Genomic DNA, 140,541 nt, shown 5'->3' on the forward strand with positions numbered 1-140,541 from the left:
TTTCGTGACTGACTGACTGACTAACTGACGGGCAGGCTACCTGGTAAACTTTTCTCTCTCTTTCTTTTTCTCTTTCTCTTTCTCTTTCTCTTTCTCTTTCTCTTTCTCTTTCTCTTTCTCTTTCTCTTTCTCTTTCTCTTTCTCTTTCTCTTTCTCTTTCTCTTTCTCTTTCTCTTTCTCTTTCTCTTTCTCTTTCTCTTTCTCTTTCTCTTTCTCTTTCTCTTTCTCTGGCTCTGGGGTCTGGGGTCTGGGTCAGGTCAGATCAGGGTCTGGTAAAGTATAGCTGAAGTTGTATCTGTTACTATTTTATATAGGTAGGTGGTGGATGAGATGGAGATGGGATTCTGCAGAAGTTGCTTTTGTTTGAGAGGTGAATGGTATGGATCGGACACAATTTCTCGCAAGGTCCGACGGCGTGCTAAGCAGAGGCAGAGGATGACACATAAAAAATATATAAAATACCATCCCATTGAGAGCAGAAACCACGTCAGCAGGGAAAGGCTCTCTTGTCAGATAACCAATGACGGGGGTTTCTGATCCCGCGGCGTCGCAGACTCTTAGGTAAACCTTTGAGAGGCATTTCAAAGATACGCGTACAGATGGATATGCGCAGCGCGGCCTGGATCTCGGATGAAGGAAGAAGTATGTAGGTAAGTAGATGCTGTTGGAAGATTGCGCGGGAAGCGATGGCCACTATCAAATATTAGAAAAATAGTCTCGGGGTGAAATCAAAAATTGAAATGAGATTGTGGGCGGAATTTTCATGCGTATTGAAGTTTTCCTGAAAGTGAATTGGTGAAAGAGGAAGGAAGGTTGTTCCAATTCAGTGATTCGATGTTGCTATCCTATCATGTGTTGATGGTGCAGTAATGGAAATAGCTTTTCTTAAGTATTGAAGGTAAGCGGATAAGGGAACGTGTTTCTTGCTGAAGGTCTGGAATCTTGCGCAAAGGTTAGATTAAAGGGGTGTTGGTTGGTATTACCGATCGGATGTAGGTTAGAATAGTTGCCCTGTGTCTTGGTACCTTTTCGCGTGCTAAGATATACCTGCAACTTGGCAAGTATCGAATGAGAATTCGCAAGAGATGAGAGAGGTGTGGAACGGAGAGCTCGAAAATGCAAGGGGCTTGATCATCTATCTATAAACCAGCTGCGACCGAAATGGGAAGACCGCATACCAATATATACAATAACCAATACATCGTATGTATGTGTACATGTAGCAATCCATAAAAGTAATATCGATGCCTGATCAAAGATAAATCATCTACACTAGATAGCACAACCCTGAGTCCTAGCCGCCAATCCAACTCAAGACTAAGATATATTGCACTTGAAAGAAGAGATCCAATCATCGGTTTTAACGGTGCGCTCGGCGAGGTTGGGAATTCCGCCACTCGCTACGAAAGATATGGAAGAGCACCCTTGGTACCTAATCTCGATCAGCTAGCTATCTGAGATTGAAATGGAGAAAACATCAAGATGGAGTGCTTACTCATAGAAATAGCATTCGGCTCCATTTGTATTCAAAGAGCTGATAGCATCGTTATACTTATCACCTTCTTTAAAATCGACTGTTGAATGTGTAAGCTTCGATCTCCAAAGTTTGGGGAAAAGGGGAATCTCTTACTACACGTGTTGTCTTTGTAGTACTTATCGTAGCAATCAACATAGTCAGGATCGATGCAAACGTTGACGAATCCTTGCCCTCTAGCAACGAGAGTGGAAGGTGCCGCTGTTACGACAGAGGCTGCAAGAACCACCGCGGCGACGATTGTGTTGGCAAACATGATATTGGTAGATTGGCAGTAAGAAGGAAGGGTATTTTTGAGAAGTGAATAGAAGTTGGTGAGGAAGAATAGATGCTTATGATGAGGTTGAATGATATTTAGTCGTGAAGGGTTTTGAAGAGATATAAGTACATTTCTATAAGATCACGGATGTTGTCGGCTTCGGTCTGTCTTTTCGCTACGTTGTATGGGATAGATGAAGTGGATAGATTAGTATACTGTTGCCCAGTCCACCCCCCCATAATAGTAGTTGTAGTAGTTTTAGCTATGAATAGAAGTCAATTTTGATTAGGTTTTTGACAGCCGCGATCTGCAGAGGGTGTGAGACCGGCGGCGCTGGAGCGGTGGTCAATTGATTTCAGGTGACAGACAACGATGCTCCTTAGGAGGTCGATTCGCTATAGCAAGGCTAGATGAGTTACTACGATTTCTATATACTTTTTTCAATGTGAACTTCTAGGCCGGGCAAAATACATATGCCCGGGTGTTAGCCTTATGCGCCCCGCTATCTGGCTTCCCCGCTGATTTGCTAAATAATCTGATGCCGGTAGTCTCTTGCATAACTTGTTATCCAGCCATAGCGGCGTCGGCGCAGCAGCTCCCGAGTTTAGAGCCAGGTAGTACAAAGTACCGGTACTACTGTATAGAAATAGTAACAACGTAAGCAAGTCCGCAGATCAGTACGTCTCAGCTCTTGGAACTGTCCATTTTCGATTGTTATATTTTCGGCGGTACCAATAATCCAGTGGTCTAAGTGAAACATGTTTACCTTTGATAATTTCTATTGTTATTATATTTACTAACGTCGGGCGGGTATCCAAAACGCAATGTTTAGACCCTGAGGACCTTTTATAAGGTACGGCGACGTGCTAAGTAAAGGAATTATATATAAAGTATTATCTAATCGAAAGTAAAACCGCGTTAGAGAAAAGCTCTCGATCAAATAGCGAAACACTATGTAAACTTTTTAAAAGCAATTTATAATGCTGTGCATCGACTTTTCTTTCGACAACTATCGAATACGTATGGTCTTACGGGCGGCCTCGATCCGTATAATACGAACGTCGTTTTTTTCGTTGTAAAGCTAAGAAGGCTCGCGTTCGTAGCCTTTAAATAGAGCCGGTGTGTTTGCAAGACGCTCTTTCGAAGGCGCAATGTCGTACTACGTATTTTCGATCAATCGGATTAAGCTCTTTTTATCCCGTCTTTTACACCCGTTCTTTGATCTGAAATCCTTTTAGTCTTTTTAATCGGTATGCCCGTTAAGTATAGATCGTAGTCGGCGTACGGTAGTATTCGAGAAGAAGAAGGAGGGAGGTTCGGAACCGCCGGCAAAAAAAGATCTCCTCGAAAAGACGTCGCATATTAATAATTCAATTTCGGCTTTCTAGACTCTTTATCTCTTTCTTTACCGCAAGAAAAAGAGAGAAAGAAAGCTGAAGGTTCGTAAGGAGCACCTCGTACAGGTAAAGATAAAATTAGACTTCTTGACCTTCTTTAAATAGGATATATTTGTTTCGCACAGGACGAAGTACCACGGTACAGGCCTAAGTATTACCCCTCGAGGGTGCCTCAAAGTACTACGTACTACGTCGCAGGCGTAAGTATTACCCCTCGAGGGTAGGGAAAACAGGGGGTTTAAAGTGGAAACTAAACTTTTAAGGCACCCTCGAGGGGTAATACTTAGGCCTGTACCGTGGTACTACGTAGAACTACAACTACTATAACTGCAACTACAACTACAAATGTATTAAATAATCCATGTCTTAGCTGTGTTGCGCTAAAATTTCTAAGGACTTTATCACGCTTGGGACGAAGGATCACTTACTACGTATATCATTTTAAATGTAGCAACAAAGCTGGATTCGATTTCTGATTTCAAGGTCAAGCCAAGATAGATAGGGTATGGTGCAATCAAGTCCAGAAAGTGCGTGGAAGGAACCGCCCTCATTGATTACTTCAAGACTCTAGTAGTGTGACCCATATTATGTAGACTTTCTACACCTCTAAGATTGATGATGATCTTCTTTTCTCCCACTTCACAGGGATAATTATCTGGTTCTAGCAGGCAACCTAATCCAATCCCAGCCGTCAAATCCAGTCCAAACTAGTCCAGAAGTGCTGAATCTCTTCCAAACTGCCTGACCGAATCCAGCTCATCATATTGAGGCTATACTTCGTAGCTAGGAGCATATCACGCTGCGCATCTGAAAGAGGAGATTGCATTTTCGTATTGACTCAGGTCGGGGTGATCCTTGATATTCTGAATATCGCCATTCCAATTGAAAAATCCAGAGGCAGAATTGCAGTAGTTGTCACTATCTCAATCAGCTGATTGCGCTGAGATCAGAAGAAAGAATAAGTGCTTACACGAAGAACTGGCATTGTTTTTTACGGGTATCGAGAGAGGAAACAGCATCCTGAAAGATACCAATTTGGTCCACTTTACTTTCATAAGCTTCGAATCAATACGGTTTGGAAGAAGGATCTTACCACAGACATCGGGTCTGTAAGCGACCTCACCGCATGAAGACCAATTAAAATGTTCGCAAAGCTTGACAGTATCTTGATGTTTCAGTTTGGGAATGAAGGAGGGTACTGCTGTTACGGCAGAGGCTGCAAGAACAGCGGCGGCGAAGATATCGTTGATAAACATTATAATGACTGATTGAAGAATGGTCTTAAAAGAGAAATAGAAATTGACAGTAATTATTGGAAGATGATAGTAAAGACTGGATGCTTACAGCGATAAGCGGATGGTTTTAAGACATATTCTGAGAGGACTCTGAAGAGTTATAAGTACTTTTCCATAGGCCTACAGATATGATAGAAAATATATATATATATAGATTATTATTTCAAGAACATAGAGACCACACCATCGCGCGTGAGCCGGGTAAGAAGTGAACATTACGCTAAAGGAACAAGTCCCGGCCCCAGATTATGGAGTCATGCAGCCAGCACACCTGTTCCCATGTTGAAAATCATCTTAAACATAGAGTCGAGCTTGCTAAATTTACGCTTACCAGCTATCCAGAAAAGATCACAACGCATGAGGTAAGTAGTATAATCTCCCAGGCGTATTAATTGCCGCCTGGAAACCAAGTGGGTTTAAAGTGGAGATTTGAACTTGTGAGCCACCATCAGACGGTGATTACTACGTACGTAGTATTGGGGCTGTACAGTACTGTGGGTAGTATGCCGGCCGCACGAGTACCGTATAAACTCGACAGAGTGGCGCCCAAGGCTGCTATTAACGTGTACAGAGCAATCTTTGTTTCTTTACTGATCAGTGCGTTGATTGCGCAAAGGGCCTACTTCTTGATCCAGATTCTTCGGAAGGTTTGAAGCTTACCAGGGGCGACTTTGGGGATCGAGGGCTGCCCACCAGCTTTTCCTACACTTCTCTTAATTTTTTTTATTTTCACGAGCTTCTAGCCCCTGTCTGTAGATCTGTTATAATTAACTTATTTAGGTCAATTTGCTCTTTGCGCAGTCAACGCACTGATCGGTTAGGAAACAAAGATTATGCATCATTGGCAGCCTTATGCGCCACTCTGTCGAGTTTATACCTACCGTAATCGTCGGCTCGCTTAGATGGGCCTCCTTATCTCCTTTCAGTCTTAATGGATATAAGGAGGCCCACCTATGCGAGCCGACGTTTAAAATCGGTGGTATTGCCAAAAGCCTCAATGAAATGGATGGCTTCAAGATTTCACAACCGCTGAGCTGCGGACCTGCTTGTACCCTATACAACTACCTCAATACAGGCCTGACAATCACATTCTCCGAGAGGATTAGAACCACCAATGCCTCATTGTGGGCGTCCTTGTGTCTGACCTTCGAAGATGTGATTATTTGGCCTGCATAATAGTAGTAGTAGTACTACTACTACTTCCACACATTCATATACATACCCCTTAGGTTTTGAGCGCAGAACGTTCATTGTTCATCGAAAAGTTTTCATCTGACCTTCATTAAACGTTACGGCCTATCATGACGCATCTCTTAATATTGAAAAGCTCTTTTGTTTTCTTGAAAAATACCATATCCTGTATGTATTTGTCTTGCCTGCAGTATACAACCACTTCGTAGACTTAACAATCGAATCCTAGTAGCCACTCTGTTCCAACTCCCAGTTCCGGAAATGTTGAATTTCTCAAGAAACCATGTGCTCGAAAGCAGCTCATTACACGCAAATGTTAGAGGAGATTTGTTCATCGTATTTAGCGTGCTTGCCTAAAGGATGAAAGAGAGCCGCTGTATCCAAAAGCCGCATCGGTGCAACCGTTATCCCTATGTAAATTTCGCCCTTCTTCATTTACGTCCTTTATAGGGACTTATACAGGAGTCCTGAGCTATCAGAAATAGCGCTGCTTCGCGCTCGTTCTGATGAGTGATACCTTTACTTTGTGTTCGTCAAGCATCCAGGATATCGGATACTTTGAAAAAATCAGACACTTCAAATGACATAGAGCGAGATTCAGTTTAGAGTGTTGAGGCATGCGAAAACGTGCTCCACTACTTACTACTATGTCCGAGGCATCGGAAAATATCGGCCGATCAAAACCGATGCTTACGAAAAGCGGAAGGGACGGTTTCAAAAGTTCGATAATCGCTGATCTGCAGACCAACTGGGAACAGTTTCGTGCCCCAGCCCTTGACCCGGCACGGTGTCTACTCTGTATAAACTTCTTAAAAACAAATTAGGATTAGTAATCTCGAGCTTCCTATAACACCTTAATACTGTACGCACGCGGCACGGGGGTTCAAGGTCTCTCCTTTCGTCCATTCCGTACTGCCCAAACCCGAGCCATGGCGCTCTGGAAGTATGCCGTATACATTTAAAATGATTCAAAGCGCTGCAATTTCTTTCTTACGTAAAAAGACAGACAGGTATCCCAACCGAAGGAATACGTAAATATAGTTATTTTGGCTCCGAAACCCTATTCCGTAAATTTGGGATGATTCCGACATGGGGACGGATATGCTGGCCGCACGAGTAGTCTGTACAAATACGTACCGTATTCTAGACCGAATTCAGAGATATATTACTATCGCGCTTCTATTTCTCCGAACTCCGTATCATTTTAAAATGAACTTGCCTTAGCCTTTTTGCCGGCGCAGCATCTACGGATAAGTATTGAACTTTAGTGGTAGAAAACATACAACTATTACGTACGTTGTATATAGCATAGTTAGAAAGAATGACCCCGAGTCATCTTTACGCCGGTTGAGTTAACTCGGCTGCAAAATTCCTTTACTTGCGCGATTTAACTAAGTTAACGAAAAGTGTAGATAACGCAGTTATTAATAAACAAGTTGCGTTAACTCAGCTCCGAAATCCGTCTAATCGGATTTCTAAAAGACTGGTCATAATCTGTACGTACTCTAAACCGAACTCAAAAGATATTACCATCGCAACTTCGTTCCTCAGGACCTCGTATCATTTCAAAATGAACTTGCCTTAGCTCTTTTATCGGCGCAGCACTTACGAATAAATATTAGATATTAATTGTACAAAAACACACAATAGTAGTATATAGCACGATTAGAAAGAATGATTTCTAATCGTCGGCTGCCTTGAATTCAATTCTGAAAAACCCCCGACTTGGCGCAACCAGGTCGGCACCTGGGACCCAGGACACCCAGGGATCCGGGACAGTAGATTTTGTCCTTATATAATTTATATAAAATGAACCACTAACTATATCGTATATGTTCTTGCATAAGAAGAAGTACCGTATTGTTTCAAACAATGATCAAGTACTACAATTCCAATTATATGTATTTGCTTTATTGTTGTGCTGTGTTAAGATATTAAAAATGGTACTACGTACTTTTGATGTACTTTTTCATAGTATAGGTCCGTGCGCCAATTAAGCTTGGCGTATCCAAATTCCCGACCTCTTTAAAATCTGGCGCTAAGGCTCTCCAATCGGCGGCTATTGTAATCGATTCCGAAGCCGAAGAAGGAAACGAAGATGATTCGGCAGCTTATAATAGCGATTCTAAGCTTAACGATAACATTAAGAGTCAAATGAAAAGGAAAGGTACGAAAGATTACTTTAATTATTGATTTTGATACTGTTTTACTATGCGAATATATGAGAATTGCAGTGTAAATACTAGAATAAGCGAGGAACACGACATAGCTTGATAGATAGTCCCTGCTTATCGAGGAACAAGAGCGGCAGGAGCTGCTGATGCAGCAAGGGTAAGCAAAGCGGCGACGATAGTGCTAGTGAATATCATATTGATCAGTTGGTAGATGAATAAAGAGGTGTTCGAAGACGGGTAGGATAGTAAAGATGGAAAGCTTTTCGTAAAGAATGAAAGCGTTTAATAATGAATAGTTAATTGCAATGAAATGATGACCTGAAGCTGTTATCGAAATGGGAGAATCTGAAGAGATATGAATACTTTTCTAGAACCATCAAAAGCCAAGAGGACGGTTTCAAAGAATTCGATAATCGTTGTTTCGTGCCCCAGCCCTTAAATTGGCACGGAGTCTTGCATTCTTGTGATCGTATCTAACAGTGGGACTTGACGTCGCAACTTTAATAGACATTCTCTAAAGTGGGCGAAAGTATTATGCCCCGCGTCAAACACTATTCAAAACCGCCAAACTCAAGCGAAAATTAATGAGAATCCCGATCTGGATCGCAAAATGTTCGCTGCGCAAGGATAAATCTCTATAAAATCAAAAGATATGTGCTTTAAAATCATCGACTCTGCTTTACTCAAAGTGTACATAAAGTATGCTTAACTTAATGTTACGGTTCTGGCATACTTATCAGTAGAAGGATCCAGGGGTCCTGGTTGGTAAGTGCGGCTTTGATAGCGGGAGTACCCGTTAGCGTGGCACAAAACAACCACTGCGGGAAATAAATGTTCCAAGACCCTCTTTACGTGATGATCTTCGCTGAATCTGAAATTTACGATACTCGAGAAAGATCTATTTTTACACAACGTCACTCCCCTTAAAGAGCATCTTACGATACCCAAATGCGTCCCTTGACTACCTACGCAGAATCTCGTTCAGGACTACAGGACCCCAACGAATATTAAAGGCCATTCTAATGCCGGCTTCGCGCGTTACGGATGATTAGAAGACTACAACTCCATTTATGCTTCACCGGGACCGCAGCAAGAACGTCCACCAAAATCTCCTGCGGTGGCACTCAAATGATGTTCCGACTTGATTCATCGAGTACCCAGCTTCAACGCAAGCCTATCTAGATCGATCACGGCCTTCATGCACTTATGACGACGATGGTCTAGATTTGATCCCACTGTAACAGCAATTAAAAGGATTATCTGAAACTTTCCTGGAATACCAAAACAAATAAACAATGATTCACCTCCCTCAGATATCTTCGACAGCGTAGCAAAGCTTTATCAGCCCCCGCCTGCGCTATCCCCTCGGTTTCCGAGTTCCCCCCCTCTGGTAAATTCAATCGTTGCGTTAGAAAAAGTTGTTGCTAGTGAATGTCCTCGGCTAACTTATGCGTCTCCATTCGCTTATTGTGAATTGGTGCTCGGGGGCTCGGCCAGCCTAAGAAAAGAAAGGCTCGGTTAATAGTGCACTGCACCAGATTGTCTGATGAGGGGGCTCGGTAAAGATCAAAATGCATCCGTCTGTCTATCTTAAATATGTTAGTGGCTCGGTAATGTCCATGAACACCACGGCGGTGAGCTCCAAAGAGATATCGCAGATGTATACTCATAATGAAGGTGATTATGATCATTTTGAGCCGATCCCGATCTATGCAAGGATCCACCGAGGACGGAAAGACTGGATCTTCCTGAGTCCGGTGCCGTACATTCACGAATATAGAAAACTGGACTTCCAGTTGGCGGGCTTGGCGGATACACAGAACTTTTGAAGCCTTTGGAGCCTGTAGAGCCTTTGCAAACGGTGCTAGCCTCAAAGAATAGGTTTACAACCATCCACGAAGAGCTCAATCACTGATAGGCTACAGTCTCAACCTCAATTATTCCATAAGAACATCCCAACAACCGTTCGTTCTTTAATGAAAAGAAATAGGCAAAACAAAACACAAAACACAAAACACACAGAATACAAAACACAAAACCCCATTGCGGAAGTGATTGTAATCCAGAGAAGGCCTGAGAAAGCCAGAGTCAAGACAATATGTATTACTCAACTACTCAACTACAACCCTTCCTTCCAACAACCAACTACCACCTCTCCCCATACATCCCCTTACATCTCATCCCAGCTCCACAATCACCCCCCTAAAAACAAACCCATGTGAGACCCCAACTCCAACTCCCAAAGGATGTACTGTCCCACACCCATTACGCCAACCATATCTAAGCCCCTTGACTCCTTCTAAACGCCTAGCTTAGATACACAAACAAGGAGGAACCAATGTAAAAAAAAAAAAAGCCGCCGCCTCCAGATGCAGCCACGCAAGTATGAGCGCATATCTCCTCCATAATGGTACAAGAGAGCCGTGACATCGTAAAAGCACCAAATGATCCCTACCCCGTATGCAGTCACCAAAGAAGCCTCTCCCCCAGATCCGGTGTAGCGTGAGAAAGCCTAAGCCAGCCCGCTCCGACAAAGCATGTAGATCCACTGACAGTCCCCTGACCGGGCCGTCTGGAAACACCACTTCCGCACTCTGCCCGCCACCCCGCCCCGACTACTCGCGAACCCCACGACCCCGTTGTCGCCCCTAATATCCTCCCACACGTTGGCAATCACGCCCCGATGGCCCATCTTGGAGAAGCAGTCCGCGCCCAATGCGCAATCCAGGATCAGATTCACATCTTCCTCGCCATTTCCAAACCGCTGGGTAACAGTGATTCTCTTCTGGGGTCCGTGATTCAAGGAGGAAGCTTGTCTCATGCCCGGAGGCGGAGCCTGGACGGTGAGGTAGGCGGGACCAAGGTCATCCCATTTTCCTCCTCTGGTGGCAATGTACAGCCGGATACTAATGTCTTGCCAGCCCAGGTCGTGGACCGTAACGCCGTTGCTCCATAAACTGCCGCCGCTTTGGCTGTTTGCCGCGAGAGACGGGTCATTGGTGTGCGGTGTGATGTTTGAGTAATCGGACGAGGAAGTGGAGATGCCACCGTTGCCTTCGCCGGCTTGCAGGGAGGACTTGCCGATGTTGAACATGCCGCCGATGCCGAAACGCTTGACAGCACTGAGGGCCGAACCGAGACTGCTTTTCTCGCTGCCGGCTGTACTTAGAGCTGCTACACTGGCCTCGGAGCGGCGGAAGCTCTTGTTGCGGAGGATGGTGCGGTAACGGGAGTTGTGACCATATGAGGACAGGAGCCGCTCCTCCTCAAGAATCTTGAACTTCAAGTTTTCCATGCGGGCGCTATGCAGGGCTTTGTACAGCTCAACGGAGTCATGAGCATTGATTGACCGGTATCTAAGTGTCAGTCTGGTGCCCTTCATGCGCGAACTTGGGGATGGAGGTGCCTTGATCTCAATATCGATCTTAGTGCTGCGACGTAAAGAGACGTGCGGTGTGATATCTTGTCCAACCAGTGGATCAGAGTCTGTGGTAGGCTTCCGATCGATATACGATTCCTCCCCTGGGGAAATCGAGTTGGCAAAACCGATGTCAAATCCCTCGACACGCCCAGGTCCAACGACAACAGAGCAGAGTCCATCGCAGACATCGATCCATCTACCTTCAGAGTCCGACCAGTGAGAGATCATGGCAGTAATTTTAGTCCTCGCAGTCTCTGGCCGGGGAGCAGCTGGTCGAATGACAGGTTTGAAAGGAGCTTGAGAAGCCGACATGGACGGTGCCAGGCTCGCATTAGGATGATTATAAATCGATGCTGGACGGGAGGCAGCTTTCTCAGTGACGTTGATTACTGGTATGGTAGTAGCAGTAGTGGGTCTAGTCTCTTCCTCTTCGAGATTATCAGAATCGTCCTCTGAAGTTGTGTACTCTTCTGACCCGGACTCGGACTCGGTTGCCTCAGCTGCAGAAGAAGTACCTGAGGCATCCTCGGAAGGTTGATACTCGTGCTTCAATGGCGATGATGTGCGACGATTTCTGGCACGGGGTGTAGGCGAATCGAGAACTGGTGTGAGCTTCAGTGCCGGTCTCGGAGGAGTTTTGTGAGCGGGTGGTGGCGGTGGAGTGTCCTCGTGTTGAGAGGGAATCTTCTCGTGATATCTGTCCGTGTAAGTCAACTCCGGTCTCATCGCCTCCTTCAACGGCGTGTTGGTTTGTGCCTGAGGACTGGGCGATCTGCGCTTCGAGAGGAAGATGTTGTCATATTTTGTTGGTTTCTTTGCATTGTCATCTTGGTCGTCCCTACTCCTGGGCCTGGAATCCTCATCATTCACTGCATATGGATCCAACCCTCCTGACATAACGCAATTCAGAGTCGTTGCCCAACCGTATTTTGGTAGCCGAAGAAACGACTTTCTGTCAGCCTTCATCATAGCATCATTGAGGTCTTCGATGTCCAAGACACAGTCGTCCGAAAGCTTACTGATTGCATCTTTCGAGAGCAAACTGTATGCAGCATGCATGAGTCCTGGCTGTCCACCCCTGATTTCCTCTTCAGCTTCCCGCCGAGGTCGCTCACCGAAAGGTATCTCGTCCGAACTCTTGGACTTGAGGGCGCCAACGATGCTCTTCGTGTCATCACCAGCTTGAGAAAGGACAGTCTCAAGCTCTGGATCAAGCATAGGCGTGTATTGTTTGATAGACGGCGGGATAGGGTAAAGGCCGAATATGAGCAACCATTCTCCGGCAATCTGTGCATCGTCGGCATCAAGTACTAAGCATTCTGACCATTCCTCCCTGCCATTGATGCCAATAGCTTGTCCGCGAACCATGACAACAAGCTCCGTGTCCCGGTCTCCTTGACGTGCTGAGATGTTTTTCATGGAAATCGGAGGAAAGAGAAGGAAATTTTCATTTTCGTCGGTCTGGCAGATCAAAATGTCACCATCATTTTCCATCTTGGAGCTGCCGGAGCGAAAGGTGATCTCTGTTTCACACACGTATTGTTCGCCGCTGGAGTGAAATATCTCTAGATCAAAAACATCCTTCATCATCACGTTTCTGTGGCGGGAAATCGTGACACCCTTCACATGCGACATCGTTCTCAGGTCGTGAACGCGGCTAGTATCCGTGTTGATTGCGCGCAGGTCCTCCTTTCTGGCACTCTCTTCCTCAACTCGTCGTCGGCGCAGGGCCTGCAATTCTTCGTATCTGTCTCTTGTAGCTTCGGCCTTTTCTGTACCAAGAATCATCGCAAATCCCTACACAAATATTAGCGTTGCCAAAGTTCACGTCGAAAGTAAACAAACCTTTGTGGCCTTTGCCAGCCCCTTGGTGCGCACGAGGGGTCTCTTCAGCATATACCCCACATCAGCTCTCTCTCCTGTATCGCGCAGAACATCACCGTGCTTGTCGATTTTCATCTTGTCCCGATCTGACTCCACGGCCATCGAGTCGGTACGTGACGCAGGGGCAAGATTAACAACGACGTCCTCGAACCCAGAGCGCCAGGCGTGTATGAAATCCTCGTAAGTCTTGACAGCTGATTCAGCCCAGCGAATAAAGTCTAGGGGATCAGTGAGAGGGATGCGTTTGTGGAGGCTCTTGAGTCGTTCGAGCGCGACGCCCATGTCAACAATGGGTTTCGTTTGGAGGTTGTCGGTGGAGCTAGCGAGTGGGTCAAAAAGACCAGTAGCGATAGCAAGTTCGGATTTTGATAACACGCACGTCAGCAGCACTGGGATCACCCCGTCGACGAGCGTGTTCAGCTCCCGCATATATTTGGCCTCGTCGTCTGCAAGTTCTCGAAAGATATCCTGGATAGTTGCCGTCTCGAGGTTTGCCTTGGTGGTTCGGATACTCCGCGCCGACTTGATGCTGTGCCCACGACCTGGTACCTCCGAGTCTGGCAGAGAGAGCATCGAGACCAGATCAGAATGCTTGGTGAGTCTCCTCTTGAGTCCCCCGCTGTTACTCTTGTTGCTGCGATTGCTGGTGGAGACTTTGCTATGTCTGGAGAGACTGGTGCCCGTGGTACGCGAGAGAGAAGACGAAGACGCAGTCGTCTGCGAGAGGGTTGAAGCAGTGGTTCCAGTGAGGACACTGCTCTGCGTGAGTGTTGTTTGGGTGAGCTCAGAGGGTGCGGAAGTCTCTGTCAACGATGATTCCGTTCCAGTTCTGAATGTCTCAACAGAAGCAATGGTGGACAGCCTATGATTGCCAGTAGTTGGTGCCAGCCGTCTAGGGAACGAGGGCAACGCTCTCTCCAGATTTGGTTGCTGAGAAGTTGGCTCCTCGTCCACTCGAGGAGTGCGTTTTGGGGGTGGATTTTCAGCAACAGACTCTAGCCGGTTCACATCACGATCTCTCATTCCAATGAAGTCAAAGGGACTCGGAGAATCCTTTTTTGCTACCGACGACTCGCCCTTGAAAGCGTCGAGCACAGCCTCTTTCAGAGTCAGCTTCCGTGGTGACTTTGGCGAGGACATATTACGAGTAGCCGGACTTCTTCTCAAACCAGATGAGGAAGCAGGCGGAGAATTCTCCATACTTGGCAGGGTATTGCGATCCCTGGCCTCAACAGGAGACTTAACGCGTGGGCTCTCTTCTTTCTCCCAAGACCTTCGCTTGTTACTTTGACGTTTCTGCTCACTGCGCTCCGGGCCAGGCTCAATATGTTTTTCTGCTCGATCGCCCTCTTTCTTGCTGGGCAACCTCGAAACTGGAGCTGTGGGCACTTTGAGGGTGTCTGGCTGGGCTACTGGTTCTTCAGCAAGCGGGTCTACCGTACCATTTAACCAAGAGTCAATGCTGGGAGGCTGGTTTATCCCTCCTCTGGGTGGTTCAGCAGTATCCTGCATCATTTTCTTGCCTTCAGTGTACACCCGCTTCAACACTTTGGGTACAACGGCAGAGAAACTAGGAGTTCGCTTCGACTCAGACCGTCTCATAGTGTTGGCCTCGGCACCGAGTGGTAGATCAAGTACACTGAATGCAGAATTGCCGAATGGAATCTCATCCAGAGTTTCGGTTGGGGTCTCCGATTTCTGGCTTCGACGGCTGGATCTCGGGCGAGGAGCTGGAGTGACATGGGATACAGTATCCTCGTCGCGATACGAAGCCGTTCCATGGGAAGTGACTCGAGCTCCCGTTTCAGTCTCAGAAGGTGGCTTGACGTGTTGCTTGCTCTTCTTTCTAGGGGTCGGAGTGGGCGATTCTCCCTCTTCCTTCGGACGTCTCTTGCTCCCATCTTTTCGGACAGGTTTTATCCGCAGATCTGACTGGGGCGAAGATTCTCTAGAGGGTCGTATCCTGATGCCATCGTCGTTAAAGCTGGTATTTGAGGCAGTGACCCGAATACCATCATCCTGCGGAGCAACTTTCCCCTTGGAGACAGGAGCCATTCGTTCCTTGCTTGGTCTACCCTTCGGAAGTTTGTCCTTAATGCCATCGTCATCATTCGGAAAGGTCTTCGGAGCAAACACTCGTATCCCATCATCCTGCAAAGCGACAGCTTTCACCCTCGAAGTAGAGAACGCCCTCTCCCTGTCAGGTCTCTCCTTCATAGGCTTAATTCGAATCCCATCGTCCTGCAAAGCAGCAGCTTTCACCCTCGAATTAGAAGACGCCCTCTCCCTATCAGGTCTCTCCTTCATAGGCTTAATTCGAATCCCGTCGTCCTGCAAAGCGGCAGCTTTCACCCTCGGAGTAGAAGACGCCCTCTGCCTATCAGGTCTGACCTTCATAGGCTTAACTCGGATCCCGTCATCCCCCGGCATCAAATTTTCCACCCTCCACGCTCTCGGCTCCTCGACCTTCCTCGCTCCGTCTGCCACGTCCCTCTCCAGCACCTTTCTACTCCTGCTCCGCGGCTTCTCCAGCACGGGCGCAGGCTCATCCTCCATCCGCTTCACCCAATCCTCAATCTTCTTCTCGAAAGGCGGATTGATTGCCGTTGCCTTGAGGAAGTTCTTCGGGATGCTGGCGCCTTTCCCCTTCGGACTCTTCTTTTTCTTCATCATCCAGTGGTCATCGCTAATAACCCTCTTCTTCGGCGCCACGCTCTTACTCCTCTCTCTACCCCTATCCTCCCCATCATCCGGAGTAGCGCCCCTCCCCCTCTCATCGTCGTCTCCATGGTCAGGAGGCTTCGTCCTGGACTTCCGCTTCAGCCTCTGCTTCGGCGCAGCAATCTTCTCCTGTACCGGAACACCCCCAACCTCAGAATCGGTCTCATACTCCACCACAATCTCTTCCGGTTGCTCCCCCTTCCCCGCTCCGCGACTCTGCTTCTGCCATTCCTTGACCCGATCGTTGACTTTTCCTGGCGCTCTCACCTGCGCCACAACCTCTGCGCGCATCTCACGCTTCACAGCATCAAGACTCTGCCGTCTCTTCGCTCCAATGCCGTTGTTCCTCTGCCGGGCCGGACTGGGTCTCCCCAGCAGGAAATCGCCTAGCAGTGTCGGCTCGGGAGCCTTTCTCGCGCGCGCCGGAGCCGAGTTGGGGGTCTTGAGGTTCGGCTGCGTAGAGTGTTTGCGCAGGGGCGTTCGAGGGCTGGCGACTTGGGGGGATGAGGCCTTTCGCATGATGGCTGCGGCGAGGGCGCCATTGGGAACATTGGTCGGTTTGTTGCTACCGCCGTCGTTATTGGGTTTCCGCTTGGCTGGTGTTTTCGGGGTGTCGTCTTCTTTTATTGAAGTCGAGGATGCGGTTGATTTCGCCATTGAGAGGTCTGTGAGAAAAAGGAAGGTGCGGATTAGTAGTTGATTTTCAGTCGGTCTGTTTGTTTTCTTTCCTGCCCTGCTTCCCCTACTCCATGGCAACAATTTCCCTCCGGTCTGATTTGCATCCCCATGGGCAATTGCCACCATCCCCGACAGTCAGAGGATCGCATCGCAGCAGAAACATACCATAGAACCCACTTCCCTTTCCTATCCCTTCTCATCGGACCTCCCGCGGCGGCCTCTTTCAGATACCTTCACACGACAGATCCAGATCCAGAATCAGATCCCGCGACCCGAATGCGACGGTGACGGGAATGACGATCGAATTGTCTTGTCCTATCTTATCTTGTCTTGCCTTGCGCACAGCCAAATTCAGTCGACCGGATTGTTTCTCTCCTTTCTTGCGTGTCTGTGTACGACGCCCGTCCAGGCCTGTTGCTTCTCTCCAGTTGCTGATTCGTAAATCGGCGTTGGTGCAGCAACGCCGGTCTGGAAAGTGTCCGAGCTCCTCGTTCCCTCTTTGATTAGCTTCTGGGGGCTAGCTAGCTGGTTTGTGTCGTGTTCTGCTCCTGTTGGTCCGGGCAGGGAACAGGCGAAGTTGGCAAAGGAATTGCAATAAGGAGAGGAAGAGGCACAGTTTTTTTTTCATATTTTGTTGGTTTGTTCAATTCTGCATGCACAGCATCGGGGCTCACGATGTTTGGTGGAGGTCCCAAAGGGCCATCTAAAAGAGGAATAGGTGCATCTACAAGATCGACACGAGCCACCTACCTGGTACCGAAGATATACCGAGCGAACATTAAAAAATCCAATTTCTCGCGGGCCACCTCACAATTATACCACATTGCTTCAATAGCCAGCGGATAGACGAACTCTCGGACATCTGTCCCAGCCCTCCATCCTCAGCATTATCTATAACCAACCCTCCATACAATCCCTTCGCAACACAGCCTAGAGCCAAACTCCTATATACAGCCGCTCGCTCGCTCGTCCTCTACAACGCAATGGGAACGCAGAGTAAACCATTTACTTACTCGCTATCAACCGAGGAAGATATAAAAGCCGAGTCAATAAGAAGGAAGCTCAACGTCTAAGAGCTTCTATTTAATTAGGCACCAGACAGCCACTCAATACTCTAAGGACACAAGCCATCGATATCTTGAACCGGCTTCCCCTCCCCACAGAAATCTTACCGTTCTGTTTCTCTCGCTCTTGGTATCTCCAAAAATACGCATCTATATTTATCAAGCCCACGGAGGCTCCAGAAATGCATCGCTCGCGCTCCGTGTGCTCGGTCTGATCCTTCACCTAACTAGCAAGTGTAGATTTTGTATGCGTCCGCCACACCGTCCAACATCATATCTCCTTCTTCGACCCCTTCACGTTGCCATTCACCTTCGCGAGGCTCTTGGCCACCTTATCAAATGCAGCTGTGATGCGAGCAATAGTTCGGACGCTGTCGATCAGCAGCACTATTGCGCATCAGTACCATACCACATCGAGAAACACATGCATGGTAAGGGCTACGTACATCCGGGAATAACCATCCAGATAAAGTTGACAGCAAAAAAGTATACCCAGAAGTACAAGAACTCCGGGCGACTGTACGTAGCTGCCCTGTAGTAGTGGTCGAACATGGCGGTAGCGTAATACAGAACGAGCCCGTACATTTGGCCAACGCAAACGATGATTTGGAGGGGGTGGCGGAGCGGATGTGAGGCGGTAATCATGTAGGCAATGACGCCGCACATGGGGCCCCAGGTGAACTGTTCACCTCTTGGTCAGCACTTGACGGGGGTGGGGGAGATTGGAATGGACACGGGACGTACAGCCGTGACAGTCTCCATGCAGAGCACAAAGGGGTCCGAAGTTAAGTATCTCGAATCCGAGAGCGCATATTCCTTCCACAGCTGCCCGAACAGGTCTTGCGCTGGTCCCATTGTCCTATGGTTTAAGGAAAAGTATCCTTCGAAGAAAAGGTGGATTGTGCCAGCTGCGAAGTCCTCTGTCAGCAGAAACTCTCCATTGGCCAATGAGCTCCCCAACCATGCGCCTGTGCTCCAGCTTCCCATTTGCCCACCCAGCGTATCACCACTGGGATCAAGTGCTCCAAGACTGGGAGAGCAGCAGACAACATACAAATCACAAACCACCAAATGGCAAGCTTCTCCTTCGTGGGTAGCATCGGGTGCGCCCGATCGACCACAAACCGCGTGCCCAGGATGATGGTCGCGATGCCCGCCGTAAAGATGCCGAGCAGCATCTCCATGGTCATCTCGTTGGCCAGGTAGGCGGCAATCTCGACCTCGAGCGGGTAGAAGGGGTGGGCGGTGATGGAGGACAGGGTCGAGGAGGCGTTTTTTGTGAGAGAGTCCATGTTGAGGGACGCTGCTGCTGCTGCTACTGCTGCTGCCATTGTTGTTGGTTGTTGGAGTTGGTTTGCGCAAGACAAGAGGAAGAAGGAAGGCAGTGTGACGATCCGTGACTGCAAGTGCGCTGTAGATTACTGGGTCGACCAACACGATCAACTGAGCCGAGCTGTCGAAGGTGGATTGAAATGCAAGAATGCAATGGCATGAGCTGTGTGATGGATGGGTGATGTGAGCTCAGACTTATAGGAAGATGTAGATATACGGAAGATGCCGAGTAGTGGAGGCGGGAGGGAAGGTTTAGCTACCCAGCTTACCCGGATCAAGCTACACTACCCCATGTACCCCAAGAAGCCAGTAGGCGACGGACCAGGAGAGGCAGGCGGTCAGGTCTATTTTGGGTAAGGTGTGTTTCTGCCGGTCAGGGTCAGAACGCGTCACGGGAGCTTTTGATTCGTACGGGAGCTTGATTCGTGCGGGAGCTGATTCGTACGGGAGCTGATTCGTACGTACCAAAGGCTGCGCCGACATAGTACTAGGTACTACGGTACCTACTCCAGTAGTATATTTTACGAATAGGTTTTCTGAGCACGACCCATCTTCCAAACAAACACTTGCCAGACCCAAGAAGAAACCCCCCTCCCCCAAAATCCATTTATTTATGCTCTCGTGGTCTGTTTACACCCACTCTCGCGTACCCGCCGACCTTGCACCTTGGGAGTGCTTCATCCGACCCGAGATCTTCAACGCCAAGAGAGAGTGGCTGAGTACCAGGGTGGCTTGAGGAAGATTCGCCGCCTTCCACCGCCCTCGCCTTGTTCTTCGTCATCAATTGTTGCTGTAGGGTATACCAGCTCGAGTCCAATTTAGCACGGTTCACGGTTGACGGTTAACGGTTGACGGTTGACAGTTAATAGTTAACGGTTCACGGTTCACGGTTGATGGTTGACAGTTAATAGTTAACGGTTCACGGTTAACCGTTCAACCCAGGCGCCACGAATTTGCGGAACTGAAACGTATCTTCCACCTCCTCGCTGCCACCACTCATGAACGTCTCCCCCTCGTCCTCAATCAGACTATCAATCGCGACGCGGCCTCTCTCATTCTCTGCAGGTACAAGGAGCAACGGGCTCTCACCTTGCTGATCACAGACACTATTGCCTCGCGACCCAGCCTCCCATGGAGGTTCCTCGTCGTCCGAGTCCGGTAGGCAGGCCAATATAAAATCTTGAGAATCACTAAAGAACATTGCTGCGCTGGCACCGCCGGCGTTCAGCCACCGACAGATCGTCTTGCCAATGAGCTTTCCGCCGGGGATGTGTAGGGCGAAGTCGATGATTCTGGGCTGTGTCCAGGAAGGTTCCCAGACGTGTACGAGGCCGCGCGCTTCGTCGCCTTCGCATCTGATCATCAAGACTTCGGGGATGGAGGGGTGCCAACTGGCTTTGGCGATGGGTACATGTAGGATCATGACGGCGCGGAGTATGCGTGATCCAATATCCCATATCCAGATGGTTGTCGGCATGTTCTCTGTTCGCGTTGCCAACAGTGTGCCGGAGTGATCGAGAGACAGGAGGTTCGTGCCCGTTTTGGCTTCGATGCTGTTCGGGGGGCTTGACGCGGATGTCGGGGGGCACACCGTTTGTGTTGCTGCGACGAATTCGCGCGAGAAGCCATTCGGCGACGGGGTGATTTTTTCTTGCCAGATCTGTGATGTCAGCAAAGTCCCTCGGTAAGGCCAGTTCTGCTCACCTGGAGAGATCCCGTCGGCTTCACATCCGCTGTGTGGGTAATGATCATGCTCTCCGAGAACGAAGGAGCAGACAAGATCGTCACTCTATCTGTGTAATCCCCAACAGCCATATGCTGCCCATTACATCCCCAGTGAAACAGCTTGATTCCAGCACCCAGCGTAAGGTCAACATCCTCCTCTGACATCGGCATCGGGCCATTCCAGGCCTTGAACAGATGCCCATCTGCAGTGTAAACCAGCAGTCGATGGCCTTGCGATGCAGATTCCCAGACCACGAGCCACCTCCCATCAGCGCTCCATTGAATTCCTTGCGCATCAACAGTCTCCGGCCACCAAGACCTCGTCACATCTAGAGCCCCTCGCGAATGGATGCTGATGACATCCTTCCCACCACACCTCGTCAGAAGCGCCAGGTTTCCAGTCCCAGGTCGATATGACAGTCCCTTCGGAGCAGAGCCTGGATGGTAAAATTTGGGCGAATGGATCTCCACTGACTTGGAAGTCACCAAATTGAAGATCAACATCTTGATTCCAAAGTCCGAGAAAACACAGATCTCGTTGTCGTCCGCTCCGAATGCCACATGTGTAGCCTTTGTCGTTCCGGATGTCGGGTTCGTGAGAGTAGCAGAAAACTGGGAGTCGAGGCTTGAATACACCCGGATATTGTCTGGAGAGGCCAAGAGTATTCGTGCCGAGGACGCAGACCACAGGAACCATGAGACCGATGCTGCCAGCTCGGCAGGGAGCGACACAACGCGTGTGATGTCCAACGAGCGCGTACACCGGATGCTGAGCTTAGAAGGGAGAATCGTGGCGATGTATGCGCCGTCTGGGCTCGGGAGGGATTGGGTGGATGCTGGTAATTGCAGATATGTTAGATACAGTAAGAAGTTCGCTTACGAGAAGGTCCTACACTTGAATGAGCGGGAGAACCGCATTCGTGGTTCCATGTCGTCGACGGTCTTCAGGGTGATTGATTGCATTGTTTACTTTCCCCGAGGCCCAGAGGGAGCCACATCTGCGTCGGACCGGGGGCGGCGATAAGCAAACGGCGATAAGCAAACAGCGATAAGTAAATAAGCAAGCGATAAGAGGAGATGCGGCTGCGGGTAATACTTAATCCCCCCACTACATGGACGGAATACATCTATCCATACTACGAACATCTCGTGTGTTCCTTTAACCACCCACTCCCAAGGTAACTGTCCCATTTCTCATGACCCGAAAAAATCTTTCGAGATGTTTTGCTTCTTTTCTACATAACATAATTTTCTACATAATCAAAGCCAGCAAAAACGATGGCTAAAATCTCCCTTCGGACCGCAAACCCCTCCCGCCACATCAACAAGAAATCCGGATCTAGATTACTTGGAGGAGCTTCAAGAAGGGGAGTTGCCTCTGTAGCTTCAGCAATCCAGGAATACCCTCGTCACCTCCTCCGTGATGGCCCTCTCGAAACTCCAGTCCAACCCAGAAGAGAAGCCCTCAGAGCCCTCAGAGCCGCCAAACCCTTCTCTGCCTTCCTCACCGACACCTTTCAGCGTCAACACGACTACTTGCGGATTTCCATAACAGAAAAATGCAACCTCCGCTGTCTGTACTGTATGCCCGAGGAAGGTGTACCTCAATCACCTCCCCAGCATCTTCTGACGACCCCCGAGATCTTCCTTTTGTCCTCGACCTTCGTCTCCCAAGGCGTCACCAAGATCCGCTTGACAGGCGGCGAGCCCACAGTCCGGCGAGACATCCTCCCACTTATGCATCGAATCGGCTCTCTACGATCCCAAGGACTCAGAGAGCTCTGTCTGACAACCAATGGCATTTCCCTTCACCGAAAGCTTGACAGCATGGTCGAAGCAGGCCTCACCGGCGTCAATCTCTCCCTCGACACTCTCGACCCCTGGCAGTTCCAAATCATGACCCGCCGCAAAGGCTTCGAAGCTGTCATGAAAAGCATCTCCCGCATCCTTGAACTGAATAAGGTCGGCGCTGGCATCAAGCTCAAGGTCAATTGCGTCGTGATGCGCGGCTTGAATGAGCGCGAGATCATCCCTTTCGTCGAGCTCGGCCGGGAACAAGACATTGAAGTCCGCTTCATAGAGTACATGCCGTTTGACGGGAACAAATGGAGTAAGGGTAAGATGCTGAGTTACAAGGAGATGCTGGATATGATACGCGAGAAGTATCCCGCGCTGCGAAAGGTGCAGGATCACAAGAATGATACAAGTAAGACGTATGAGATTCCGGGGTTCGTGGGCAGGATGGGCTTCATTACGAGTATGACGCATAACTTTTGCGGGAGCTGCAATAGGCTGCGAATTACCAGTGACGGGAACCTCAAAGTTTGTCTCTTTGGAAATGCGGAGATCTCGCTACGGGATATACTTCGAAAATCAAATAACGGCAACCCTATCGATGAATCGGCGTTGGAGGCGATGAAGCAAATCGAGATGGACAGACAGCAAGGGCTCTCTACGGTAATAGACCCACTGGGAGGCACGGAACACGAGAGAGAACTGCTGGATGTGATTGGACTTGCGGTGAAGGGCAAGAAGGAGAAGCATGCTGGCATGGGCGAGCTGGAGAATATGAAGAACAGGCCGATGATCTTGATAGGTGGGTAGGCCTCCCATCTACACGTCCAAATTTCACATATGAGGATCTGCGACTGCTTGAGCAGGCGATTCTGTGAGGTATGCCCGACATGGATGAGTGTATGTAACCATGTACATGAATGGATGATCTTACGACATCCTGTATCTTGAGCCCTTCATTAATCGTGTCCCAGGTGACTCGAATCCAACACATGCTTCAAGACAATCTTCACACGCATCTGTGAAGACCAGCAACCCTACTCGAAGCTGTGCTTCACCGTGGTCACGGATTCCAACACATCTTTTCTCTCCCGCCCAATTAACGAGCCAGCCTCGCTTCTCCTCCACATTCACCAAAGCCCCTTTTACTTCTCCTACCGCTCCACCAACTCGGGATCCCCCCAAACTCACGCACCTCACCCCCTCCGGCACCGCCTACATGGTCCCTATCTCTCACAAGTCGTCAACAACCCGTCTCGCGACCGCCGCTTGCACGCTCCACTTCTCGAACTCCGTTGCCATACCGCTCATTCTTGCCAACAAGATGAAGAAGGGCGACGTGCTCTCTGTAGCTAGGATAGCGGGGATCATGGCCGCCAAGAGGACGAGCGAGCTTGTACCGCTGTGTCATCCGATTGCGATTACGCATGTTGGTGTCGAGCTGGAGGTTTTTAAGGAAGAGAATGTTGAGAAAGGGGAGGAGGATGTGGGCGTAATAGAGAAGGAAAAGCAAGAGAGGAGTAGCGTTCCCTGGCAAGGAACTGGCCAAGGTGACGCCTACCCGTTCCACACTCCGCCCTCTTCCTCCACACCCACCTCTCCCTCCACCTCAACTTCACCCACCCGATCCTGTTCCAATCCCCCTTCTTCTCCATCTTCCAATCAACGCCGAGAGACCGATGTGGCGTTTGGGAGAGTCGAAATCACCGCCACGGTCCAATGCGATGGCAAGACGGGCGTGGAGATGGAAGCGCTGACTGCGGCTAGCCTGGCGGCGCTGACGGTGTACGATATGTGTAAGGCCGTTGATAAAGGGATGCGCGTTGAAGGGTTGAGGGTTGTGAGAAAGGAAGGTGGCAAGAGCGGTGTTTGGATTGAGGGACAGGAGCGGAGTGTGAGCAGTTCCAACGCTGAGTCTGGATGATTTTGCAAATACGTACCTGCTACCCAATGATTACTATTCAAGACCAAACACCACCGGTAGGAGAAAAAGAAGATATGCGGAGTAGATAATCGCTTTCTATAATACCATCAATGTAGTACTTAGTGTATGTGAACCGGCTGCCTTCACCTTGATCGTCCTCGTCCTCGACCTAGCAAAGCTCAATACTTTTTTCTCTAATCGCCGACGCGGTATATACCGTATTACAATAAGATCCCGAATTGATATCACGGCGCCAGCTCTCCCTATCACAGAGTATTATGTACCTATATAGCGATCGCGTGGCCGAGCTTTTTGTTTCTCGCTCTCTTATCCATATCAGACCAGCCAGCCAGCCAGCAAGCCCCTCGACTCTCCACTCAACTCGCGAGATCACTCATCTCTCTCTCGATCAGCCTAAAGTATCTTGAATTCATACTTATCACAAGGCTCTACCAGCCAAACACAGATCAATCCATCCGCAGAATGTTTGCACCGAGCTGGGAATGCAGAGAAGGTTGCAGTACCATAGGTACGTACCGGTAGTACTTCGTATCGACGACTCGAAGCATACCGACCGTATCATGCAGAGATCCCCCTGCCTGTCCGTCTCGCCCCATTGAAAACTAGGTAGGTAATGCCTGCTGCTGACTGCTGACCACCCAGAGATAAAAAAAAATTAAAAAAATTGGGTAGACTTAATAGGAGTGAGTACGGTACCTCCACAACATTTCTTTGCTGGGCTGCTAGATTCATTTTCACGGCTGGATTATTATGCAACTACCTACTACTCCGTATAACTACAATTAGGTAGGTTCATTGATGAAAGCCCTGTAGGAAGCCTTTGTAACTACTGTACAGTTACCGCCAAATTATACTTTCGCTACAACGCATAACACATGACCCCTGAAGCGATAAGAAAGATAGTAAGTAGTAACTGTACCTAGGTACTCATTACTTAAGTACGTACCGTAGTACGTAGCAGCCAGCCAGCCAGCCCGCCTCCTCGGCATCACATACATTTCGCTGCTCCGCCCAACTCAGAAACCGAAAGAGAGCTAAAAAAAAAAAAAAAAACGAATCCTTTCCACAGCGTTTCTCCCGCTCTCCTTTCTCGTCTTGAAATCTTTGCGAAAGACGATCAGACGACGACGACGACGACGACGACGACGACGATGCGGTAAAGAAGGTAAGGTAAGGTAAGGTAAGGAAAGGAATCACACCAACCATCATCGTCACCATCATCGTCACCATCATAACCATAACCATAACCATAACCATCATGGATCCGGAAGAAACCCGGCCGCTGCTGCTCACGAGCAGCAGCGGCGGTGGCAGCAGCGAGCCCTCAGCTCGAGACGGCACGCGTGACCGGAGTCCTCGGAACAGTACCACGAAGCCGGGCTCGAAGTCGCCGAGGAAGTGGCACCCGGGGAAACTCGTGGTCGCGACGGTGGCGGTGGTCGCTCTGTGGCTGTATAGCCGGAGCATGGCGACGATGCGGTTGATGGAGCTGGAAGAGGGGAGGACGGGCGGAAGAAGAGGAAGAAGTAGTGGTGGTGGTGCGGAGTGGAGAAGATGGAGCGAGGTGGGTTTTTATTTTGAAGAAAAGGGGGGGGGGGGCATCTTTTTTCGCTGGAGTAGTTACCGAGCGAGCTTGTTGTGGGTGAAGAGAGAGAGAGAGAGAGAGAGAAAGACTGATTGATTGATTGGAGATAGATCGCGTCATCAAGCGAGATCGTTTGGTATCGATGTTACGGTGGGAATAACGACTGTGCTCGCTTAGAAGTGAATACCCCTCCCCTTATTTTTCGCCAGAAAGTAAACAGAACACAAAATATCTGACCCTCACCAGGTCCCGCTCGATTGGCTAGACCCGTCAGACCCGCGGAGGGCCACCATCGCTATCATCAGATACAACGCCACAGATCTGACATCCTACGCTGGACCCGTCTTCATCAACCCCGGGGGCCCCGGCGGATCCGGCGTCTGGTTCGTCAGGCATCTAGCTCCCTACTACCAATCCATCATCGGGAAAAACCACGTTGGCAACCCCCATCCATCCCATCTCCATTCTCTTCCCTCCAAGCAAGTACTGAAAATCCGGCACAGGACATAGTATCCTTCGACCCCCGCGGCGTCGGCTTCACGACCCCCCAGGTCTCCTGCTGGAACGCGAGCGCCAGCTCCCCATCTCCCAGCCCCTACCTCTGGGACCTTCTTGAGCCGCCCGTGCTAGACGCCCACCCAGGCGTGATCTACGACGCCTACGCGTACGCCACCGCATTCTCCCAGCAGTGCTTCTCCCAGATCTCAGACGTGGGCGCCTACGTCAACACGGCGCCCGTCGCGCGGGACATGCTGCACATGGTCGAGAAGCTCGCGCCCGCGGGTGAGGCGAAGCCGAAGCTGAAGTACTGGGGCTTCAGCTACGGCACCTTCCTCGGCGTGACCTTCGCGAGCATGTTCCCGGAACGCGTCGGCCGTATGGTCAACGACGGGAACGTCGACGCCCGGGACTACGTGTCTGGCCAGTCGACGCACTTCCTGACCGACACGGATAGGGTCATGGACGCCTTCTACGTCTTCTGCCACCGGGCCGGGCCGGACCGGTGCGATTTCTACGCCGAGAGCCCGGCGGCCATCGAGGCCCGGCTGGAGCTCCTGCTGGAGGATATCAAGAAACACCCGGTGATCGTCCCGGCCTCGCCCCCCCGGTTTCCGAGGCCGGAGATCGTCTCGTACAGCGGACTCCGGCGACTCATCTCGTCCGCGCTCTACCAGCCGCTGCTGATCTTCCCGAGTCTAGCATCCACGCTCCTCGCGCTGGAGTCCGGAGACGGGAGACCCTTCGTCAATCTGACGAGTCAAGGCGCCGAAGAACCTTCCCGCTGTTATGACCGGCTCGAAAGTACCATCCCAACGGAGCCGGAGAACCCGACGCCAGGAGACCCTGAAGGAGCAGGGAGTGCAGATGCCTCCAAAGCTATCCTCTGCGCAGACTTGGATCCAGTGCAAGGTGGCGTAGACGACTTGGTGACTTATGTCGATAAGCTAGTTAGACTCAGCGCCGCCGCGGGAGCGAGTATGGCGAGTTTGGTCATGGGTTGCGTGGGTTGGCAGGTTAAAGCAAAGTGGAGGTTCAGTGGTACGTACTTATTTGACATCTCCTCCCTTCTCTCATATGGACGCAACCGCCTCCCTCTCCCAAAAAAAGAAGAGAAAGGAAAAAATGAAGAGGAAGAGAAGGAAAAGATGAAATACACCTACTGACAAAAAGGCCAAAGGTCCCTTCGAAGCCAACACCTCCCACCCGATCCTCTTCATAGCCAACACCGCCGACAACGTCACCCCCTTACGAAGTGCCCTCGCCAACGCAGCCGGCTTCCCAGGCTCGGTAGTCATGATCCAGGACTCCTACGGCGTATGTCAACACCCTTCCTTTCCCCCTCCCCTCCTTTCCCTTCCCTTCCCATTCCTCGAACTTCTCTTTCTCATTCCTCGACTCAATCCACTTTCCTTGCACAATCTACTAACTACAAGCCCCCTTACCCAAAAAAAGCACACCACTCTTTCCACCCCGTCAAGATGCACGGCCAGCACCATCAGGTCCTACTTCCAGGACGGGACCCTGCCTGCCCCAGACACAACCTGTGCTCCTGACCTGGTCCCCTTTGAGCCCTGGAGCGTCGACTCGGCTGGCTTTGGCCTCGCTACGACCTCTGAGCCGGGAATGGAGGATGAGGAGAATCTTGAACTGGATCTTGCAATGGTGGAGCTGATGATGGCTCCGGTCCCCGGCATGGGAAGGTATGTGAGGGGATGAGATGAGATCCTCAAGGGGTTGTGATGACAGAGTATGACATGGATCGGAAGGGTATGGCGTTCTTGGTGAGTATGAAATCTGACAAGAGGTATGATGGTAGACTCGATAGTCTTTGTTGCATTGGTCCCGACTTCAATAGTTATTATTAGATATTCATATCTGCCCTGCATAGTTTAGCATAGCTAGCGTGTATATCATTTGGTTTTCCCATCCCGCGATTGCGAGGAGAGCTGATAGATTGTAGAATGCGCGGGAACAATGCCTAGTACCTCTGGAGAATTAGTGCTAGCATACCAGCAAACCCATCTGAAGATTCCTTTATTAACTCCCTTGGTATTAAATAGAGCCAGCTCCATCTGTTACCAACCGATCACTCCGCCACTGCCACATTGAAATGGGTTCCAAGGCTCAAAACAACCACAGTAGTTCCACAACTCGGTCCATCTCTCCATTCATATTCTCCGCTTTATCGACATAGATCTGTCTGACACCTATCCCATCCAAGACACTGCTCTCGACAAGTCTCGCAGATCTCTTCTTCTCCCGGTCCAAGCGTGCTCGTAAAGGGCCCATATGGTGAATATAATCTTTCCACTCGCCATCCCAGGTAAGTTCCACCTCACTCAGTTGCAACCCACCGAATCCACTAGGATACTCAACCACGCTGTATCCGTTGCTCAGAACAATGTTGTCGGTAAAGGACCATCGCTGGAACAGACATTCGAAACCGCAGGCTTTCGAGACATTGATCGAAAGTGGGATATCCACGTGGTACCATGACTTCCAGTGATGGATGGTGAGTAGCCGTCTGCCACTTTCAAAGTAGCCTGATGGGTCACCATGTATATCCATCTGTTGTAGCCCGGCATCATGGGCAGGACGGATGATAGAATGGCCGTTCAAGCAGTCATGCACTATTTGATCTCCCTCTGTTTTTGGATTCTCCAGACATTTGTCCCAGACTTCCTTCTGCACAAGAAATTCCGCGAGAGGCATTGATATGAAGATTCCACCGCCGCCAAAAGGCATGAGTCCGTACGCACGGACCTGATTGAAGTTATCTGACAGCGCTGCCACCAGCGCTTGTTGGCTCACATCGTAACTCGACTGGAGGTGATGTACGAGGTACGGTAGCGAGGGTAAGAAAGTGTCATCGTCTATCAATACAAGCCATTGCGTATTGGGCGCTCGGGCTTCGTACAGAGTCTTGATCAGACCGAAGTAGGCCTTTGCGAACGGCTTGTCGTCCATGTGCAGGGTCATGTTGATTTTGGCATGCTGGTAGAGCTGCTCCGTGGTAAGGGACTCGGAGGCGAAGGATGGCCACGAAGAACCCGGAATCGAGACGTGCAGCTGCGCACCTGAAGCGGGAAGCCAGTACTCTAACTGAGCAAGTGCCTGTTCGAGGCGAGCAAGCTTAGTTGCGATGCCGAAGGAAAGAATGGACGTATCGACCTGTGGAGTTTTCGGAACCTCGAGTGTGAGCACCGAAGGGTTATCGATCCGCAAGGCGGTCAGGTTGTTGTTGGAGAGTACGTAAGGTGCTCCCAGCAGAGGCTCTGGGATCTGTGACAAGCTCGATCGCTCCCCAGAGACATATCTCGTACGTATACTGCGGTGGGCGTAGGTGAAAGAGGAGCTTTTGATATGCGGAGCAAGATAAGAGAGGTCCGACGTCGATCCGAAGCGCTGCGGCAGCGAGACGGTACCGAGGAGCTTCGGGACTTTGATGACCATGCTAGAGTCCGATGAGAAAGCTGACGATTTCCAGACCATGGTGATGGCGGTCAACAGGACGGTGGCGATGATGATTCTGCGCCGCATCTGCCCAGGGAAGCTATGCGCGGACATAATGAGACTGAGTGGAGGTCGCGGATGTTTGAATCAGATGCTCGACTAGAAGAACTCCGTAAGAAAAGAAAAAAGCAAAGAAATAAAGAATCCGGCGATTTGATGCCATGAACTTGAGCCGTCTGGTTATCAAAAACGGAAGGTGCAGTTCATCATCAGAGCCTCATGTGACTCGTGTGTACTAACTATACTATACTATCCCAGACCTTTTGCCGAAATATTTCCGACGCATGTATATAGTACTCAAATACAAAATATCTGACATCCAGCAGGCGGGATGGCTTGGTAGGCAAGCCGTCTTTAGATCAAACTGGACGGGATCGATTGGGCCCCCGGGATCCGGGAACGAAAAACCTATTTAGTTAGGTTTGATATCTAGAACCTCGTACATCGGTACACGGGTTTCGAGAGAATTTTTGCAGTTTTTCACGATGCTATTTATTCCTTTTTGTGTTTGGTTGACGTTGCTTTTTTAGGACTCAAAAGTGATAGTGGGGGGTTGACCTCACAGCTTTTGGGGCCCTTCGAAAACGTGAAACTTAAAAAACTGTAAAACCAGTAGATGCACTCCTGGAGTCGTTGATTGATTTGAAAATCTGTGGAATCCATGACCACAAAGCCCTGATATTTAGTATTTACACTTCACCCTATCCCTTGGCCGTCTTCGTTCTGTGTGTATTCCGTCTGTGAGCACTAGTGTTCGAGGAGTACTGAAGACCCTCTTACATATCACACTTAGTGCTAGAGAGAGAAAATGGAAACACTGAAGGGAAAGATTAACAAGGCAGATAGATAGATATGCTGTACGAAGAGGGAGAAGTGTAAGAAGACGAAGATGAGGGAGGTGAAGAGGGCGGCGATCTGGTGATGTACGCCGCCTGTAAGAAAATTGATGCTGGATCGATCGTGATGGATTATCAGTTGCACCGAGAGAGAGAGAGAGAGAGAGAGAGAGAGAGAGAGAGAGAGAGAGAGAAGAGAGGTCGATATATATGAACAGATAGAGCAGCCCCGATTGAGAGATCTCAGCTGTGAAGGTTCCCACATTTCATCGAGGGTTATCAACGACTGAAGAGAGCTTCTGAGCTCATCCCGTAGCTCTGGAATCTGGGGAATCAAGAGATGTACGGTAGCGGTGAACATTCCCGGAGGCGGAAAATACACAGTCCGGAACCCCCGCCTAGCGGACATTTTGCCATCAGAAAAGAGGAAGCATCTAACAATAATAATAGTCAGTGCACTGACTTTGTAACCTGCGGGCTCTCGGTCTTGACTTTGTAACCTGCGGGTTGTGACCGAGAGCCCGCAGATTACAAAGTCAGTGCACTGACTATTAGTTGTAATTGAATCCACTCCTAGAATTTGGAACCAGGAGGCACGTGCCACGGGTGAGTGAGTGAGTGATATCCCCCCTTCGTTTCGTTTTACTGCACTACCATCATCCGCATACGTAGAGCCGGACTCTGGACGTATGAAACACGATTTTCACGATAAACTTTGCACACTTCAGACAGGCAACGAAGTAAATATAATGCTTCTTAGCGAATCGAAGTTGGTCTTTCTTTCTTTCTACTACGGCTATCAAAAGCAATATTATATTATGACTTAAGAGTACTCTCTATAGTAAGAAAGAAAGACGTAGAAAAGAAAGGAGAATCAAATACAAAAAGGAGGTCTTATAAGCAGGCCTGCTAAGACGGAAACCAGAGGTTACGAAGTACCGTATAACCTATACCTGCCCTAGGCCTCGTGACCTGCCCTTACGGAATAGCGTTCGCTGATACCGTAACAGAAGGTCGTAGGAAGCTAGAGAAAAATGCTTATTAAAAAAGGTTGCGGACCGGAATAGGAGCTCAAATGACATTATAGTTACACTGTATGTTATTATTGTTGTTTAGAAATCAGCTTTAAACGTCAGTCTCGGAGCATTTCGACGATGCTGCTCAAATTAGATAAATCCGTCTCTCTCACACTCCTCTGTTGATACAGGTAATACTGTAGAATCTGGTTTAAATGAGTCCTTAGCAAGCCTTAGGCGATAGGGCCAGCAAGATAGAGAAGCGAGAAAAAGGATTACTCAGCGAGCAGAATCCAACGTCGTGAGACCGAAAGCGAGTATCTTGGGCGCTAGCTTTGTTGAGAGGCTCAAACGCATATACAAAGTCTTTAATAAATATAAGAAAAATAGTAAAAGCTGTTTATCTATTCGACACAGTTTGTTTAAGATGTTGAAAAGAAATATATCAGCATATCAAAATGCAAATAAGCGTTAAAGCTATTCATTTTGGCTGTTCGAAGCCAAAGATTGTGATACTTAGCATTTCTAAGACATCATTTCCTGCCCATCGGCCACTTCTCGCCGTTGCCCGTCCTACCGCGCACGCCTTGCCAAGGACTTGTTTAAACCAGATTCTACGCTACTTGTATAGCACTTGACCGCCGTACAGCCAAGGGCAGCCTGATACTGAGGCAAGGCTTTTAATAGCACCGCTGATTTTAATTACAATTAATATTAGAATTATCTCCTTATAGGACTTATAGGTCAACGAACTTCTAAGTAACTTGACTTTAGAACGAATTGATACGAGAAAGAAAAGGGAAGAAATAATACATCAATTCTATCTCCGACGAGGCGAAATGATAGATCTGAGTTTAGATTTAATAGTCAGTGCGCTGACTATGAACCTGCGGGCACTCGGTTACAGTCAGTTTAACTTACAAGCTTTTGATAAACTTACAACTACACCGCCGTATTTCTGCGAAGTGGAAGAAGTACCTTTGTTTGTCAGTTCATACCGTCGGACACCATTTTTTCTCTCGTTATTATTCAAAATCATTTTATCAATTTCTTGAAACAACAGTCCCTTCTCTATCAATCTATCAATATGCTATTCATCAGCGCTTTCCTCGCCGCAGCTACATTTGCAGTCGCGACTGCACATGTACCTAATACAGAAGCGCAGTGCACGCGAAGGATTTCTTAAGCTCTGCCACGGCCCCAGGTTTGTCAACTGCGTAGAAAGCCCTTATACCCAAGATGATTGCAGTGTGGACTCCTGCCTCTTCTCACCCTTCTGCAAAAAGTCGAAAAGCCTACAAATGTGAAAAAAAGCCTCTATTTACGGCGATAGTATAGACAATAAGATGACTGGTTTCGATACCTGCGGTCACGGATGCGAGTTTTTCGTGTGAGCACTTGTTCTTATATAATTCTCTAATTTTATTTGGTCTCAGATAAGCTGATTAAAGATATTGTCATGCCGGATGCGAACCCGCCGAAGCACACTTTGCTCATCGAGGTGCTCGAGGCGATATTCAAGGCGGCGATTTCGGTGCCTCCAATGATGCCGTTTCATCGTTTCGTTGCAGAACGTAATATGTGACGATCTTCGCGATGCCGAGATGCCGAGATGCGATACCGTAGGATACGGAAGATGGATGGCGGACGGAAGAGAACAGAGAATTGAAAAATAGGTGCAACTACTGTAGCGATAAAAAAATTAAGCGAGCTGCGGCCCCGACGTCTCCAAGTTTTTGCCACTCAGGTCAGACCCTAGGATTTCCCCGTCTCTCATTTCTCAACTCGTATTCTTCAAACTTCAACTTCACAGACCTCAAATCCTTTCTCGTCCATACTCTACCACCCGCTCTCTCTCAGCGGCTGTGCTGTGCTGTGCTAGGACTCGGATGATACTGATACAGCTGATACCTGGTACATGATACCAGGCTAGCAGTGGTTTGCAAAAGATGTCAAAGCCTCCCCGGGTCCAAGCAACGAATAGCACAGCCGATTTCCAGCACGCCCACCAGTTAAAAATCGAGGGCCTTTTGTTTTTGGGAGCGCCATGGGGGGGAGAAGAGATGTTTGGTTTGGCGAGCTCACTGACGTTCCCGGTGCTGCTGCAACTGGCACCCCACGAGCGGAGGACCATCGTCTCATTGCTAACATGTCACACCGACATGCAACGCTCCCCGTCGAGCCATCACGGTGCGCGGAGATTACAAAGATTCGAGTCGCAAATCCATAGAGGTTGAAAGCCTCACTGTTGGTGAACCTGGAGTTCCTATTAAAACGGTCTGCGTCGCCGCAGAATACCAAAAATAATTCCCTATCTATCACGAAATCCATTCGCTTTTTCTCTTCAGACATCCAAAAAAAACATCGCAATTACAAGAGGGGAAAAGAAAAAAGAGAGAAAAGAAGATGCGTCATTCAGTAGCTCTCTCGACCGTCGTTCGCCTGTCCCTCGTTCAACTTCTCGGATCCGCCGTTGCCCAGAGCATCAATGGCATCGAGCTCCGCGACATGATGGAGGAGATGGAGCACCACCTCGTTGACAACGCCGGGATGAACAACAGCCCCTTCGTCGCCGCAGTGAATCCCTGCTCGAACTACGTCGGCTTCCAGCCCGATGCGCAGAACCGCAGGGAGATCACGGCGGCTGAGTGGGTTCGGGTTGCCTTCCACGACTTTGTCACGGGGGATGTGGCTACGGGAATGGGGTAAGCGAGATCTTCCCCCACGCGGAGGGAGGGCATGTTGCGGTGGTGTTCTGAGGAGTCTGATCTGACGAACTTATAGTGGCCTCGATGGTTCGGTTGCATACGAGACAGATCGCCAGGAGAATAAAGGCGTCTTTATTAATGATACTATCAAATTCTTCGCACCGGTATGTATCTCTTCTCCCCAGGGACATGATCTAGAGACAGGATGCTGACCAAGCTCCCAAGACGACGACGGCCTATTTCAGCATGGCTGACCACATTGCCTTGGTATGTGCTCATCTCGAAGCCCTGATTTCGGATATTGACCGTGGATAGGGTGTCGTCGTGGCCGTTGCCGAATGCGCAGGCACTGCTCCGGGCATGCAGCCCAAGGCGGGCAGAATCGACGCCATGGCAGCAGGCCCGTCTGGAGTTCCAACACCTTTAACAGGCCTCCCCGAGACCTTGGCCCGGTTCGGCGCGGCTGGATTCTCTCCCTCGGATACCATCGCTCTGACGTGAGTAGTCAATAACCCGTTCCGTCGTGTCCGAGACCAGAATTTTATGCTGAAGTATTCTTTCTTAGTGCGTGTGGCCACACACTCGGGGGCGTCCGTAGTGTGAATTTCCCGGATATCAGTACGCCTCTCTCCCTCTCTCCCTCTTTTTCCCTGGTTGCAGCCCTACACACATACACAGATAAAACTAACCGTGAATGACAATATCCAGTTCCCGCGAGCACTGTGACACCTACCAAGTAAGCCACACTCCGCTCCGCGTCGTTTCCCTACCTGTTGCACATTCGGCGACTGACCCATATTCACAGTCTTGATGGCGGCGTCTCATTTGACTCCACGCCCTCCAACTTCGACGCGGGAAACATCAACGAGTACCTTAACAACACCGGCAGCCGCGGCGGCCCGCTCATCACCACGGACGCCGTAGCCAGCCGCTCCGACCTGCGCCTCTACACGTCCGACGGTAACGCCACGGTGCAGAGCATGAGCGCGCCCGCCGCCTTCCAAGACCGCTGCAACAAGGTCATGCAGCAGATGATCGACGTGGTGCCGCGGGCCGTCACCCTCTCCCCGCCTGTGATGCCCATGCCCTGGAAAGCCATGAACATCTGCCTTGATATCACGCCCGACGGCGAAGTAACGATGGCTGGCCTCATCCGCGCCCTCGCCGCCTCGAACGACAGCACCGCGCCCCGTGAAAGCGTCACCTACCACATGAAGACTGCCGACGGCACCCAGTCCGATCCCGAGACGACGGACGAGCCGAGCGGCAACGGCACGTCCCTCTTCGGCACCACCACCTACTGGGCCTTTAACAGCAGCATGGGCGACTTTGAGGCCGGGACCGCCGCCTCGATGGACTTCGAGGACATGTCGTACCCGGTCAACGACCGCCTGTTCGTGCTGCCCATGCAGTCGCGCGTCGAGAACGCGACCGGGACCGTCACGCTGCGAGCCGCCGCCCTGACCTCCATGATGGACAGCGGCATTGGCAACGTGCAGGGCATGCTCTACGTGCCGACGCCCCAGCCGGGGTCGCTGGCCCCGCGGATCGCCAACGTGACGGTCGAGATGAAGGCCATGGGCACGGCGGGCGAGTACACGCTGTTCGACGGGTCGGCGACCGTGGTACAGACGACGGGCGTGATTGCGAAGGTGGTGTTGGGGGATGAAGGGAGCCAGACGGTGAAGACGGATCTCTTTGCGGGCCATGCCTAGGCCCCTTTAATCATGTCGGAATTGAGTTTGGCGTTTAGCGATCGGGGTCATCTCGGCGATTTTTTTTTTTAAAAAAATAATTATAATAAATAGTCAGTGATAATTAGATATACGAATAATATATGTCAGAGCATGGACGGATTCGTATTGTTTTCCTGACCTCGCTAAAGGGGAACCGACTGACTGGTTTGTCTGGCCCAGGGCCCTGCCATCGCATAGTGGCGTCGTGTAATAAGTATTGAATAATGCGAGACGGGAACAGCTGGGCGGTTGGCTTTACGAAAATCAAATTAGGTATGGAGATAAATTGAAAGTTAAAAATAATAATAATACAATTTGTTACTCGAGGCAAATAAGGGCAATACAATGTGTTACTCAAGGGAAATCAAATCAGATCAACTCAAAACAACCCAACAACCAGCCCCCAAGCACCTAGGAAGTGAACCAAACAAGCTAGCAATACGTTTACGCCCAGCCAAGTCTCGCTTTTGGTAATGAAAATTTAGAAAGGCAAAGGAAGAGAAAGAGAAGAAAAAAAAGATACCCATCTCAAGTCAGCTGGCCAGCTACCTGCCTTTACGTATACATAGTCTACCGGTGTCGCTTACCCGGCGAGCTCCCATCCACCACCAGCGGCGTGTTCCGGCGCACGTCGTTGCCGCGCATCCTCCTCCCGCGCTCCTTCTCGCCCTCGCTACTCAGACTGCCCAGACTCGGCACGCTGTGGTCCCTTGCGGACGATGAAGCAGCGGAGCAGAGGGACGAGGAAGAGGAAGAGGACGAGGAAGATGACGACGGCGCCACGCCGTCTCGGTAGTCGATACCGATGTCGAGACTGGAGAACCGTGCGTCGAAGTCTGCCTCTGCAGCCGGTTGTTGTCTTTGCTGTTGTTGTTCCTGCGTGCCCGGCTCCCCCTTCTCATCCTCACCTCCATCACGACGATCATGTCCCTGCCCATCGACTAGGCGGCGCCGTTCAGCTGCCGTGGCCCCGCCCCTGCCTCTCTGGTCCCCTCGGAAAGAAGAATTCTCGGGGCTTGCGCTTGCGCCGCTTGGGGCTTGGTGGCGGGAGCGGTTCGCCGGCGGGCAGCCGCGGCTGGGCTCGACGTAGCCTTCTTTGGCGAAGCGCGCGGTCAGCTGCTTGTTCTGCCACGTGCGGCTGTTCAGGTACTCGATGGCCTTCTTGGCCGTGTAGTGCGACTCGAAGACGGCGAACGCGAGACCTTTGGGTCGGCCGTCGGAGTGCTTGGCCATCTCCAGGGTCTGGAGGTGGTAGTGGGTGGTGCCCTTGGGTGGCCGCTGGTGATGACGGGAGCAGGGGCTCGAGCTCGAGCTCGCGCTGGGCGTCGATGATACTCGGCTGAGAAGCTCCTGTAGCTCGTGTTGCGTGGTGTGGAGAGGCAGTCCCTTGATGACGATCTTGCGGGCTTCTGTTCTGATGGTTCTGACCGCCTGGGAAGGAGGGGTTGGGGATGGGATCGAAGTCAAGGGAGGGCTGGTTCGTGGGGTGTATCCTGCACCTGCGGGAGATGGCATGGATATGGGACTGGGCTGGTGCTGGTGCTGGTATGACAGTGGGAGCTGCTGCGGTACCATATAGACCGGGCTGGAGAACGGTCGGACAAGAAGAGAGGTGGCGAGGTTGCTGGGGAACATCAACGCCGAGGAGTGATATGTGGTATATTCGGACGGGATCAGTCCATCGAAGGAAGTGTTGGAGGTGCTGTGGGGAGATGGTAGCTGATAGAACGAATCGGAGAACGTAGGAGACATCGGAGCGTAGTTTGCTGCCGGCTGTGGGAGGAGCCACTGAGGTTGGTCAGCCAGGAAACTCGTCGTCAAACATAGCCGAGAGTGTCACAAGAGCCGACGACCGACGACCGGCGACTTACGTTATTGAAGTTCTGCGGCCCCAGACTGGGCTCGGTCGGATGTTGCTGTACCATTTGTGTGTGCGGCATGGAGTTTGGCTGCGGGTGTTGAGCCTGTGTCGGCACAGGAAAGGGTGAGGGTGCGGCAGTCGGTTGTTGTTGTTGTTGTTGTTGTTGTTGCAGACGATTGCCTGTCGAGGATGGACTACTGTCGTTGTCACTCCGCAGCATGAAAGAGCTGGTCTCGTTGACGCAGTGCGGCAGGAGAACGCGTCCGTTCCTCTGGCCACCAATCTCGGCATAGCTCAAATGATCTGTTTCTGTGGTCGGCAACACGTACTCCCACGATTGATTTGGGTCCTTACTTACCCATGGCTCGCAGGTAGTGTTCTTTGCCCCGGACGCTTACCCACCCCCCCGTCTGGTCGGCATAGACGTGTGCATGCTCGATGGCGATGCAGCTACCGTCCGGCTGTCGATTCCGTGCAAAGTCCTTCAGCTGTCTCCAAGTGAGATTCCACGGTAAATTTCCGAGAGAAATGTAATAGAGACCGGTCAGGTTCCCGGGTAAGACTTCGGGCATCTTGATCTGTAGTCGGGCTATTTAATGGAATGGAAGCCTTTCTTCTCGAAAATATAGGGAAATGATGACGCGGAAGAGAAAGGGTTGTGATATGAAACCGACACAATCACCAACGATCGTAGACTACGCAGCTCTGGAAGCTTGGGGAGGGCTATTTATGAGGTAGCATCGTCGCGGCCACGGGTGGATTTGCCGGAGACGTCTCCGTCTACAGAGACCATGTATGCGAGAAGGAAAAGTGATAGATCGGAGAAGAGTGGAGAAAGACATGCTTCAAGTAGTAGCAGATCTTGGCCACCCTGAGAAGGGTAAGTGGCATGCTCCTGCTCTGAGAAAGTGATGGTTTGCTGTAGCTTGAGCGGTGACCAAGACTCAGGTCTGGCTCTGGCTCTGGATCTGGATCTGGATGTAGGGTACGTGATGAACGTCGGACATCGATCATCCACCGGCCTCCACGTCTGTTTGATTCGAATTGAATTGGACAGAATATATGGCAGGTTTGGGTGGCGCAAATCTGTACCACGCATGGCTGATATGGGTCCAACGTTGCCCACCGCAGTGACCCCGACGCATTCTTGAATACCCCCCTGGGGCCCCCTGGGGAAGGAAAGAAGCAATTCCGAAGTAGAGATCGAATGTGTACGGGGATAATAAACGAATAATCGATGAATGAGGATCTGAATCAGGGCGAGGCTGACTCTCCTCGATGGAATAGCAAAAAAAAAGCAATTATTGACCGCCATGGATCGTTCGCAAGGGGCCCTCGCTAAACCCCCGATCCAACACGCGATGTGGGCGGATGAGCACCTCAGGGCCGGACGAGAGGCAGGATAGCAGGATGGATGACTTGATCGCAGTGGTAGGTAGGTAGGAGGAATATGCAAGTGCTTCCCAAAGCAGAGAGCCCTCGATCTGACAGGACAGCTTATAGGGAGGGACCCGAGCTGCAGCCACCGTGATTGCTTGCTGCAGCTGCTGCGCTTAACCTCCCGTCTTGGTGCTCTTGATCCGTACGTACCACGTAGCTGGCTGGAGGCGCTGGGCGTTTGATTTATCTTTGCAACTTCTCGACAGAATGGATCAGGGTGATGATGTGTCGCGCGCAACACGAGGGCGTTGAAAGAAGAGTTCGGCTAGAGTAGCTAGTGCCGTACTTGGTACATACAAACTCGGCTATCTTTCCCATGTCATTTCCATGCCGGCGGCAACAGAGCCATCCTACCGATCGTGGCTTGCACGCAACACGGTTTCATCTCGGCATCTGCGATGAGTATGTACGTACAGTAGTATGTGTGAAGTATTGGCCGCGCCGGGTGTCATCGATCAGCCAGCCCACAGCCCGGCCCAGGAAGATCTGCAGCGAACATGACACCAGTTCCCGGACAGGACAGCCAGCCCACAGGTCTCCAATATCCTACCGTACCTCCTCACGAGCCGTTAGACTCTGGACCGTTCGAACGAACTCTGGCATGTATGCTGATGGGAGAGGGAGAGAGCGGTCGGCCGGGACTGTCCGTATTCTGTAAGTATTTATGTCCCAGCACTCGGATCATACTAGCAGCAGCAACAACAAATGAGAAAAAAAGTTGCCCAAGTGCCCCCCTCCTCTCTCGGAGTCTCTCCCCTGCCGAGTTAGTCGATGCTTGATGCTTGGTACCCTTCGGACAGAAAGAAGCTCACACTTCGTCTACATTCTTTCTTTTTTTTTTTCGGCAAGGAGCCCTGTCTTCCGGAGGGCACTTCCGGGCCTTGGTTGGGCGCTTACCATTCGCCCATCCATCCTGCTAAGGCGGGATCGCCCAAGGTACTGTATGTCATCAACGTCGACATCATGTTGCAGATTCTGAAGAAAAACAAAAGTATCCAATGAATACAGTAAAATGCTTTCTCGATTTCTCGATCGGGAGCCAAGAGAACCATTCGTTACAAATCAGATGACTAAATCATGACCACGGGATATCTCCGTATCAAATCAACAACATCTCGGACGCTAACGAGCAGAGCCGAAAAACCTCTCTGCCCTCTCTCTATCCTTTCTCTCAAGTCCATCACGGCCCAGGCCGACTCTTGTGCCCACTCATCATCCATCACCCATCTTCGAACCCGGGAATATTGAATTCTAAAGCCCCCCCACTCCCCGGTGAATAATAGGCCAAGAACGTGGACCCCCAAGTAGGCTGAAAACCCCAGCTCTCAATCTCCCATCTTATACGGAGCTCGTCTCTCGCCTAAAAATACCAAAAGGGCTTTAATATACACATCGAGGACACCATTGGATATATCGAGGACGCCAAGACTGATGCATACGAAGTAGAAAATGCGCACAACAGGGGCGGGGAGCCAGCCTTGCGGGGCCAGATTAACGATCAATACTAGTACGTACTACTAGTAGTATTTTACTGTATATAGCGAGGATACTTTAACGAAGTATCAAGATTACCTTTAATCAAACTCACGGAGTATTAAACTGAATAATGGAAAACAAAAAAGTAAACATATACGGCGTAGGTATTAACCGCAAGTTAACCTACCTCGTATATACGCATATCTCCTATCCTACCTACCGGTATTCTCAATTCCCAAATACCTACCCTACTTCTCATTCCATCTTCACCACGTGATAACGCTGTGACAAGTTCCCCTTCCACTTCCACTCCCGCCAAGGCTGAACGAATCACACTATCTCACACCTTCCGTATGCTCCTAACGACTCTCCTCTTCAGCCTCTTCGTTCCTTTCCGTACTCTTTCAGCTTCGTCTGAAATTATATATCCTCATCTCCCTCCCCCCTTTCTTCTCCCTCCTCATCCTCTTCCCCTTCTCTCCCACTCCCCGTTCCTCCTCGAACTCGAGAACTCGACCAGCACGAAAAAAAAAAGGTCAGGCCAAGCTCGTGTTTGGTTCCATCGCAACGCGCCTCTTCGCAAAGAGATATCAGACATCAATCAGACAAAAAAATAAAAAAATTTCAGACTACTATCTGCGAAAGCTGTTAGTCACTGTGTACTTGAGAATGTTCACTTGTTAGACAAAAAGAAAGAAATAGAGAAAGAAGGAAAAGGGTCAAAAGTGCCTGATTACATTAAGGTTCTGCGGACGGGGACATAGATATTAAAAAAGTAAGTACGAAGGAATACATAGCTTTACTATAATATTAGCGGCGGGGATGAGGAACGAGGTCGGACGACGGCGACTTTCTCCGGAAGTTAGGCTGCAACGAAGGCAGATATTACCAGACGGGACTAGACAATATAAGGAAATAAGAGATGATGGAGCAAGGTAGTTGTTCTTGTTGGAAGCTCAAAGCAACGTGAGGCTGCTATATACCCTCTCAAGTAGTCTGTGCCACTTATAGTAGCCTGGTGGCCTAAGGCCACCACAGGACTTGCTACAGTAATAAATGGGAAGAACAGGGCGCTAACACGCTAAGCTAGTACGGCTTTCCCTCACCCCCTTCCACCCCTTTTCACATTTCTATTGGATATGCTACTGTACCTATGCATTAATTAGCCTTAGCGTCTTCGATAGGTACCGGTAGGTATTATCAAAGCCCTACCTACGTACTACCAAGACCAAACAAAGCCCAATCATAAAAAAAAAAAAAAAAAAAAAAAAAAAATCAGGCTGAGTAACGTGGCCAGCCAGTAAGCCAACCTTTCCAGAGTCCAGACGAACGAACTCTTCGAAGAGAAAAGTGCTCGCTTGGTTGGTTGGTGGGTGAGATTGCTATTACTATTACCATTCATCACCATTACTATTACTAGTTCCAGCAGGAAATTCGAACGTGACCGCCACCGCCACCACGCAAAAAAAAAAAAAAAAAAAAAAAAAAAAAAAAAAAAAAAAATTAAATCATCAAAAGATAACAGAACAGGATCTGAAGCGTCAATTGACGTATAAACATACAGATTGTATTGTACCTATGATACTCTGTGTACGCTACATACAGTATGGAGTACTGAGCATTGAGTTTTAAAAGTAGGTGAACACCGCTCGCTCATTCACTCCCTGTCTGTCTGTCTGTCTTTCACTTACCATCCATCCTCCCTTCCAGACGGACTCCCGCTTAACTTGCCTACCTAGCTACCTAGGTACCTAGCTACCTACTCTCTGGAAAAAAAAGAAAAGAGAGAATGGGGAGAAATCCATACATCCATGCATATCCTATGTATATATATATATATATATTCATATATTCATATCTACTTCATATCTATCTATCTATCCATCTCTCTATCCCCACAAAACACAACACAACATCTCAGTCATTTGACAAGAAGAAAGGAAGATATATATAAAAAAAAAGATTAGACAAAAGAGTCAGGTAGGCAAGGCCGGCCGGCCGGGCCCTGATCCTGAGATATATATACTCCACTCACTCGTTCACTCATTCACTCACTCACTCACTCACTCACTTATTCTTGCTTGTTCCCCTCTCGCCACCCAGCCTAGGGAGATTATAGAGCCCCGACGCCACCCATCTCATCATCTCAGAGAGACCAGACATCCAGCCAATGTCCGCACGTTTGACGTAAGCCCATCTCGAATCTCGTCTTCCGCTTTCCGGTCCCCTCTCGCCGCCTCCCCTCACCCCCCCGCTCGGCTTTCCCTTGCGTCACTCTCATTTACCGTCTCCGTCCCCTTCAGCCAGCCGACCGGCCAGCCCTCTTACTTCGGCATTAGCCGCAGTAACAAAACTTATTACCCGACACCCAAGACCTCCTCGCATCCGCCTACTCAACCTCCGCGCGCGAAACCGCCAAACTGGGATTCCGACTGCCGACCCGTTCTTCATCAAAGCTGTTCATGCGACTACAGCAGGGCGAGATGCCCGAGAAGACGCTTTCACTTTCTCTGACGATCGATGGCCGGTTCTGCTCGACACAACCATCAGCTATTCTGTTCACGGCGAGGATGGGATAGGATTAGATACGGAAGGGAAGGGAAGAGGAGAGGAGAGGGGAGGAGAGGGAAAAAAAAAAAAAAAGTGGCAGATCTCACCTTTCGCTCAAACGCAAACGCCCTCAACACCTCCTGGTGCGCCCTCCTCCCTGGCCCCCCACCGAAGCCGCGACCCATCCCCCGCGAGCTCGGCGCATCCCACTCGTTCCGGTCCTCGCGCTCCCAGGCCTGGATCTTCCTCCGGTAGCGCTCCTCGGCCCTTCTGCTACTGCTGCCGTTGCCGTTGTTGTTGCCGCCACTGCCGGTGCTGCTGCTGCCGCCGTTCTTGCGGCCCCGGCCCCAATTCAAGGACTTGGACAGGCCGAGCATGGACGTGGTCTTCCGGAGATGGTGGTCGTGGTCTGACGAGAGCGGGGCGGAGGCGGAGGCGGAGGCGGAGGGGGAAGGGGACGAGGGGTCGCTGGGGGCACGCCACAGGCCTGCGGGTGGGACTGTAGTCGTCGAGGGTGTGATGGGGGTGATGGGTGCCATAGGGTTGATGGGCTGGAAGTATTGGGGGGTGGGGTGTCGCAGTGAGATGGAGGCTGCGCCGAAGATTCCCATGTTGGAGGTGGTCTGTATGTATGTTTGTTTGCTTTTGGCCGGACGGCAGTCGGAAGACAGACAGACAGACAACCAGATAGACGGACAGACAGACAGACAGACAGACAGATAGACGAATGGAGATATCCGTCGGGTAACGGGGTTGGTTCCTTGCCTGGTCCCTGGGGGGTATTAGGGTGAAGCGACGAATGTACGGCTGAGCGAGCAGCTATGCTATGGGTATATCTCTCTTAGGAGCTCGATCAATCTCGCAATCGATCGTGAATGTGAATATTGAAGTTATTGTCGATAGCTACGTCGAAGTTGATGTTGTTGATGTGGTTGTTGATGTGGTTGTTGATGTGGTTGTTGATGTTGATGTTGATATTGATGTTGATGTCGACGATGAAGAAGAAGATGATGATGATGATGATGAAGTTGATGATGTTAGATGTTGATGATGCTGATGATGCTGATGATGCTGATGATGCTGATGTGAGTATTAGTCCTGCTGCTTCTACCCCGGGCGAAGTTGGAAGTCGACCCAGTCTTAAATCCTACGAGTGACATGCGGATCCTGGGAAGAGGAGGGGGGATATTGCTGGCCGAATCGGCGGCCCGTTCGCCCTCTCGGCCACCCTTGGTGTCGGAATGGTTCGCCTTGAGTTGTTGGAGGAAGCTCGGCGGGCGGGCAGTTGTGTACGGGGTATGGAGAGGATGGAGTACGTACGGAGTACCGGTACTGTACGGAGTAGGTAGGTCGATAAGCGAAGAGGAACTCTCTTTTTCCGGACGTCAATGGTCTTGTCTCTCTGTTGCGTCGAGTCAACAGACAGATGAACAGATGCACAGATGAATAGATGAACAGATGAACAGATGAACAGATGAACAGGTGAACAGGTGAACAGGTGAACAGATAATCAGATCATCAGATCATCAGCTGCTGTCTCGTCGCATGTATACAATATACCTCGTTGTAGATAGTCGATAACTACATGTAACTATATCGAATTGTATCGAATTGTATATAGTAGATACACTACCGGTAGATACACTAGATATACTAGATATAACTAGATATGACTATATATGACTATATATGACTATATACAACTATAAATACCAACACAACTGTACAAATACATGAATATATCCCACATCGACGGTCCAGCTCTGGATCCATCCAATCAGGAGCCCCGCCCCAACCCCAGCTTTCTCAGAACGCCAGATAGCCCCCGGATCACGAGCTGGTCAGGCGTTGCTCGTTTCGGCGAAGCCCGGGCAGGGGTCTTACACCCGTGATGTTGAATCGAGGCAGTTGTTACGCGTCTCTTCTTTTCTTTTCCTTTCTTTTCTTTTCCTTTCCTTTTTCCTTTTCCTTATCTTTCACCCTCTGTCTACCGTACCCACCTACCGGATCTTACCCCATGAACCACATGAATCGCATCCCGTCATTTACTCATAGTTCAACTAGTTGTAAGTACCCTGTACCCTCACCAACACCCGAAGGATTCGAACTTCGAATTCCGAAAAACCTCTTTTCGAGTAGTGGTAGAATTAGTAGTATTAGTAGTATTAGTGGTATTACTAGTATTACTAGTATTAGTGGTATTAGTGGTATTACTAGTATTCTTCTAGAAGAACTATCCGCTCCACCCCACCCCACCCTACCCCACTCTACCCCAGCCCCCCCCCCCCCCCCCCCCTCCCCCCCCCCCCCCCCCACTCCCATCTCCATCTCCACCCCCTCCACTTCTACTTAGTCTTCCAACCGGGCTGACTGTTCCCGTACCTATCAGTCTATCGGCAACCTTCCTTCCTTATCTGCCTATCAAACTGCCTGCCCGTCTGACTTTTCGGTCTTCTTTTCCTTGGCCAAGCGAATCCTGATTGATAAGATACAGAGCAGCTACCGTAATACAACCATAACCAAATAAAGCATCTCTTAACCTTCGACTACTTAAACGTTGCGCAGAACCCGCCGGTTAAACGGGTCAAATGGGTTAAACGGGCTGGCGGCACGCGCATCGACTATGACAGACAGTACCGTGACACATATGTATTATCTATGTATGGGTTGTATGCATGTATGTACTAGATAACTTACCCGCCCGACCCGACCCGACCACCACTACACCAGCACCAGCACCAGCGCCAGCAGCACCAGCACCAGCACCAACAAACGCCCTCCAACGGCCCGCAGACGTCAGTCACAAGATGGCCACAGCTCGAAACGTGACCCCCCCTCCGCCTCCGCCTCCGCCTCCGCCTCCTCCTCCTCCTCCTCCCAACCCCTCCTGCGCCAACGCTGGAGATTCCGTATAGCGGTCAAAGCCCTCATATTTCTTTTTTCCTTGTTTTGGCGCTCGGTCTGGGCAAGCGCGAGAGCGAGCGAGCGAGCGCGTGATTGCTGCGCTCCGTAGGTAGGGAAGGGGTCTTTTACTTAGCGAGCGAGAGCGAGGCTTGTTTGCGGAGTACTTGCCTGCTTGCCTGCAAGGCGCAAGGGGAGAGGATCAACGGATGGATGTTGAATGGATAGAAGTTGATTTTACTGATGGCAGGAAAAATGGGAAAGCCTAAAAAAAAAAAAAAAAAAAAAAAAAAAAAAAAAAAAAAAAAAAGAAGAAGAAAAAAAACCTCCCAGGGGAGGGTGTGGGGGCAAGAAAGAGATAGGACAACTGATAGAAGAGGGTGAAGGGGCCCAGATACGGAGATAACTGGGGCTTCGAAGGATTCCGTAGGGGAAGAGGAGAAGACAAGAGGAGAAGAGCCAAGGGGTTGAAGATCGCATGAAGAAGGACGGGAGGGGTATCGATATCGCTATGGGAGATTATTACTGTAGGTGAGTAAATAAAATAAGTCATTAGCTACCTACCTATCTAGTAGTATCTAAAACTAATGCAGGTCGGTCCTAGCCATCATCCTCTCTCCCTTCACCCATTCTTGCCGGAGCGGAGTCATCGCGAGGCAACCCATCTTCGCCTAGGTAATTACGCGAAATCAAGTGAAAGGTACCGAGCGGACCACCTCACAGTCAGTCAATTATGCGATCAGGTAATAGATTCAGATTCCGAAAAGAGTCTCTGGTCGATGATTTACTTGCTTGCGTGCTTGTGTGCTTGCTTGCGTGCTTGCGTGCTTGCTTGGTAGCTGGATGATTTCTTTTTGTTTTTCACTTTCTTCGGACCGGGTATGTATCTTCTTGCTGGTCTGAGAGTGCGTGTGGATTAGACTGGATAAGAATAGATTCGATCCGGTTATTCCGCTGGTATAATCCAGTCTCTTCATTACTGATATACGGTGGCTGGCGAGTTGCGAGTTGCGAGTTGCGAGATGATGGATCCTTGGTCGAAGCGATCTTGGCAGCAAAGGCTCAACACGGACGACGGAAAGACTGTTGAAGCGCATAATAAGACTCGAATTAAAATGATACATCGATAAAGGGAGAACGGCAACCAGTAGTCATTCTACGAAAATACCAGGAAGCTTTGTGTAAAGTAAGGAACGAATGCAATGGTGGACGGGATAATTCAGGAGCGGTATGTATGATAGATCGCTCTCTCTATGGATATGTCCTCGTCTATCATGTCCTGGGTAGTAGGTAATCGTGTCGGACCGCTTACCAATTCCCCCCCCCGCCCCTCAACCCGGCTTCTAAGCCTACTGTCGGTACTGTCGGTACATCAATATCGACCCGACGCAGTTGGGGAAAATGACAGAATCTCGGATACGGATGAGCATATCTTTCTTAGCGTGGGCATACCCTCACGGACCCCCAACTTCCTTGTAAACATTATTATATAGTTAGTGCACGTGACTCCTTCTAATCGTATACAAGGAGTCAGCTCCCCTGGGCCTTGGGGAGCAGATAGAATCCAAGTACCAATTTTATCGCCAGTTTTTCAACTGCAAGCAGCCACGTGCGCAACGCGCTAGGAATGAACGATCGTTACTGGCGATCCAATACCTAGCTACTTACCTACCTACCTACCTACCTACCCCAGAGCCGTCATCCAGAGAGGCTCAGTGTGTCCTTCTCATCACCTCTCCACTGCTGTCCTCAAGCTCAGTCTTCGTCCTAGCCGCGCATACTGTTATAGATGCCAAGACGATTCTAAATTCTTTTTGACATGTCTGATATTCAGCAAATGCACTGATAAATCCCCAGGAACTGATGATGGGATAACTTGAATCGTTGAAAGAGATAAGCTTGAAAGAGGAGGTGGCTTACTCAACGAAAGGGGTGGAACATGAAGGGTGGAAAGCTTGGCGGATATACATACGGTACCTTAGGTACCTCTGTGTCTGTGTCTCAAGACCACCTACGGAACGAGACTCGTCTGGTATCAACCACAGCATATGGATGTGAGAGGAGAGATCTGTGTTCTTATTAATCGTGGCTGGATACTACATTTTACTCTCCCCTTCATCTTGTATTCCTTTATCTGAGCTTTACTGCCTGAATGGTGAATGCGTGTACAATAAATCAGAGGTGCAACTTGAAGGTCACGACATAGTCTCAGGGGTAGAAGATGCGCGTAATTTTTCCCGTGCTAAACAACACAACAACTCTCGGTCGTTAGGTGAAAGCTCGGGTAGAAAGCCACAATGTGGTCGAGGTGGCGGTGATAGCCTTATAACCCCGTCCCAAAGCTCGGCTGATGATGCGGTAACATAGGAACGGCTGTGAAGCTAGACATTGGATGGAACATAGTTAGGCACGAGGAAGTTCATAGTATAGCTCTGCATCGTCGTCGAGAACAGTGCTGAAAGTCAGGCTGGGTGGTTGTTGTCGAGATGAATCGGGAAGAACTTTGATCCACCAGCCACATCCCTCGTCAGCCACAGCGCCACTTTTCACTAGCGCTCGCTTGCTAGAGTAGCCACCAATGGGCAATGGGCGTGAGCTGAGAAAAATAAAATTATTTCCATCCGGACTTTTTCGAGCTCGACATCCACCAGCACCCTTTCTACACGTCTACACGTCAATCGTTACCCAACACAACAACACGAGATGGCATACACACCCAGAGGTGCAGGAGGATCGCGCGGTGGCGACCGTGGAGGACGCGGTGGATTTGGAGGCGGGCGCGGCGGCGATAGAGGTGGTCGTGGAGGCTTCTCGAGAGGTGGTGCCAGAGGTCAGTTTTCTATTCCCGCGACCTCAAATGCCTCTGCGATCGACAATTCGGGGTCGCCAAGCTTCCAATTATGTTTGCGCGCAGTTCAAAAGTCAGCAGTAGCTGACTGGAGGGGCAGGAGGTCGAGGTGACAGCAGAGGCGGCCGTGGAGGTGGTCGAGGTGGAGACCGGGGCGGACGAGGCCGAGGAGCACCACGAGGACGTGGAGGAGCTGGAGCAAAGGGCGGCGCGAAGACTATCATCGTACGTGTATCTCCTCGATACGCCGAGTCGCAAAACTGACAGGCGCAGGAACCCCATCGCCACGCCGGTATCTTCGTCGCTCGCGGCAAGGAGGACATGTTGGTCACCAAGAACCTCTCCCCTGGCGAGTCAGTCTACGGCGAGAAGCGCATCAGCGTCGAGAACAGCGGCCCAGCCAACGCCGACGGAACTCCCAGTGTCACCAAAACCGAATACCGAGTCTGGAACCCTTTCCGCTCTAAGTTGGCAGCGGGTGTCTTGGGTGGTCTGGACGAGATCTTCATTAAGCCCGGAGCAAAGGTCCTCTACCTCGGTGCTGCGTCTGGAACTTCCGTCTCACACGTCGCTGATATCGTTGGCCCTACTGGAACGGTCTTCGCTGTTGAGTTCTCCCACCGCTCCGGTCGTGATCTGATTAATATGGCCACCCACCGCACAAACGTTATTCCTATCATCGAGGACGCCCGTCACCCGCTCAAGTACCGCATGTTGGTTTCCATGGTCGATGTCATCTTCGCAGATGTCGCCCAGCCTGATCAAGCCCGTATTGTTGGATTGAACGCACACTTATTCCTAAAGGTTGGTGGTGGTATCGTTGTTTCTATCAAGGCCAACTGTATCGATTCGACCGCTGCCCCGGAAGCCGTGTTCGCAAGAGAGGTCCAGAAGTTGAGAGAGGAGAGAATCAAGCCTTTGGAGCAATTGACATTGGGTATGCACCCGCTCGTGATTCCGCGCGTAGAATCAGCAGCTAACCGCATCTACAGAGCCCTTCGAGAGAGATCATTGCGTTGTCGTCGGCCGCTACGTTCGTTCCACGACATAGACACGCCTGCTTATTGCTTTTCTGTGTTTTTCATATGAATCAGGGATAAGGTCATTTTTTTTCGCTGGTGTAACTACTCAGGTCCCTGGCGTCTAGGTCTTCTAGGGTTATCTAAAAAAAAAAAGTGTCAATAAGCGGCGGCTCCTGACTTTGTGAGACGTGATGTTGCATACGGGGCACGGTTCTGGATCAAGGGGGAGATCTTATCCGCTTGGAATTGTGCCAGCGTCTCTAGTATGGCAGTCGAAGCTAAGGAAAGAAACTGGTCGATGCCAACGTATCGAATTTTCAGCGCAACCGAGAGCGCACGCAACCCCTACGTCATAACAGAACTCCCTAACTGTCTATTCTCGAGTGCTTCCAAGCAACCACTACTTCGCCAATCTACCTACAGGATTCTCTCCATCCTCCCTTCCCCTTTCTCAACCCTCTTCTGCGTTTTTTACCACGATCGAATGCCAACTGTAAAAGTCTACAAATATATCTTTGAAACGGCTTTTGGACTTCCAGCCTCCAGATTTTCGTCTCGCTCTTCCACTCAAGCAACCCACCAAGCAACCTACCACGCAAGTATAGTTGGCCGGGCCTCATCAGGATCTAATGTCGATTGATCAATCCAATCTATGTCTTGCTACTTAGCGATACTTCCTAGCAGCAGCTGCTAGCAACAAGCCTACTTCGATCGCTATCTGATAAGTAAAATGTTTAAGATATTGTTCGTGGGGGATCCTTGGGGGAAGCGTACCTGGATTATTGGATGTATCGGGGCTGGCAGCTGGTGATGGTAAATTGTCTCTTTTGGGTTGGGGGGGGGGGATTATAGGATGAGAAGAACGAGAAAGTTGTTTGTGGAAGCTGAGGGTTCTTTTTTGTTCTGACGATGAGTGCGTCCTCTAGGTCGGTAGGTGGTAGGTAGCTATGGGTTAGCTCTGGGCTAGCTAGCTATGGGTGGTTGGGTGGCTCGGGATTGGGATGAGTGCCTGTCTGTTTTACTAGCTAAAAGGCATGTCTGAATCTTAGGTGTTGCCTGCAGGTCCATAGCAGCTTCCACGGTACTCGCATTCGAGAACAAATATGCGGAGATTATAGCTGTCTGAAAACGCTTGGAGAGGGAGGGAGTCCTCGCAGCGGGCTTTCTCAGATCCGTATCTATCGTTTCTGTAGCATCTCTCGAAGTGGGCAGAGCTACCGATATGCTCGGTAGCTTCTAAAGAACTCATCTCTCGCTGTCACGTTCCTCGCTGCGGACGATACATCCGTCCACACACAGCCTCTATATCGATCTCCAGTTATCGTATCACTGTTTATTTACGAACATCAGGGTGTGCCTCTTTCGACGGAAGAAGCAGAAAACTGGAAATGTTCTATATATTTCCTGCTATGTATAGGAGTCTTGTTTCTTTGAGCCATGCATTTGCGAGATGTGAGTAACTTTGTAGTTACATTCACAGACACTCACTTTGGAAGTCCACTTGCGCATGAAATCTGTTTCCGATCGAGAGGAGCAGCTTTACGTTGCCGAAAAACTGACGCAGAGTGCTACTCAAGTTATACGTAGGTAATATTATATTTGGTATGGGGTTCTCACCAAGATATCGTCTAATTTTCAGCGGTCAACCTGCGAGGTAGTAGTCGAATCATTTCTTGGCCGAATTATATCATAGTATTAAAGAGCTTTCTGCTGGATGACAGATATCAGGCTTTTGTAACTGGCCGACGAATGAAGTACTTCACAATCCTATTTCACGTCTGGTAACGGTAATGTAGTCAATATGGTTTATATAGATATATATATATATATATATTCTATCCTTCGGCTCAGTTAAACTTAGCCATAAGCACATTCATTTTGATTCTTGGGTCCCTCAATTTTGTCAATGACCTATGCGTAGAAATACGAGCTCTCGTGATATGTATCAGTCGAACTAGCCATGCAGCTTCCCCTGAAGCCACTATTGCTCCTAGGAGTCAGGATATGTGTATCCTCACCTAACACGGAAGTGGGTGCCGCCGCGGCGATGTGGACCGGGACATACACATCAAATCCAATCGTCGCACGGAAAGCAGGAGGAGCCTTAAGACTGTAGCAGCCACCAGCAAGCTTTCAATATTCAGGTATCCTGACTTTTCGGTCCGGCTGCGCACTTCACCAGCGCCATATCGGGAAAGGGGGCCAGCTCCCGCTCGCTTGTTTGTTTACTGCATCATGGCCTTTGGGCTTCAGCGATCATACCTCCGGATACTACGAACGAACCGTTACGTTTCACGCAGCATGCTAAAATCCCTACAGGTCTGTTTACATCCGGAGGGGGAAAATCTGCTGTCCAGAACACTTTGCAATGATGAAGTGTAAGATAACAGCGAATGCGAATGCTTTGTTGTTGATCTTCTCGGCAATTATCTGCCCCCACTTTGGAAAGCGGGACCCTGGTCGTGGTCATCCGACTAAGATTTCTCCAGATTGATGCGGAAGCCCCCGTGCCTTTTGCTCATCTTCATCCTCAGCCCCTTTCTCTCCTTTCTCCTACATGTCAAATTCGACGGAAAAGAAAAACGCCGGAAAATGTCAACAGGACAGCATCACAGCAATTGGGTGAATGGCGCCTACCAAGCTCCAACCGAGGCCCGGATAGACGTTATCAATCCTGCGACTGAAGAGATACTCGCAACGATAGACTCTACGCCTCAAGACGCGGTCAATGCGATCGTGGACTCGTCCCTGCAGAACTTCGCCAGTGGTGTATGGAGCAAAGCCGATGCCTCAGCTAGATACACAGTTCTGTCGACGGCGGCGATCCTCCTCCGGTCTCGACTCCCCGAGTTCATCATGCTCGAGACTCAGCAGACCGGTCGGCCCATCCGTGAGATGAGGGCCCAGCTAGGCCGTATTCCAGAATGGCTCGAGTACTTCGCCTCTCTAGCGCGAACGCATGAGGGACGAGTAACGCCATTCAAAGGACCTGTCGTCAACACGTTAACACGTTTGCCTCTCGGGGTTGTCGTTCAAATCACGCCTTGGAATCATCCACTTTTGATTGCTACGAAGAAAATCGGTGCTGCGCTGGCTGCAGGGAACTCTGTCATCGTCAAGCCATCCGAGTTCGCACCAATCTCTGTCCTGAAGATGGGTAAGCTGTTCCAACAGGCTGGCTTGCCGGATGGCACATTACAGATCGTTTCAGGACTTGGGAGGGAGACTGGAAAATTCCTGTGCGAGTCGCCTCTAATCTCCAAGATTGATCTGACGGGGGGGCTTGCGACATATGCGGCCATTGCACCAAACGCAAGCAAGAATCTCATTCCTATCACAGCTGAGCTCGGCGGGAAAGCGCCCGTGTGCATCTTCCCCAGTATGCCCGTCGAGAAAGCGGTAAAAGCGGCCTTGTTTGCGAGTTTTATCGCGAGTGGCCAGACTTGTGTCACGGGAAGCAGGCTGCTGGTACACTCGGGGATCTACGACGAGTTCGTAGATCTACTGGTCGAGAGAACGAAAGCACTGAGGATCGGAGACCCCACCGATGATCGAACGCAAATCGGAGCTGTCATCTCCCGCGCGAGTGTTGAGAGGTGCTCATCTTTCGTGATGCAGGCAGTCATCGAGAACGGGAACATCCTCTGCGGAGGCGGATCTGCTCGCTTGAACGGCAAAGGGTTCTTCTTCCAGCCAACGCTGATCGAGACCAACGCCGAGACCAATCTATCGTGCAACGAAGTGTTCGGTCCCATCATTGCGATCATCAGATGCGCGTCGGAGGAGGAGATTATCCGGATTGCGAATGGGACTTCGTTCGCCTTGGGTGCGTCGGTGTGGACGAACGATTTCACTCAGGCGCACCGGGTGGCGGAGAACATCGATGCGGGAATTGTGTGGATCAATGGCCATCACCTGAATGATCCGTCCTCCCCGTGGGGTGGATTTAAAGAAAGTGGGATCGGGAAGGAGAACGGCGTAGAAGCTTTTGAGAGTTACACGAAAGTCAAGAGCACAGTCATCAATTACGGACAGGAACCGACGTGGTTTGATGACGAGGTGCAGAATGCTCGGTATGGATAGTGTAGAAGCTGAAATCTATGCAATGAAATCTTGCAATTGTGAAATTCCGAACTTACTGAGGAGCTAAGGATTCATAGTTGTATCGGTGATGAAATCATCTCTACGGAATAGGCTCAAATGCATCCAAACTAACCCTCACGAGTTTGGATTCTAAAAAAAAAAAAAAAAAAAAAAAAAACTTCATGTTTTGGCCATCTCTCGCTTATACAGAAATAGCTCGCTCGAGTGCCAGCAAGTGTGAAGACTGCTCTTCCCAATACAAAACAACGCGCCTCTTGAACTCAGATAACACCCTAGCGTAGCGGCTGCCATTGCGGAGGACGAGTTCTGCACTACCTGCAAAAAGATGTTGAAGAAGGACGTTGCGCTGACTACTGTGAAGCTACCTTCCGGTCATATGTACCACTAAGAATAAACCATTCGATAGTTTGGACTAGCAGGTAAGAGATGCCCACAATGAAGTCGAGTATGTAAGTGCGCAACTGTTCGTGACTTGAGCGATATGTGTATCAATGGCTAATGATGCAGCAATTCTCACAAGTGACTTCAGGGAAAGTCTGTAGAAAGAGTTTGTTAGATGCGGAAGCACGATTCATAACCACCAGCATTGAGATTCGTAGAATAACCAGAATCCGTATCTTAGAGACCTCCATAGCCCTACTATCCATCCACTTATAGGCCTGTAGATTGAATGAACGATTCGATTGACCCATCCGTATCACACCTCTGATATACAACATTACAATAACCACTGTGTACGCGACAGCTTCGCTTCTAGATTCCTTATGTAACCTGACTCCAGCGATCCTATCAATATATCCGAGGGAATAAACAATCCGTATATCCCTATCTATATCATCGCCGTTCCATCAAAGTCCAGGTCCAAGCCGACATTCCCCTCCACCCTTAAATCAGCACTCAAACCCCCTTATCATTCTGCCCTTCTCACCATCCAACCAACGCCACCCACAGTCCCATTTCAAGAAGTCCCGTTATTCACATTCACAGCGGCAGGCTGGCGGAAAAATCCTGGCTCACACCCCAAGACCAAAACTCCGTTCTACTCTCAGTCAGTCTCGTCAGCACATTTCTAAGATCCATTTTCCCCCCCTATCCACCCCTCGACCCTAAACAACTTCCGGGACGAAACTCGCGACGATACCTGACAACACCACACCACAGCAAATCAAATCAAATCAAACCATAGCAAAGCAAAGCAAAGCAAAGCAAAGCAAACCACTCACCATATTAACCCCCGAGCAACAGACCGAATGCTGGTGACACACTCCCCCCGTAGAAACGACCGGAACCGGCGAGCCTACCCACGTCGTCAACCCCTCTCCATTTCCATTTCCCTCTCCACACATCTCTCTCTCTCCCTCTCTCTATCACCCTCCCTCCCCCCCCTTAAAAAACCACCCGGACAACTCACAAGTACTACCCACAAACCCCCCTCCCCCTCCCCCCTCCCCTCCAAGAGCCTCCACCCTCGTCCTAGCAGCCTCGCTCTCTACAAGCGATCGGCAGCAGAAGCGCTGCGCCTGTGGACACTCGACTCCTGCCGTACTACCAGCGGCGGTGGCCGACACGGCAAGTAAAAGTAGAAGTAAAAGGAGAAGTAAAAGAAGGAGAAGACTTTGTAGTAGGTTAGAGCTCGAAGTCAGGAGCGTTGGCATTTTTTACTTGGAGTCGAGCCTGCGAGTGAGTCTGCGAGTGAGTGAGTGGATCTGCGAAATGGAAGGAGACGGAGAAGAGGGGGGAAAGGACAAAAAGAGGTGAACGAGAAAGAAAAAGTCGAGGGGTACAGAAAGGGATGGCAAGAAAGCTATGTTCCATTGCCCCCCCAATAGCGAGAGAAAGAGAGAGAGAGAGAATCAATAACTAGCTCGCAATATTGCATTACTGCATTACTGCATTGCTGTATTTGCTGGCGTTCCACACTCACTCACTGGCTCTCCTCTTTGTGGAATGTAGATCCCAGGTATTTGCGACCCCCCCCTCGATTCCGATCTAGTTTTGTCTCATCTGCCCTGCCCTGCGTTCCTATGTGTATATATATATATAACAGATGATGATAGTAATAATTTTGATAACAAGAATGTACGTAAGCTATAATCCCTTACTATTCAACAAACCAAGGGCAAAATCAAAACTTCTAATCGGTTGCAGGGCACCTTCCGAGAATAGAAAGTAGGTATCCATCCCCACTTTGCACACACAGGTCAACAAATTCTCGCTTACTTGCTAACCGCCCCCTTTTCCAACGGGGGACCCCTCTTTCTTCGTCGGAACCGTATATCTATATAATGTCGGTCAAATACAAATCTAGCACAGGCCAGAGCGAACTAACCATCATTATATATACCACACGAGGAAAAATGTAGAGGAGGTATAAGACAAAGCAGCCACACTTAGATTGTGCACAGAAGTGACAAAAGACCAAAGAAAACGTAGGTCGTGTGCAGCAGACTAAATTCCGCTGCACTTAAATCGGGATATTTTCATTCAAACTCATCGTAATTATCGTGGCACCGCCATGGGCCTAAAGCAACAACCGTGTACGCTCGAAAGATCGTGGTTTCGGGTCTGGTGAGCTCCCCTGTCTCGATTCCATGTTGAGCGAAGCAGAACACCCATCACGCCGAGTGGAACCTAGCTGTAGTCCTGCTTACGCGACAGCAGCAATCGTCTTCGCAGTGGCGCTGGTTTCTCTCTCAAGGAGAGCCTCCATCACGCCAATGGGACCAGCGGCCTTCATCTCTCTCACCACCTCCGTCACGCCCAACTGCGCGTCCGTCCAGAGCGGCTGCACAAGATCCGCTCCTTCTTCGCCAACGCCAATGAATCCTCCCTCGGCCTTCCACTGGCTTGTCCTCTTCAAACCCAATTCCTGCCAGACACTTTCCAGCGCACCCACGAGCTCCTCGCGGAATTCGCGGACATGTCCCGGAGTGGGAGTTATGCGCAGCCGCTCCTGGCCGACGGGCACCGTTGGGTAGTTGATAGATTGAACATAGATACCGTGGGTCTCGAGAAGCATGTCCGAGGCCTTTTTAGCGAGCTCGGCGTTGCCGACGAGCACGGGGATAATGTGCGATGGATTCGGAATGACTGGAATGTCGCGCTCAGCGAGAGAATCCTTGACTGCTCGAGTATGGAGTTGTTGGAGGCGACGATCACCTTGGTATTCCATTTGGTACTCAATCGCAGTTTGTGCACCCGCCATTGTGGCGGGTGGGAGGGAAGTGGTGAAAATGAAGCCAGGAGCGAGAGAGCGGATCGTGTCAACCATTTTGGCGGAACCGGCGATATAACCACCTACGCAGCCGTAGGCTTTTCCCAGAGTACCAGTAATGATGTCGATGCGGTCCATAATTGTGCCCTTGGGCTTGCCGGAAATGTGCGCCTCGTAATCTAAATGCTCGGCGACACCAGCGCCGTGAGGTCCGTACATGCCTACAGCGTGGACTTCATCGAGAAAGGTCAAGGCTCCGTACTTCTCGGCTAAGTCACAAATTCCCTCGATGGGCCCAATCGAACCGCACATGCTATACACGGACTCGAAAGCAATGATTTTTGGGACATCTGGGGGCAGAGCTGCAAGTTTAGCTTCCAAATCCCCGAGATCATTGTGTCTGAAAACGACTTTCTTGGCCCCGGAGTGCCGGATGCCCTGGATCATGGAAGCATGGTTCAAGCTGTCAGAGAAAATAACGCAGTCTGGCAATTTGCTTCCTAGAGTCGCCAAAGTAGCGTCGTTGGCCACATAGCACGAGGTGAAAACCAATGCTGCGTCCTTTGCATGCAACCTGGCGATGGCAGCTTCCAAGCTGACAGCGTGCTTATTGTGGCCAGAGATATTTCTTGTTCCACCAGCACCGGCTCCGTACTCGTCGAGAGTCTCATGCATGCTCTTCAAGACCTTCGGATTGCTGCCCATGCCGAGATAGTCATTGGAGCACCAAACTGTGACCTTATCATCCTTGCTGTCCTTGTGGGCGCGCGGGAACTCCTTAGCAATGCGGTTGATGTTATTGAAATACCGGTAGGACTTGTCCTTATGCTTCCTTTCGAGCTCCGCATTGTAGAAAGACTCGTAGTCGAATTGCTGGCCGTTGTGCTGAGCTGGACGGGCTGGTTTGCCGTGACGGATGTGGGCTATCGAGTGATATTAGTGATTTGTAGCCGATCCTCTCGATTCCAACGCACCTTCTCTGCCAAACAAGGTGTCCTCCGCGGCTCTCGCCTCGTTTGGTCGGCCGGTATGCAGCTTCGCCTTGCCAGAGCCGACCTTTCCAGAGAAAGCCCGCATGGCTCCGAGAGCAGCAACGCCGCCCAAGCCCACCGCTGACGACTTGGCCGTCTGAACAGCGAGGGCCTTGCCCATGATGGGGCATCGACGCGCAATCGTCTGCAGATTGGACATGCTGCCGCCCTGGCGACTGGAGGTCGAGAGGGAGCGGAGGGTGGCGGGCGAGGCCTTCTTCATAAACGGACACATGGCTTTGGACTGGCGAAGCGCGGCGTCCATGATGACGGGGGATTTGTTTGCGTGCTTGATTTAAGGCGATCGGGACGGATCAATTGAGGGTATTCGAAGATTTTAATGACTAGGAAGAAGAGCTTGTGTATGGGAAATTTGGGGAAAACGGAGGTGGGATGTTCGAGTGTTATGAACAGACGGAGGGTTGAAGTGAGGGGGAAGAATATTCGCCCCCAAACCGAACGTTTCGGCCGGACAGTTGGGGGACGGAGGGCGGAGGACGGAGCAACGGACTACTAGGACTGCGGGCCGAGATGGTCGAAATAAGCAGCTCTGGCTTTGTTTTGATTGGCTAAGCGAGGTAAGGAATAGCCTCTCCTTTTCCTTCTATCAGCGTGGCTCCATTTTTCGCAATGCTTGATTAAAACGCTTCTCCAGAGTCCTGGCCAGATGGATTTACTTTATACCCCACAAATTGAGCATTTCACATACTGTCCCGGTATACGTAGTACTACGTACGTTCGTTGAAGATATCCCGCCACCTGGTGTAATTTATAGCGACAGATCCCGAACAGAAGAGATTTGGAAGAGAAATACTTGGACCCTCGCATCTTGACGCATGCAGTCAGCCCTTTGGATGAGGGATCCGCACGGTGGTCCAGTAACAACAGCCGTGTTTCATCTCATGTGACTTCAGCAACAACTCCTCGGAGAACACGGCCATACGGAGAAGTTCTCTTGTGCTCTCGTGTAAAGCGACAAAGATCTTTCACAGAAATCACTCGTATCAAGAAAGAAACCTTTCGCTATAAACGAACGATGAAAGATGAGACCAGATCGGGCGCGGGTTTTGAGGATATAACAAAACCTCATTATCAGACTCTGTAGGTACTGAGACGAAGTCAAGTCATAGTGCCATTCACTTGTTCAGTATAGCTTTCCTATTAATGAATCATTAAATAAAGGGAAGAAGAGAAAATCAGACCAATCCCATCTTCCTCATAGATATCCTTACTAAATTAAGAAAGAGTCTGGGCGTGTACATTGGCCTAGTCGTCGGTTTCCTTAAATGTAATTCGAAAGAATCATGTCGGCACCACCAAGGCGGGACAGTAAAATTTGCTTCTTTATAATGAATATAAAATCAACCAATTAATATATCGTAATAATTTCTGTATGAAGAGATGCAAAGTATTGAGTTTAATATTAATCAATTAATCAAATTGTAACTACAAATTATTATTCCTTTATTGTGTTGAGTTAAAATAGTAAAAATGGTACTTTTCATATGTACTTTTCGATTTTACTAATGCGTATATATCAGAATTGCCGCGTAAATACTAGAATAAGCGAGGAATACGAAAATCGGACTTTTATTCAAACCCATTAAGTGAATACGTGCATCATTACCAACTTTTATTTAATAATTACTACCTATAGTAATATAATAGAGTAAATCGTTTATTTTCGATCTATAAGACATTTCTTTAACTAAGGTTGTGGTTATTAAGATATTCGCAGCAAATAAATATATTTGAATTATTTAGGACAGTTTTTAGCTATATTTCTATTCCATTTTAATGTATCAAATCATTATAAATAAACGCGTCTTTGTATTTTCAACTCACGTTTGTAAGGCAAAGTTTTCTGAGCGGATAATGATTTTTTTTCTTATTTGCATTGATAGTTGTTGTTTAATAAGTGGTATACCGTTACTGTCCCGCCTTGATGGGTGTCCCGCCTTGGTGGTCCAGGTCGGGATTTTCTACAAATTAAATTCAAGCTAACCGACGATTAGCTTTCAAAAACCTAGGGGCTGAATCTGTAGCCAAATGGATTCGTAGTAGGAGGCATTTCTGGCTGGACGGCTCCGTATTCACGGGGGCTACGGGATGGAACATATACAAATGTGATCCTAAGAGAGCGAGTGTACGCCGCATATACCCATGGCCCAAGACATTTCCAAAGAAGGGCTGCAGCCCGAAGCGCTTCGTGGCCCCGACGATACGCGCTGTCTTGGCCAGATTTATTTGGCTTGGTAATATAAGCGAGGTCGACTCCTTTTCGTCCGGTCAAGAGGGTCAAAACAAACAAGAGCGCCCATAAATATACGTACAGTACAGGCTGTTAAATCCATGAGCAGAAGCTTGCATTGCTGCCATATGGCCAATTTAAATTGTATGCGGCGAGAAAACTTCTAGTAATCGTGAATTCTTGGTCAGTCAGCATCCGACTGCAGATGCCAAGGGCGGCGACTGAATCGGTAGACTTTGGAAGGGGCAACGATCGTTTCCGGAGTACGAATGCACCAAGGATTATTGTTTTACAACTAGTTGTACAACTATGTTTGTTATTCAGCGATTGGAAATCCGGCATGTAAAACAAGTCCGTGCCGGTACTGTACAGTAAGTAGTGGCTGGGGAACTCTATCCTTGCTTGTTGCTGCTGTCCTCACCTACAGTAGAGCTCGTCTACTATACGTACCATACTGTACCATACCAGCGCAGCCCATCCTAAGCCCTCCCTCGGGAAGAGGTATCGCTAGCAGCTCGATATCAGCTCAACGGCGACCTCCTCCTCCACCACCACCACCACCACCTCCTCCTCCTCCTCCTCCTCCTCTTCCTCCTCCTCAAGTCCCCCATGCTACCTTCGACGTCTGCTCATGTCTGAAAAATCCCACATACGAACTCAATTCTCTCGAATGCAGCGGTCCCTGGCCAAGCCCATCCCGAAGCTTGGCCACGGCTTCGCCCCAATACGTTACGCACTCGTTGTTTATCCAAGAGTTTGGCCAGTCAGAACTCCAGAAGCTTCGAGTCATGAACCTTCATTTCTGTTTGAGGCTACTTGGGAGAGCGGCGGCGTGACGACATCCAGTGGCATCGGATGTGCTGGACGACTGGGTGTACTTGGCAACCATTGAAAACTGCTGAGACTTCTTAAGACCCATGCCATCCGAAAAGATGTAACAGGTCTGACCTGCCTCTCTCTGGCAGGTTTTTATTTTAACGAGAAGATAAAATAAAAATAAAAATTTTAAAAAATAATAATAATATGAAACCATTCCGTGCCGCCCATCTTGTGATCCTTGCCCTTTTCCAGGCGTCCATCATCAATGGTATGTATGCTCTACATCACAGCTTTCGCATCACCCGAAGAGTCTGGCTAACGCATCGCGGCAGCACGATCAGAAGCCCGGGACCAGATCCATCGTGTTTTCGGGGTTCACAACCCGCTAATCAACACTCATGCGCATAAGATCAATAGCGATTCCTCTTTCGACATCACCTTCGCCCTCGAAGGCAATGACCAAGCTGTCAAACTAATCCTGGAGCCCAACCGCAACATCCTAGGAAAGGACGCGCACGTCCAGGTTTTAGACGGCCAGGGAATCGTCCGAGACTCCAGACCGATCGAACGGCAGGAGCACAAGGTGTTCAAAGGCTCAGCTTGGGTTCCCGAGCCTTCCGGGAACTGGCAGCGAGCCGGGTGGGCTAGAATCTATGTGAAGAGGGATGGATCCTCGCCACTCCTCGAAGGAGTCTTCAGTGTCTGGGGAGACCATCATCACATCCAGCCGCGGTCCAGCTACCTGCGGATCAAGCGAGATGTAGACTTTGATCCTGTCGAGATCACAGAAGAGCGGATGGTCGTTTACCGGGACTCGGATATGGTCTCAGCGGGAGAACGGAAGCGGGACTCTGTAATTTCTCGATGTCCAGCCGACGAGCTCAGCTTCAACTCTGGACCGGACAATCCCATCTTCGGGAAACCGGAGCCGAAAATCTCATGGAATAGCGCGTCCCGAGGATCTCTCGCCAATCGGCAGATCTTCACTGGAGACACCTCGATATTTGAAAATTTGCGAGATACGATCGGGAGTACGGACGGCTGTCCGACATCGGGACGAGTCGCGCTCATTGGGATAGCCACGGATTGCTCCTACACTGCCGCCTTTGAGAGCACAGCTGCTGTTCGCGACAACTTGATCGCCATGGTTAACGCCGCATCGGATGTGTATGAACGAACCTTCAACGTCACCCTCGGCTTGCAAAATTTGACGATTAGCGATGCTGCTTGCCCAGCTACAGCAGCCGATTCGGCCCCGTGGAATGCGGCGTGCCCCACGAACGGAGATATCGAGTCGACCCTGGAGTCATTTTCGCAATGGCGAGGAGAGCGTAACGATGATAATGCGTATTGGACGATGATGACCACTTGTGGTTACGGAGGTACAGTGGGCCTTGCGTGGCTCGGTCAGCTTTGTGTATCGAGACTTCGGGAATCCGGGGGCCAGTCAGTCACCGGAGCTAATGTTGTTGTGAGATCTCCTGGAGAATGGCAAGTCTTTGCGTAAGCGGAACCGTCCCCCAATAGCCCTCGCTTGCTGACTTGCTAGGCACGAAACCGCTCACATCTTCGGAGCGGTCCACGATTGTAACGCGGGACAGTGTGAACTCTCTGAAAGCTTGCAACAGTGCTGTCCGGTCAGTGCTTCGGGATGTGATGCCGGTGCCCAGTATCTCATGAATCCGAGCTCCTCGAGATCCATGACCGATTTCTCACCATGCACGATCGGAAATATCTGTTCTGGATTGGGCAGCAACATGGTCCGTTCGCGATGTCTTGTTGACAACGTCGATCTTCCGAATCTTAACGGGGCTGAATGTGGCAACGGACTCGTCGAGGCAGGGGAGCAATGTGATTGTGGGCGCGAGGAAGAATGCGGAGCCAACTCTTGTTGTAATCCGACTACGTGTCAATACCGCGACAACGCGGTCTGTGATGATGCTAATGAAGCTTGCTGCTCCGGCTGTCAGTTCGCATCTTCAGGAACTGTCTGCCGAGAAAGCAAGGGATCTTGTGATATTGAAGAGACGTGCACCGGATCCGCTGGAACTTGCCCAACTGACGTGTATCAACCGAACGGAGACTCTTGCGGAGATAGCGGAGGCCTCTTCTGCGCTGAAGGACAATGCACCAGCCGGGATCTTCAGTGTCAAGCCGTGGTGATACAGGGGACAAGCAGCAACTTCACAAGTGCCTGTGATGCCGATTCTTGTCAACTGCGATGCTCTCCCCGAGTGAATTCACAATTCTGTGTGGACATGACCAGTGACCTACTCGATGGAACTCCGTGTGACGGGGGAACTTGTAGCCGTGGGATTTGCGGCAACGAGAGCTCGTCTGGTAACGGCTCCCCCTCGTCCTCATCCTGGGTCGATAGGAATCGGAATCTGGTCATTGGGCTGGCGACTGGTCTGGGCAGTCTGACTTTGCTGCTGCTGGCATGTGCGATACTAAGTTGCTGTCGGAAGAGCAAGAGAAGTAAGGCGCTGTCAATGCCACCACAGCCCATGGGACAGCAATCTCATGGTCCCCCTCCTGCGTATGCTGCGCCGGCGTTCGTGGACCGGCGGAGCAATCCGCCGATACACAGGTATGCGTAGACGAGATCTGGACCAGTGGCACGGATGGAGTCATCTAGATAATAAAAAAATGTTCATTTTCCAACAGCGAAGGAGTACATCTTTTTGAAATTTCTTCCCATGAACATTTGTTGGATTTCCCAGAGGCCATACCTAGTTCAATCACTTGCAGTCTGTTGTTCGAACAGTAGCACAGACGCATTGCCAATTGAAAAAAGGCAGGCCGAGGACAGCTCACCTAGCATGGCTCGTCCTTCAAGGGATGGGTTATTCAAGCGAACATTAAGCTCGCCAAAGGTAAACAACAGTCCACTTCCTAGATCAGATGACCATACGGAAGAAGTCAACTCCCAAATCAAACACCAGTCTCCTGGAAGACTATCATTATTAAACATACATACATCGAGGGCTATATTCAAGCTACGCTGGCTCTGCCCCGGCCCTCGGCATCACCTTCCTTTTCCTCCGTCATTCCACTCGGCCAGAGCCGGAGCTTCGCTTATCTGACCACACGTGACCAAATTATCTACCTACTACAGTCGTATATATTTTCTAGCCGCCGCCAGTCTCTTCTTTCATATTGTGCGCATCTCTCCACAAACGTGCTTATATCATCACTACTATGCTGAATATCTGTCTCATTGGCAGCGGCGGGGTGGGGACGATCTCCTCGCTCGTGCTAGAGAAGTCCAAGCAAGCGAAAGTCACGGCCGTCCTGCGCTCGAACTACCAAGTCGTCGTCGAGAAGGGCTTTGAGATCGACTCTGCGGATCACGGCAAGATTTCTGGCTGGCGACCGACGACGAGTAAGGAAGCCACCTCTCCACACCATAGTGCAAAAGCTGATGATGTTATCAAGTTGCCTCCAGCGTCGAAGATGCGGCCGTCAAGGGCGCCCCGTACGACTACGTAGTCGTGGCCCTGAAAGCCCTGCCCGACGTGTACTCCGTCCCCGAGATCATCTCCCCCGTCGTCACGCCCGGCACGACCGCCATCGTGCTCATCCAGAACGGCATCGACATCGAGCTCCCGCTCATCGAGGCCTTCCCGCGCTGCACCGTCATGTCGGGCGTCAGCTACATCGAGACGCGCATCCGCTCCAACGACGTCTACCACGAGAGCCCCGAGAAGATCTGGCTCGGCGCGCACTTCCACGCCGGCCTCCCGCGCGACGTCCAGGAGGCGCAGGCGCGGCGTTTCGTCGAGGTCTATGCCGCCGGGGGCCCCCGGCTGTGCGTCTACGCCGAGGACATCCAGTACTACCGCTGGCGCAAACTGTTCTGGAACGGCGCTTTCAACACCCTGTGCACGCTGACTGGCTGCGACGTCGGCCGCTTGCAGGACGCTGGGGGCATGGACACGCTTCTGAGGCCGCTACTGCAGGAGATTCACGAGGTTACGAAGGCGAAGGGGTTTGTATTTGAGGAGGATATGATTGCGAAGACCATTAGGGAGACGCCTCCGACGAGCAATTTCAGGCCGAGTATGCAGGTGGACTTGGAAAAGGGGAATCCGCTGGAGATTTATCCGATTCTTGGGGGTATGGTGAGGCATGCGGAGATGTTGGGCGTGGAGGCGCCGATTCTACGGACGGCATTCAATGTTTTGAAGGTGGTGCAGTGGAGGGTGATTGAGGATAGGAAGAACGGGAAGGTTTGAATGAGAACGTAGGAAGTGGAGTGAGAAGAAGTAATGGACAACGGAGAATGATACGTTGACTATGTGTATGGGTGCCTCGAAGGTGGCTAGATCTCAGGGAACGGTAGACTGACTTCTGATATAGAACTAGCGAAAAAGTTCACGTCAGTAGTAGAGAGAATACTAGGAATGAAGGTAGCATTTCGACACGATCTAAAGAAACTCTACACGTGTGGGGAAAAACATCATGGACAGGCACCCTGCTAAGAGCAGATATCTGAAAGAATTCAGAACATGCGCATTGACAGGTCGAAAGGGCAGCAGCCCGGGGTATCATTGAAAGAGCCATCGCCAGTATATATACAATATGGTACATACATAGTTTTCATACAGCCTTTCCTGGGACACCAGACGCGATGTCTCCAGTCCACCGGATTCCTCCTTACATTTTTTACATATGCCGAAGACTCCGCCATCCAAGCCGGCGATGATCTTGATATGGCCCCATCTTCCATATCGATCCTATCATCCGGCCAGCCGGTTTGCATATGTGTCGGGCAGAGAGCATGTACTGACTGTATGGGCTCATCCGGATACAAAGCAGCTCGGGGGTCCCGATTCCAAATCATTCAAGCTCTCATCCAGCCTGTCGGATCTGGGTCTCCCAAACGAGCCTTGGAATAATCCAATGATTCTGCTTTCATACCTTCTCCCTCCTCTTCAGCCCTGCACCAACCTCCTCAGCTCCATCTCCACAGCGCCCACAGTCCCCTCAACACTCCTCTTCTCCGCACCCGTCATCTTCCTCAAGACGAACGCACTCACATCCTCCCGGTCCCTACTCAGCGGTCGTCCAATCCCCACTCCGATCCTCGTATACGCCTCCCCCTTCAAGCACTCATTGATGCTCTTCAGCCCGTTATGACCCTTCGGACTCGCAGTGCCCGCCTTGACTTTAACCTGTCCCAGCGCCAGCTCGAGCTCGTCGTGTACGATGACCAGCTTGGTCTCCTGATTCCTCGATTCCGCCACGAAGGATTTCCACGCACGCGAAACGCCCACGCCCGAGACGTTCATCAGCGAGCTCGACTGCCACAGGGTGAATTCTCCGCCGGCAGAGATGAGCCCGTTGCCGTGTTTGGCGCTCCTTTGAAAGCCGGGATAGCCGAGCGAGCTCGCGAGGGTGTCCAGGACGGTGTGGGCGGCGGAGTGGAGGGTGTTGATGTAGGGTCCTCGGTTGCCTATTGAGCAGACGAGAAGGCGGATTGGTTGCGCCATTGAAGACTGGAGAGCGAGGCGAATGGTGAGGCAGTCTGAATCATGATCTGAGTTTGTATCTGAGGGGGTGAGAGTCGCTTGGAAGTCGAGCTTCAGTTGTTGTTGCTGCCGGCGCTGTTTGCGTGTGGTCGTTGGAGGAGTTGGTGGGATCGACATTTTTTGGTGGTCCCTGCGGATCTGCACTTGGCGGCGAGGCTGATGATCTGGGCGTTTTTGATTTTCGATTTTTGATTTTTGATTTTTGATTTTTGATTTTTGATTTTTGATTTTTGATTTTTGATTTTTGATTTTTGATTTTTGATTTTTGATTTTTCGCAAACAATGGTCGACTTTTTACTTTTTTACTGTACTACAGTAAGAAGATTTTCCGGGTGAAAGAGATGATATGATTTAAGCTATACAATATAGACAAAGAGAAGTTACATTATAGCGATATAGCAGAAAGCGGTACTGACTCGATTTGTCAGACGGCGTTGCCCGTTGCCCTGAAGAGTCATTCGGGGGGCCTTACGCCCTTCTCGAAAGGAAAAGGAAGAAAAAAAAAAGAATAAAAAAAAAAGAAAAACCCCCCCCTTCCGCCCTCCCACCCCCTCAAAAAGGCAAAGCTCACCAGGAAACCCATTGCGACCGGGATCACCTGGGGCTCCAGTTAACAAACCTAATTGAATACTTAGCTTTTCCCGGGAACTCAACTGAAAGTTCAAGCTTGGTGCCCTCGGCCCACTTCGAGGTTTCAGTTTACAACCTACTTCTACCCGTACCTGAATAGGTTTTCGTACCTGCTCCTCTCCACTTTCGTAGATATACTACGTAACAGGCTTATACGTAGTAGTTGTATACCGGTAGTTGTATCAATCGGCTAGTGTCAAGATGGTGCTCACAGTCCGTCGAGTGTGAGCTTGAGCCATGGAGCCTTGGAGCCCATCATGACTTTTCGCCGATTGATACCTGCCTCAAGGGAAAAACCACTTGTCTAAAGTAAGTAAATTGTTTGCCGGCCGGTAAGCGAAAGGTAAGCGAAATCTACTACTACCGGTACTGTAGATGATGGGAGGCGGATCCAGGAACGAAATACACGACCAAATCCCCCCAGATACCTCTAGTTCGTTCAGTGGACCCCAAGAAAAGTTTTATACTTACCCCCGCCAGGAAGTAAAAATCACAGACATTTCATATTTGACCAAAGTACAAGTATCTCATACATTGGTGGAAGCCTCGTCTTCATTAACAACTCTAGAACCCCGTACTCCGTGCTATGCGTTACACCTCTTACTCCTCTCTTCTAAACCGTCCCACTGATGCTCAACTCCCGAATCTCCTGTAGCACCTCCTCAACCCTCGAATCCAGTTGTCCTTGCGCATACTGCTCTCTCGTATCGGCATCCAAATACTGCTGCACCTGCGCCATCCGCGAGTATGCCTCGGCACAGAACCGCAGTTGGATCTTGACCAGCGCTTCGAAGGAGGGGTCGAGATACGGTACCCGGAGGTCGATGACCTGAGGGAGTTCGGTGGATAGTTGCTCGTTTAGTTGTTCGTATGCTGCCTTCGCCATCTCGGCTTCCTTCTCTGCACGTGGGAGCTTGGTTACGTCCTTATCAGGCTTCTCGACGAGTTTCTTGACCTTTGCTCGCATAGCATCGTAATCTATGAGTTTGTGGTTGCGCTTCTTGATGCCTGCTTCCCGTCAGTCGGGTATGCAAAGAAGAGGGTGTACGTACATTCGTTGATGTCTGGAAAATATGCGCAGAATCTTGATATAGGGTCCAAGACAGTCGTACTACTAACGTCAGATACACCCAGCAACCCCAAGTCCCGACATACCGATATGGTCCATCGAGCGCCTTGATAGTCTCTGCATCCAAATCCTCAACAGCCTGCTTGTAACTTCTGCTCACTCCATCCTTCGCCCCCGCATCGCCGTAGAAAGCATCGATGGTCTCCGCAATGCGCATCTGTGAGGCCGTCATAGCTGCATACATCAGTCACTGCCCTAATCTGCTGGCGCGATGACCGTACCTCGTAGGGAGTCTAGATATCCCTTCGCCTCCTTCTGCAGCCGCATCGACGCCGATTCCATAGTCCGGTACCGTCTCTCCTCAACTTCATAGTCTCGATCATTGGTTTTCTCGACATGGCCTGTCTTCATCATAACCTGGGTTGTGGCCCGGTTGACATTCTTTTTGAAGCCTGCGGGTGTCAGTGGGTGGATTGATGCGCGGAGTTGAAGACGGACCTGCCCAAGACATGGCGGAGGTAGGTGATCAGTATCGATGTAAATAGAAAGAGGGAGAGTTGCGTAAAGTTCGTGATGTAGTAGTCGTAGTCGTAGTCGTGGTCGCCGTCGAGATGTTATTGTTGTTGCGAGGCAATGAGTAGGTCCTGGGCGGGATGGAATTGGAGAGTGACGAAGACTTGGCAAACCCCGCGCTAAGACACAACGCCTGGAAATTCAAATTTATAAGTTTCGAGGGTCAACTCTTGCAACACATCACCAGAACGACGCCACAACACCGCCGCAATGCCTTCAAGAGGAAATCCAAACGTCCCCAACAAACAGCGCAAGACTGCCGGACGTGCCAAAGTCAAAAAGCGCAGCGCAACAAATGGCATCTCCAAGAACCCCAGGGGAACAGCCAGGAGCAGTGTTCTGCACCCAACGAGCGGACCTCTAGCACCTCTGTCAGGCAAGAAGGCGAGGAAGGTTGAGAAGGCAAAGAACAATGCAAGGAGAAGAGCCTTGGAGCAGGCCATGAAGGACGAGGGAGAGGTTGAAATGACTGGTAAGTGGATTTTGAAGATGAAGATACAAAAATCGAGAAGTTGCCAACAGACTCTACAGATGCGCCCAAGACTACAAAAGCCAAGACAAAGTCGGCCAAGGAAGCTGGAGATAAGATGGAGGTTGATGCTATTGCGTGAGCTTGGGAGGCTTCCCAGCGGCCGGCATACGGTCTATCGACTATCATTTTGGAGCCTGGGTTGTAGTCTGGCCCTTCAGATCCACATTTCGTGTGTATTGGCTTTGGAGTTATGGAGAACTGGAACTGGGAAACGTCATTTTAAAAGCCGTGAGATCACGACCGACGAATGGGCGTCTGTAAATGATACCCAGCATCTTGAGCTGTGTGGATGCGAAAATGTGTGGGTGAAAGAGAACACTACGTATGGAGCTGTTTTTGAAGAAGTTCACATCGTTCTTTTTTCATGCACTCTCTAAATATGTGCAGAGTCATAAGAGATGCAGCTTATGCACTGCAGCAATTGATATCGGAGAGTTCTGTGGAGATCATTAGTTGGAATATCCTGGTCGTGATGTTCAAAGACCATGAATCACAGGTGTTTATCCTTTTCTTAAACCCTTCGCCGGCTAAAGGAAACATTATCAGACGTTACGCAAGATAATCTATGTCTCGCGATGACCAGGGTACACGGTATCTTTTTTTCTCTTTCTTCAATTAATATTTTTTTTGTTTACAGACCATCATCACATACCGGTACTCATTAATATATTTTATCGTTCCAGAGCAGCCAGGGAAATGCGGGCTCTGATAATATTCTTTGGCCGTGACACGTGATCGGCAATAGCAAGTGATACTGCTTCATACCTACGGCAGATCACGATTGCCTCGAGATTCCCTATATCGACCTTCTCCTCTTCCCCCCTTCAAATAAAACTTCGACATCGTCACAATGTCAACACACGAGATCCTCATCCTCGGCGGCCACCACGCTGGCCTCAATTCCGCTCATTACCTCCTCCGCCATGTCGTCCCTAAACTCTCAAAGCTCAACTCAACAACTTACCGCGTCACAATTGTGACTCCAAACAATGAGTTCTTCTGGAACATCGCCGCTCCCCGGCTTATCGTCTCCGAAACTCTCATCCCCGAAGAGAAAGTATTCTTGCCTATCTCTCCGGCATTCGCCTCATACGGTACTCAGTTCTCGCTCGTGCATGGAAAAGCAACTGACGTTGATGCCGCCTCGAAGACGGTCTCCATCAGCAACGGCGAGCAGATCAAGTACGACACTCTGGTCATTGCGACGGGATCCCACTATGCCAGTCCAGTCTGGGCGTTGAATAACTCCGACGAAGCTCTCAAGTCCGAGATTCGCGCCCTTGTAAACGCTCTTGCGTCCGCAAAATCCGTCCTCATTGCAGGAGGCGGTGCAGTCGGTGTCGAGACCGCGGGTGAGATTGGTGCGCAGTTCACCGGCATCGATATCACTATCTTCTCCGGCAGCTCGCGTCTTCTCCCAAAGCTTCTCCCAGCAAACAGCGCATCCGCTGCCAAGCAACTCGCAAATTACGGCGTCAAGACGGTCAATAATGATGTCAAAGTCTCGTCCACTGAGAAGAATCCAGACGGCACGACCACAGTTACGCTCTCTGACGGTGCAACTAAGACTGTGGACGTGTTTATCGATGCCACAGGCGCAAAGCCCAACTCCTCGTTCCTCCCACCAGCATGGCTTACCGCTTCAAAGCACGTTAATGCAGACAAGACGTGCCGAACGCCCTTCCCGGGTGTTTACGCCATCGGGGACGTCGCCTCGTTCAGCAACGGCAGCGTGATAGACGTTCAGAACTCGGTTCAGCCCTTGGGCACGAGTATTGGTATTGATCTCGCGGGCAAGGAGGGAGTCTTCAAGCAGAAGGAATTCAAGGGGCTGGGAGCCACGCAATTCGTGCCTTGCGGTCCTAGTGGAGGTGTTGGGCAGGTATTTGGATGGAGAGTACCGAGCCTGGCGGTTTGGGCTGGAAAATGTAGGACGTACCTCGTATGGATGGCACAGGGTGGTGTTGATGGGGATGCTGCGAAAAAGGCTTGAGTGGCAGGAGACGATCGATCAAACCGTCATGAGGCCAGAATGCACACATACGGTATCGCACCCGGTTCCCTCCACGCCGCTCTAAAGTTTCTAAATCTCGGCAAAACAAATTGACTTGGACAGAATACGATTACCAATACGTAAAGCGAATCCGCAACATTTAGGTTGAGAAGCATCCGTAATCTATCCGGTTGCGCACGCGCATCAGTCACTGAATGTTAGCTGAAAGGTGTGGCTTGACTGCTTGCCAAGGCGCAAGCTGCAATAAGCGCCACCTCCTTTAATATTCCTAACTCTACTATCACCTCCTTCGCTAATTCACCGTATACGAGACGATCGTGAGCAAACAAATATACTAGGCACCTATCCTCTTCTACTTGTATTACAGATAGAGTACATTATAATACTACTATAAAACAGTAAATCGGACATATCGATCGCATCCACTTCTATCAATGCCGCTTTGAAGTTTCTAGTTGTATATTCGGTAAAGGAAATTGACTTCGACCTACGAAAATACGATATGAACGCAACGAAGCCACTCTCATCAACTTATAGGACGCCACGATTCTTAACCTATATGAGGTGCCTCTTACGAACCTTTAGCTCTCTCTTGCGGCAAAGAGTTTAGAGAGCCAAAGTTGAATCATCGATATGTGACGTCTCTTCGAGGAGATCTACTTTTACCGGCGGTTCCGAACCTCCTTTCTCCTTGTTTTCGAATATTACGCCGACTACGATCTATACTTAACGGGCATACCGATCGAAAAGACCAAGAGAACAGGAAAGACTTAGTTCGATTAGTTGAAAACAAGGTATTGCGCTTTCGAAAAAGCGTTTTGCAAATACACCGGCTTTATATAAAGGCTACGAACGCAAGCCTGTTTAGCCTCAAGATAAAATAAAAATAAAATCATACTTATATGGATTGAGGTTGCTCGTAAGGCCATACGTATTAGACAGTTTACGAAAGAAAACTCGGTGCACAAATTATGAATTGCTTTTACAAAGTTTATAAATCATTTACTTTTTAAACAAAAGGTTTTCTTTAACGAATTTTTTACTCTCGGTGAGATGATACTTTATTGTAATTCCTTTATGTACGTAGTAGCACGTCGCCGTACTTTATAAAAAGGTTTAGGGTCCAAGCATTGCGTTTTGGATACCCACCCGACGTTAATAAATAAGTAACAACAACAAAATCTCATCATCTCATGGCGCTCTTTATAAAGTTTAAATATTATATCCCGCTCCTACCATCTTGGCGAATAGTATGGCAAGACATAATCTCTTTGGCTTTATGCGACGTTCTCGCCTTTCCATCCGGATATGGAACTCCCTTCTTTGACAGTTCGTATCATCATCACCCTCGTTCACGATGAAGTACGCCATCCCCACCACTCTTCTCCTAACGGCAGCAGCAGCGACGCCGACTACCACGCCTCCCTCGGCCTCTGAGCCGCCCTGTGCTGTTGTCAGCCGCTTGGCTGCGGCTCAGATAGCTGCTTCTCCTAATGGTACGTGATGTGGTATATAAGAGGCTGGCTGGCTGAGAGACTGACGATGCGATACACAGATACTCCGACCGTTGCGGCTGAATTGGCGCACGACTGCTTGAACTCTGTGCCCTTGAATAAGACCGCTGCCATTATGTTGGTTGATGCCATGGTACCGTACATGGATTGGCAGAGCGGTATGCATGGTATAGAGATCACTAAAATTTCCAATTACTGAAATTGTCTAAGATTTGGCCTGGAAAAAGAACCCCCCCGCCGATTACTTCTACCCTCCTCACGACGCACTTGGATATCTCGCTTCGGTGAAGTCGAATTTGGAGAACAATAAATACGCAAACGAATACAGTACGGGATAGAGGTTCGTGATCGCGGACGGATATACTGACCCCGCGACAGAATTCCAAGAGGACTTATACCAGGTATTTGCAAGGTCACACGATGGCCATTTTTTGTTGTATCCGGATGCGTACACCAAGGCATTCAAATTCGGCCGCCAGAGATCCCTCGTTTCGATCAGTGAAGACGGAACTTCTCTTCCCGTGATCAAGCTTTACGGTGAGCGGATTTCAAGGGCTGTATTGAGAGCTTGCTGATTGATGTCAAGAGGATGTTATTTCGTCTCCATCAACGGCTTCCGTCGTCTCCAAGATCAACGGAGTAGAGGCTTCCAAATATGTTGCCGATACCATCTTCGCTTCTTCCCTCCATCATGATCCGGATGCAGCTTACAACTCTATGTTCTTCGAAAAAGCCTTCTTTGCAGTTGATTCGGGAACTGGTTACTTTGCGGATGGTGGGCGCACGCGGTAAGGGAATTCATCCCATCAGGAAATTTCACATTTCTCATAGGCTTCCAGATTCACCTATCCAGGGCCCAATACGACATTCGAATTCGCAAACGGGACCAATCTGGTCACAGAGAACGTCGCCACCGTCTTGGGATCATTCGTCGGAGTCACGGACGGAGCATCGTTTTACAATAAGTTCTGCACTGGTTCCGAGGTGACCGATGAGCCCGTCGATGGCGGAGAGGAGGAGGAGGTGTCAACTGAAGTTGTCACTGTTTTCGGCTACCCGGAGCCTGTTCTCATCACGAACGACACCAGTGTCTCCGGCTACTACCTTGATGGGGAGGGCTTCGAAGATGTAGCAGTGCTCGGCGTCCTCTCTTTCGAATCCAACTCCCCCCTCGAATTCCAGGGCGTCATCCAGAACTTCTTTGCTGCTGCTAAGGCTGCCGGCAAGACTAAACTCGTTATCGACCTCAGTGCCAACGGTGGTGGATTGATTTTCCACGGTAATTCTCTTCTGTCCAGACGACAATTTTGAAGCACCTCTAATCTATGAGTGGTAGCATATGATCTTTTCCGACAGCTCTTCCCAACCATAGACCAGGGCGGCAACAGCCGCTTGAGAAAGAGCGACACGCTTACGGCCATCTCCGAGATTTACTCCGCAGAATCCGCAGACTTTGATCTCGCCAACTCCTCGGAAGACGAAATCAATCAAGCGAGGATATTTTTCAACTACCGATACGACTACAACATCAGCAACCAACCATTCGAGTCCTTCCAGGCAAAGTTTGGGCCCAGAGTCATTGACGGCGTCAACTACACCGAGCTCATGCGCTGGAACTGGAACGATCCTTTGACCAGCAACGCGACTTTCGGCTTCGGGACCGACGTCACTGGCTATGGAAGCAGAACTAATTTCACACAACCATTCGAGACTGAAAATATCATCATGCTAACAGAAGGCTTTTGCGGATCTACGTGCTATCTTTTTGAGGAATTTATGAGGAGCTCAGCTGGCGTTAAATCTGTCGTCATGGGAGGCCGCCCTCAGCCGGGCCCGATGCAAACCGTAGGCGGCGTCAAAGGCTCCCAAAGCTTTCTTTGGGAAGATGTTCTTAATTATTCTCAAGATGCCCTCAACAATGCCAGCGAAGCCCAAGCAGCTATTCTACGCAAGATCACCAGCTTGCCAATGAACCGCTCTTCCGTAGCTGGCCTCAATATTCGTGACACCATTGCTCCTAGCAACATCGATGACGGACTCCCCGCTCAATTCGTCAGAACGGAAGCTGATTGCAGGCTCTTCTTTACCCAAGATATGATCACTGATGTTACGGCGATTTGGAAGGCTGCTGCTGGTGCGGCTTTCAATGGTGGGAAGTGCATCGCTGGTGGGATTGCTCAAAGAGATATCGTCGGCCCTACTAGAAAGGAGGCGATGGAGCCAGCAGTTGATCAAAGGGACATTGTCGCCCCTACTAGAGAAGAAGCGCATCAGCAACTTAGCCAAAGAGATATCGTCGGCCCTACTAGAAAGGAAGCGATGGAGCCAACAGTCCATCAAAGAGACATTGTCGCCCCTACTAGAGAAGAAGCGCACCAGCAACTTGGCCAAAGAGATATCGTCGGCCCTACTAGAAAGGAAGCGATGGAGCCAACAGTCCATCAAAGGGACATTGTCGCCCCTACTAGAGAAGAAGCGCACCAGCAACTTAGCCAAAGAGATATCGTCGGCCCTACTAGAAAGGAAGCGATGGAGCCAACAGTCCATCAAAGGGACATTGTCGCCCCTACTAGAGAAGAAGCGCACCAGCAACTTAGCCAAAGAGACATTGTCGGCCCTACCAGAAAGGAGGCGATAGAGCCAGCAATCAATCAAAGAGATATCGTCGGCCCTACCAGAAAGGAGGCGATGAAGCCAGCAACCCACCAAAGATATGTTGCCGGCTCTCGCAGGGATGGAGTGAGCAGGTCATTGAGAACTGCTTCAAGGAGAACTCAAAAGTGGCTTGCAAAATTCAACCTCCAAATCATTGAGTAATTTGGTCATCGGTTGTCGGAGACTTCCTGTGGTTAATAATTTAATTTGTAATTAAATCCTCTGAAAGACGCCGAGAATTTGAATACAGTACCGCACGAGTCGTCAACTACGTTTTTCTTTGGCGATGCCCATTAACATTGAGTGTTGTATTCAAGCCGTGCATTACTTCTTTGTCGCATAGTCTGCTCGTGGCTTTTCTCCTCGTCTTGGCTTTTACTACTCAAGAAAATGATACTGCGAGCTTGTCCGATCTTCGAGGACCCATGTCACGAGACATTTTGGGTCTCACGGCAGAATCTCAAAATAAGAGCAATCAAGTTAGCTGCCCGGAAGGGAAAAAAGCATTTCATTCCGAAAGGGACTGCGACGAAACGAGTCGTCTCTACGATAGAGAGGTAAGTGGCTGGCTGGAACTGAACTGTGGTGGTGACAGTATAGCCTCGGCTTCGACCTCGACCTCGCCAAGGGACTTTTGGTCTCGGAGCTGGGGATCTCTGCCATCTTGTATTGTCAAGTGTGATCACCCAAGGTACTTACTGAGTAGCTCTCCTGCTCCGGTTTCAATATCGCTATGACATGATTGATGTTGGAGAAAGATCATCCAGTCAAGTGCTCGTGGGGTAAAGAATGGTTTATATACGTAGTAGATGGCCTTAGCTTTAGGCAGGGATCGAGAAGGGAGGGATACAGGGTTGTGTTTCCTTTTCTCATGATACAGTACTAATTAGGTAACTAGTTGCTAATGCATAAAACTACTTTTGACACCAAAACTAAGGGTCAACACTTCGGGGGAAAAAATAAATCAATATTGGCCGGTGTTTATCAATTATATGTTCAAAGGAGTAGTCAGTTGAAACCGTAAATCTTAAATCCGAGTGTTTAATAGACCTAGATACAAAAGATAAAGCTGAAGTCGCTCCTTTTTTTAGACTTCTTCTAAACTCAAACGAAATCCAGCTTTCTATATTTCTGCCTTGATTGACTCTATCAGATAATGAATATAAAATCAAATCGTCTTGTAGTTATAAGCTATTTCATGCTATTGAAAAGTTATGATTTTTATTTACCATTCAAAGCTTATGGTAGTAGAAAGTATAATCTATCAAAGGTAAAGAGTTCTGCTGCCCTGTCTTGGACAGGCGCGCAGATCGTGAATTTTCAAATCCTGAAAAAAAAAAGAGCTGCTGGGTCACAGATGTTCAAGATCTTTCGATCAAATTAGAAAAAACCAGCCACGTAAGCTTAATAGATATCCGATCTTGTAAAACAAGCATGGCAATCTCTTCAATATGTTTGACCAAGCTTCAACGCATTATCATATATGGCTGTCAAGTCAAGCAAGACCCATGTCGAGTGCTTTATAGCAAACGATTCAATATACATACATAGTAAATATATCGATTGGTTAATATAAGAGGGTCGCCGCAGTAGGCTATCAGAATTACACGCCTATTCAGCGGAGGTACCAAAGTCGAGCCGAGAAGGAGACCATTTCTTATGCATCTATTTGAGCAAGCATATAAGATATAATGATTATTATACACAGAATGATATGCCTGTCGCTGTTTCCAATCCTAGAACTATATGTCAAGATATTAAGCGAGTCCCGATAGCAATTAAAGACGCCCAGATATATGTAACTCTTTTTTTGGGAATGGTATACCACAGCATTTTTGAAGTTATTTTGAGCTTGTAAATAAACTTGGTTTGTATCTTACCTATGCATGCATAAATACCTACGTATAGCATATTTACATATATACATACATACATACATACATACATACATACATACATACATACATAAATGCAATATTATGCGTGTTGACTTACTTACTTGCCTACTTGTATATCGGCTTCAGATTTCCAAGTGCTTGCACTTACTCGATGCTTGCTTGCTTGCTTACTTTCATTTCATTTAATTTTGGATTATGTGCCATGCATGTATGCAATTCGTTCCCTTCCATTCACACCAACATATCCGCCTTTCCCTCCCCTTTTGCTCTCTTCTCCCTCTCCTCTCCTTTTCCCTCCCCACCTCGAAACCATTTATGCATTGCATCGGCCACACAACCTATGCAGCCACAATCGGCAGCCGCCCATATACAAACATGCGGCCCTCAAGCATCAAGCTCCATATCCGATCCATTGACCAGTCATCCAGTACCAATACCAGTTCCATGAACCCCCTTTATCATTCAACCACGATCATCCGAAACGCCCCGGCACCCCAACCAGGACGAGACTGCCGAAAACGCCTGCCTATGCGCCGATAAATACTGTCCATCTTTCCACAAGAATACCCGGAGAAAGGGACAAGTGATGTCCTTTCCTCCAGACATAACTGGCCTTGTACATAGCTCGCGCAAGGCGCGATGGTCCTAATCCTACACCTCACTCCATCCCTTGCCATTCCTCTTGTTGCGTTCGTCGTCCATCGATCGCTACACCTCATTAAAGTGTCTATCGTCCACTTCTATCACAGCGTTCATGTGTCAGCCTTGCACTTTCTCCAAAGCGCACTCGGTCGTTGTCATTGCCCGACTTTTACGCCCTCCTCACCCCCTCCACCCACAATTTTGCCACCAGCCGGAACAGGCGGACTGGCACTCTTATTCCTCTTCCAAAAGCTCATCCTAAATCGACTCGGCTTCTTCCTCAACTTGCTAAACCTTTCCTTTTCCATCACCGTCCCCACAAGCTTATTCTCGTTCGCCTCCCCATCCTCGCTCTTGCTCCCCTTCCTCGTAGAGTCTTTGCTTAATGGACGACCGCAGCCTCTCTTTGGTGTGTCTGTCGGGGTGATAATTTGGCTGTTCGACGAGCTCATGTCGTCACGTTTGGAGATGGATTCAGAGTCGGACATGATGCTTGTTCCTTGTGTCGACGGGCTTAGGGGCATCTTGCCAGTCGTGGCGCTGGTTACCTGGCTGGTCCAGTCACCAGCATTCGAGTTGCTACTTCCCGTGCCATCGCTACCCCGTTGCTTTTCCGACTCTTTGGGTCTAGGCTCGCAGGGCGTGGGGGCATCGACAACTTCGGCACCGGTCTCGAGAATGGGTTTTACGATCCCGTTTCTTTCTTGTGGCTCTCCATTTACAGCAAGTGATGAGTCAGCACCCGACTCGTCAAGTAGCTCTGGTTCGCTGGCTGATGATCCGAAGCTGAGCTGCAGTTGAGGTTTTGAAGACCGCAGGGTGCCAGAATCCGAGTCGGCTTCTGTTGTTGAGGATGGATCCGTCGAGTCCCCGGCCAAAGATGAAATTGAAATCTCCGGGATTGAAGAGTGGCGCGTTTCTGAATCTTTTGCAACAGCGTTCGTTGTAAAAGAGCCCTTCCTAAGCAGAGACTTCCTCAGATCCATGTCAGGCGACAGCATGGAATTACCTGACCTCTGCTGGCTGGCATCAGAGGGCTTGGCCGGACTCATTGAACGCGGGGACCACCTGCCATCCTTCCAAGCCGAGTCGTCACTATTCTTTCTCACCCTTTCTTGCTCCTCTGCGATTTTCCCTTCCCAGCCACTCTTATTCCGCTGGAGCTCTTCTACACAGAACGCCATTGCCGGCATTACATCCGTGACTCCTTGGAAAAGAGGTATGGCGAACATGTTCATGAACCCAATCTGGGACTTCCCAAGTTCGATGATCTCGCGCACGGGCGCCGCAAAAAGTGCTGAAGGTATCCCGAGGTCACTCTCCATCGCGGCCTGGCGGGAAAATTCATCCGTTAGTATCATCGTCCATTGAGCCGCCACGTCGTATTTTCGTGCCTGCGTTCGTTAGCCAGAATCTTCTCGGGGCCTCAGTTCACGTACCACGTTACTGATATCGGCGCATTTGATCAACAAGGAACAAGCCAGTGTTCTTTGCTCTTCAAGCAACCTGCCATTCCAACCATCAGTACCCCCATTCTCATGTAACTTTTCCTGCAAGAAGCCTAATCTCTTCATGTAATCGAAATGGAGACCCATGTCGGTCGCAAGAATCGAACTAATCATCAGTTGCCTCATCTCCGCCCCTTGGAAAGCCGTTGGCCAATGTCTCCGGAGGATTTGAGAGTAAGCCGCGCAGTGGAAGGATTCCAGAACCGAGCGATCGTTGTAGAGCTGAGCAAGTGGGGCGTTAAGCGTAACGAGGAACGCGTTATTGACACCAGGATGACCCACGTCATGGCCGATGGCGGTGATGAGAAGCGTAAGAGCGTCGAAGGGGCGTATGAGAGCGGCGATTGGGGAGAGGTCAGGTGCTGGCGAGTCGCTCGAAGCTGGATACGGTGGTAAGCGGCCGAGTCGGACAAGAAAGTGGAAGCACGCCTGTAGGACGTCGACGACGTGGCGGAAATTGTGATATGGCACAAAGGCATTGTATGCGGACCGACTGGCCACCAGAAAGCCTGTAAGATTTTCTGTATCGGGTGTCAGCATGGGAAGCAGCACATTAATCTGAAACATAATCCCAAAGCGCCTTTCCCTTACCGGTGGACAGCCGCCACTTTTCCAATTCCGGCATGGCAAGTGTATGCTGCAGCATCAGCAAAGCTGCATGGAGAAGCTCGTCGTCGGTGAAATCGTGGGCGGAAAAATGCCACGACCCGACTGCAGCTGCTACCATCTCGCGACGCTTAAAAGCGATCGAAATCCTCATCGCGGCAAAAGGTTCATCGTCCCCCCCAAGCTTGCAGATCCCGTCCATCAGTCCCGATACCATGGCTTCACGTAGATAGGCATAGGGCTTCTGATCATCCACCCCAACCCACGAGCGTTTCCTTCCTCGCTTCATTTCCAGTAATGCCCTATGTTCCTTTAGAGCATCCTTATGTGCCCGGTATGCGTGGATTGCCAGACTCGACAATCGATCCGTCAGCAGAGGACTCGTCAAGACATCCACGGCGCCCAGATCCATATACCTGATGGTCCTGGTTTGATCGAGCGGGGTACCAAATCCACCTCGTTTCTTTGCAGGGAAAGATGTGTAGCCCAGTTGCCCTTCTGCTTCCGATCTTGAGTCTGTTCTTCCCCGCGATGTGACCGAGGCATTCTGCTCAGGAATGGACACGACTGCTACCGGCACGACAAGCCTTGACAGGCTCTGGTACTGTATCTCGGACGCTATCCACTGCAAGAGATCCAAGCCGTAGGCCTCGCGATCTATCGGATCCTCGTGTAGTCCATCGACCTGTTGTTTCGAGCAAGGCGATGGTGTTCGTTTCTCCCTCGAGGGTCTCCGAGCGAGCTGGTCTTCATATGGAATATCGATTAAGACGAGCGTGGGAATCAAATCGACGATGGAGGATTGGTTCAATTCCGAGAGTTTGGATATACAGGACTTGGCCGAGTTGCAGACATGGACTGTGTGTGGGTGGTTAGAATACCTACCGATGGACAGGAGGTGGTCGCAAGACATACCTTCATTGAAGAAACCAAGTAGTGTTTGTAAATTGTGATCTAGAGCGCCAGACGGCCGGACAAGCGCATAACCATCGACATCCGAATTGATTTCCCCATCTGTTGACGCTGCCACTGTCACTTCTTCTCTGCTCACCAGCTTGTCTTCCCTCGCTGTGCGATCAACGTAGACCAGATTGCATGCAGTGTAGTCCATGGCTGGTTTCGCGCGCCACGACGGCGGGTGGGGGGAGAGGTATCTCTGACCCGTTGAGTTGTCCTCAATAGCGTCAGATTGAGCAGTCGTCCTGGCAATGTTCGAAGGCTATCTATCCCCAGGCCAATGTCGCGATCTCTGTACGGCTTCGACCGGCCGTCGCACTGGGTTTGCTCAGACGCAACAACGCTTCTGCTGCCGAGTCGAGCCGAGTCGAGTCGAGTTTGGCCGGGATCAGAAAGACTGTCAAGGCCGCGATGGATGAGGCTATCTGGTGTATCTATCGCAAGGCAAAATCTGGATGGGAAGGGTATGGTTCTTGGTGTGTCGTGGGCAGGAGGAATGGGTATGTAGGCAGGTCGGTTCGTTTCGCGATTGCAGGGAAGGGCGCCCGGCTCGAGGACTGATTTTTGCTTTGAACTTGAACTTGAGGTGTAGACCTGGACGTTAAGGTCGGCAATCCTTTTATTTTCCCCTTTATTTTTTTTTCTTTTCCTTTCTCTTTTTCTTTCAACGTCGATGCTTGAACCGCAATCCTTTGATCAAAGAAAGAATCGGTCGGCGGGTTACGCATACACGAGTAGCGAGCGAGAGACGGTGGTCGTGGTCGTGGTCGTGGTCTTGGTCGTGGCCGTGTTCGTGGCCAGGGATGCGAGTCTCAGGCGTCCCTTTCTCTCCTCTGGCAGCACCGCAATTGGGTTTGGTGCCACGGATGTATTGAGGGTTGTGGGCATGAGGAAGGGAAGGGGAAGGGGGACGAGAATGAGTATGGGAATGGGAATGTAGGTATATCGGCATGGAGCGTGGGAATGGACTCGTGTCGGCAGTTTAACAGGCGAGAAGGCAGGCGAGCAATCGGAGGCAGACAAGCAGAGTGGAGTGCAGTGGAATGGGGACCCGGATACTGCATGCGATGCGGTGCGATGCGATGCCAAGATGGAATGGAATATGAAAAGGATGGATACCAGGGACGGACGAACGATCGAACGAACGAATGCTGCTCGACTCGACGAGAAGAATGAAGATACCGGGCTGCCACTGCTGAACCCACGATAGCAATTTACCACCCTATCTATCCCAATCATCAATACTATCGATATGCCCAGGGCCTCCACCAGCACCACCAGCACCACCAGCACCACCACCAGCCTCACCAGCAGCATCGCCACCTTCTTCTTCGCCTCGATGTAGTCGGTGCTTAGCATACATACACATCCTGTATCCCTCGGCTCGGGTGTACGCCCAGCTTGAGAGGAGGCTTGCGAACTGACACGAACGACGCCGACATCTGACTTTCTGTATAAAGGACCAAGACGGGCACGGCAGGGCAGGGCAGGGCAGGGCAGGGCCGGGCAGGGCAAGGCAAGGCAAGGCAAGGCAACGCAGTCCTAACCACCAGGCATACATACATACATACATACATACGTAGTACATACATACATACTTCGTACTTACAAACATACCTTACATACCGATAGTCGAAGAGGGAGGTGAAACGAAAACCATAATATCACGTCCGGCGATTCAAACTGCCCAGACTATGATCGACCGTGTCAACAAACCGACAGAACGGTTAAGAGAAATCCTCCCGGCGCTGCATCGATTCGCCATCGAATCTAGATAGATTACTGCTGTAATACTTTTTTTCTTTTTTCTTTCCATATCCTCTCTCTCTCTCTCTCTCTCTCTCTCTCCTCCTCTGTCTTTCTTGACTTCAATTCTTTACCCACACGCCCAAATCCTTCCTCTTCCTTTCGTCCCTCGTATCCGCATCCGCATCCTTATCCGGCAGAGTATTACTCAATCATCCCATCCTCCCCTTTTGCAATCGTCAAACGCTAATACAAAAGAAAATTCAAAGGCGTGATGATGCCATGCTATCCCTTCCCTTATTACGGTACCGGTACCTCCCTCCCTGGATCGCCACATCCGGACCCAGCTGCGCGTACCCAAAATTATTACCTACCCGCAGTCGTGCCGAACGAGAGAAGAGTTGGTACCTAGGTAGATCAGTCAGATTGCGATCTCAGGACTCGAGCTTATCGGATCTCGAATTCTCCACACGTACAGACGAGCAATGCCGAGAGAGAAGGAAAGGAAAAAGAAAACATGGACCAGAAGCAACCCCCCAAAAAAAGGAAAGAAAAACAAAACAAAACAAATAACGCCTCGTGGGGCAGATTTACTCTAGCTTAACCGCCGACGGACTGCGGGCGTCATCGGGTACCTACCTTAGCAGCGAACTAGTTGTCGAATGGCTTCTTCGTCTCTTCTTTTTTGCTGCCGTCCGTCCAATTCTCCGTCTGGGCACGTGTGGAAGGATTATACGGCGTACGGAGTAGTCGTAATACTCGTGATACCGGTATTCGTAATCACACTCGACCCCAAGTCACGTTTTCAGGTCGGGCTGGGGACTTTCTCTTCCTCTCTCCCTTCGGACATTATGTTTGTGAAACCCGGGGGCCAAGAACGTGGGGTAATATTGTACTTACCGTACTACAGTACGTATTAGTTGTAGAATTTCCCGTGTTGAAGATGTCAAAGGGTGGATGGAGTATGTCCTCCATCGGCATCAGTGTACCGGTAGGTTGGCTCTTCTGGGATCCTTCACTTTCTGACAATAACCAGAGACAAGTAGATTCACTAAGATTCACTATTATCCCTACTTTTCAGCCTGAGCAAGACCGAAACAGTAAAAGTACTTACTGATTTGGCGGACCCCAATCATCATGTCACGTGAGAATTGAAAGCCTGCCCCTCTGACCCCTCCATGGCGAGGCATCAACAATACCGGTATGTATCATCTCAAAACAGATGTATCATCTCAAAACAAGATACATACAAGATACATACATATATTGTGTATCCAATCCCCCACGGGCCTTCTTCAATTGATTTTTGCTGCATCATCATTATGGAGTACGATACCAAGACCTGTGAGCCTACGATCTTTCTGCGAGAGCATAACGTAACTGACGAGAAACTCCAGCGGTTTCCTCTACCTCGGACAAGACATCCTTTGCATACATCTCTGCGAGAGACCGCTGGCCGATCATTCTCGTAAGGGGAAAGTCTCCAGGAACAGAAAAGAGCTGACCGAGAAAGACTGGAGCAATCGACGATGTTTACAAGGCCGTATCGGACACAGCAGACGAGGCAAAGCGGGACGAGGGAAAGAGAATCGTGGAGGAGCTGGCAAAGCTCAAATACGAGCTGCAGCACGATCGGAAGTTAACGTATGAGTTGCGGGATATGCAAAGAACGGGCTGACAATTCCAGGCCTCTGCTGGATGATGGGGAGGCGGATGTTGCAGGGTACAATCAGGAGCTGGAGCAATTGGGAAACCCCTCCTGGTTCAATATTCCCTGGCTCTACGCAGAATGCTACCTCTACCGGTTAGTCTCCAAGGCTTTGCTTCTGCGGAAGTGCTAACGTCAACCAGACGGATCGCAACCTCCTTTGCACTTTCCAAGTACTGGAAGTCCTACGATGTCTTTGCTGTCCAAAAGATGTCCACCTTCCGCTCCTCGCGCCCAGCCGTTATCGAACTCGCGGGCCGGTACCACGAGCTGATAAATGAGATGAAGAGCAAAGACGAGAAGTCCGAGAAGGAAATTGCTGAGGTAGAGAAGATCCTCTTCATGGAGATGTGCGAAATCTGTTTGTGGGGAAATGCTACGGATCTGTCACTCCTGACATCTCTTACGTACGAGGATATCCAGAAACTCCAAGGATCGGAAGCACGGAAAAATTCAGAGAAGAACATCATCGTGAATGATCTGGAGGCTGCCTACGATACCCTGAAAAAAGCCAAGGTGGATGGGAAGAAGTACAGGCAGGTTGATATCGTGCTGGATAATGCTGGTTTCGAGCTGTATGTGGACCTCATCCTAGCTGGATTCCTCCTTTCTGCCAACCTTGCCACGAATGTCATACTGCACCCGAAATCAATTCCCTGGTTCGTTTCAGACGTCCTGCCAGGTGATTTCGCGGCTCTTCTTAATGCCTTGGCAGCACCTCAAGCATTTTACTCAACGCCTTCGGCCGACGAACAAGCTGCCGACAAGAAACCAACCCCACTCAACCAAAAAGAGATCGACGAACTGTCATTCTTGTTCTCGGAGTGGAGTAAGTTCCATGCTGAAGGACAACTGACGCTTCGCTCAAACCGGTTCTGGACTGAAGGAGGCAGCTTCTGGAGATTGCCAGGCACCGCTCCGAGACTTCACGCGGATCTAAAGGAAAGCGAGCTTGTTATTTTCAAGGGAGATCTAAATTACAGAAAGTTGACTGGAGATGCAAGCAAACCCTCCCGCCAAACTTACAGGAAACGTGACTGACACACACATCACAGGGCATGTGGGATCCCACCACACCATTCACAGAAGCCATCGGTCCTCTCGGCCCCGGATCCGGCGTCAATGTTCTTGCTTTGAGGACATGCAAGGCCGACGTCGTGGTCGGTCTCAAGCCAGGCCAAGACGAGGAGCTGAGAGCAATGGAGGGAGGGGGTGGCGAGAGCGGAAAGCGTGAGTGGGCTTGGAGTGGAAAATGGGCCGTGGTGTCCTTTTCCGCTGGCCGATGAATCCATATGAGATATGGTTAATGCATATAAACAGACAGGAGAGTCCACAGAGCATATAACACGCGATAACGGTGATTTATTCCATTCATCATATATCTACGCATCGTTAATGTCCATCCAGGAGGTGACGGTGATTGTTCGGAAGATCCATGTATGCACATAACCCAAGTTTCCTGCCAGTTTCTTGACTAAGTAGCTCAACGCCCGAAGCACCAATACCACACACCACTCTTCTCACCCCCCCCCCCCCCTCCATTGCTTCCTCATATACACACTCTGGAAACCGCTCGTCAAACACTACTCCGCCTCGCGGCCCTCCCCGTGTTAGCAGTTGTGTTCGCCTCCGTCAGCGCGTTAAGCGTTGAACTCGCCATCGATACCAAGGATCCCGCGCCGGCGTTTTCAGCAGCGACATTATTATTTCCTACAGTCGCAGCCACGCTACCAGTTCCCGTCGGCTCCAAAGACGCAGTAACTGATCCAGTAGCCGATGCACTGCCCCATCCATTATTTGATCCCGAAACAGCACCGCTCGCAGAGCTTGACCTCCCACCTCCATCCCCATCGTTCCGAGCCGGCGCAGGGCCGGTATTTGAGTTACTGCCCTACAAGTAGTTAGCTCAAACACTCCACCAGCTTCTTGGATACGGTACATTACTCGATCTCGATGTCGGACCCCCCGGCGCCCAGCCCGGCGGTAACGCACCAGTGTCCATCCCGTGCACTGGATTCCACCCCCTGTCCGCTCCCGGCGGCGGCGGAGGAGGCGGAGGAGGCGGGGGAGGCGGGGAAGGCGGTTCCTGAGACGCCGGCTGTTGGGGCGCATGCGGCGATGTGCCGGCCGGGAACGTGTAGTGCGTCACCACCTGCCACCTACCCCCTACGAGCTCCATCCTATCCTCACTCGTCGCGGCCGCGGACACGGGGAGTGGCGCTCCGTTTGAGCCTGGGCCGGGAGTCGGCTGTGGAGCTGCGGCGTACCGCGTCTGCTGTGGATGTTGGGCGGGGTAGTAGCTGACGGCTGGGACATAGGAGAAGTGGGGCAGGGTCTGTGGGGTGTAGATGACCTGCGGGTGGTAGAAGAGTTGCGAGACATATGCGTTCGAGAGGATCCCGCTGCTGAGGTTCGAGCAGGATGGGCAGAGTGTTGGGTGGTTGACAAGGGTCTTGGAGATGGTGTGCGGATAACACCTGTAGCAGAGCACCAGGGGCGCTCGGAGCGAGTGGCGGCAGATGTAGCTGACTTTGGTCTGATAGCACATCTTGCTTGCTAGCTGAGGCTTCGTTTTGTTTGGTAGGGGGTTATCGTTCCAGGTGCTGGTAGTGCTGGTCAGGCCTGGCTGTTTCTTGGGGCTGAGAGGGCCAAGAGAGGAAAAGATTCTAAGAGTTTGATGGGTCATCGGAAGTGAGAAGGGGGGAGAGGAGGGTTAATAAACTTTTTCGAGGGCGATTGAAGTGGAAGAAGCGTGTGCTTGACCGTGGTGCTTGACTGGGTGGTGCTTGATTGTGGTGCTGGAAGAGGAGAGTCGTGAATCACCCACCCCCTTCCTCACCCAAAATTACTCGGAATCGCCGCAAAGCCCCCTCTCTTCCCCCCATTGCCCTACCTACTTACTTATTTAGCGACCGAATGTCGTCCACATACATCATCATCATTCACACACACACACACACCCACATCTCGATTTCCTGACCCCGTTCAAGCTGCAAACACTGTATGTGTTGCGTGAGTTGCGTGAGTTGCGTGACTGACATGACACTCGTAAATCAATCTTGAATCATCATCATCATCATCCCACCTGATCGATTTTTTTTCATTCTTTTCCCTTTCCTCCTCCTCCTCTTCTTCTTCCTCTTCCTCTTCCTAACTCCAAACCCTGCTTTACAAATTTACATACAAGCTCCCCCCCCCGTGTGTGCTTCTCTAGTCGTCCAAGAGGTTAAGTTAAGCGAGAATAGAAAATAACAAACAGGAGCCGAGACAGGTCGAAGGGAAAAAGGGGCGACTGAAGCGAGAGCCAGGTGTCTTAAAAAATTGGATATATTTTTTTAACAAAGAATGCTTGCCCGAGCCCCCTACCACGGCCGGCACGAAAAGTCACAAAGTTACCTTCGGTTCCGGATATGGTAAGGGCGTGGGAAAATTGACGCGTCTCTGTACCTCGTTTGACGTGACACTTTCTATTTTCGGCTTCTTTTGCAAGCTGACTGACTGACTGACTGACTGTGTCGGGTTCATCATTTTGAGCTTGAATTTGACGTCTTGACTCCAAGGCCTCCATCACACAGCCAGATTCCCTACGCCTACGGCCATACGGGCGTGCACGAGTCGAAATACATCCGTCTATCAGCTAAGCTTCGGGCATCAGGTCAAGACGTAAGTTCAACTACGGAACACTGAGCGCACTCCTCGTCCCAGCTTAAGCAAACGATTTCTCGTCCAGAACAGAAAAAGAGATGACTCCTTCAACAAATATCGAATCATCACACACATGTACGGTAGGAAGAAGGGTGACGAGCGGCGATGTGCACCCAGCAGATAACGACGCATGCGCCCTGCGGGCATCACACGAGACCCAAGCCGAGGTATTGCAGATACAGGTTCAACATCGGGCATCTCATCTCCTGCATCATGGTGCGTTCGGAAGCGCAATGCTCGAAGAGAAAGTGCCCATTTCAGACGGGGGAGGGAGAAGGGACGAAAGGGGTGGCTGAGGCACAGGGAGCCGCCGGGCTGAGGAGGACGAGCAGTGTTTTGAGTGAGCTCAGCTTGGTCGAGGTGGAGATGCAAGGGGAGAGCGAGTGGAGGAAGAAGCTGAGAGGGAGGGTGAAGAAGGAGAAGAAGGAGAGAGAAAAAGAGAGGGACGATGAAGAAGGAGAGAGGAAAGGAGAGGGAGAAGACGAGGGAGCTTGGCTGGGCCTGGAAGCGAAGAAGGGACGGGCAGTGGTGGGTTTGGAGGCGGCGGGACGAAGTGCGGGAAAAGGCGAAACCAAAGGGGACGGGGTCGTGAGGTTGGATTTGCAGGTGGGAGAAGAGGCAAGAGAGAAGACGGAGTGACGGGAGATGGGAGGTGATAGAAGAGAGACTGCGGATCAGGTAGAGGAGGAGGGTCGTATTCTCAAGTCATCTGCTGCTCAGTAAGCCGTTGCTGCGTTAGCATCTTACAGCATGATACATTCATTGCCCTCCAACATCTTCCGTGCTTCATCATAGTTTCCGGGGAATATACACCTACTCTTCGCCCCCAAACGGATAATTGAACTTCAACAGCCCGTTCAAACCTCCTACCCAGCCATCGTCATCTTCGTTACCGCTCTTGGCACCTCGCATCACACAGGGGACGCCGCCAACCCATTCCTTTCCTTTCACGATATCTTCGCCGTTGACTCTAATTTCCATGCCCACGCCTACGCCAATACTCCGTCTTCTGCCGTCAATGCTGACTTCCAGCTCCCTACCCCGATTCTTCTCACTGAGCCGCAGCGTGATCGGGGTATTAGCGGGAAGAACCAACGGTCTGAATGACAGACTCCGCGGACAAATTGGCGTCAACATGAGACTGCTAACTAGCGGGTGGATGATGCTCCCCCCAGAACTCAAGCTATACGCCGTGCTCCCTGTAGGGGTAGAAATGATCATCCCATCCGCCACAGCTTCTGTCAGGAACCGTCCCCCGACAAAGACTTCGATGATGGCCAGATGCGCTTCTTTTCCTCGGTGGATGATGACTTCGTTCATGGCGTGTACATCTCCCACTGCACTTACTGCGCTATCTTCTTCGAGCACCCTGTCTCCATTTGCGTCGAAGACACCAACCTTCAAACGGTTCCGCAGGAGTACTTTAGAGCTGCGTGATGGGCCCATGGATTTCCCTCTCACACTCGACCAGCCGGTCACGCCATCCCCGGCGAAAGGGGTGACACCTTCGAGATGCGGGTGTTTCTGGTCTTGCAAGAGGGGGGATCCGGTACCTGCGCCTGACATGTAGACTTCCCTGAACGCCCTCTTGTACTCAGAGAATTTCCACTCGCCCAGGAACCCCAACGTGCCCATACTAAACGACAAGATAGGGGGAACATGGAGTTCTGTACTGAAGAGCGAGGAAGCGTGTAAGATTGTGCCGTCTCCACCAAGGGTTGTTGTCATGTCCACCTTTTGGACAAGATCTCCCGGAGTGCTGGTCGTGAAGACTGGGAACGGGAGTTTTTCGTGCAGCTGTGCCGCGACTGCTGGCTCGAGGATGAAAGAGACATGGTCGTAGTTGGAGTTGATGTGTTTTGCGTATTCGAGGAGAGAGGCTGTTGCTAAGGGAGCTTCCTTCTTCTTGATGACAAGGACGTTTCGAGGGGGCGACGGCCATATTAGGGAGAGGAGGTCGCTGTTGGGAGTTGCTGTTCATCGTCAGGGAAGCTTGGAGTTGAACAGGAAACGTATGTTATTGATTTACCTTGATATCTGGGGATAATTCTATCTGGGAGACTATCGGCATCGAGGATCTCTCTTTGTGCTGGCGTTCTGCTGAAATACCTCTTCCATACATTTTTACACCGCGGTAGCCTCCTCGGGATCATCTTTCGTCGCGTGATGTATTGGTTTTGGTGTTGGTGAGGACAGAAAGAGGAGGAAAATGAGGGTCGTGGTTTGGGGGTTCTTGGCGCATTGTTACAACAACAATGGTCCCAAAGACTTCCTTTATTTGAGACAATAAAGCTGTCCGAGTTTATTGTTGATTCGTGTTCCGTAAATCATGATGTCGAATCACGCCCTTTCTCGGTCGCGTCGTCGCTCCACGCGATGGGACGTTCGGCCAGGCTCACGATAAGATAAGCTTTCGACGAGGATCAAATCGAGATGTAAAGTCCTACGAATGAATGGAAGTCCGTAAGCAAACAAGTCAAATTTCTGAATCTTTACCACGACGACCATACGAATTTCATACCATTTCGAGATGAATATTTCAGATTGAAAGCCCCGTATGCATATTCCCGGCGCATTGCGTCGAGTCATTCGATGAAGCTAACATAGCCAGTGGCACGGAACTGTCGGGACCGCAGACGACACTCGACCTGGACTGGCTGGACTAGACTGGACTTGATATCTCAAGGAGACACGCATCAAAATACGAGCGGACGACTGTATCTGCGAAGAGACGGGACTGCTGGCAACCATGGCGGCGGAGTCGAGGCAGCGGAATACGGCGACGAGGTCGGCGGCGATGACCACAACCACAACCACAACCGAGAAGGCGAAGGTCGAGTTGGGACACCCAGGAGGGGAGATCAAGCACCACGGGTTGGTGCAGATTCTACGGCTCTTGGTCGCAGTGTTCTACTTCTTCTCGTCGTGCTGCACGTAAGCCGGCCGACTTCTCTGTTGTGTCGGAATAGGAGCTGACAAGCGCAGCATTGTTGCGACGCAACTCCTCGGCGCGCCGCTCTACTGGATCAATAGGGACTTTTACTATGCCTACATGGCTTTGACGAAACAGTCCTTCGGCATCTTCGTGACGACCTTGACGAGCTGGTGGGCGCCGACTGTGGTGCGGATCAGCGGGGATGCGTCGGTGGCAGGGCAGTTGAAAAGGACTGCGGATGGGAGAGTGGAATGCCATTTCCCGGAGCGGATAGTCATGATAGCTAACCATCAGGTATGCCGAATATAGCCTGGGAGATACAGGCCGCTGCACTACTAACTGACATCTGCAGATCTACTCGGACTGGCTCTACCTGTGGTGGATTGCCTACACGAACAGGCCGCGCTTGCACGGCCACATCTACATCATATTGAAGGAGTCCCTGAAGCATGTCCCAATCATTGGCTGGGGCATGCGCTTCTACGGCTTCGTGTTTATGTCACGGAAGATGTCGACCGACCAGCCTCGGTTGGCATACCGATTACAAAAATTGAAGGGGAGACATGCTGGACCATTATCCGGGACTTCCGGACTCGACCCTATGTGGCTGCTTCTTTTCCCGGAAGGCACGAACGCAAGTGATAACGGGAGAGCGAAGAGTGCTGCCTGGGCGAAGAAGCAGGGAATCAAGGATATGGAGCATGTCCTTCTTCCTCGAAGCACTGGCTCCTTTTTCTGCTTGAATGAGCTGAAGGGCACAGTTGACTATGTTTACGACTGTACCCTGGCCTATGAGGGCGTTCCGTAAGTTTTGTCCATATCCATCCATTCCTGTAACCTCCGCTGATAGACACAGACGAGGGGAATTCGGCCAAGACCTCTTCACACTCCGCTCCATGTACCTTCAAGGACGACCGCCGCCATCCGTAAATATGTACTGGCGCCGCTTCGCCATTGAAGATATGCCCCTCGACGACCCCGACAGATTCGAGCTCTGGATGCGAGAGCGCTGGTACGAGAAAGACAGCTTCATCGAGCAATACTTAAGCAGCGGCCGCTTTCCCGGCGATCCGTCCGCAATACAAGGGGTGTCATCTGGCACCGATCAAGGCAACTACATCGAGACAGAAGTCAAGCTCGCGCACTGGTGGGAAATCGGCAATATCTTCATCGTTCTCGCGATGATGGGATTAGTAGCCAACGTTCTCGCCAAGATATGGAATCTGGTGCTATACGGAAAGCAGTTTTGAAATAGAAGTGTCTAGATGGCAGGGCGTAGACGAGAGGGGACCTTGGATTGTTACTTGAGCGCGCAGCACTTTTCTCCTTTTCTCCTTTTCTCCTTTTCTCCTTTGGATCTCTCGGCGTGACGGAATGGATGGAGATGAGATGATATACCCGTGCGGTGGGGACATGACTTTGATGACTCCGTACGACAGTTGGTGCTTTGCCTCCCCCCCACTCGTTTCATGGGTAGAGCACGCAGCTTGCAAGACAGAGATGAGAGAGGAAGATGAAGATTCAAGAATCTCCATGGTCTTTGCCTCCTTGAGCAGCGGCAGATCTAAGGATGGGCCATAATAAACAGACACCTCCGGTTTCGGTTTGACTGATGTGGAATCCAATTCTAATGGTACCTACCTATAGTACTACTTAGTGGGGGTGAAAACTCAGCCTGTGATCGTCGTGCTCAGACCCTTTGATGCTCAGACCCCTTGAGGAGCGGAGGACTCTTGTTTACGGAGGGGATTAATGTGTAGGATGTGTTGGTTTCGTGTCGTCTCGACTCTCGACTCTCGTCTCTCGCAGCTCTCCAAGTCGGTGCGGCACTGCAGTCTGCGATCAAGATTGAATCATCTGTCGGTCCGCTTGCAGATGTTTCCGTAAGGAGGACGTCGAAAAAAGCCATCTCCCCGCGCTTCCAAAAGATAGTTGTGGATCTGCATTAGTCAGCTCTTGTTTCTGCCAAACTCTAGACACTCCGTAGGTGGCGTACGCGTACGCGTAGGTAGTATATGTAGGACGTACCGTATAGTACGTATCGGACGTATCGTACGTATCGTACGTATCGTACGTATAGGTAGTACTGTAGTGTCAAGTAGCGGGATGCACCCATATCGCTTTCCGATGGCTGCTTGCTCGCCTGGCTCACTGCCTGTGGACCATCAGCATCTTCCGCATATCGTCCTCATATCCTCTGCCTCTGGTCGCAGTTCAGCGTTGCGGCCACGATGCCACCGTCCTGCATCGCATAGATACCGGTATGTGCGCTATGCCATCTCCAACTCCCACCTCGGTACTGGTCCTGGCATGGTATTGTGAGTACCCTACCGTACCAGTACCTACGGTCCCTATCAGTATCTATCAGTATCGATGATGCCAATGCCTGTGCGCGCATGGAGTCGCGGCTTCCTGCGACGCCCGGACTTTTACCTGGCGCACTTGGACAGAGATAGGAAGGTAAGTGGATTGTAGTACCTACCGGTACCTACCTACAGGTACCGGTACTGCTGGTAGGTACTACTTTCCTACCTAGGCGCTCGTAGGTAAGTACTACTACGTACATCGGTGAAGAGGACTTACCGCTACCTACCGCTACCTATGTAAAGAGGGAAGCATCGTGGTTACACCATCCTCTCCACTCCTCTGCTCTTCTCTACTTTTACAACTCTCTCCCCCCTTTCCCACTCTACGCGCTGCCCCATCCCGTCGCTTCATTTATTCCCTTCACTTCAGGATACAGACAGGATACAGACAGCATACAGACAGCATACAGGAAAGACCCGTCACACCATATTCATCCTTCCAACGGCTGCTCGACCAAATCAAATCAAAGCAACGAGATAGTTCTGTTGATCTCTGCCTCGATTCATTCCCGCTGTGCTACCTACCGACCGCAGCTCAGTTCACTCGAGAAGTACAAGTACTTGGTGTTTGTTCTCTCGACCGACCGACCTCTTCTCGCAATTTCTCTCTCGCACTTCTACTCTTCCACCCTTCTCCCTTCACCGGCCTGGTCGCGAGTCGCCGGAGGGAAATGCCAGCCTCGCTCCGAACCATTGATGCAGATTCGCAACGATACGACGTCACGGACGACGACGGCCTGTTTCACGATCGACGGAGAGTGAGCTCGGGATCTGTGATACCTCTCACGCCTTCTCCGGCAGAGAGCGGCACCAACAACAGGGCGATGCGCCACGCGAGCCCCAGAGGAAGCCCGCTCAGTGCGACAACGAGGGAGGAGCGCAGGATTACCAGACACCTCGAGCGTGGAGCGCCCGGCGACGAGGCCTTCCTCGCCGACCTCCAGACACCCGAGCGGAAGCAGTTGGCGCAGAAGAGGAGCCAGTACTTTGGGGAGGTCTTTGCATGCCGATCAAACTCGGCGGCCAGAGAGAGAGTCACAAAGGAGTCCATGATCGTTGCAGATGTCAGGACCAATGTCATAGTAGCTATTTCCCCAACCCCACCAACCCCACGCCCACGAGCAAGCATGCGGGTACTGATGTGCATGGTGGGCAGGTCCACGACGAGTACTCCTTCATCACGGACCTCTCCTACTACCTCTCGAACCGATACCAGCGCCCCGAGAATTCCATCGTCGTCTCCCTGATCCACTCCCACTGCATGCTCTTTGGGGGAAACTTCGATCCCGCCTACAACCTGACCATCACCGCCCTGCCTTGCCAACTACAGCCCGTGACGAACAAGCGTAATGCCGCCCTCCTCGCCGCCCACATGGAAGAATCTCTCGGAGTGGGGCCGCGGCGAGGCGTCATCAAGTTCGTCGCCGTCGCCGAAGAGAACCTCGCGAACGACGGCAAAACCGTGGCAGGCGAGATCGAGGAACTGGAGAAGGAGACGACGGATAGCTCTGCCAGTGTGCAAAGGAGTCTGAGCAGGGGGACAAGCAAGAGTCGCAAGAGGCACAGCATGAGGAGTCTGCAGGGGATGAGGATGGGGCCGTTGCCGACCCACGAAGAGTCCATACTGAGTACCTCTACGTACAGCAGCAACGAGACGCCACCACTGCCCTCCATTCCGGCGGTGACGAGGGAGTCGGATATCAAGGCGGAGAAGGTGCGGAAGATGAGTCGACGGAAGAGTTTTATTGCTACGATGTTCGGGAAGGCGTGATTCTGGATGGGGCCGGGTACGGGAACAAAATGGATGGGGGGCAATCTGGGGGCTCGCGAGACCTGGGGGGAAGGTATGGCATGCATGTACGGATAGATGATGGGCACCCCTGATGCGGGGACATGGGGTCTGATGGGATTCGGTGATGGGTTGGACAGTGTTCTTCTGGGTGTATTGGGTTAACGGGTCTTTCTGACGCTCACCAGCGAGGAGTTTGGAGCGAGTATGCCTACTCACTCATGCATATCGAGTGGGTTTGAACATGGCCCGTAGCATGTTCCACACGGCAGTGCCAGTAGTCAATGATATCGGTAGATTCCGAATACTTTTTTGACAAAATGCCCCAACCTGCTTGCTTCCATGACACGGTGCGTGTCTCTCGCTCTGGTGATATGTGTGTACGTATATATATATATATATATATACGAAGTAGGTCTCACGACGGTCAGCAGAGCACAGGAGAGCACCGCACCGCATGGGTGCCACAGAAGAGGGCACGAGCGAAAGTGCATCTGGAACATGGGGGCCTGCCGGTTTGTCGAGGGTAGATATCTTGTGCCACGGAGATCGACTCTCATGTCGGACGGCGGTTACACTGTGTCTGGGTGACCTGTATCTGTATCTGTATCCTGTGTGTCGGTCACGGAGAAGCGTCCGGGGGAGGGAGGGGAGGGGGAGGAAGAAGAGATGGGAGAGGAGAGGGAACGAGAGAGAATCAAGAGGGATAAACTTGCACATAGTAGTAATTTTGTTGATTTATATGGAGGTGAGATTTAAGGTGAGCGTGCGTGAGATATTTGTATTTATATATACATACATACATACATACATACATACATACATACACATATATATGTATATCAATAAAGTAGGTAAGTAAACAAAGAGTCGTTGAATTTCGTACCAGGTACCCAGGCGGTCCCCGTCTCCGCCCCGCTCGCCAAGCTCCTTTTACTTTTGGCGGAGCAAGCGCGGTGGAAGGAGTGGGTGGAAGTGAAGGAGAACACCAAAACATCCAAAATCCAACTTCTAAGATCATATCAAATCATCACCATTCGACTCTCGCCAGAGATCACCACCACCACCACCACCACCATCACGTATCAAAGGAATTGCAGAAAAGATTGGGCGGGTTGCGACGTGGAATTAGGGGAAAAGCAAAACCCCCCTTCGGCCTTCATGAGACAAGGCTGCGTGCGATAGCAGGTATGTAAGTAATGTGATCTGTCACCTTGTGTATAGATGGATGGGGAATCAGTTGAGTACCATTCGTTGATGTTGACGAGATGAGTGAATAGGCAATATAAAAGAGCAGCAGAGCTCATCTCATCCCATCTCACCCCATCTTATCTCTTGCCCTGGGTATTTATCCATCTATCTGTCTATTCCTCTATCTGTTGACAAGAAACAGCAGGAGAGAGATCGAGCGAGCGACCGAGCGACCGAGCGACCGATTGACTGACTGAATCACCGGCGGACCGGAATAGCTTCACCTCTCCTCACCTCCCGCCCTCCAGAGCCCGATCCCATCCCATCCCATCTCATCTCGGCCCGATCGGATCCGAAGCTCACTCACTACCCGAGACATCGGCATCGTCGCCGTCACCGTGACCATCGTCACCTCCTTGCGTCGTCGCACAGATGGAGGTATGTACGTGATCTTGCTTCCGCGGTCATGCTGCGTTGTCATTCCGTCTTTCTGCTCCATCTCCAATCTTTTTCCCTTCTCTTGTTTTCTTCTTCTTCTTCATCATCTTCATCGTCATGATCTTTTCCTCTCCACCCTCTTCTATCTTTCTCTGCCGTGCACTGGTTTGGAGGACCAACCAACCGACCGACTACCTGGCTGGCTACTATAGCTGAAAAGCGAGAGCAGGTACACGGCATCCCTTAGCCCTCCTTCTCTTGGTTGAGTTCGGTAGTACTGAATAGGATCAAGAGCGAAAAGAGCCAACCATTGCTTTCTGACTCAGATCAGATCAGGTCAGCTATGATAACTTTGCATTTCATGCTTGTTCGCTGTCTGCCTCAGCCTATCCTGTTTGGTGGTAAAATCACCAGTCAGTAAGTCAATGTACATACCTCGTCTGATATGAGAAAAGCTTGGCTAGGGGTTCTGCATGTTCCCGTTGCTGTCCCTGTACCGAGATCCTGCTTCGTTGCCTCTGCTGCCGAGTCCCGTGGACCCCTTTTGATATCTGGTAGCTGCTCTCTCTCTCTCTCTCTCTCTCTCTCTCTCTCTCTAAATTCTGCGCAAACAAGACAAAGGGAGTAATCCGAATCTCCGCTGCGATTATCACAAGCGATGTGGCCAAATCTCGCGTCTTTCGCGTCTCGCTTCAGTTCAGACGAGTTCGGCTTTGGTTCTCTTTGCCACGCAACAGCATCAACACCAACACCAACATTGTTGCTATCCACCCACTTCGCGGCTGTCAATATGCAGGCTTTCGTCTGATTCATCTTCATTTCAATAGTCTTTTTTATTTTCACTGTTTGTTATCCATCATGCCTGCGCTCACACCTGCAATTCTTCACAACGGACGGCGCAGGACCAAGCTGGATGGCAAATACAACGGTCCTGCGCGTCAAGGTCCCGTCAGGCATATCAGTCCAGCCCAGCTAAATCTTGAACGTATCTACGAGCAGAATCGATCTACCGCGCAAAAGAACAATGCGGCTTCAGCGCCAGCCCCCGCGCCCGGTCCTGCTGCGAAGGGAAAACCGAGGCTGCTATTGATGGGCCAGAGAAGGTTGGTACTCGATCTCATCGTTTGCTGAGATTGGTGAGCGCGGTGATCGCTGACCATGGGCAGGAGTGGCAAATCTTCCATCTCAAGCGTGGTCTTCCACAAGATGCCACCCAACGAAACCCTATTTCTCGAGTCGACGGCTCGTATCCAGAAAGACTCCATGCAGTACGTTCCCCCCTCTCTTCTCGCTCAGTTCGCAACTGAAACACGTGCCCCAGCTCCTTCATGGACTTCCAGGTTTGGGACTTCCCCGGCCAGGTCGACTTCCTCGACGACTCGTTCGATGTCGATGCTATCTTCGGCGAGATCGGTGCCCTGATCTGGGTCATCGACGCGCAAGACGACTACCTCGAAGCCATCACGCGCCTGAACGCCACCATCCTCAGCCTGCAACCGCATTACCCAAACGTCAACATCGAAGTCTTCATTCACAAAGTTGATGGCCTCTCCGAAGACTACAAACTGGATATCCAACGAGACATCACCATGAGAATCCAGGACGAGTTGTCTGATCGCGGGGTGGAAAACGCGCCGATCAACTTCCACCTCACGAGTATCTACAACCACTCCATCTTCGAAGCCTTCTCGAAGGTCATCCAAAAACTCATCCCGCACTTGCCCACCCTGGAAGCGCTCCTCAACAACCTCTGCCGCGCCTCCGGCTTCGAGAAGGCCTACCTCTTCGACGTCCTGAGCAAGATCTACATCGCCACCGACTCCTCCCCCATGGACATGCCCTCCTACGAGATCTGCTCTGACTACATCGATGTTATCGTCGACATTTCTGAGATTTACGGGTGGGACCGGCCGGCGCCCTACATCTCCGCACTCGAGGGCGAGCCATGGAATAAGAAGCTGGAGGACCAGGTCGCGTGCAAGGAAGCCGAGAGCACGATCGTGCTGACGGATGGGAAGAGGCCGGTGCTGCTGAGGGAAGTGAACAAGTACCTGGCGCTGGTAGCCGTCATGAAGGAGGGGACCTGGGGACGGATGCCGGTTGTGGTAGAGAACGTGAGCACGACGGTGGAGGGGCTGCTGAGGGCCTTTGAAATTACGCGGCAGAGGAAGTAACGGGTGAAGCCGCAGCTGGGGTTGAGATTGAGTGGTGGTTTGTGCTGTATGATTCTGAGGGATAGTGGGAGGGACTCAACGCCTCCTTTAGTGGTAGATAGATAATACGCCTCCAGGCATCGAGGATAGATATGCCGAGCGCGATGGGATTCGAAGATCAATAGAAACCGATAGACAGGGACAACACAACCCGATAGACAGGGAGAAAACTAAGCGTGGAAACGAGATAGAGAAAGAATATCTGAAACCAGAGCCTCGGCTTACATCAATCCTATTAAACTGTATTTCTTTGATATCCTCATTGAGGTCGTCACAATAAAGGCACGTTTGATAAACAACTCCTGCTTACCGAATCGCCGTAAATGGTAGATACCGTCTTTATGTGATAGTGGCACCCGAGACGGTGGTATTGTCTCTAGGCACCTGCACATCTTTCAGCCCTGAATGCACGACTTTGGGCTCTGGTTGGCAGCCATCTTTAACCATCTGGTAGTCGGACATTCTTCACGCAAGTTCAATTCTCTCTCCCGCATTTACGACGTGTCATGCTCAATAATATAGTTACGCCACCAATATTACCATGTACAAGGCTGCGTCAATACGAGTGAGGGAACCCTCCGATATGGCACCCTTCTCCTACGAGATGTTTGTTTCTTGTTTTTGTTCCGTTCTATTTCTATGTCTGGGGATGACTGCCTTGTATGGCGTCGTCACGCCACCCGAACAGATCTTTTTTCTTGCATGCACTTCCTAATATCGCATTGCATGATATGTTCCGACGCTTGAGATGTATTCAGCCCGGATCACTATACTACGGAGACCTTTGGTCCGAAGAGTATATATGTACTCAGTATCTTCTGGTTAGAAGAACGAGCTTTATAGCGTCTACGTTGCGTGTTCAACATCATGTTCGACCATACCCTTACTACATCGTTGTTGAGCATGCTGCTCTTCCTTTTGCTGCCAGTGCTGTCGAGTTGCGCCGTGCCAGCTCCACCAGGAATAACCCCTCCGCCAGTTGTCAGAAGAGCGACTCCGGATGCCTGTTGGAACTCATGGAGCTCCTATCGGTCGAACTCGTACGCTACCCAGATGATATCTCAGTATCCAGGGACAACAGAAGTTCTTTCCACATACATCGAAACATATTTCAACCAAGAGACTGTCAACTATGACAACATGCAATATACAACACTCTGTGATGGACGCCCAAGAGAGGTCTCTCGGGCACCAACAACCACTTTAGCAACGAGCTATTCCACGTACTTCAACTATACCACATGGATCCCCGAGCGGTACCACACTACCAACATCGTCCCGACATGCACCTACTCCAGAGATAGCAATAAATGTAGCCAGCTCTGGTCATCATGGAGCTCCAGTACCTCCGCAGCAGTTACCGCAAGCGACTACCCCACAACCTGGGACGACATCGTCCAATTCCGCGTCCCACCTTGCGTCCAACCCGAATGGGACTGCCCTGTGAAGCCTGATCGTGCCGAATGCACCGTCGGCGCCGATTACACCGGCACCATGTACTACTGGCCCGTGACAACCGTCTCCGGCGACTTCTGCGCTCAGAACGGCACCACCCTCACGCCGAAGCCAACGATGCCAGGCCATCCGAACACAGTTGTCTTCCACGGCGAAACCTTCACTTCGCCTAGTGTGTACCTCGTCTATCCTTCCGTGACGGCCTACTACCGCTCAGCGGGCCAGGGACTCACCGTCCGCACTGCGCCGTGTGGTCCGACCTTGACGGACGTAACACTCACCATGGCGCCCCAGTCCGTCTCCAGCGTGCAGTACCAAGCCCCTGCCGAGCCGAGGTCAATCTCATGGGACGACTTCAATATCGTCCCCCGCGAAGCGTGGGCCTTTTCCTGTCCGTGGCCCCGAGCCTGCACCGGCTTCGTCCTTTCGCCGTTCAAGAACTATAACCCGTTCATCCAGGTTCCGCACGAGTTGGTCAAGGAGGGTGGCAGGGCGTGGAAGAACTGTACGGGTTGGAGTTACGTGAGACCCAAGTTGGTGCCGTTGGGCCCGAAGATGACGACGGAGGCCGGTTGGCATCATGGTGTTCTGGGGACGGTGCCGCCGAACGTGGCGAAACCAACACAGGTGGGTGCTACGGTGCCGATGAATACGAATTCATTTCCTTGATAGTTGGCTAGGGGAGAGTGAGTATAAGAATGAGAAGGATGACGACGAATGAAACCGTGATTGATCGTAACCTCGCAGCCCTTGCGCGTGCAAGTAGCATTTTCCATCCATCTTGTCTTAATAACTAGGTTTTGAAAGTAGGATATTAAGAAGTAGTAAAAGGTTGCTAGGTAAGCTAATTGATTTTCTAGAAAGCTATCTGCAATATAAGTAGTCAGAGCACTTTAGTAGCTTGGTAGCCTAACAGTACATCCACCTCGGGAAGGGCGAACGCAGGTTCGCCCTTCCCGAGATGATTTTATTTTGCGCGTAAAAAATCAAAAAAAAAATCGCTTTGTATCGGGGCGACGCTTTTAATACTATTTAAAGTCACGCCGAGGCGCTAGCATTATCACGTGACCTTTTTTTTCTTAATTAAATTTTTTTTTTCGAAAAAATATTTTCGATTTTAAAAATTATTTAGCGCTTTTATATTATCACGTGATATTTTTTAAATAACGAAAACTTTTTAAGATTCTTTTCTTATTCAATAAAGCAATAATAATTATAAAAAGAATATTTAAAGCTTATTATTTTCTACTCAGCTAATAGATAATATATTTAACGTTAAGTTTTTTGTTATCGCTTTTCTCGAAATACGGGATTTTAAAAGCTATTACTAATTAAATCACGTAGGAACTTGTTTAATAAGTAGCTAATACTTAGTTTTATACGTTACGTGAAAAAATTTTTTTTTATAAAAGCGTTTTAATTAAATAAAAATAATACGATATTTTGCGTGCTTTTTTAGTGTCGCCCTTCCCGAGATAAGCGATTTTGAAAGCTATTATTTATTAAATCACGTAAGAACTTCTTTAATAAGTAGCTAGTACTTAGTTCTATACGTTACGTGAGAAAGAATATTTATTTTATAAAAGCGATTTAATAAAATTAAAATAATACGATATTTTGCGTGCTTTTTTCGTGTCGCCCTTCCCGAGATACGCGATTTTGAAAGCTATTATTCATTAAATCACGTGGGACTTGTTTTATAAGCAGTTTATACTAAGTCCTATACGTCACGTGAGAAAGAATATTTATTTTATAAAAGCGTTTTAATGAAATTAAAATAATACGATATTTTGCGTGCTTTTTTAGTGTCGCCCTTCCCGAGATAAGCGATTTTAAAAGCTATTATTTATTAAATCACGTAAGAACTTCTTTAATAAGTAGCTAGTATTTAGTTCTATACGTTACGTGAGAAAGAATATTTATTTTATAAAAGCGTTTTAATAAAATTAAAATAATACGATATTTTGCGTGCTTTTTTCGTGTCGCCCTTCCCGAGATACGCGATTTTGAAAGCTATTATTCATTAAATCACGTGGGACTTGTTTTATAAGCAGTTTATACTAAGTCCTATACGTCACGTGAGAAAGAATATTTATTTTATAAAAGCGTTTTAATGAAATGAAATTAATACGATATTTTACGTGCTTTTTTCGTATCGCCCTTCCCGAGATACGCGATTTTAAAAGCTATTATTTATCATATCACGTGAGACTTGTTTAATAAGTACTTACTACTTAGTTCTATACGTCACGTAAGAAAAAGTATTTATTTTATAAAAGCGTTTTAATTAAATAAAAATAATACGATATTTTGCGTGCTTTTTTAATGTCGCCTTTCTCGAGATAAGTAATTTTAAAAGCTATTATTTATCTAATCGCGTAGGACTTGTATGATAAGTAGCTAATATATATTTTTATACGTCACGTGAAAAAAAGTCTTTATTTTATAAGAGCGTTTTAATTAAATAAAAATAATACGATATTTTGCGTGCTTTTTTCGTGTCGCTCTTTTCGAAATACGCGATTTTAAAAGCTATTATTAATCAAATCACGTGAGACCTTCTTTTAAAAAGAGCTAGTACTTGGTTTTATACGTCACGTGAAAAAAAAAATTTTTTTTATAAAAGAAATTAAATAGAAAAAAGGTTACGATATCTTTCATATCTTCATAATAGCGAGTCCTTCGAAATAATAAATAAAATAAGGAATTATTAATAGAATCAAATACGGTTTTCTAAATCTGCTTTTAAATTTAATAATAATATTATGTTAAACTTTTAAAGTAATAGATTTTTTATTAAATAATTAAAAAAGCTTTCGTATATATATAGAAATATATATTACATTATTATACGATTCTTTTAATAGAATTCCTTAAAATGTAAAAAAATCGTAATCCTTTTCCATTGTTTATAATATAAATTGAAAACCTTATAATTTTAAATATATTTTTTATACGGTAAAATTTTGATGTTCTTCGAAATATTAAGCTTTTTATTAACTTAGCTAATTCGAAGTAAGCATATTATGCTTAAATGCTAAGCTTATTTAAACTTATCTTTTACTTTAAAGTTAAGAATATATTTTGAAAGTTAAAGTTTAATTATAATACATATAATAACTTGCATTAACTTAACCCTTTAATAGAACGATAATAATAATATATTTATAAAGCATTCACTATATTACTAAACATATTATAACTATATTTACTTATTTATATTTAAACGATAAACTAATAATTATATTCAAAAATATTATAATTCATATATACTATTAACTTATTCTTATAACTTTAGATTTATATTCGTATTATATAATATTATTCTTATTTTTAATCTAAGCTATATATATTCTACTAAATCTCTTCGCAATATATATAAAAAGATCAAATCTTATTTGCTAATTATACTTTTAATAATGCTATATATATAATTCTATTTCAAAATAACTTTCTTTTAAAATATCTTAAGATATTTATATAATATTTAAAAATATATTATCTTTTTTCTAAATCTATTTCTATTTAATCAAATCTTAAACTATTTTGATATACTTTATCGATCCTTTAATCTTAAATCCTTGAATCTATTCTTACTACTTTTAGCTATTATTATAATACTTTCTGAAATATTATTAAAGTAACTTTTATTTATTGATACAAGTAAAATCTATATAATCTATTAAAATCTTTAACTCATTCTTTATCATACAACTTTCTTTTACTACAATTCATTGCAATGCCTCCACGCGCAGAGCTACGTGACGAGCCACTTAGAAGAACTCGAGGTCGCCTTTTTGGATCTATTTCTCTTCGATCTGCTTTACGCAAATCTCTTTAACTTTTTACGTAAGTCTCAATCCTCTTTATTTTCAATTAAATTATATACGTATATACTTATATTTATATCTTTATATTAGATATCAAAAAATGAAAGATGATATTAAAGACTTAACGATCCGCCTTGAAAAATCAGAGAATAAGCATGACGCATTAATAAGTAAGATATCTTTATATTAATTTTTAAATATATATATATATATATATATATATATATATTTTGCTAACTATTAATAGAAGCAACTAAAGGATGGCTTGAAGAAAAAATCGCTTTAAGCGAATCGCTTAAAGCGTCGGAAACTACGCGCGAAGCTAACCTTAAATCTCATTCAAAAGCAATTGAGAAATTACAATAATAGTAAGTTATTCCTTTTTATTATATAAACTTTAATATAATATTTAATTTTATACTAATATTAAATAGACTTACTCGTGCGCAAGAAAACAGAGATCGCTTTAAAGAACAAGCGCGTTCTAAAGAACAAGCTCTAATCGAAGCTAATCGATCTTTAGCTAGCGTTACTCAAGCTTTGAATGAAGCTAAAGATAAGTAAGTATATAAAAGTCTTATATATTGATTATTATTAATAATTGAATAGAATTCAAAGCTACGAAAACTTCACTTGGTCTGACTACGCTTTATCTCCAGCTGAAAGGCCTATCGATGAACCCGCTAGCGCTAAGAGTTTAGCTTACCTTAATACAGCTACTGATATTGAAAGTTTAATTAGTATTTCAAATACTAGAACTACTCTTATTCTTAACAATTCACTCGCGTTAACTAATAACGATAATAGAACTAGCGTTATAGAAGCAGCTAACGCTTTTGAATTTGATGATTTCAATTTAGAAGATATTAAAGCATTTGATTTACAATTAGCTAATCAGCTATACGAAGATATGGAAAATTGAATTGTTTTAACGTATATTTTTAAGTAAATTATTATATAGATTTGATTTTTTTGTATCTATCATATAAACTTGATTTTTTTTGTATTTATCATATAGACTTGATTTTTTTGTATTTATTATATAGACTTGATTTTTTTTGTATTTATTATATAATTTTGCGTTTTTAAGTACTTAAGATATTGCTTTGATTATTTAAGACTTTGAAATAAACATATATATTATATTATTATTTGAAATATTTTTAAATAAATAATTAAGAAAGCACTTATAAACTTAGCCCTTTGATTTTCATAAGTTAAATATTATTAACTTATTATATTATTAAAGAGTTCTTAGATTTTTAAATATTTAAAGAGATTATAATAAAGCCTAAAATTTAACTTAACTTATATAAGCTATTATAATTATATATTAAATTCTCTTTTTAAAACTTGCTCGCACGAAAAGTCATAATAATAAAATAATTACTTAATTGAAAATCGATAAAAAAAATCAATATATAAGATATATTTTTCTTATTATTAAAACATCGATTAATTCTTTCTATATAAATATTAATAACCTAAAATCCAGTTTTAATATTTATTACGACTAGAAAATACTATCTAAGGCTTTAAATCCGATTTTTTAACTAAATTTATAAAGTGTTAATAGAATATTAAATCATATATTAAGCTCGTTTACTTTTTAATATATAAATAAAAGATTTATTTTCTTTAAAGATTTCGAATCATAAGCTCAATTTTAAAATTAATAATCACTTTATTTAATTTTTATTTCTTTTAAAATTAAGTAAAGATTTAAAGCAATTATAAAGATATAAATCCTTTTTATAATTTTTAGATATTTTTAAATAATTATAAAAGCTTTTTATTATAAAAGTAATCGCATTTCTAATAAGAAATAATCTTTATCTTGATATATAGTCTTTCAAACTTATAATATATACTTTTTCAATTATTAACTAAACATGTATTATCTATTGATATATTTTAATATATAAGTTTTAATACATTAATTTTAAAAACTTTCACTCTTTTAATTTTATAATTAAATAAGAATTTTTAAATTAATATCAGCTTGATTTTCAAAATCGATAAAGTCTCTTTTTGAATAGATCATATAGTTTTTTAATTTAAACTTATAAAATATTTCACAGTTAATCAACTTATATAATTTAATAATATTTAGAATCTAATAATAATATTCTTAAATACTTTTATTACTTATATATATATTATAGTATTTTATTAATATTACCTTGAAATATTAATATATTAAACGCAATTAATTTTAAAAATGAAATTTAATATTTTTGAATATGTTTTTTTTAAAAAAAAACTTATATATAATTTAAGTTCTTATATAAACGAAAGCTTGATACAAAAATATTTTATAAAAATCTAAGGACTCCTAATTTCTAAAGGATACCTTATATCCAAACCCTTAATTTTAATAGCCCAATTGCGAATAATTATAACTTTATAAGCTTCCCACAGCTTTTCTGGATCCTCTACTTCGCTTATTGTAAGAAGGCCTTCTTTAGTACCTATTCTAAATTGAACTTGCTTTTGCCCTCGCTTACAAGCAGATTTTATAAGAATCAAAATATTAATCCAAATAAGCAATCTCGCTTCTTGCGCTTTCCGATAAAGAAAAGACCTTTGATATTGTAATTCGGACTGCTAAGAAATATAAGCGATATTACCAACTTCTAAATCTAAAGTATAAGGTAATGCGCGTGCAATTAACTTATAACTAGCAAAGCTAATACAATCGCTTAGCTTAGTTGGAAAATCGAGCTCAAATAAATGATTATCGATAAAGATTTTCAATTTATTAAAAGCAATTGAATTTAAAAATTCGAAGTTTTAACGTTTTAAATCGGCAAGTAAAGCGCTTATTTAATAATAAATTAAAACCGATTAAATTAAAAGTAAATCAATATTAATATTCGATTTACAAAGCGGCTTACGATAAGCTTGTTTTGCTCAAGGCTTATAGCTTCGTTTCATCGATTAATTATTTGATATCGGGCTTCCATTTTATACTAAATATATTAATACATAATATAAATAATTAATTATAAGACTTACAATATTCAAAATAACCTTTCGAAAAATCGCTTAAACTTAAACTAAATTAGCATATACATATATAAATAAAGTTAAAATAAAAGATTATAATATTATATATAAAAAATAATATAATACTTACGTTGAAAACTTTAGAAATCAAGTCTTGAGTTGCCGAAATAATGATTTTCAATTTAAAAAACGACCTTAAACAAACAAGTCAATCATTTTTAATATTAAAAGCTTTGAAAACTTAAGGTTAACGACTTACTTTAAACTTAATTGCTAAAAACAATTTTTTTTTAATTTAATACTTAATAATAAGCATTTAGTATAAAGTCATCAAATTAAAGATTTTAAAATTCAAAAGACTTACAATTGAAAACCTAACGCAATTGAATAAATAAATCGATTGATTGCAAATAATTAAAGCTTTGTTATTTTAATTCGAAAGGTGAATCAATTTGTTTATTCGAGTAAAAGGTATTGAGATGATAAATAAGATTAGAAGTAAAAGATATTCTTATTATATATACTTTTCTATACTATCTAATCTATTATATGATATTCATTTACTCTTAATTATTAAGTTAATCTTAACTTGATCCTTAAGTTACTTAACGTTAATAAGCGAAAATATTTAATTATTAATAGTTTAAATTATTAAATTATTTATAAAACTTTGAAATTATATTAAAAAATATTTAATTGAATTTAAAATAACTTAATAATTATTTTATTTATTATATAAATATTATTAAATATTATTTGATTGATTTTAAATCTTATTTAAATGATTTTTAATCTTATTTAAATGATTTTTAATCTTATTTAAATGATTTTAAATTTTATTTAAATGATTTTAAATCTTATTCAAATGGTTTTTAATCTTATTTAAATGATTTTAAATTTTATTTAAATGATTTTAAATCTTATTCAAATGATTTTAAATATTATTTAAACGATTTTAAATCTTATTTAAATGATTTTAAATCTTATTCAAATGATTTTAAATATTATTTAAATAATTTTAAATCTTTTTCAAATGATTTTAAATAAGATTCAAATTATTTTAAATATCATTTAAATTATTTTAAATATCATCTAAATAATTTTAAATATTATTTAAATGATTTTAAATATTATTTAAAAGATTTTAAATATTATTTAAATAATTTTAAATATTATTTAAAAACCTTAAATATCATTTAAATAAATTTATATATTATTTTAAAAACTTAAAATATAATTTTTATAACTTTGAAAATCATTTAAATTATTTTTAATAATTATATTATTATTTTTAAAATATATATATATATTATATTAAAATTAATTCGATTAATCAATTGCAACGACGCAAGACTTAAAACAATTATATATCTTATAATAAATCGCATTTCCATATACTTTCTATTCCATCTTAAGTACTAGCTTAAACCTTAAAATATCTATATAATGCTAAGCAATCTCTTCGTTTGAACTTTTCTCTCAATCCATTTTATTTCTTAAAACATAAATAGTTTAATTTCCGAATAAAAAGCCTTTTATCTCGCTATATATATAAAACCTATATTTTATCTTGTATATATATACGATCTTATATAACTTTACAATTTAATAATCTTATAAATATAATAAGTATTTAAATTTATATTCAATCGTAAATCATTGATATAATTTTATAAAAACAATTTTTTATAATATCTTATACTTGATTTTAATAACCGCTTAAATAATTTTATATAAATCATTTAAATTATCATTTAAATTAATACTAGTTTTTATTTACTATGTCTAGTTTTACTTCAGTTTCAAAAATTTATAAGCATTTATTATTACCAACGGTGACCTAAGATAAATTCTAGTAGTTGTAATAGTGATAAGTAATCCAAAGGTTATGGTAGTGATAAGTAATCCAAGGGTTATAGTAGTGATAAGTAATCCAAAAGTTGTAGTAGTGATAAGTAATCTAAAGGTTGTAATAGTGGTTAGTCATTTAATTACGTAAGATTATTTTATACGGATCTAGCAAGATTTATGAGCGTGCTAAGACTTTTATTTTATATTAATTTATTAAACTTTTTTCGAAACGGGTCGGCTTGCATTAAAGAAAAAAGAAAGATCAAAGTAACTCCGGCGCCGAAATATTAATGCAAACGCGTCTTTTACTTCGTATATTAATTAATCAATTAACAATTACGCGTCTATTAACTATATCGACTACTTAATCAACGCTCTACTCTTTACGATATAGAAACTTAAGTTTGTTACTTTAAAAAGTGCTTATTTAAAGGAAAGAAACAATCTATTGCTTCATTTTAAGATAACGATTAAAGCAAAGTATTCCGTACTTATAATGATTATAAGCGCAAGAATAACGCTTATAAAACTTTACACAAATTAAAACGTTAATTAAAACTCGATCTAAACTTATCTTTATTAAAGAAACCTCGAGGTCGACCTCGGCGCGCTTTAATTGCAGCCTCTCTTTTACGAGCTTTTTTACGAAAACTACGCTCACTACGATATTCTTTATTAAAGCTTAATCACTTTTACTTTACGCAGCGTACTTTTCGTAAATACTTTTATAGATCTTCTCTTTTATTACGGCGTACCTTAAACAAACCATTCTTTTTACGCAATCTTGCTTAGCTCAGCTCGCTTTCGCTTTCTTTATTACGGTATACGCGTAAGCTTGCTCGAAGTAGCATAAGTAATAGCATAAGTAAGTCATTTTAGCTAAATTATTAAAGTTATTAAAGTTATTAATATTATTAAGGTTTTAATTCTACGGCTTAGCGCGTTTATAATTTAAGTTTTAGCGAGGATATATACGGTTTTACACGTAAGCTTGCTTAAGGTAGCACAAATAATAGCATAAGTAAGTCATCTCAGCTAAGTTATTAAAGTTATTAAAGTTACTAAAGTTACTAGAGTTATTAATATTATTAAGATTTCGATTCTACGGCGCAGCGTACTTAAGATTCAGGTTTATATAAAAGTATATACGATAGTTCGATGCATAAGCTTATTCGAAGTAATAATATAAGTAGTTTTAACGGAAATACATACGGTTCTATACGTAAGCTTGCTTAAGGTGGTACAAGTGGTGGCATAAGTAAGTTATCTTAACCAAGTTACTAAAGTTATTAAAGTTATTAATGTTATTAAGGTTTTGATTCTACGGCTTAGCGCGTCTATGATTCAAGTTTTAACGAAGATACATACGGTTTTATACGTAAGCTTGCTTAAGGTAGCACAAGTAGTAGCATAAGTAAGTTATCTTAGCCAAGTTACTAAAGTTACTAAAGTTATTAGAGTTATTAATTTGCTAAAGGTCACTTCTTCCGAATCGGCGTATTAGATTTGCAGCAGAGTTTATAGCTTTTTAAAAAGGCTTAAGCGGTTTAAGTATGTTACTTAAGTTATTAAAGTTACTAGAGTTATTAGAGTTACTAAAGTTACTAGAGTTATTAGAGTTACTAAAATTATTAAAGTTACTAATACTACTTAAGTTCTTTTAATCTGCGATTTAAGCTTACCGTTTTAATCTTATATACTTTGCTATTACTTAATGTACTTAATACGGATAATACGTCTTCCTTTAAAAAGGTTCTTAATACTTTGCTACCGTCTTATTAATTATAGCGAGACAATGATTAAGGAAAAGACTTTAAGAATAATAAACTTTTACTCTCGTCTTTATCCTTTTTAATAAAAGAGCGAAAAAGTCGTTTAAGAAAACTTGCTATTCGTATTCTATCGGAATTGCAATTGCGTCGTAGCCGTCTTAAAAAACAAATTTCTAGCTTATCTCTTTTACAATCGTCTAGCGTTTTACGGAACCTTTTTTCGAACCGCTAAATGTTCTTTTTTGATTTCGGATCCGATTTAAAAGTTATTAGCTATCGCTTAAACGCTTTAAAGCAAAGTCGTAAGATACGTAAAGCTCGAAAGATTCAAGCTAATATCGAACGAAAGAACCGCATATAGCGAAAAGATAAACGAAAAGCTATTAAAGAAGCTGCTTAAGCTGAATAAAAACGCCGTCGCACTTTTTAGTTTTAAAAGTCTATCTTTTTTTTTGACTTATCACAACCGTATATTACTTTAGCCGAATATAAGCCGGTAATCAATAGAAAAGAATAAAAAATGATCTAAGATTTTCACTCGATTATAAAAGCTATTTAAATAGACCTTTGCTTTCGTTGCAATAAAAGATAATTCGAAATGAAATTAAAAATAATTTGCAGCGATCTTATTTGTTATGAATATAACCGCCGTAATAGATTTATTAAAGAACCGGATCTTTTTAAACAGCTTTATTTTATAACAGCTAGCAATAATATAGACTTAAATAAAGTGCCGGATTACTTGCCGAAGCTTTCGGCATTAAAAAAAGCGTTGATCTTATCGTTATATATTAATATATCGCTTTAGCGCTACCGCGGCTACTAATATAAGTACTCGAGCTACGTAGTAACCTTTGCTTTTAATAACGCTAAGTTCTTTAAAAACCTTCTTTTGCTTTTTAAAAAAGTTAACGTAATTATTCTTAAGCCGAAAGGTATTAATAAAGACTTTCGAATTAACAAGCAATTTAAGAAAAAATGCCGAGTTCGGCGCTTTGCGATTTATATTTAACTTACCTTTTTAAAAGCAAATAATCTTAAGTATATTAATATTAATATAGATTAAGACTTAATAAATTCTTTACTCGTAAATAAAGATATGAAAAAGCGGGTCATAACTATTAAAAACGAAACACTTAAATAGCTTTTACTAAAGATAGCGGCTTTAGCAATTACAAAGTTATTAGTATAAAAACGCCGCCGCTTGCGTCGAAAAGCTCGCGATAATCTTAAAGAAGATTCGAGCGAAGATAAAGCTTTTGCAAGCTGTTGTGCGGAACAGGCATGGTTCCACCCAAGCTATATATAATATGTCATGTGACCTCGCCTAGTAGCGCCCTTAGCATATTAAAGCTCTTAAGTACATGTACATAAATCTTAACAAGCTTCTTAAATAAAATATACCAAGCTTTATTTAATTTATAAAATCTCTTTTTGATCTTAATGCTAGTAAGCACTACAGTTAAGAGCTATATTCGCACTTACGAGCTATTCAATTAATCTTTAACAACCTTCGAATTAATCGAAAGCGGATTCTGCAAGTCACTTTAACGTTATTTTATTATAACTTTCATTTTGCAATTTGTCCTTTTTTAATTATATTCATTCTTTATAACTAACACCCACTACCTTTAAAAACTTTAACTAATTTTTAAAGCTCTAATCATAAAGTCAATTGCTATAATAATAGACGATAAAGTAAAAGAGGTTCTTTTAATTAATAAAACGAACTTTATAAGTCGTAGCGACTTTTTAAAATAGATTACGAATTATAAATACTTTATTAAGCGCTTTAATATAAAACAATACGCATTTCTTTGTATTAGCGTAAAAGAACCTGCTCCTTTTATCAAGCAGATCAAACTAAAAACGAAGTCTATTATAAAGATAGTAACGAAGCTTAATAACGAATAGTTTTAAGAGTAAGACCGCTAACGAAAAGCTTAAGAAGAACTGCACTTAAAAGCTTTTGCAAACGATCTTAATAGACTTTTAAAGCTAAAAGACGCTGAGTTCGAAAACGTTCGAAAAGCGTATAACGATAATATAAAAGAATATAACTTCGTTATAAACAATTAAAAGGTCTTAAGTAACAAAAGCAATCAAATCATAAATTGGATTAAAGAGACGGTTAAGAGCTTTATTTTCGAGGAAGCGATCTTAGCGGCTTTAAAAAAAAACAATACTTTTATTTAATTCTTAATAAAGAAGCTTTAAGAAATATGCCGTTTATCCGACTCGAGCTTTAAGCTATCGATAGCACGAGATTATAATAAATCCTTGCAAGCAGCTAAGCAAAAGAGCGTCTTTTTAATAGTATAAATCAAGGAACACTAAGCTATCTATAAGTTAGCGAAGATAAACAACCTTTACGAAACGACGAGTACATTCGCGATAAAAGCATTCTTAAAAGCTATTAGCGAAAAATAATTATCAACTTAAGCGTCGCTAAAGCTCGCAAAAGTTATTCGAAACGACGAGTTATTATTGCTTTAAAAGCGCACTTTTTACGATTACTTTAATTAATACAAAAGCTAAGTCGAAAAGAAAATTAGCAATCCGAACTTTAACTTTTTTAATATATTCGCTACTTTCGGAGATTAAACGATTCGCAACACTTTTAAAAGTAATAAGGCTAACGATATTGCTTTTAAGCAATCCGGTAAACGCTTCGATAGCTCTAAAGGACTTGCTAAGGGTTTTAAATGCTCGTGCTTTAAAAAGAGAAACCATTATTAAAACGCAATTAAATGCAAGATCTTTCGCTATTGCTTTAACGGTTTTAACGAAAGTAGATTCGCAAAGCCGAATCGAGATAATATCGTCGCTATAAAGAAAAGGCTTTAAAAGCTTAAGTTTAAAGCGCTTCGAAAAGAGATTACGAAAGAAAGTTGAATATAAATTCAAATCGATAAGATTATCTTAAAAAGCAAAAAGAAGCAATCGAACGATAGCGATAAGTTAAAATACTTTAAAAAAGTATTAGCAACTATTATCGATCTTAAGCTCTTTAGCACGCTCGATAATCTTATCCTTAACGGTCTTTATAGCACGGCTAATAATAAGCATTAGCTATTTAATAGCACTTTTCTTAATAATTACGGCGCTACTTACTTTGTTAACGATAAGAATCTCTTAATATTAAAGTTAATTTAGCGCTTTCGCTTAACCGACTTTATCGAAGCTAAAACGAGTAGTCTTTTAATCGTCGAGCGAAAGATCAAAGTCTTTAAAAGAGCTTTAAACGGATTAAATAAAACTAAAACGGAGGATTTAAAGTTAAAGAACGTCGCTATCGTTAAAAGGTTTAATATTAATATCATTTCGAAAGCTCTTTTAAGCAAGGCTAGCGTATAATACTCGAGATATAACGCAACTCTTCGCTATAAAAAAGTCAAAAAAAGCGTCGTATTAAGAAAGTTAAAAAAGAAGTTTAACTTTACGTTCTTTAAATACAAGCTATTCAATTATTCTTTGCTTCAATTGATTTATAGCTCTTTTTGCTTAATAATATTCTTTATAATTTAAAAGCGCTTGCAAACACGCTATAAATTCTAAAAAAGCAATGTCTTTCGAACTTTAAAAAAGGATTCATCGATACTTTAGCATTTACGAAGAAATCATTTAAGCAAAAAAACTTTCGAAGCGCTAGCTTATAACGTTAAAAGAGTAAGACTTAAAGGAATCATTAAGGTTAAATATAAAGCATATGCTATTACGCACGCTTAATAAGTTATATCTCGCTATACGTTAGATAATAAAGCAGCTAAGCTATTTTATAAGATCGCTTAAAATCTATTCGATTTTTTTAACGGTTTCGAAAAAAGCAAATAGTTATTAATAATTAAAAATAAATATAATAAGAAGCTATTCGGCTTTATATTAAAAGATAAGTTATAATTAACGGTTATAAAAGTGTTAAAAGAATTTAAAGCATAAACGAAACGCAAATACGGTCTTTTAATAGCTATTATGCGCTATAATAACGATTCTTCGATGATCGCAATTAACGTAATCGGCTTTATCGAATATTAAAGATAAGCGAAAGAAGTTAAGATCGAGTTAAAGCTCTTATTATCTTTTAATTACGAACTTAATAAAAGAGCTGAAAAAGCTAAAAGAAAAGTGATAGAACGGTTTATTAAAATAAAAGTAAGAGCAAGGCTCTTAAAGAAGCTTTAGCTTAAAATTATACTAGCCGTTATTTACTTTTATAATATAATATCGAAAGCGAAAAGCTTTATAAAGAGTCCGAATAAAATGCTATAGCTTTAGTTTAAGCAATATTTTAAGTAGTACGATCTAGCGATTCTTATACGGATCGATATCGATTTAAAACTAGATTATAGCGGTTTAATTGCGTATAGCGCTCGTGCGTACTTAATAATTAAAGATCGAAAAGCTTTTCGTAATAAAAAAGCTTTTAAAGTTAAACCGAAAAGATATATAAGCTACTTGATTAAATATATAACTTCTAATATATATAAAGTCTATATTCTTATGCTTTATAAAGTGATTATTATACGTAACGTAACGTTCGATAAGACTTAATTTTATTTTAAAGACGAAAAAAAATCGATCGGCTAATCGATTAGCGAAATCAAAAGCATCGTTATTAAATTAAAAGATATTAAAGACTTTAGTTAAATAAAAGACGCTTTGTCTAATATAAAGAACGTTATAAAAGATCGCTTAAAAGAGACGAATGCAGTTAATATAAAAGGTAAATAGCCGTTAAACTTTATAAAAGTTGATTTAAAAAGATCTAATTAAAGCTTAAAAGATACGACTTTATTTAATCCGAGCGATACATAAACGTTAAGAGCTTTAACTTTAATTAAAGACCTTATAAATACGTTTATATTAAAAGCAATTGTTTTACAAAACGATTTAATAGACTTTAACGATTCGAACTATACCGTTAACCGTCTCGCTAGCTTTTTAGCTAAAAGCAAAAGCGAAAGTGCTTTAAGATTGCCAAAAGCAAAGAGGAGCATCGTAGACGAGCAAAAACTTAGCCTTAATAAAAGAGCGCGCAAATTATACTTTTAAGTTGTTATTTAAAGCCGAAGCTCGAAAAGCTAAGCTATAAGCCGATTAACGAAAGCTTTTACGTTAATAATCGGCGGAGATTTAAACCGAATAATTAAAAAAGAGCTTTTAGACCTTTTTAAAGCGAGCACTAATAATAAGAAATTAGATTATAAACACTTTAAATAAAATTCCGATTTTAATAAAAAGCATTCACTTATTAATAGCCGCATTAGAAAACGCGCGAAGATATACGCAAGTATTAATAAGCTTCTTTTAAATAACTTTTTCGCCGATTCGAACCGTTATTCGCGCGTTTTAGATTTTATATCGACTTTTTAAGCTAATAGCGAACCCGTGCGCGAAGATAGCAAAGATTACGAAACATTGCACGCTATTATAACAACTGCTACTTCGTTTAAGCTATTATTAAAACAGCTTAATTCGTAAGAACGAAAACATTTAAAACCTTTTACTTATTAAAAAAAGCTATAACGATATTTATACGATAAAGAGTTTAAGGACGGAGCTTTTATAAAGCTGAATAATTTAAAGAAAAAGAACTACTAAAAAGTAATTCTCGAGAGCGAAGCTAAGTCAAAACCTATACCTTTTAAGTAAGTGTTTATATATAAGATTAGCTCGTTCGAAGAGATCGTAAAGTTTAAATCGAAGATTATAATTAAAAGCGACCTTTAAAACGAATCTATTATTTATTTAACTTACGCTATTACGCTAGCAGCTAAATCGTTTAAGATAATAATAGCTATAGCAGTTAAATTTGATTTAAAAATAAAACAATTCGACGTCGTTAACGCTTTTATTAACGCTATAAAACATACGGATAACGTCTTAATTACGTATTATCTTCTTAACGGTTTTAAGCAAAAAGGTATGCTCGTAAAAGTCGATAAAGCTTTATATAAACTCAAAGACTCGCTAGCTTTATAGTATTTCGATTTTATAAGCATACTCGACAAATTAAAGCTTACTTTATTCGATAAAAAACCGTATATTTTTACGAATCTAAATAAAACGGTCTTTATAGCGTTTTACGTAAACGATATTCAAGTTATATACTATTACTTTAATCTTTTTAAAGCGCAAGAGATCATTAACGGTCTTAATAAAGCGTACAAGATCGAAGCGATAAAAGATATTAAATAGTTTTTTAATATAAGAGTCGCTTAAGACCGTTAGCGAAAAACGCTAACGCTTATACACGACGCTTATATTAAAAAAATAACTAAGAAATTCGAACTTACGGACGGACGCTGCTTAGCAATTCTATTACCGTTCTATGACTTAATTAAAAATAAAAAGATAGCTTCGCGAAAGCAAGTGAAAAAATACTAAAAGAAGATTAAATCCGTATTATATATAGCGATTATGCTACGCTTAAATATAGCTTTTGCAGCCTTTTAACTTTTTTATTTTAGTATTAATTTAAGCGCGGAGCACTTTCGAGTTGTAAATTAATATTTGCGATATTTATTTAGCTCGCGTTTTAAAAGTATTTAATATAATTAGTTTAGCAAATTAAAGCTAATAATAGCTTTTAACGCTTTTTACGCCGATAACGAAGAGATAAAGCGATCTTTTTAAAAATACATTGTATTTTTATTCGAAAGTGCGATCTTTTAAAAAGCTTTAAAGCAAGATACAATCATTATATCATTTATTAAAGCGGAGCTTCTTAGCATAACTTTTATAATAAAAAAGATTATAGCGCTTTAACGGTTTTTTAAAGAGTTGCACTTTCGTTTTGCGGCGCTTTAAGTAGTTTATTATAATAATTAATAAACAATAAGGCTTATAGCTAATAAGAAAAAGCGTATTTTTATTAAGCTTCGCTACGTCGATATTTATAATATATAGCTGCGCTAAAAGCACTTTAAAAAGAGCTTTCAAATTTAATATCTTTTTATTAAAAAGATGCACGCTAACGGTTTCATTAAGAACTTAATTCGACAGAAGTTTGAAAGCTTTATTAAGCTCTTGAATTTATAAAACGCTCGCGCGTTAGTCGAAAAGCTTTAATAATATATATATATTATTTACTTATTATATTTTATTTTTTTTTATTTGCACGTAATTCAAAAGAAAACATTTATTTAGCAATTATAACCGTTATTTTATCTTATTTTATACGCTTTTACCTTTCGTCTTTTTATAATAAAAGATCGATTAAAACTCTTAACAATCTCTTCACTTTAGCTCGGCGCTCCGCAAGAGTCATAGCAACGGCGGGCGCCGCCGCGAGAGCAGCAAGCGTAACGATTAGCGCAAAAGAAGCGACGATAATAAGTGCGACGAAAGCGACGGAAGCTGCGAAAGCGACGGAAGCAACGAAAGCGACGAGAGCAATAAAAGCGGCAAGCGCAAAAGCTGCTACAACAGCAGATTAAAGCCTTTGTATAAAGTCCGAAAGGAAGTTCTAATTAAAAAGAGCTGCTTAAATTAAATTATTTCGGAAGTCAAAAAGCTTGACTTACGAAAAGGTAATATGCTCGAAGCGTTCCGCGTCATCGGATCACGGTTTGCTATTATAAGACTATTTAATCTAATAAAAGCTATATTCAAATTAAAAGTCTTAAAAGCAAAAGCAAAACTTGCAAAGCTACCGGGACTACTTTTAAAACTTTTACTTCTATTCGCTAGACCGCTCGGACCACTAGCAGCACCTCTTAAAAAAGCAACATTTAAAGCGAGCTATTATCGTATAGCATCTCGAAGACTTCGGCGAATTCTTTATATAGCATTATTATCTTTAGCGCTTACGAAGTTATCGAAAGCGGTGTTAACAGCGGCAAAAGCAGCGGTGCAATTGCTATAGCTACTTTTAGCATATTAAAGACAGCGTATAACGCTCGTATCGCAATTATAATAGTCTTTATTAGACTTCGATGTAATCTTATTATTAATGCATTTAATGCACCTTAAAGCTTTGACGGTCGTTAGCATAAGCAAGCGCTTAATAAAAAGGTTTAAAAGAAAAAGCGAAGCTTCGAAAGTAAAAGTGCGTAATATAGCCGCCGCAGCCGCCGTAATTGCAGCAGTAGCAATAGCTAAAGCAGAAAAAGGATTTTCTTAATAATTAATATAAATATATTAATCTATCAAAAGCATTTACTTTTAAACGGCTTCGGCCGCGCTTAACGATTCTATTAGATTAAGTTACTTGCTTAAAAAGCATTGTGTAGATAGATAAAAGTTAAGTGTTTGTTATAATAAAAAAGAACGCGCTTCTACTTATATAGCAACGCGATAAAGACGGCGTTAAAGACCTCCGTTACGTAATAAAACCGATTTAAAAAAGAATTGCATTCTTAACTAATACTCAATTAATAATAATAACCGCTATTTATTTGTTTAAACTGCGATAACAATCTCTTTTATTTACATCGAGTTTAAAAAGCTTAATCACTTATTTTTTTTTCTTTTTTATTTGCTTGCAGCTTAGCAGTTACGCTATTAACTTAAAAAGTGTATTATACGGAACAAGCATAGTTCTACTCAAGCTATATATGATATATCATATGACCTCGCTTAATAGCGCCCTTAGCACACTAGAGCTCTTAAGTACATATACATAGATCCTAACGAGCTTCTTAAATAGAATATACCAAGCTTCATTCAATCTACAGAATCTCTTCTTAATCTTAGTGCTAATAAGCACTACACAAGCGATAAAGATGCTTTACTTAATATAAAAGATCACTTAAATGCTAACGATGATTTACTTAATAATCAAAAGCGTCTTCTTTTAAAGACTACGGTTCTCGATTTAAATCTAGATACTACGAAATCTAATTAGCTTTTTGCTTAAATTAATAAACTCGTATCGAAGCAGTATGTTTTTGCTTTTGCTTTAAGTTAACGGTTTACGCTAATCTTTAAGCTAAGATTTAATCAAAAGCTTTTTAGTTTGGCCTTTTTTATATTATTCTTTACCGGCGCAAGCGATTTTTACACTTAAAGACTTCGAAATGTTAATATAAAAGATTATACTAAACACTTAATAAAGTATCGCGATAAGCGTTTTGCTATTTACTTTCGTTTTCGATTCTACTTTTTTAATATTTTAATACGCTTTAAAGTCGTTAAAGTATCTTTTTACTTTATTAAGTTTCGAAAAGATATTAAAGACTTAAGTATTGATAGTTTGCGAGATTAATTAAAAAAGCAGTTAGCTCTTTTTAATTAAATCGTGCGTTATAAGCAAGCTATCGATAGCACTCGACTTTTTTAAAAGAAACAAAGCTATTAGCTAAAAGCATTAGCTAAGTCTTAGCTAAACGCTATAGCAGCCTTTTTTATATAAAGTGTTGCGGACATGTAATAAAAAGACTTTTAGCGCTATCTTCTTCGGTATAATAAATACAAGGCCGCTAATTAAGCTGAGCGAATTAAAATAGTTTAAGAAAATGTTTAAAAGAACTTGGCTATCATTGCTTATTATATCTATATCCGTTAGCAAGCTTTCTTATAAGATATCTTAAGTTATTATTTGTCGTATACTGATTTTTAAGCACGATAAAAATAGCAAGACCGTAGCTCGAACTATATTTACGGTATATTTTAATTAAAAAGCAAACCGAACGATACGAGCGAGCTTAAACTTAGTATAAACTTTAAAAAAGACGATTACTTTCGTATCTTAAACTTCGTTAGCTTTTAAAAAGATTATATTACTGTATATAATTTTAATGCGATTCGTTTATTAGATTTATAAAACCCGACCTTTTTACCTTTTAATATAATTAAAAATATAATCGATCAACTTATTGCGTTAATTAATCGAATGCAAATCTATCGCGTTTATTTAATTAAATACTATTTATGCAAAAACAAAGATATAAAAGTCTTCTTTTGCAGATTCTATTATAAGCGCTTTATGCAGTCGACAACTGATTATAATCGGAAAATAAATCTTTAAAAATATCAGTTTGCCGCTTAACGCAATCATCTTTTACAAAACCTTTTTTTATTTGTTTTTATATTAAGCTGGTTAGCTAATACGGATATACAGCTTGTATCTAGCCTTAAAGGTCTCTTAAAGTACGCTTCCAAGTATTGCTTTAAGCATAAAAAAGAATCCGACTTTTATAAAGATATTATCAATATAATATTAAAATATATTAATGCTAAGGCTTTAGCTTTTTCGCTAGTCTTTAAGATGCTTAATAAGCTGCTAAGAGAGAGGGATTATAGCGCTTAAAAGGTTTATCACTTGCTCTTTAAGATCAATTTAATTAAATCTATTCGGAACTTTATTAATTTAAATTGCCGACTAGATAAAAACAAAAAGTACTAAGTAGAATTAAATAAATATAAATTAAAACTTAAACTCTTTAACTTTTAACGGTATCGATAACGCTTCGAGCGAATCGAAAAGGTTATTCTTTTAGACTTCTTTAAAGTCTACGATATATATACTTATAAAAAAAAGAATTTCTTACGAAAAAGCAAGCTTTAGATCATTAATTACTTCTTTTAATACTTAAATATTAAAGTTTATGATAATTATAAGCATAACGCACGCACTTACTTAATGCTGCATTATCTTTATCGAAAAGAAGACGACTTATTTATTAATATTACCGAAAAAGAGCATCCGATATTCGCTTTAGCTTATAGCGCTTGCAAGCGCTTTTATCGAGATCTTTATAGCGATTCTTTGCATATGCTCGATTACTACGATTCTCTTTCTATAGCTAACGAAGAAGATAAAGCTAGCTTAAACGATAAATACGATATAAAAAGCTTTAAGCTTCGAGACCGTAATAATATTAACGTAAAAGAAGAATAGAATTTGCGCAACTCTCGGAACTTTCGTATTATGCTTATAAACGAAGACGATATATCGAACCGGCTTAAAGATCTTATTTATAATTAAGATTTACATATTAGTAAATATAATATTCTATTTACTTATGTTCGAAATTAAAGAGCTGCTGCCGAAGTATTTGATATACGAGTTAGCGCTATTCGAAGTTATAACTTTAAAAGGCTTTCCGATAAATAAAAAAGGTTTTACTATTTTATAATAAACTATTATATTATAGTATTACTAAACCAAACCCTTTTATAGCTGCTAATTCATCTCGACGGCAAAGCTGGCACGAGCAAAACCTACTTTATTTTAGCTACTTGCGTACGGCTCTAAGATATAGCGGATAAAGCTAGCAAGCTTAATCTAGTTATCCGAGCAGCGCTTATAAGTATTGCTGCTTTTAGCATCGCAAGAGCTATATTACATTCATTATTAGCGCTATTAATTAAATACTATTTTATAAATAATTCTTTTGCTACTTTTTAAACTTTTTAAGCGAAATTCAAAGATTGCAAGTATTTAATTATTAATAAAAAGTTAATAATTGATTTAAAAGACTTCGCTCGAATTTAAAAGCGCTATGCTTAGATTTTCTTTGAATCTCAAAAGCTATTTAAAGGTTTGAGTATTTACTTTTATAGTGATTTTTATTAGTTACCGCTAATTAAAAAGAAGTCTTTATTTGTAACTTACAACTTTTCGCCGGAACAAAAGATTAATTAATCTTTTTATCGATTATTTAACAAAACTATTCGATTTAAAGTTATTATACGTTAAGAAAGCGAGTCTTTAAAAGCTATCAATTTCCGCAAAGCCTTTTTAAAACTTTAAGAAGATAACCTTTCGATAAACAGTTAAGAACTCTTTATATTTCGAGCTAAAATGAATATCCGGCCGGCTAATAAAGATTTTTTTAAAGATGCCTTTCGTATTTACTTTACGAACGCAAAAGTTAAAGAATACAATTACGAGCAGCTAAAAAAGCTAAACGCGCTTATCTTAAGACTTAAGTTAAAGAATACGAGCAGCGCGAAAGCTTATAACGCTGATTAAAAAAAAGCTAAAAGCTTAGAGCAAAGCATTAATATATATATTAAAGCTAAAGTAATATTGAATCAAAATCTTTAAACAAAAATAAAAATAATCAATAGGTTTATAAGAATAATTAAAGATATCTTTTAAAAAGCAAAAGCTAAACCACGTAAAGAACTGCTATAAAGCATTATAATAAAGATCGAAGATTATACTAATCTTACTTTCGAAAATACTAAATGGTTCTTAATATTTACCGTAGATCGAGACTTTTATTACGATAATAAGCTTTGCAATCGTCGGCAGCTGCCTTTTCGCGTAGCTTACGTAATCACGGTATATAAAAGTTAAAGAATTTCCTTAATCAAAGCAGTGATTAGCTAAGCTAAGATTGAATTTGCTTATAAGCTACACTATGTTTTAGCTTTTAAAATAAAGACTTTAGCGAAGGTTATGTTTAAGAATGTATTTGATTTTTATCGGTTTAAAAAGAAGTCTACTAATATTAGTATTGATCGGGACACAGATCATGTGTATCGAAATCAACTTGCATAGCGGTTGTAAAACGTATAAATATATATATATTATATAAGCTATAAGAGTTATAAAAGTTACAAAAGTTACAAAAGTTATAAAAGTTACAAAAGTTATAAAAGTTACTAGAGTTATAGAAGTTATAAGAACTAATAAAAAGCCTTTGTACCTCGCTTAATTTAAACAAAAGCTTATTTGCACGTGCACTTAGCCTTAATATAATAATTTCTTTATATTTAAACACTTTGCTTTTACGATATACCGAAATCAAATAATATATAGTAATAAATCATTTATCGCTTTTCTTATTGCTATCATGAATACGAAGCAAAAGATATAAAGTACTACCAACTATACCGAAAAAGAAAAGATTGACGAAAAGGAGCTTGATAAAGGAGAGCTTGAGGAGGAGGAGCTTGAGGAAAGGGAGCTTAAGGAAAAGGAGATTAAGGAAGGGGAGATTAAGGAAAAGGAAAAAGAGGTTATTACACCATTATTAAAAATTCTTTTACTAAACGACTTTTACTACGCAACCTTATTACGCGCCCTTATAGCATTATTATTTAGCTTATTACGCTAACGATATAAGTTACTCGATCTTTTCGATAGTGACGACGAAATGACTCGTATTATAAATAAGATCAACTTTAAAGGATTCATCGATGCTTAAAGCAGCTAACAAACTAATAATAATGCTTAAAGTAATAATTAAACACAAGATAATGCTTAAAGCAAAAAACAAAGCGAAGTAAGTAATAATAAGACATAAGATGATGCTTAAAGTAAATAATAAAGCGAAGTGAGCAAAAAGAAAGGCTAAGATATTATACTTACGGATCTTTCTAAATTTATATATACGACGTATAAAGATAAGAAAATATACGACGATCTTAAAGTATACCGCGCATTTAAGCAGATCGAGCAATTTAATAAAATTAAAGCTAAAGCAAAAGCATTAGAATTAGCGCTAGATTTGCCTTTTCTTTTATTCTTTTCGACTTTTAAGCTAAGCATAAATACGATTTATTAATCTTTATCGCGTTTTGCGCTTTTCGCACTTGCTTAGCTACTTAAAAGACTTATTAAAATCGAATGCATTAAGTACAGCAGCTTCCGCTTATTATTATACTTCTTTATCTTAAACACTAGTTTGCGATTTACTATTTGCTTAGATTGCTATTATCAACGACGCTACAAGCTAGCTAAAGAATACTTTATTCGAGATACAGCTCGAAAAGGTTTAGTTAGCAACTTAGCAGATGTAATAATATCGGAATATATAATTAAATTAACGGACGAACTTTGCTAAAGCTATTTAAATGTATTCCCGTAAAAAAAGCTCGATAACTTATATACTTGTTATAATTGTCGTAATAAGCGCACCTTTTAGCGCTTATAGATATTAGATAAGCGTATAAAAAGGGTCATGCAAAGTTTAAAAGCTTATAAATAGATCGAGCTTAAGTCTCATCGAGTGATAACTATAAAAGAGTATAAGCTTAACGAATTATAAGATGTACAAGAATAGTTTATTATTAAAAGGAGTTGTATAGCTATTAGCAATTGATTAAAAGTAAATAATGTATTTATATTATACGGTTAATTGCGCCGAATCAATTGTAACTTTTATAACTTCTGTAACTTTTATAACTTAATAATTTTATATGATTATGCATATTAAGCCGATAGATTTAATAAGAGCGAAAATTTACTTGTATCATAAAAGTTATAAAAGTTATAAAAGTTATAAAAGTTACAAAAGTTATAAGAGTTACAAGAGCTATAAGAGTTACAAGCTATTATATAAAATATTATATAAATATACTATTATACCGACGAATACGGTAAGTGTAAGAATTTGGTTAAACACGGACCTTTTTAAAAAGTGAATTCGTCTATCACTTTTCAATATTTATTATAACTTAAATATTCTTCTTAACTTTAACTTTAACCTCAATTTTAATATTAACATTAATATCAATATCAACTTTAACTTTAACTTTAGCTATAACTATAACTATATTAGCAATATGATCTCACTCCGCTAGCGCAACTTTCGAAACGGACTTTATATAAAGCGGATAGGTCGGCCGGATCCGGCCTATAAGCGGCAAGTACAACTACTTCGCAAGCAGCAATAGCTGCTTTTACACCTTTTCCTCCTTTCTTAATAAGCCTTGCCTATTGCTTTGCCTGTTGCCTTGCCTATTGCTTTAGTTAAGCCCGCGGTATAAGTGATAAGTAATATACTTTAGCTATTTACGTTAATATTATATATAGATTTAATTAAGACGACGATAATAAAAATAAGCTAATGATCTTTCGCTTTCTTTTTCCTTCCCTTTTTTATACCGTTTCCGCCGTCTTCGCCGTCTTCGCTGCTGCTTTGCTTCTTCCTTTCTCTTTCCCTCTTCTTACTATAGACTTAGCAGTAAAAGAGGTTAAGAGAAAGGTAAAAGAAGATAAAGTAATAAAAGATAAAGTAATAAAGGATTTTAAGCTCGCAACGTAAGTCATTTTAAGATCAAGTGATACATTCGAGCTATTTACGCTAATAATATATATATATATAGATTCGAAGACGAAAACGACGACGATATAATTAAGCTAATAATCTTTCGCTCTTTTTTCCTTTTTCTTTTCGTCTTTTTCGCGCTATCGATTTTTATCAGCGTCTCGGCTTTTAGCCTCGTCCCGGCTCTTAGCCTCGCCCCGGCTCTTATATTCTTCGCCGCCGCCGTGCCTTCTCTTGCTACGCCACTTGCTACCTTTCGCTTTACAAGCTTTAGACCGATCTTACTTTTACAATAAAGCATAAGCGTAAATATATTTCATATCTTTTATTAATACTTATTAATCAAATTAATAAATATTTGCGTCTTTGCCGGCCGTTAATAAAAGGACCCTTTTTATTAAGGCTTAACTTGAACAAGCTTAATCGACTATCGAGTTTGCGCGTCTTTTTTAAGCTTAAACTACTTAAAAGAAAAACAAAAACCTATATACGCTTTCCGCTATAAGCATATAGTAATCGTATAAGCAATCGGACTTATTAAAGCTCCTTCCTTTTCGCCGTGCTATTATCGGCTACGTCGGCCGTATTATAAAAACCGAATTATAAGCATTAACCTCTTACTCTCTTTTGTCTTTTAGCAACCTCAAACTAATATAAATATATAAGAGTAAGCTAGTAGACCCGCCTTGCGATGCGTGCACCGTTGCTCGCTAAAAGTGCTAAGCATACTCTTCGGCCGGTAAAGCATAAATATTTAATTTTAAAAATGCGTATGCTCGCTATCGGTAAGGTCTTCGGAAGTGTATTGCGTCTAAGAAAAGCTTACGTAAGAAACGTAGACCTCTTTCTTTTGCTCGGGACCTTCCTCTTTCTCCTCTTCCCCTTTCTCTAAGTGCACCTTTAACAACTAAGTTAAAGATTCGGGTTTAAACTCTTCTTAATAGATATTCTTAAACTTGATAACTCTTATAAATTTTATAACTTCTGTGACCTTTGTAACCTTTGTAACTTTTGTAACTTCTGTAACTTTTGTAACTTCTGTAACTTCTGTAACCTCTAATATTTTCGTAATATAAGTAAATATATAATTATGAGTAATAAAGGGGGTCCGGGGTCTCCCCGGTATAAAATGAAAAGATGAGTAATAAAGGGGGGTTTAAGGGGGTCTCCCCTTTATAATAAATTATAAACTCGATAGTTTTTAATATAATAATACTTTTATATATATTTACTTTTATTTTACGATTTATTTAATAAGTTTGATATTTAGCAAAAGATAAAGTCCGATATAATATTATCAACGGGCTAATTATTAATTTTATAAAAATCTAATTTAATAATATACTAATAAGTAATTAGCCCGTTGGTGACACTACAGAGAACTTGGTCCTCTGCCCTGGTATTATAATACAGAATTCGAAGTATTAATATGCGATATTTGTAAAGCTAGTCCCGGTGATTATAAAAGCACTTTAAAGCATATAAAAACCGCTCATAATAAAGAATTCAATTCCGAAGAAATTATTAATAAAATAATACCTTTATTAAAGCAAATAAAATTAACTAAAATTATAGATTTAAAAGTACTATTAAATTATAAATATTATTTCGAAAACTTACGAGAATATCCTTTAGGCTTTTCTTGCAAGCAATGTGAATATTTAACTCGCGATAAAACTGAGCTTTTTAAACATTTAAATCAAGCTCACCAATTAAAAAATCTTAATAAAAATAATAAGCGCTTTTTCGATTCTTATTATACAAGTTCCGTTTCTTTACAATCGTTTTCTCGTAATCCTTAAAATATTAAATATTTTATTATTAATAAATCTATAAAACCATTCGAAAGTGAAGAAGAAAATACCGATTCTTTTTCTATAGATTTTTTAAATAAATTTAAAGCTTTAAAAACAAGTATTATTAACAAAGCTTATATGAATAAGTCTAACTATACTAGCAAAGAGATTTCGGGATTTTTATTTAATTCTAGATTTCATAATTATATTTTTAAAAAAACATCAATCGAAATTAAAAATTTAATTAATTTAATTCAAAAGCTTCAGCCGAATAAAATCGAAGATAAATTTTATTTAATATTATATAATTTAACTTTAGAAATGATCTTTGATATCGAACCTTTAATATATCAATTCAATCGAAGATTATTATAAAAATTAAATACTGAAACTATTAAATCTGATTTTAAAGAAATGAGAGAATTTAAAATAGTAGAAAAAGATACAAAAAGAAAATATAATATAATATTTCCTTTATTTATTATTTATTTATTAAGATTTGCTAACCTTTACGATTTTAAACAACTTTATATCTTTGAAAATCATAACTCAGAATTAAAACAACAACCCGATTTAATTCTATTCGAAGATAATATTAATAAACTTAGGTTATTATTACAACAATTTATTTCTTATCAACCTTTTGAAAATTCAATAATCGAAAATGAATATAAATATAATATTAAAGTTCAAATTCAAAAAATATTTTTTAAAGCTTTAAAATTAAAAACTTCTTAAAAAACAATTAATATTAATTTTAATTTTGATAGCCTAATAATTACTTTTTTAATTTTATGCTGTATTAAACAAGATACTTTAAACTTTCAAATCGAATTATATATTTCAAATTTATATTCTCAATTAATATATAATTTTAGATTACTTTTTATAGCTTATATTTTAAGAAAACAAAATAAAGCTAAAAATAACAATATTCAAGTAAATATTGCGGATCTATTTGAAAAGTATTTTCCTTAATATATATCTAATCAATCTGATAATTGTTTTGAAGAAATAACTTAAATAAAAGCTTATTGTATTAAAATATCTAAGCATAAAGTTCATAAAAGTAGAATTAACGATTTTGGCGATTTTAAAACTATTGCTATAAATGAAAAAGAAATTGATATACTTACTTTTAAGCAATTACTTAACGCACTTTTAGATAAATTAGAAGCCGATTTATATAATAACTTATTACTTATTGATAAAACCGAAATAAAAGATTTAAATCCCGATTCAATTAAAGATAATTCACAAAACGACGCTTTAAATTTCTATTTCGCTGACTTTATTGGCTCCGACCAAAACCTTAATTTATATAAAGATTTTTTATTAAAAAGATTATTTTTCAAAGATTTAACGATTAATGAATTTTTAATTAAAAGTATAAATAAAAAAACTAATAAAATAATTTATAATAAACCTAACCTTAATATGTTTTTAGCAAATAGAAATAAATGGCTAGAGCTTTTACTAGTTGCTATTTATATATCTAACGCTCCTTAAAGAGGAACAGAATTAGTTTTATATACTTATAAAAATCCTTTTGGATCGAAAAGGTCTTTAATAATCGATAATATAATTGGTTTATTTCGAATTGAAGTTCGCTATCATAAATCTTATAATATAACTAATCAAGATAGTAATAATATTCGATTTTTAAATCCGAAGCTAAGCAATATTTTAAAAATATATCTATTAATATATATGCCTTTTTATAACTTTATAGAAATCAATTATTTTAATCGAGAAGAATTAAATCCTTATTTATTTCAATCAAATAATACCCTTTTTACCGGCGATAAATTATCGAATAATCTTTATTAAATAACTTTAAAAGCTTTTAAGCAAGGATTAAAAATCAACGCTTATCGCCATTTTATAATTTATATTATTAAAAATTTTATTATTAATTCTAAAGAGTTTAATACTGATAGTAATAAAGATGATTTAATTGAAGATATTTTATTAAATCATCGAACTAAAACAGCTAATTTAATTTACGCCCGCGATATTAGATTTGGAGCTAGTGATCGCCATTTAGAAATTAAATCTTTAGAATTTAATATAAAATTTTTCGAATACTTTAATTTATTAATTCTTAAATTAAAAGCTCGATTACAAGGGCATAAAAGGCAATAATCAAGTATAAACGAGCGACTTAAAAAATTAAAATTAAATAGTTCTGAGTCCGAATCAGATTCTAACCTTTCTAAACAATATAACGATAAATCTACGAAGCTAATCTATTTAAATAAAAGTAAAAAAGAAGTATTATATAATCTAATAAATGAAATATTAGAATTTGGATCTTAAGATTTTAAAACAAATAAAATAATTCATACTCGTAAAGAAACGATACAAAATCGAAATATATTAAATATTACTAATAACGAATTAACTTTTGAATCAATTATAAATAAATTAAGATTATTTTTTAATAATCTTGATGCTAATTTTAAATCAGAAAATCAAAAAGAAGCTATCGAAGCTATTTTACTTACAAGCTATCCCTTTATCACTTATATAAGCGGCACTAATAGTGGGAAAAGCTTATTATTTTTATTACCTTCTTATATCTACCCTTTAAAAAAGTTTTTAATATTCCTTCCTCGTATTAGCTTAAAAGAAGAATTATTCTTAAGAGCTAAAGAATTAAATTTAAACCCATCGATTTTTCAATCTGATAATATTAATCAATTAACTAATTTAATTTTATTAAGCCCAGAAGACTTTTCTAACCCTTTTTTTAAACAATACTTAATAAAATTAAGATCTTAAAACGAACAGTTTACAATCTTCTTCGACGAAGCTCATTTATTTATTTTAGAAACGAGCTTTCGTTTTATATTAAAGGAAATCCTTTCGATCATTAAATATATAAATCAATTGATAATTATAAGTGCGACTTTACTTAACGACTTATTAAATTACTTTTATGAAACATTTAATATGACGAATAACTTAATAATAAGAGGCCCTACTACTAGAGCAAATATCTCTTATAACATTCTAAAATCGTCAGAATCTTTAAATTGTTTTTAAATCTTAAATAACTTATTAAAAGATATAAACTTAACATTAAAAGCTAATAGTAAATTTTTAATCTTTACCGATACGGAAGTGAATTGTGAAGCTTTAAGTAAAGCTTTAAATATACCAGCTTATTATTCGAAAAAAGAAAATAAATCTAATATATTAAATAATTATATAAAAAACCCTTTAGAAAAAGGATTAATAAGTACTACGGCCGCGAGTGTAGGGTTGCATATTCCTACAATCGATTATATTATTATATATAATAGAAGCAATAGTTTAATTGAATTAGAATAAGAAATAAGTAGAGGTGGTCGTAATAACCAATTATGTAAAGCTTATTTAATAATAAATAATAATGAATATAAAAATCTAAAAGATAATAAAGGAATAAATCTTTATTCTATAGAATATATTTTAAATCAAGATTATAACTATTTAGTAAAATTCATAAATAATAAGATTTGCGCAAGGCAAATACTAGAAAGCTATTTTAATAATAAAAATATCAGTCATTGCGGTCAGGAAATGGAGCCTTGTTATATTTGTTTATTCAATTTAAAAGCATTAAGCGAATCGAAAAAATTATTACAAAATAAAGAAATTAATAAAAATATAAATCATAATAATAATATTAATAAATTAAATTCGATTAAAGACATTTGTTTTTGTTGTTTATACGACGATGATTGTACTTACGAAATCGCTTTTAATCATTCTTATTATAATTGTAAAAATAAAGATATTAAACAAGAATTTTTAAACGAAACTCGTAAAATTGAAAAGGCTTTAAAACAATTAAAAGCTTATAAACTTAGCAGTTGTTGTTATCAATGCTTATTACCACTTAATATCTGTTTAAATCGATCTATATTCACTAGGCTGCTCTATGGGGTGGGGGCCCCATGGGGTTTTCCTCCCCATTCTTTTCATAAGGTCTTGGCCGATAAAGGACTTTTTTTTTTAAACCTTATAAAGAGGATTTTTTTAAGTCAAATTCCTTACGGAGGATAAGGAAACCTTATAGGTTTAAAGTGGGACAACTAAAAATAATATATATAAGGCCGCTAAAAATAAAACAAATTTACGAATATTTATTAATTTTACTTAATTATTATATTTATTTATTATATTTATTAATCATATATGTTATACTTTATAATTACATTGCATTATATTATAATAAACTAAAATTACTAAACAAAACTTTTAGTCATGATTTCTTGCAATTTCTTAACCAACGCTATATCTTTGTTTTAAATCGTTACTCGTTTAACGTAAATAGCATATAAGTTCGTTATTAAAAGTGATTAGTAAATCGATTAGTAAATCGATTAATAAATCGATTAGTAAATAAATATATAAGTACTTACTTTTAAACTCTTTTACGAGGAATGCTTTTAAAGCTTCTTATAAATATTTTAAAGCACCGCTTTGAAATTTAAAGTTTTATTTAAAATCGTAAGTGATCTCTCGAACAAAACGCTAGAAAAGAGTCTTTTTAATAAGAAGCTCGATGCTTTTTTAATATTATCGGATTTTTTTTAACGCAATAGCTATATAAATTAATAATTATACTTAAGAATCAATTTATTAATTAATTAAATTTACTTCTTAGCTTATAGCGACGGCGCTTTCGTTAGCTTAGACTTCTTTTTTTCGTAATAATTGCAGACTTCTTAAGATACTTGCTTTTTTTAGATTTTTAACGAGAAAAAGTTTTAATTACCGAAAATGATTTGCTAGCTAATAGAACGGAGCGAGCAGCTTTAGCCGTCGAAAGTGATTTTTTAGCTCTTTTGTATTAAGAGAAAGGAATATCATTTTCATTTGAGTTTTTTTTATTATCGCTTTGCTTTTTTTCATTTGTATTATTATAAAGCATCGTCTTCGTCGCGGTTTTTATAGCTATAATTGGGCTCGAGATAATAAGAGACCTTTTAAAAGCTTTTTGCGCGAAAGCTTTTTTAATGCGATTGCTAATAAAAGCAAAAGAAGATTTAATAGCTGCAAAAAAATTGTTTTTAGCACTTAAGTCGTAAGACGGATCTTCGTTTTAAAGCTAAGCTAATGCATTCGCTTAGCTCGTCGATTGTTGTGTTGCTTTTAAAGCAGTTTTAAAACAATTAGCGAACAAAAAAAAAAAGTTTAAAAAAATTAAACTTATTAAAAGCTATTAGTACTTATGCTAGTATTATTAAGAACGATGCTTTTATTCATTTCGGATTGAATAGCCGAAGTAAATCTGATTGCGTTTGCTAAAAAAAAATTTAATTAATAAATATTTATTAATTATAAATTAAAAACATTACCGGATCGAGGTCTAAGAGATGATAAGTGCTAGTTTATATTTGCGCGAGAGTTTGTTAGTATTTAAAGAGCGTCACTTAAAATAATAGAAATTAGCAATTATTAATTAATAAAGTAATTAATACTTATTAGCTTGATCTTAAGAAATTCGGCGAAAAAAGGACGAAGATAAATCGGTTCTTTATTATAGACTTGCAATACCGCGCGAAGTTTTAAGAATTTTTATAAATGCTTATTAATTATTTGCAATTAATTTACTAATCAATTTACTAATTAAATACTAACCGGATAGCTATCGAGTTATAATAGCGCGGCGCTTAGCAAAAGTAAGGTTAAGAATTTCTATAAATGCTTGTTAATTATTTGCAATTGATTTACTAATTAATTTATTAATTAAATACTAATTAAATAGCTATCGAGTTATAATAGCGCGGCGCTTAACAAAAGTAAGGTCTAGCGCATCCGTAGCTAATTGAGCTTTGCTAGATTAAAGATAAGGATTTGCGCTAAGTAAAATAACTGAAAAAGTATTAGTAGTACTCCGATTAATTAAATATAAACTTACTTTATTTACCTTATAAATTTAAGTTTTCTTTTTCTACGCTTTCGCCGCGTATTATATTTGCTTCACTTTTTTATGCTTCGTCTTTATCTGCTTAACCTTTAGCCGTTTGACCTTCAGCCGCTTGACCTTTAGCCGCTTGACTTTTAGCCGCTTAACCTTTAATCGCTTGATTCTTAATTGCTTTATCAATTAACTTATCTTGGCTTGCGTCATCTCTTTTAGCCGTAATGCTTAATATATCAGTAAAAAGAGGTCGGTCCGAAAGCAAAAGTTCGTTTAATAAAGAGGCTATTTAAAAGTATTAATAAAAGGATCTGATCGCGATAATCTAGTTTACGATTAATAAGTTGATAATTTTAAATAAAAAAAGAACGACCTTACAAAGCAATAAATAGCGTTGTATTTAAAAGCGTAGCAAATAAGAAAGCGATAATTGTAATTGATTATTAAGTAATAATAAAAAGGAATCAGACTTTACTTTATAAAATAAAAATTGCGCGAAGCGGCCGCCTTATCTTAGCTGCGGCCGCTTTATCTTAGCTGCGGCTGCCTTATCACTTCGTGAATTTACTAGCGGCCGCGCTAAGATATTTTAAAAATAAAATATACGAGTTTACTTTTAATCTTAACACTTTTATTTTATTATCTTTAATTTTACTTTAAATAATTACTCTTAACGTTTAGCTTCTTTATAATACTATTTAATATAGCCGCTTATCAGCTTGATTCGATAAAAAGTATTATTGCAAATACAAATCAGCTTGATTTAATAAAAAGGATTGAAAAATCTATAATAAGAATCATTTTCTTATTTATTAATCTATTTATTAATCAAAAACGTCTTTCTTAGAATGCGGCCGATACGACGGCAATCGTAGCGGCAAGTAATCCGATATTAAAAAACCTTAGCAAGCGCAAAGTAAATATCTTTTTTACGTAGTATTTTAACTTTTATTAATTTATTAATTTTTCTTAAAAAAGAAAGCCAAAGAAAGGCCAATTATCAACCAATCTTTATACGATAAAAGCTAATGCTCGTATAGCAAAGCTAAAACAAGATCTTTAAATAGATAAGCTTCGAAAAGTTAAAAGACGAGATCAAGCGGCCGCTAATTAGCTTTTTGCAATTTAAAAACAAACTTTAAAATATTTTTAAGCATTAAAAGCTAAAAAGAAAACTCGATAAACCGAAATGCGAAAGAATCTTATAAATGAACGGTACTTTTTCTTTTTTTTAATTTATTAAGCAATTTATTAATCGATTTTAAAAAGAATCGAAGCATCTACGCGGATAATCTTGCTATGCAAGCCGCTTCTTTTACAATTAAATTCAATAATAAAAAATACTTAAATAGCGATTAAGTTAATAAAGCATTTAATTTAAACGAAAAGGTTTATAAAGAATTTAATTTGCGAAAAGACGAAAAAGAAAATAATAATATACCTCGCGATAAATACGTCTCGATTACCGATAAAAAGATAAAGAAAGTCACTCGGCAATTAGCACGTTAGCACGCATAAATAAACATTTATTTCATTTAAATATTTATATTTTGCTAATAATATAAAATCACGCTATATGATGACCGTTTAGCAATTTCGTCGCTATTAGCAAAGTATAGCGCGGTCTTTAATAAAGAAATGCCGAGCTTCTAATTTAAAAAGTAAAGAAGCTTTCTTTAAATTGATAGCTTAAAACTTAGCAAGCACGGTTTTAAAACGAATTAAATAAGAATTTATTTTATTATGCTTTTAATCAATTAAACTAATATTATAACTTTTAGTCTTTATCTAATCAAGCCTCTTTACGTCTACTTTTCCTTTAATAAAAAGAAGTATTAACGAGTTAAAATTAAAGCAAATACCGATAAGATTAAATACGAATTGCCGGGTCTAGCCGCTTAATAGAATATAAAAGGATTCGAAAAGAATGCTGAATTTAAAGAAGCTGATTGCGATCTTATTTTATTTCAACGCGTTATACAATTGATTTAGAAAAAAAACGAGCTAGCTCCGGAATTGTTTTATAGCGTTAAGGATAGCGATACGGAATTGAGATCATTCTTAAACTTAATGCTTAAGTTTATATAAAATAGAATTTACGATTAATTACAAATTTTATATTCTATAAAAATACTTTTATTTATTTTATTTATTAATTATATTTATTAATAATACTTATTAATTATATTTACTTATTATATTTACTAATTATATTTATTAATTATATTTACTAATTATATTTACTAATTATATTTACTAATCATATTTACTAATTATATTTACTAATCATATTTACTAATCACATTTACTAATCGTCGGTTTTTTATATAACGATACGCTAAGTCTTATAACGATACGCTAAGTCTCTTAAACGCATTTTATATGCGCTAAGCTACTTCTCTCCTTTTTTCTTTCGCATTCTTCGTATTCTTTTATTCCTCGCTTTTAACTTATAAACTATAGTTCACGAGTCCTTAGCGCTTTTACTTTCGTATATATAAACCTTAGCTACCTTCGACCTTTACACTTAGTAGTTGTTGATTCTAAGTTATTACTTTGAGATTCTCTTAAGCTTTTATATAAACCTCGCGCTCTCGTAAGTTCTTTTAAGTAATCGCTTAAAATCGTTACAAGTCTCTTAAACGCACTTTATATGCGCTAAGCTACTTTTTTTATTTTTTCTTTCGTATTTTTCGTATTCTTTTATTCTTCGCTTTTGACTTATAAACTATAGTTCACGAGTCCTTAGCGCTTTTACCTTCGTATATATAAACCTCAGCTACCTTCGACCTTTATACTCGGTAATTATTGATTTTAAATTATTACTTTAAAATTCTCTTAAGCTCTTATATAAACCTTCGCGCTCTCGTAAGTTCTTTTAAGTAATCGCTTAAGGTCGTCACATCTTAAAGTTTTAAATTAAAAGAATTGACCGACTTGCTATATTTAAAATCGATATAAATATATTAATAAATTATTTTAATATTTAGATTTATAAATTATATTTAAAGTTAATTATATATATATTTTATTTAATATAATAACGATTTTAAAACTATCTATATAAACTCATCTATTAATTTATAATAATGAAATTCAAAAGGCCTTCGCAAGCTATCGAATTTATTACTTTCCTTTCTTGCGATACCTTTTTTTTATATATAAAAAGTCTTTTGCCCGCTAATAATACTAATTTTATAATATCCGTCGTTATATTCGTTTTTACTAATCTATTTAATAGATAGCTTAATTTTATAACCGTTATTTAAAAACCGCTTAACTCGATATTCGTTTATTCTAATTAATCAATTACGATTACGCCCTTCTTCGTCTAGCATTTTTATTGCACACCGAGCGTTTCGACCGTTCGTTCGTTTAATAAAAAGAGAATAATAAGTTTTATTATCTATTTCGGTAAGGATCGAGTTTAATTGGTTTGCAATCTTTAATAAATTAATAACTTAATTAATATATAAATAATAAAATAGCACTTATAAATAAATCGGCAAGCGTCCGTTAAAATATAAATTTCTTTTATTTATTTTTTAACTATAATAGATATTCGAGCTTATAAATATAATTATAAGCTAATACGATTATAAAGTGTTCTATCGTTTTATATAATAAATGTTTAATTAAATGCTTTTATTTTTAATATTTATTAAATTATATTAATTTTATTTACCGCATAGCAGCAGCCGAAAAGAAAGCTGCAAAGATTATATTTAAATTAAGATTTCTATAAGCACCTTATCTTTATATACTAATTAAACCTTAATAAATTTAAATAAGTACTTATTATAACGACCTTAAGCGATTATTTAAAGAATTTATAAAAAAGCGAAAGGATCATATAAAGCTTAAGAAGATTATAAAATCATTATTTAAATTTGAAATTAATAATTATCGAAAGTAAAAGTTAAAAAAAACTAAGTATTAGATTCTTTTTAAGCGATTAAAGAATATATTCGTAACTTCGTAACGGTCGTTAAAGTACTTGTAATTGCAAAACACTCGGTTGTAAAAGTATCTGAATTCTAATTGCTCTTTAAAATTCAAAGGAGCTGATTCCTTCTATATAATTAAAAGGAATCACGCGCACTAGCTAACTAATAAGTTTACTAGTTAAGTTAAAGGTCCTTTAACTAGTGTGATATGCTGAACGAAGCATGTTAAGTGGCCCGTAAACTCCTTCAAATACTATTAGCTAGCTAAGGTCGATATAAATATACCGATATTAAGGTCTATATATAAGAAGGTTGTTCGTAATAGTTAACCTAAGTAAAAAGAGCTTAAAAGTATTAAAAGATATAATTATAATTAAGCTTTAATAAAAAAGAAATAAAAAAAAATGAAAAGATAAAAAAAAAAACCGCTAGTTAAAACTTAACGCTCGCAAAAATGCTGCTTAAAAAGAATTAAGCGTAAGCAAAACCCTTTTTAAAAATAAACTAACTTAATAAAATATATTTAAATTATAAAATAATGTTATATAATATTCAAGTATATAAGACGTTGATATATAAGTTCAAATCAATAATTTAATAGTAAATTCGCTAGAATTTAAACATGTCTTCTCAAGCTATTAATTCGTTTTTATTTTAAATTACTTTAATTACTTACGAAGATACCGATCTATTTCAAAGTTAAAAGTTCGAAAGCTTTACAACTAATTTCTTTAGCCTAATATTATTAGCAATTATTAAATGTTTTAATTAATATTATATTTAAAACGTTAAAGAAATTAAGACTTTTAATACTTAATAGTCATAAACCTTATAGTATTCTTAATAATAAAAAGCTAATCAAAATCCTTTACGAATCGATTAAAATAAAAAGAAAACTTCTTTTATATAAATTAAATTCGTTTAAGCAGTTAAAAAATCAATAAGAGAGCTTATAGTATGCTATAAAAAGTGCGACCGAGCTTTAAAGCATCCGAAGCTAAAGGCTTTTAAAACGAAAGCATTAGCCGATTATTAAAAAACGGATGTTTGCAAACGCGTCGTAAATAAGCTAAAACAAAAGCTTCGGCAAACTTAATTAAAATCTAAATCTTTTTAACGCAATTTAATACGTTTGTTTTTATTTATAAATTCAGTTAATAAATCTAATAAATCTGATTAATAAATTTAATTAGTAAATCGGATTAATAAATCTAATTAATAAATCTAATTAGTAAATTTAATTAGTAAATCTGATTAGTAAATCGGATTAGTAAATTTAATTAATAAATAATAAAACTAATATTTAATAAATATATTTATCACGAAGAACGCTTTCGCATTAAGACTTAAAATCAGCATTTCGAAAAAGTGTTTTAAATGTTATATTATTTACGCGAAGCTCGTTTCGAATAGTTAATAATCCGGATTAGAAATCTTTTTGCGAATTATAAAACTTATATCTTAAGCTTTTTAATGCTTCAATTATTAAGCGAGACTTCGACGATAAGATTTTAGAAATTAATCGTTATTTACTAAATAATTTATTAACCAATTAAAAACTTAGCATTTTATTAAACTATTAATCTAACATTAAGCGCTATTCTTTTATATGCATAATCGGAATTGCAATTATAAAAGATTAGCATATGATTCAGCTTATACTTAGATTTATATACGTTAAGTTCAATTATATAAAAGAAGAATTAGCAAGAATTATTTACGAATGCTTTATTAAATTAAGCTTAATAAAAAAGATAATCGCGATTATAATAAATAACGCATCTTCGAATAATATAATGATAAAAGAATTACTTAAATGCGTCGAAAATGCATTTAAGAAAAAGCTTTTTATAAGCTAAGAGATTTTATACGTTTCGTATATAGCTTACGTCTTGCAATTATTTTTTAAAGCGTTGCTCGGACCGCGATTATCGCTAACGAACGAAAGCTTAAAAAAGCATTAAAAA

General features: G+C 43.9%; 30 protein-coding genes across 32 annotated transcripts; 15 read left to right on the top strand and 15 right to left on the bottom strand.

Annotated features, from left to right (window-relative positions):
* Positions 1-1,317: 1,317 nt before the first annotated feature.
* L3040_007306 (uncharacterized protein) lies at positions 1,318-1,790 on the bottom strand (the record flags this gene model as incomplete). Its single annotated transcript, XM_007288807.2, has 3 exons — positions 1,318-1,432; positions 1,496-1,574; positions 1,631-1,790. 3 exons carry the CDS (start codon positions 1,788-1,790, stop codon positions 1,318-1,320), a joined length of 354 nt encoding a protein of 117 aa, XP_007288869.2.
* Positions 1,791-3,984: 2,194 nt separating this feature from the next.
* On the bottom strand, positions 3,985-4,446 carry L3040_007307 (uncharacterized protein; the record flags this gene model as incomplete). Its single annotated transcript, XM_007288808.1, has 3 exons — positions 3,985-4,108; positions 4,161-4,233; positions 4,284-4,446. 3 exons carry the CDS (start codon positions 4,444-4,446, stop codon positions 3,985-3,987), a joined length of 360 nt encoding a protein of 119 aa, XP_007288870.1.
* Positions 4,447-10,362: 5,916 nt separating this feature from the next.
* Positions 10,363-16,533, bottom strand: L3040_007308 (uncharacterized protein; the record flags this gene model as incomplete). Of its 2 annotated transcripts, none has more annotated exons than XM_007288809.2 (2): positions 10,363-13,068; positions 13,117-16,533. In XM_007288809.2, 2 exons carry the CDS (start codon positions 16,531-16,533, stop codon positions 10,363-10,365), a joined length of 6,123 nt encoding a protein of 2,040 aa, XP_007288871.2. The 2 variants fall into 2 exon arrangements, with proteins under 2 accessions (XP_007288871.2, XP_066011029.1); XM_066156228.1 differs by lacking the exon at positions 10,363-13,068 and having other exon boundaries at positions 15,072-15,118; positions 15,168-16,533.
* Positions 16,534-17,889: 1,356 nt separating this feature from the next.
* L3040_007309 (uncharacterized protein) lies at positions 17,890-18,910 on the bottom strand (the record flags this gene model as incomplete). Its single annotated transcript, XM_066156229.1, has 4 exons — positions 17,890-18,005; positions 18,065-18,299; positions 18,363-18,526; positions 18,673-18,910. The coding sequence occupies 4 exons, from the start codon at positions 18,908-18,910 to the stop codon at positions 17,890-17,892; spliced, it is 753 nt and encodes a 250-aa protein (XP_066011030.1).
* A 965-nt stretch (positions 18,911-19,875) lies between these two features.
* L3040_007310 (uncharacterized protein) lies at positions 19,876-21,638 on the bottom strand (the record flags this gene model as incomplete). Its single annotated transcript, XM_007288811.2, has 3 exons — positions 19,876-20,610; positions 20,655-21,511; positions 21,569-21,638. The coding sequence occupies 3 exons, from the start codon at positions 21,636-21,638 to the stop codon at positions 19,876-19,878; spliced, it is 1,662 nt and encodes a 553-aa protein (XP_007288873.2).
* A 315-nt stretch (positions 21,639-21,953) lies between these two features.
* L3040_007311 (uncharacterized protein) lies at positions 21,954-24,393 on the top strand (the record flags this gene model as incomplete). 2 transcript variants are annotated; one of them, XM_007288812.2, is made up of 2 exons in its annotated part: positions 21,954-23,271; positions 23,444-24,393. In XM_007288812.2, the coding sequence occupies 2 exons, from the start codon at positions 21,954-21,956 to the stop codon at positions 24,391-24,393; spliced, it is 2,268 nt and encodes a 755-aa protein (XP_007288874.2). The 2 variants fall into 2 exon arrangements, with proteins under 2 accessions (XP_007288874.2, XP_066011031.1); XM_066156230.1 differs by lacking the exon at positions 21,954-23,271 and adding an exon at positions 23,360-23,369.
* A 1,279-nt stretch (positions 24,394-25,672) lies between these two features.
* L3040_007312 (uncharacterized protein) lies at positions 25,673-28,216 on the top strand (the record flags this gene model as incomplete). Its single annotated transcript, XM_066156231.1, has 6 exons — positions 25,673-25,978; positions 26,110-26,178; positions 26,246-26,434; positions 26,503-27,538; positions 27,678-27,814; positions 27,953-28,216. 6 exons carry the CDS (start codon positions 25,673-25,675, stop codon positions 28,214-28,216), a joined length of 2,001 nt encoding a protein of 666 aa, XP_066011032.1.
* A 408-nt stretch (positions 28,217-28,624) lies between these two features.
* L3040_007313 (uncharacterized protein) lies at positions 28,625-30,067 on the bottom strand (the record flags this gene model as incomplete). Its single annotated transcript, XM_007288814.2, has 1 exon — positions 28,625-30,067. The coding sequence occupies one exon, from the start codon at positions 30,065-30,067 to the stop codon at positions 28,625-28,627; it is 1,443 nt and encodes a 480-aa protein (XP_007288876.2).
* A 4,204-nt stretch (positions 30,068-34,271) lies between these two features.
* L3040_007314 (uncharacterized protein) lies at positions 34,272-36,288 on the top strand (the record flags this gene model as incomplete). The annotated part of the gene is made up of 7 exons (XM_007288815.2): positions 34,272-34,570; positions 34,650-34,737; positions 34,799-34,840; positions 34,889-35,070; positions 35,139-35,191; positions 35,282-35,309; positions 35,379-36,288. 7 exons carry the CDS (start codon positions 34,272-34,274, stop codon positions 36,286-36,288), a joined length of 1,602 nt encoding a protein of 533 aa, XP_007288877.2.
* Positions 36,289-36,879: 591 nt separating this feature from the next.
* On the bottom strand, positions 36,880-38,742 carry L3040_007315 (uncharacterized protein; the record flags this gene model as incomplete). The annotated part of the gene is made up of 3 exons (XM_066156232.1): positions 36,880-38,097; positions 38,181-38,473; positions 38,529-38,742. The coding sequence occupies 3 exons, from the start codon at positions 38,740-38,742 to the stop codon at positions 36,880-36,882; spliced, it is 1,725 nt and encodes a 574-aa protein (XP_066011033.1).
* A 4,733-nt stretch (positions 38,743-43,475) lies between these two features.
* L3040_007316 (uncharacterized protein) lies at positions 43,476-44,247 on the bottom strand (the record flags this gene model as incomplete). Its single annotated transcript, XM_007288817.1, has 2 exons — positions 43,476-43,616; positions 43,744-44,247. 2 exons carry the CDS (start codon positions 44,245-44,247, stop codon positions 43,476-43,478), a joined length of 645 nt encoding a protein of 214 aa, XP_007288879.1.
* Positions 44,248-49,240: 4,993 nt separating this feature from the next.
* Positions 49,241-50,436, top strand: L3040_007317 (uncharacterized protein; the record flags this gene model as incomplete). Its single annotated transcript, XM_007288819.1, has 4 exons — positions 49,241-49,367; positions 49,486-49,610; positions 49,659-50,322; positions 50,378-50,436. 4 exons carry the CDS (start codon positions 49,241-49,243, stop codon positions 50,434-50,436), a joined length of 975 nt encoding a protein of 324 aa, XP_007288881.1.
* Positions 50,437-52,999: 2,563 nt separating this feature from the next.
* L3040_007318 (uncharacterized protein) lies at positions 53,000-54,490 on the top strand (the record flags this gene model as incomplete). The annotated part of the gene is made up of 1 exon (XM_007288820.1): positions 53,000-54,490. One exon carries the CDS (start codon positions 53,000-53,002, stop codon positions 54,488-54,490), a length of 1,491 nt encoding a protein of 496 aa, XP_007288882.1.
* Positions 54,491-57,158: 2,668 nt separating this feature from the next.
* On the bottom strand, positions 57,159-59,021 carry L3040_007319 (uncharacterized protein; the record flags this gene model as incomplete). Its single annotated transcript, XM_007288821.1, has 2 exons — positions 57,159-58,648; positions 58,700-59,021. 2 exons carry the CDS (start codon positions 59,019-59,021, stop codon positions 57,159-57,161), a joined length of 1,812 nt encoding a protein of 603 aa, XP_007288883.1.
* A 3,009-nt stretch (positions 59,022-62,030) lies between these two features.
* L3040_007320 (uncharacterized protein) lies at positions 62,031-63,989 on the top strand (the record flags this gene model as incomplete). The annotated part of the gene is made up of 4 exons (XM_066156233.1): positions 62,031-62,094; positions 62,159-63,329; positions 63,376-63,586; positions 63,669-63,989. 4 exons carry the CDS (start codon positions 62,031-62,033, stop codon positions 63,987-63,989), a joined length of 1,767 nt encoding a protein of 588 aa, XP_066011034.1.
* Positions 63,990-65,027: 1,038 nt separating this feature from the next.
* On the top strand, positions 65,028-66,064 carry L3040_007321 (uncharacterized protein; the record flags this gene model as incomplete). The annotated part of the gene is made up of 2 exons (XM_066156234.1): positions 65,028-65,211; positions 65,265-66,064. The coding sequence occupies 2 exons, from the start codon at positions 65,028-65,030 to the stop codon at positions 66,062-66,064; spliced, it is 984 nt and encodes a 327-aa protein (XP_066011035.1).
* Positions 66,065-66,763: 699 nt separating this feature from the next.
* L3040_007322 (uncharacterized protein) lies at positions 66,764-67,477 on the bottom strand (the record flags this gene model as incomplete). The annotated part of the gene is made up of 1 exon (XM_007288823.1): positions 66,764-67,477. The coding sequence occupies one exon, from the start codon at positions 67,475-67,477 to the stop codon at positions 66,764-66,766; it is 714 nt and encodes a 237-aa protein (XP_007288885.1).
* A 1,126-nt stretch (positions 67,478-68,603) lies between these two features.
* L3040_007323 (uncharacterized protein) lies at positions 68,604-69,570 on the bottom strand (the record flags this gene model as incomplete). The annotated part of the gene is made up of 5 exons (XM_007288824.1): positions 68,604-68,998; positions 69,043-69,101; positions 69,146-69,293; positions 69,341-69,511; positions 69,558-69,570. 5 exons carry the CDS (start codon positions 69,568-69,570, stop codon positions 68,604-68,606), a joined length of 786 nt encoding a protein of 261 aa, XP_007288886.1.
* A 272-nt stretch (positions 69,571-69,842) lies between these two features.
* On the top strand, positions 69,843-70,243 carry L3040_007324 (uncharacterized protein; the record flags this gene model as incomplete). Its single annotated transcript, XM_066156235.1, has 2 exons — positions 69,843-70,104; positions 70,164-70,243. 2 exons carry the CDS (start codon positions 69,843-69,845, stop codon positions 70,241-70,243), a joined length of 342 nt encoding a protein of 113 aa, XP_066011036.1.
* Positions 70,244-71,014: 771 nt separating this feature from the next.
* Positions 71,015-72,157, top strand: L3040_007325 (uncharacterized protein; the record flags this gene model as incomplete). The annotated part of the gene is made up of 1 exon (XM_007288826.1): positions 71,015-72,157. The coding sequence occupies one exon, from the start codon at positions 71,015-71,017 to the stop codon at positions 72,155-72,157; it is 1,143 nt and encodes a 380-aa protein (XP_007288888.1).
* A 1,378-nt stretch (positions 72,158-73,535) lies between these two features.
* On the top strand, positions 73,536-76,509 carry L3040_007326 (uncharacterized protein; the record flags this gene model as incomplete). Its single annotated transcript, XM_066156236.1, has 7 exons — positions 73,536-73,674; positions 73,734-73,850; positions 73,903-74,019; positions 74,071-74,229; positions 74,279-74,480; positions 74,532-74,971; positions 75,029-76,509. The coding sequence occupies 7 exons, from the start codon at positions 73,536-73,538 to the stop codon at positions 76,507-76,509; spliced, it is 2,655 nt and encodes an 884-aa protein (XP_066011037.1).
* A 2,533-nt stretch (positions 76,510-79,042) lies between these two features.
* L3040_007327 (uncharacterized protein) lies at positions 79,043-82,112 on the bottom strand (the record flags this gene model as incomplete). Its single annotated transcript, XM_007288828.2, has 4 exons — positions 79,043-80,281; positions 80,327-80,916; positions 80,987-81,859; positions 81,917-82,112. 4 exons carry the CDS (start codon positions 82,110-82,112, stop codon positions 79,043-79,045), a joined length of 2,898 nt encoding a protein of 965 aa, XP_007288890.2.
* A 2,914-nt stretch (positions 82,113-85,026) lies between these two features.
* On the top strand, positions 85,027-86,698 carry L3040_007328 (uncharacterized protein; the record flags this gene model as incomplete). The annotated part of the gene is made up of 6 exons (XM_066156237.1): positions 85,027-85,048; positions 85,102-85,172; positions 85,218-85,348; positions 85,392-85,508; positions 85,556-86,411; positions 86,468-86,698. 6 exons carry the CDS (start codon positions 85,027-85,029, stop codon positions 86,696-86,698), a joined length of 1,428 nt encoding a protein of 475 aa, XP_066011038.1.
* Positions 86,699-86,988: 290 nt separating this feature from the next.
* L3040_007329 (uncharacterized protein) lies at positions 86,989-87,960 on the bottom strand (the record flags this gene model as incomplete). The annotated part of the gene is made up of 2 exons (XM_066156238.1): positions 86,989-87,303; positions 87,352-87,960. 2 exons carry the CDS (start codon positions 87,958-87,960, stop codon positions 86,989-86,991), a joined length of 924 nt encoding a protein of 307 aa, XP_066011039.1.
* A 1,970-nt stretch (positions 87,961-89,930) lies between these two features.
* On the bottom strand, positions 89,931-91,270 carry L3040_007330 (uncharacterized protein; the record flags this gene model as incomplete). Its single annotated transcript, XM_007288832.1, has 2 exons — positions 89,931-91,090; positions 91,147-91,270. 2 exons carry the CDS (start codon positions 91,268-91,270, stop codon positions 89,931-89,933), a joined length of 1,284 nt encoding a protein of 427 aa, XP_007288894.1.
* Positions 91,271-91,866: 596 nt separating this feature from the next.
* L3040_007331 (uncharacterized protein) lies at positions 91,867-93,302 on the top strand (the record flags this gene model as incomplete). The annotated part of the gene is made up of 4 exons (XM_007288833.1): positions 91,867-92,051; positions 92,103-92,346; positions 92,405-92,856; positions 92,909-93,302. The coding sequence occupies 4 exons, from the start codon at positions 91,867-91,869 to the stop codon at positions 93,300-93,302; spliced, it is 1,275 nt and encodes a 424-aa protein (XP_007288895.1).
* Positions 93,303-93,905: 603 nt separating this feature from the next.
* Positions 93,906-94,364, bottom strand: L3040_007332 (uncharacterized protein; the record flags this gene model as incomplete). The annotated part of the gene is made up of 4 exons (XM_066156240.1): positions 93,906-93,992; positions 94,081-94,138; positions 94,205-94,255; positions 94,345-94,364. The coding sequence occupies 4 exons, from the start codon at positions 94,362-94,364 to the stop codon at positions 93,906-93,908; spliced, it is 216 nt and encodes a 71-aa protein (XP_066011040.1).
* Positions 94,365-95,089: 725 nt separating this feature from the next.
* On the top strand, positions 95,090-96,189 carry L3040_007333 (uncharacterized protein; the record flags this gene model as incomplete). The annotated part of the gene is made up of 2 exons (XM_007288834.1): positions 95,090-95,500; positions 95,575-96,189. The coding sequence occupies 2 exons, from the start codon at positions 95,090-95,092 to the stop codon at positions 96,187-96,189; spliced, it is 1,026 nt and encodes a 341-aa protein (XP_007288896.1).
* Positions 96,190-98,694: 2,505 nt separating this feature from the next.
* On the top strand, positions 98,695-100,010 carry L3040_007334 (uncharacterized protein; the record flags this gene model as incomplete). Its single annotated transcript, XM_007288835.1, has 3 exons — positions 98,695-98,939; positions 99,003-99,104; positions 99,158-100,010. The coding sequence occupies 3 exons, from the start codon at positions 98,695-98,697 to the stop codon at positions 100,008-100,010; spliced, it is 1,200 nt and encodes a 399-aa protein (XP_007288897.1).
* Positions 100,011-100,916: 906 nt separating this feature from the next.
* L3040_007335 (uncharacterized protein) lies at positions 100,917-102,173 on the top strand (the record flags this gene model as incomplete). Its single annotated transcript, XM_007288836.2, has 1 exon — positions 100,917-102,173. The coding sequence occupies one exon, from the start codon at positions 100,917-100,919 to the stop codon at positions 102,171-102,173; it is 1,257 nt and encodes a 418-aa protein (XP_007288898.2).
* Between the last annotated feature and the right edge of the window lie 38,368 nt (positions 102,174-140,541).

This window comes from Drepanopeziza brunnea, assembly GCF_022702325.1.
Source record: "Drepanopeziza brunnea f. sp. 'multigermtubi' strain 214-2 chromosome Unknown ctg12, whole genome shotgun sequence".
NCBI lineage: Eukaryota > Fungi > Ascomycota > Leotiomycetes > Helotiales > Drepanopezizaceae > Drepanopeziza > Drepanopeziza brunnea.